We start from the raw sequence: 144,179 nt of genomic DNA, 5'->3' as shown, positions 1-144,179 counted from the left end.
GTAACAAATGCAAAGAGAACTACAGTCACATGCATCATGGTAAAAATGTTGAAAGAGGAAATCTTAAAGCAATAAAAGAAAAATAATTAACCACACACAAGGGAACCCCAGTAAGATTACAGATGATTTCTCATCAGAAGTAATGGAGCCCAAAAGGCAGTGTGATGGCATATTCAAAGTGTTCACAGTGGAAAAAAAAAAAATCATCTCAACCAAGACTCTTATAGCCAGGAAAACTATTATTCAAATATGAAGGTAAAATAAAAGTTTAGTTGGATAAACAAAACCTGAGAGAATTTGCTGCTAGCAGATATGCCTTACGAGAAATATTAAAGTTCTCCTGGGTGAAAGCAAGTGATATGACAGCACTGCAAACCCACAAGAAAAGACTATGAATACCAGTACAAGTAATTAGGTACATAATTACAAAAAAAACACTTAATTGAATATTTTTTCTCATTTCTTCTCTTGACTGATTTTAAAAGTAATTGCATAAACACATAAATATGTATCTATGTATTTGTGTATGTATATACATATATAGATGTTAGTTGTATTGTTGGACTTAGAAAATACAGAAGTGTAATACACGTGACAATGATCGCATAATGGAGGCAGATAGACACAAAACTGCATTAAAATAACAAAATGACAACAAATGGTAACTTAAATTCACAAGAAAAAGAGAACCAGAGAGGTAAATTAAAAGGCTGAGGTAACAAAATCCAGAAATATATACTTATTTTCCTTCTCTTTGCTTCTCTAGAAGACATAAATTTGTAGAACACAATTATAACAATGGAATACTAGTTTTTAATATACATAGATATGTAGTAACACAAAAAGATAAACAATGACACAAAAATGGAGGGGAGGAATGAAGCCATATGGAGTGAAGTTCTTATATTTCACTAGGTTTTAGTTAGTATAAATCTGAAATAGAATGTTTTGTTAGTATAGTCAAGATGTATATTGTATGCCCTAAAACAACCACTAAAAAATATTTTGAAAAATATAATTAAAATAATTTAAAAAGTTAAAAGTTTACATTAGAAAATATCTACATAAGACAAAAGAAGATAATAAATGAGGAACAGAGAAATAAAAGAAGCAATGGGACATTAAATACACAAAAAACAAAACGGCATATGTAAATCCAGCCATGTGTTAATGCATTGGCCTGTTAATGCATTACAGGTGGCTCACACCTGTAATCCCGGTACTTTGTGCAGCCAAGGTGAGTGGATTGCTTGAGCCCAGGAGTGTGAGAGCAGCCTGGGCAGCACGGTGAAATCCCATCTCTACTTAAGAGGCTCAGGTAGGAGGAGAGATTGAGCCCAGAAGGTGGAGGTTGCAGTAAGTCAAGAAAATGCCATTAAATTACAGTTTGGGTGACAGACCGGGACATCATATATATTTAAAAAAAAAAAAAGTGAATGGATTACACAAAAAAATCAAAAGACAGATTATCGGGTTCGATTATTAAAAACATGATCCAACTACATGCTGTCTACAGAGGACAGAGTTTAGATTCAAAGATACAGACAGAAAGTAAAAGAATAGAAAAAGATATATCATAAGCAACAACCATAAGAGAGCTGGAGTATATTAATATCAGACCAAATTGACTTTAGTTTTAGTATTTTAGCAAACTGGATTTTTAAAAAATGTGTTTTAATTCAAATAAAGACAAGAAGTCCATAGTTAATAGTATTCATGGATTGACTAGATTTTCTAAAATCATCTATTTTGATGTAAAAAGTCATTCATATTTTTTATGTCCACATGGTCAAGGGTACTCACCTGGAAGTAGTCTACTGATTGTGATAAGAGAATAGAAGTTGGCCTTTTATATCATCATATGACACCACTATTGTTTGAAACACTTATGACAGGGAATTATAATTGCCTGTTCTATTCTCTCACTGAGCTGTGAGTTTTTTGAGGGTAGTGACTATGTCTTGTTCAATATTTTATCTGTAGGCAAATTCTTGACACAATGATGTAGAGCTCAACTTTGTTTGCTCATTAAATTAATGAATGAGCAGTATATAGTCAATAAACATGTTCATAACATAGCTAAGGGGCATATATAGGGGAGGAGGTGTGTGTGCCTGTGCATGTGCACATGTGTGTGACTTTGTGCTTCTTCTTGGCATTAATAGTTACATGTTATATTCAATGATTCTAATTGGCCCAGATAGATTATAATGTGAGAATTGAATTACATCAAATATTACTACTAAGCAGAGTAGAATCAAGCTGTCAAAAGTGATTAGAAATTTAAAATGATCAGCCTTTAATTTTGTATATGCACAATATTGAGTCATTTAAATAAGTCAGTAAATGTGGCTTGTGATATAAGAATGACAGTAATATCCATATGCACATATTTCTTGATTGTCAGTGATGGGTCAATTTACTAAAAACAGCAGATAATAAATTAAAATATACTTCACCACTTTTTAAATTCCAGTTTAATTAAGTTGAAAAATTCAATTTTTGGATGAACAACAACAAAAAAGGCTACTAGAAAAGCCAGTATTATTAAATTTCATTATTATCTTACCTTTTTGAGTCTGCAACAAATGATCCATTGTATTCTGACAATGAGTAAATCCTCATTTGTCATAAACTAGCTTTTTACCTTCTTTGTTCTCCAATATTCAAATTGAGTAGTAGTGTGATTATACTCATTTCTCTCTTGATTGAACTCACATGTACATTTTTCAGTCACAGCTTTTGTGACATTCTCTGATTAATATTTATTTACTAAGGCTTTTGAGGTATAAAAATTTATAGAACAATTCCATTAGACAAATAATAGGGTTATTTGCCAACATTAGAACATGGTAAGTGATTGTAAATTAGTCTTTTGAACAAATATAAAATTAGGATATAGTATCTATTACTGAAAAGTGTGTTGCATTGTTTTTAGATTCTCTGCCCAATGAGATAAAAAGAAATATAAAATGTTGCTTTAAGTTTTTGCAGCATCTTAGAATAGACCTTAGACATTTACTTGATTTTACAACAATTTAGGTTGGAATGGCAACATTTGGACTAATAATTCTTTTTGGAGTAAATTGAACAACAATATAGAAAAATTCATTTAGGATAAATAATACCATGTATTCCTTAAACTGTTTTAATACTTGTGTTGTCTCATTCAATACACTAAAAGAAACATATTATTGCTTTAATTTTTGAAGATGAAAAACCTAAGGCTCAGAGAGGTTAAGTAAGTTAAGGTCAGAATAATATTGTCCAGCAAAATGCCTGAGTTATACAACTGCAAATGTTTTATTTGCTTATTATATGCTAGTTTCTGCCAGTAGTTTCATTCAATGCACAGTTGTTCAAATTGTGCAAGGTTGGAGAATCCTGAAGAAACTTTGAAACTTTGAAATCAGATAACACAGCACCAACTCAATATTAGCTCAACTTTTTAAAACACTAAACATTTATCCAATTATTTCTTTGCCTAACCTAACAATAATTTCACATTTTAATGATACCATTATATTGACCAACTTTTGGTTATTGTCACCTACAGTAAATATGTATGGAGTGGGGATTTGTGGGATTTGGTGTAGAAAATCTCCTTGGGGCCATGGCTGCCCATCAGATAGCCTCACAAATAATGGTATGTTTGCTATAGTTAAGTTAATCAAAGTGCCTTAGACCATTCATAAATCAAGAAATGCCATGTAGTATCTATATATGCCACACAAATTAGACTGGGAATTTTGAAACTGGAAGCATTTTGTGATTGTTTTAATAGCTAAATCCCTAACCTTTTACCTTAAGGCAGTATGTGATACATGAAAGGAAGTCTTCAGGGACCTTCAGGAAACATTTCCTTGGCTCAAAGAGAGACCTTGAGGAAAGGATGGTCCCTTCTCTCCTGGATATTGCATGAGAATGAGAAAACTGGAACGGCTGCATCTATATTTCTATCAGCCTGAAAATGGAGACAAAACTGAGAATGGCTGAGAAGAGGTCAAACCATTCTTTCTGGATCCTTGATGACATCACCAAGTCAACCAAACTTGAAGCCTGTTTGTCTCTGGACCTCCTGCTATGTGGAATAACAGATAGTTTAAACCTGTTGGAATCCAGGTTTTTATGACATGCAGCAAAACTATTCTCCTGATAACATATTAGGAGAACCAATAAGATTTAGATCTGGAAAGGGACCGCTTATAGTCAAACTCAAGTAGACATACCTAGGAAGAAAATCAGAGGATTTAAGAAAAACTTAAACAGCAAAGCCTACTTTTAGACTGGTTCTTATGAAAGACTAATTTGGCACCAAAATCAAGATGTTAGACAAGAACGAGGGCAGAAACAAATAGTTGAGAAATACAAATGGAGTTAGAGATTGGAACTGAAGGTTATGTTCAAGGTGAAGGCTACATTCTTGCATCCCAAAAGCTATGACTATGAGCCACTACAAATTCCAAGTGACGCAGAGATGTCAAAGCTTCTAGGCCAATACTGAGAAGCTTTGAACCGAGAAAGGCCTGGACTGTTCTGCTCTCTTATATGAGGAACACAGGCCATTGTTCAACTTCTTGATTGGCAAGTAACTTAAAAGATAAAAGAAGATAATAGGCAACATCCACCTGCTGGGTCCCGATGGGACCAGGCACAGGCGGTAATCCCCTGGTCTAAGGTAAGATTGGAACACCAGGAAGTTCTAAAGATACACTGAGAACTATAGGATATTCCATAAGATCATTATTAAGTCATTTTACATGACTGGCTTTATTTCAATGAATTCAATGAATGTTAAAGAAGATATGGTATATGTGCCAGAATTTATAATCTAAATATTAATTCATTTTTATTGTTGCTTTTGAAGTGTGAGTCTTGCCTATACCAAAACTTACCTACATATATGATTAAACCACATTTTCAATTGCATGATTGTTGATGTGATATTGAGTGTACATGGTCTTGCATGTTGTAGAAAGTTATCTCATTATTCTAATACTTTCCTCTGCCAGTGCTAGAGGAAGAGTCTTCTATTAACTTCATGTGTCAAGGATAGATCGAATTTTACAAATCTAGAAGTAGAGCTTTAAAATCAGCTTGACCATTGCTCAAATTCCAGCATTGACACTTTTCTATGTTGTCTTTGAAATGTTACTTAATCCACCAAGTCTGTTTTCTTCTGAGCAAAATGGAGATAATATGTCTTCCTAAGAGAGAAATATGTTTCTCATAAGACCTGAAGAGGAGAATGTATGTAAATTACTTATCAGACACCCATGAACGTAACAGAGATTAAATAATGCCAGCTGTCATTTCATTTTTCCTAAAAAGGACTTACACTGGAGAGAGCAAAGTAATTGAGGAGATGAGAGAATTTTATCGGCCAATGAAGGTATGTTTTTCTTTGGGGGATTCACGTTTAAAATTAAGTACTCATATCTATGAATTAATCTCCTTTTTTTTTTTGCTTGGATAAGAATTCTAGATTAAAGATGTTATATGGCACTATTTTTAGCAAGATTATACTTAGTTATGTGAAAAAAAAGACCCCCTGGACCTTATTTTTTGAATTCTTAGAATAAAGAAAGAGATTCTGTTGAATGGCAATATTTGTTTAAATGCCTTGGAGTCCCTCTTATTTTTAGCTCCTACTGGCTGACAGTTGTAGCTGTGAGGGGATGACTATGAGACTGTTTTCCAGTGTTTACCAACAGAACTAAATCAACAAAATAAGTGTCTGACAGAAAATTGTGTTCACAGAAGTCAAGTCACTGAAGTCTGGTGTGTGAGAGAGCAAACATCTTAGAGAAGAAGTAAAAACAATAGTAACTCTCCCTCCATTCAATCCTACGTAAATCCTTTCCAAGGGAGGTTAGAGCCGCAGATGTCTTGTGGATGCACGGGCTCACAGATCACAGGATGCTGATCCATGTAAGGGCTCTTCAGCAGATACCTTGACTCAGGAGGGGGATGGAGTAGGATTAGAAGCAGAGGGACACTGGGGAGAAGAGCTTCAGCAGGGCTGTTCTTCATGACCCTCTGGGATGAAGGGTGCTCTTCTCATGAGGCTCTTGACCAAGATCTGGAGGGGTGTGGAGAGGCAGAAACACCCGGCCCAAACCTATTTCATTTTCTAAATGTGTAAATAGATCATGTCTTCCACACACTTAAAATCTCTTCACTGAATCTCATTTTTATTGGCCTGATTTTTAACAGGAGTTTCATGACTTCTAATTCAAGTTTTTTTTTTTTTTCTTGAGAGTGCAATGGTACTGATATTTTATGGTGTTGACTGATGATAGACAAGATTTTGACTTGTAAGTAACAGTTACAGTTTGCCAAACACCTCAGTGGTCCTTCTTTTTGAAGACCAAGATCTGTCACGTATTGGAATTCTTGCCCTTTTTTTCCTTCTCTAACAGCAGTACAAATAACTATATATCTGTAAATATTTCTGAGTCTCCTAGAATTATTTGTTTACAAGTCTCTACTCCTCTGAAGGGTCAATTCCCTGAAGGCAGGAACATGGTAGTATTTGAATTTAAACTTTGCACCTAGCAAGTGACTGATAGATGGTAAGCCCCAATACTCCTGCTGAGGGGGTAAGTAAATGCTGACATTCCTTTGCAACAATTTCAAGAATGACTTGAAGAGAATTCTACAAAACCTTATGATCCTTATAAGACTGAGTATCTTTGGTTTCTGTTCAATATATATCCGTAGGTACCAGCCAATGTTTCAGGTATACAGGATAATATGATAGTTAAGATATTCATCCCACTTTAAAGTAGTTCAAGACAAACTGTTACTTTTAAAATTTGGTCTTGAGAAAAATGATGTCTGGACATGTCCATGTGTCTCCTTTGCATGTCTGATGGCAGTTAATTCATTTGGAACTATGATACCATTTACAATGGTTTTCTTATTCAAATTAAAAAATTATAGTCAATACTGTCAATAGATTATAAAACCCAGTAACTTTTTTTTTTTAATGCCGATTTCTACGTACTATATCGTTTCATGAACTTGCACACTTCATCTCATGGGGTACATAACTAGATTATTGTGGTTTTGGAGTTATCTGTTCATGTATTTGTTTCAATCGTCCTTTAATTGAGATCTTCAGCATAGTAAGGCAGTTTGCAAAACTCCTTTGATTTTTGAACCATTGTTGCCATCCAGTGGGAGAAGATGGTATTTTATTAAATAGAAGGAAGTTCATTCCCCGAAATAACTAACATTACAATGGTAATCAAAGTTTTATAATCACAAGCCACAAAAAATTAAATTTCTTATACTATTGAATTAAAACCAAAACTAATAAAGACTGAGTTCTTTAAAACATTTATGACTAAAAAATTTTCATCAGTATTACAGATACGGTAACTGGTGTTTCATGCCTGGATTGCTGAGCACACAGCTGGATAAAGTATTTCTTTTATGTTATCCTACATTTATTACAGTTAGAGGTTTATTCAAATCGGTAACCCTTTATAATTATTCTTCCTGTTTCCCATGTTTCTTCTGCTTCTTCGGGGTTCTCTGTGAAAGAAAAATATAGGTTCATTCTGGGCCTGCTGCTCCTTGGATGTCTCTTTAATATTTCATTAGCCTTTTTTCTGTCTTCTTTTCAGAATTCCAATTCAAAGTTCAACCATAGTCCTACTTCCTAAAACTTTAAATGAATAAATGCTTGAAAACAAAAACAATTCTCATGACATTTTTTCAGTGTTTAAGTTTAAACTAGCTGACGTACTACAGAAATGTGAGCTTGATTTTTTTTAAAGATTAAACAAATAAATGCTCATAAATTCATAAAATTTCTACACAGTCACCAACTACCTGGCGCCTGGCAGAATCAAGATTTATAAACAAGGAAAATCAGCCTTTATTTAATCAGTGTATTTCCAAAAGCATATTGTCCAATATAATTAGAAACATACATCTGAGTTTTACAGAGTCTGCTCCAATACTTTGTCAGAAAGAATATCTCAGAATTCCTTTTATGAATTCCTCAAAGTACTACCCAATTTAGTTCATTCCAGCAAATCACATATCATAGTTCCCTTCCTAAGCACCGCCTCTTCTGTGAATAGGATGTGAGGGAGAACTTCTTCTATGACCAGACAAGAAGAAATAAAATTTACTAAACAGTGTGTTATTGTGATTTATTTTAGGGTAAATGTATTTTTCTAATGATATGCTTATTTTGAAACCACAACTTTTAGAAAGAACTGACTTTTTGGGAAACTTTTAAAAAGGCCATTAAAACCTGTTTCTTATAAATAATTTTCTTCATAATTTTAGAACTGTTTTTTTATTATGTAACATCTGACCATTTCTTTGTCTATAGTAAAACTGTTAGTGATGAAGTTTCTAGGGCTTTCCCTGGGAGACTGCAGCCTGAAATTTAAAATGATGAAGTGGGTATTTTTTTCTGGATTATTTAACATCTGTCCATTTAAGTTGACCAGATAATTTAAAAATATTCTGTCATCATTTCCAGTACAACTTCACTAAAATTGTCATAATCGTGTTAGTATACTTTGAATGGCTCTCTTTTTATGTGATTTTTATGTGATTTTTCACAGATATTTTAAAGAGTCCCTGCCCTCATGTTTCTGCTCTTTGATCTTTAATTTGTTACAGTACCTAGAACAAAATTCTTTTGATATTAATCAGAAATTTCACAATGATAAAAGTTAACTTTCCCATTCAGTTTGCAATGTAATAATTCTTTTAAAAATTCATATTGTGTTTTCTCTCTAAATTAGAGGATCAGAGATTATCAACCTATTCAAGCTGATGACTCCACTAAATCGACTTTGGGAAGAATCACAGGCTTTCATTGGTTCACACATTTACTGAATGAAGAGGGGATGGAGGCCATGGCACGGGACAAGCCTACCATTGAGATTGTGGAAATTATATGTTATATAGAATGCTAGTTCCAGATTAATGAAAGTAGCCAGTCCAATTGAAAAGGGTGGGGGAATGCTTAAGCTTGTCTCAAAAATGGTCAGAAAACAGAACAATCTGCTTTACATTTTTCTACAGGGAATTCATGTGGAATAACCACACACTGGCAAGTAAGCTCAATCCCTCCAAGTGAGGTGAAAGCATCAGTGTACAATACAAGCATCCAGGTGTCAAGGGCAAACTAGGAGGGGGAGGGCTATTTGCCTTCTCAGCAAAACATGAAACCTACCAAAATCCACAAGTACAAAACAAGAACTATTATTCAAAGTAGAATAATTTGGGACAGGCGAGTCAAATCCATCTCAATATTTGCATGATTTCATTTTTATAGGGCATTGACAAATGTAAATTGTTTTACTAATTTAAACAAAAAGTAATTACTACTATCAAAAACCATGTTGAGTTCCTCCTAGGTACAAGTAGACACTGACAATGTGAAGAGGGCTTAGACTGGTCTCTCTTACCTCAAGAGGATAGATATAAGCAAGATACTGATGCCTGCGAAGAAAAGGGATTAAGGCAGAACAAAAAGAACTTGAATGGATGTATGACTAAGGGATTCTTTGTTGGGCTTCTCTCTCCCTTTTTAAAATTCTGACTTAGAATCACCAAAACGATGCAAACAAAATATAAGGCAATGGAAGGAGACTTGAGTTGTAAATTTATTCTCTTATAAATTCCAGTTAACATCTAATTAGCATACAGAAGAAAATACGTATTTTAGACTCATATAGGAAAACAGTGCAAAACACAAAATTGATTCTTATATTTCAACTGTCAATTTCTCAGTATTGCACAACCAGAATTCCTCTAGCATAAGCATCTTTAAAATGCTTTGAAATTTAAAATGTATAGAATATCTAGAAATCTCTGAGTGGGGGGAAAAGAACTTGATTTAAGGAACTCAAAAGTGAGAGGCACATATATTCTTTATTAAAATGAGCTTAGTAAAGCAAAATTAAGTCATTTTAGAAAACAGTCTAAATATGGGGTGCTACACACTGTGATATACACTGTGTATCATTTAGGGCACTCTAAGCGGTGGCAGGATTCATTCACCTTATTGAGCCAAATCTCTTTATCAAATGTGACTGCATGATAAAAGGTACTTTTATTGCAAAGTAGTATTGAAATCCTGTTAAGTTTAACTTAAGCATGTTGACCTCTGTACAGACATTTGAATGAAAGTAACAAGCCAAGATTCATAGCATCACTGAGGTATGTATCTCAAAGTAGTGGCAACTAGAATCACACCATTCATGAACATTGTCACGAAAAATTTGACCAACAGCACTCATCTGTGAGATTCTCAGTTGACATGGAAAGTGCTTAATCTACGTAAAATGTGCAGAAAAATTAGATAACATGTGTGTATTAGCCAAGATTCCCAGAGAAACAGAACCCAATAGAATGTGTCTGTCTGTCTGTCTGTCTGTCTGTCTGTCTGTCTGTCTATCTATCTATCTATCTATCTATCTATCTATCATCTATCTATCTATCAAGATATTTCTTACAAGGAATTGGATCATAAATTTTGGAGCCGGACAAGTCCTAATACCTGCAGTTGGCAACCTGGAGAGTCAGGAATACTAATGGTGGATTCCAGTCCAAGTCCGAGGCCCGAGAATCAGGAGAGCCAATTGATGAGTTCAGGCCAAAAGTGAGGAGGCTCAAGATCCAGGAAGACCCAGTGTTTTAATTGAAAGAAACCAATGTCCCCAGCTAGGAGGCAGTCAGGCAGGAGGAATTCCCTCTTATTCTTATTATAAATTCTCTTATTATAAATCCCATTAAGGCTGTCAACTGATTGGATGAGGCCCACCCACACGAGGGAGGACCATCTGCGTCACTCAATCTATTGGTTTAAATATTAAACTCATCCAAAAACATTCTCACAAAAGCACTCAGAAAACATTTGGTCAAGTACCTGGGCACCACATGGCCCAGACAAGTTGATACATACAATAAATCATCACACTCTGTACTGCTTAAAACATATAATGCTGAAAGTGCTTATTAAATCTCCAAAATTGGCAGAGGCAAAAATATGAAACATGCGTGTAGTGAAAACATATGAACCCAAGCACTGATTTAATAATTGTTGACTGTGACTCTGTAAATGCCAAGCATCCACTGTTCTAAGCACAGGATATAAGGTGGTGAGCAAAGACAGTTTTCTAGGCCTGGCAGAATTTACACTCAGTGAAAGAGAGTAAAAGAATAAGCATATATTTATAGACTATGCTTTCAGGGAGACACAAGTGCTGAGAGGAAAAGCAAAGTAATCCCAGTGGAGAAGGAGTAGGTGGGTCGGCAATCTGGATGCCCAGGATATGGGGAGAGGAAAAGGCTGTCTTTAAAGTTAATATTTTAGCAAAGACAGTAATGATGTTGAGGGAGTGAGGCAGACGGAGATACAGGGAGGAGCACTCCAGGCAGAGGGAACAGTTCCTGAGATGGGAACAGGTTAGTGCACTTGAGGAATAGCAAGAAGGCCAGCGTGGCTGCAGAACCACAGAAAGTGGTAGAGGTGCAGTTGGAGGTTGTCAGAAGCCAGATTAGATAGGAATCAATTAGCATTTATCAATTATCGATTAATGAGCATCTCTGCATCAGTGTTTTCATTCTCAACTTCCTCCTTTATTTAATACAATAGAAGCACACTAAAAACCATAGAGTAGAAAAAAAGAAAAAAAAAACCAAGATTTGAAAATGTCTACAAACATCGTGTTAATACACGACATGCGACGAGAACATGAGTTTCCAGTTAAATAAGCAAATAATTATATTGAGTATAAACGTATCTTAGCATGAGAACATTTGACTTTGTAGCTGAATAGTTAAGTACTGAATTAAGTGTTTCATATTACTAGTTTCTGGATTATGGATTGCTTTGCATTGGTCCTTACTACAAGTGTTAGCACTATACTAGTTTCCAGATGTTAACAAACTTTGATCAGATGCATAGTCTTCTAGAGAACAATGCAGGTAAAATGCTATCATTTTAGGTATCATTTTATGTATTCTGAAATATTTAGAGATAAAGAAGACCTTTTGAGGAATATTTAAGCTTCTTGTTTCCCAAAATGCATCTCCATGAAGCCTGAGAATCTGTCAATCTTATTACTGTCAGGAAAATATAAACCATTTTAAGGATTTAAACTAGAAGAGATAAGATAATATGGTGAATGATTTGTAAAGTGATTAGGAGGAATGAAGAACAAAAAGAAGTAGGGGATGCTAGAGAACTTTTATAAAGGGGGAGGAATGAAAGTAAAATATCAGAAAGTTGCTAATACCTCTAACTGGAACCCATGTGTTGCACTTGATTTTTGTGCTGTGGATAGCCTCTGCAGCTGCCAGCACTGGCAATGCTGAGAGCCTATTCTGTCTGACAATGTTGGAATCAAAGAGGGGTCACCAAGGTAGCAGAGTCACCAGAGAGGGTGTGCACTTTCTGGGCTGCTAGACTCACAGCAGCCTACCCCTTCTTGTACTGCCCTCATTGCTGGCAACTGTCACTGCTGTCAGTACAACGGCCATGCAGGTTTTACCTTCTGGTCTCCTCCCAATACCTCCCATTGGCAAAAGAAACAGGAAGGCAGCTGGCAAAGGCTTCTGGGAAAAGTAGTTTTCAATTACAAAGCCCAGCAGCATTGATCAAAGAATAGAAATGCGTGGGAGCTAAGACCAAACAGAAAAATAATCAGCCCAGCCCCACCATTAGCTATTCAATATTCAAACACTGCCTTTAACCACATTTAAGCTTCCATGAAGCAATAACACCCTCTTTATGCTTCCACCTAGTAAGAAGCAATTAAACCTCGTACAAGTGAAGATAGCCTTTCTCTCTCTCAAAAACAAGCTGAGATACAAAGATCCATCAATCACATTACTCATCTCTTGTTCAGCCACAATCTCATCAGATTATTCTGTACCCAAGAGTCCAAATTTTTAATTAAACTACCACAGCACTTATAATATAAAATTATAATAAAAAGAAAGGAGGAGATTAGCTAGTACTTATATATGTAAATATAACAAGTGCATTATTTACCTATTCGTGTATAACAAATTACCCCAAGATGTAGGAGCTTAAAATGAAAAATATCTTTCACTAGTTTCCTAGAATCAAGAATCGAGAAGTGGCTTAATGATAGTTCAGGTTCAGGGCTTCTCACAAAGTTGCAGTCAAGATGTTAGCTAAGGCTGCAGTAGTCATCTTGATATGGTTTGGCTCTATGTCCACACTCAAATCTCATGCTGAATTGTAATTCCCAATGTTGGAGGATGCACCTGGTGGGAAGTGATTGGATCATGGGGGCAGATTTCCCCCTTGCTGTTCTTATGATAGTGAGTGAGTTCTCACGAGATCTGGTTATTTAAAAGGTTGTAGCACTTCCCTCCTCCACCATGGTAAAATGCGCTTGCTTGCCCTTCACTTTCCACAATGATTGCAAGTTTTCTGAGGCTCCCAGGCATGCAGGAGGATGCATGGAGTGTACAGCCTGCAGAACTGTGAACTAATTCAACCTCTTTTCTTTATAACTTGTGCAGTCTCGGTAATTATTTATAGTAGTGTGAGAATGGACTAATACACATCTAAAGGCTGGACTGGAGCTGAAGGATTCATTTCTAAGCTCATGCATGATTGTTGTCTGGAGTGCTTAGTTCCTTGCCATGTAGGCTTTTCCTTAGGCAAGGAAAGCCTGTTCATGACCTGGTAGCTGGCTTCTGCCACAGCCAGTGGTGAGAGAGAGAGAAAAAAAATGAGAAGAAAGAGAGAGAGAGAGAGAGTGAGAGAGAGAGAGAGAGAGAAATACCAGGAAGCAGGAATCATTGGGACTATCTTGGAAACTGGCTACCAAGACAAGAAAGAAATAAAATGTATGTGGCTGCTATAATTGTTTCGGGAACACGTCATAAGGCTGAAGTTGGTATCTATAACTTCCTGTTCCACTAACCTTTCTGTGTGCTCTTTGCACTCAGCACTTTAGGTAGTTAGGATATTTTACCTAAATACCCCAAACTTTTATTCTTGGAACATGAAAGTCCCCAGTGAGTCTGCCTCAATTAAACTGTTATTGTTTTGTATTAATTTTACTAATTGACATAGAAATATCCAGAGGCACCTCACAGAATCCTCTGGGCTCCAGACATACTCCTTCCTTTCCACCTCTGTGTGTCGCAGCAACCAAATTTCCTCTTGCTAACGGGACCATTAATAATTGCCTGCCCTGTAACCTCCTTCTGAAGATGAGAAACAAAAATTTAGTGAATGATTTTTAGGTATAATAGTTAGACAAACCCTTTCGGTTATCATGCTTTGATCCTGGACTCATATGTTCTGGCTATAGGAGAAAGATAATCAAATTGTGGCAGTGGTTTTTTTGCATACACCATGTCCTGTTGGATGGCACATATGCTTTGCAGAGAATTAGCTCCATGACTGGGTTTTCATTGGCCAATTCTATCAAGGACGTTGAAAGACCAATGAATTCTCTGACTGAGGTATTATTTTCACTCTTGTCTTTTTGTAAAATGAGCTTCGTTAGTGGCAATGCTATAATGGAAAACAGGATAGTAAATATAGCACTACATATGATGAAGCTAGGAGAAATATAGTGGACAAAAACATAAACCTATATCAAGGAAAGGTATTTATTTCAGTAAGGACATGTCATTGTTCCTTGCAGGTAGAAGGGTCTATTGCAACCAGTGTGTCTCCAGGTGGCAGGTGTCATATCAGAGGTTTAGCATTAGTCCCTTCTACTGGTCAGTTGGGCAGTCAACAATGGTGGTGTTCAGATTGGCTCCAGTGAGGGAGATCTAAGCTGTTTGGCCTATGTACATCCTCTATATCAGACATTACAGGGACTTGTAAATGGGTCCATTGAACAAAGAGTGAAGTAACTGGAGAAGGAGTTTAGCTGACATATAAAGAATGAATCGCTTTCCTCACCTGAGTTTATTCATTATTCTACTTAAAAGTAAGATGACAGCATTAAAGATGGGAAGGAAACAAAAATGTAATATAAACAGGAACAAATTTATCTAATTATATTTTCGATGACTAATATAGCCATACTGAAGGGGATAAAAAGTCAGGTAATTTTGAACACAGTATTCTTAGTTTATATCCTTAAAGACAAAATACTATAAGCACATATTAATCTCATCATTTATTTTTACTGTGGTTTGAGTTAATAATTTTGAACCTACTTTTAGTAATTTCTGAGGTCCAGCAAATACATAAATATATTGATGAAAATACAATAAAAATTTTTATCTTGGCAGAAGAGGTTTAAAAATACAAAAAGAGTGAAGGCTAGAATAACCTTTGTGTTGTTGAATTGGAATTGTAGGTATCAATATAAATTCATGGCTATAGATGTAGATATATACATCTTCATGTGCATGCATTTCCTTTTACTACCTCTTTCTCAGAGAGTACCAACAAGCAATGACACTTTGGTAACAATGAGCACACATAACCACTAGATCTTGGTTTCTGAAAATCATTCTTCACTAAAAGGAATCCATAGAGACTATGGATTAATTAATTAATTGGTTAATTAATTTAGTTAATTCCAGAGCTAGAGCAAGGAAGGTATAAGATGGAATTTCTTATTATACCTGGAATTAAGGAAGTTCTCAAAGAATAATGGAGGAGTGTCAAGAGGATGTAGGAGCCAAGTTGAAAGGCCTCTCACTGGCCAAATCTGGGGAAAAGTGAGTTTCAAAATGAACCATGATAGTAGAGTAATGATCCACTTGCAGATAAGCTCTAAGTTGGCCCACAATGATCATCACCTCCTAAAGCTCACGCCCTTGTGCAGTCCTTCCCATATTGAATGGGGGCTGTGTTAGCAATAGAATGCAGTGGAGGCAGCAGAGCATGACTTCCAGGAGCAGGTCATAAAGGCATTGCTGTTCCCACCTTAGTTTCCTGAATGGGTCAGTATGGGGGAACCCAGAGTCCATGCTGTGGGACACTCAGACAGCCCTGGGGAGAGGCCTGCCACCAACAACAAACACCAAATCGCCCACTTTGTGAGTGGCCACCCTGGAGCAGACCCCTCTCTTCCCAGTCTGATGTTCAGAAGACAAGCTGGGCCCGGAGTGCAACATCATCAAAGCCCTGAGCCAGGACCATCCAGACAATCCACTCTGAAATTGCCACCCACTGGATGAGTGTGAGACAATAAATGATTATTGTTGTTTTAAATCCCTAAGTTTTAGAATGATTGACTACACAGTATTGGACAACAAATTCATCCTAGAATAAAATAAGAATCTATGAGTTGTACCCATATAATGTAAATAAGTAAATGGGAGGAGCACACAAGAAAAGGGCTTTTTTTTTTTTTTTTACAATAGATTGACAAGTAATACATGTAAAAGGATAATAGAGTTAGAAAATCACCACTTTTCAACCATCAGAGTGATAATTGAATTGGTAAAAATAGTTGTCAACTGCTGCTAAAATTAGAAACTGAGAATCTGATGAGTAACAGGTTATTATATAGTCTCAAGATATCTCCCACAAGAGGTTTATTAATGAGGAAGGGGAAAATATTAACTTTACCTAGGAACAACATGGCCGATGCCGCTTAACTGAATAAAGTTAACACCCTCTGTAATGACACTGTCACAAGTCATAATACAACCTAAATTGAATGAGGAAGAAACACCAGGCTAATCCTAAACAGAGAGGCATTCTATAAAATTATCAGCTCATAAGATTGGAACTCTTTCAGATTAAACTAGCCTAAAGAAATGTGGTGACTGCATGCAACACATGAATTTTTGTACTTATGTGCAACTTTATTTGTGGGTATAACAGCTTCAAATAATGAACTTTTGTACTTATGTGCAACTTTGTTTGTGGGTATAACAGCTTCAAAGAATTAGCCAAATTCTGTCTTGTTTGCAAATGAGCAGAAAATATAATATGGGGTTGGTAACTCTGGGAACTCTATGGATGAAGAACTTGTTACACTCTAACTTGTATGCATTATATAGACCTACCTTATGGACAATACTTATGTAAACCAAATTATATTTATTTTAAGCAGATTAATTTCCAGGCTATTTGCTTATCCTATTCCTTTTATTCCTACTGATACATGAAAGGATATAGCTTTGGCTTAATTTTATCCCATCTTCCTTTACCTTGTAACCTTCCTACCATAATGTATAAATAGGTATTAATTTTTGAAGATTTTGTCATTGGATGTACATATGTGAAATCTTCAGCTTCTTACAGGAGGATTAAAAAACATGAACTGGCCTTTTCTGAAACAGATTTTACCAATATGGCTAAATTTCTTGCTAAACATTGTGAGGGAATCCATTGCATATGTGAGTATATTTAAGTGAAGCATTAAGAAAAACCCTTATAATTCATGAATCTTTCTAAAAGGCGTGAGTGTCCTAACTAGAATGCTAAATGCTTTGGTGGGTGATGTACCTAGGTTTGAGGTAATGTGGGACAGATGAATTGCTTTGCATTACAACTGGCTAAGAATTATGAGGAGGGAAACCAAAGCATGCGAGTTAGCTTCAGCAAATGGGGGTGGGCTGAGATGTAGAATACGTGCATAGGAAGTAAAGATTAAAGACATTTTAAGGGCTACATGCTCTGCAGCAGGACCTTATGACTCTAATCAAATGCTTGATGTGCTTTGAGTTGTGATGGAAACTGATAGAAAGGCAAGTTCTGTGTGCCTATTGACATGGCTGAAGTTCTCCACTCTCACAGAAGAGGGCACTGCAGAAGACTGAGCTACATGATGAGCAAATAAGCAGCTGCTAACTTGGAAAATGACTCCCTTGGAAATGTCTTCTTCCCTGAGCCTTAGTTTGGTGGGTGTTTAAAGATGGTCAATAGTGATTTCCTGCCTCTTTTGGTACTAAGCCATTTTTTCAATGAGACAATGAATAAATTTGGTGAATTTCTTAGGTCAGTTCACAGGCAAACAAACTCATAAGAGGATGGGTAACAGTCTGTTCACTGGCTTTCTCTAAATAGATATAGTGAGTCATCTCTTCCCCTTAGGTTACCATCTGCTATGGTTTAGAAGTCAGTCCCAATTTAAAGAATCTAATTTATTCTTCTTTTTTTTCCCCTTCCTTTGATATTCTTGCACACAAGAAATATTGACCTAGGACTCTTACATTCATTTCTTTTTGTGCGTGATAAACCATATTTTCTGAAAGTCTCATTCTCTTTTTTTTTTTTTTTTTGTAAAACTTTTTCTCAAAAAAAAAAAAAAAAAAAAAAAAAGCCTCCCTTTCTATACCTGCCAAATAAAGAATTTTAGGTAGACCAGCATTTTTCAAACTTGATTTTCAGCCATGCAAAAATTTCTTCCAGCATACATTAGATCAGGAAACCCAGTGCACAAACCTAGAGCTGCTTTGCTTGAAGCTCAGGTGGGGAGGAGAGTTGGGAATCCAACTGAACTCCACTTTTCTCCTGCCCCTGCCACATCCTAACCTCCTACAGTGGGGGCAACCTATTCCAGAACTCTAAACACTGGAGGAAGGAACGACCCTCCAGAGGCTTTATTTTGGTGTGCTTATTTCTCCTCTCAACTGAATCTGAAATTTCTGATTTAAGGTGATCTGCTTTGGGGTCCCACCAAATGTAATTACTCTGGTTTTCTGTTCTTTTAGTTACTTCAGTCATATTGTGAATTTCCTTTTCTCTTGTCATTGGCTGTCTCCAGTCATTATTAAAACTTGTCCTATGCCACATTAGCAAATTAGCTCCCCTTTGCTAATCCATTTTCTTTTTTTTTTGAAAGGAAGAAAAAGAATTAAAAAAAAAAGAAAAAGAATACAGGAAAGGAAGGAGGAGGAAGAGGAAGAGGGAGAGAGAACAGGGGTGTTGCTTTATTGCCCGGGCTAGAATGCAGTCTAAAACTGGGTATGCCTGTAATTGTGTTTAATAATAGAGACATAAAAAAAAATGAGGGAATAAAATAATTAACAAGCAGCCAACCAATATTTCATTTAAACCTGTAAATACGTGTGATGTAGTACTGATAAGAGTGTATATTTTGTGTATTTAAAGTGGAGAGTTCTATGAATGTTAATTAAGTCTACTTGTTCCAGATCTGAGTTCAAGTCCTGGATATCGATGTTAACATTCTGTCTCATTGATCTATCTAATATTGATGTTGAAGTCTCCCGCTATTATTGTGTGGGGGTCCAAGTCTCTTTGTAAGTCTTATATATCTGGGTATTTCTGTATTGGGTGCATATATGTTTAGGATCTTTAGCTCTTCTTGTTACATTGATCCTTTTATCTTTATGTAATATCCTTCTTTGCTTCTTTTGATCTTTATTGCTTTGAAATCTATTTTATCAGCAAAAATTGCAACTCCTGCTTTCTATTTATTTATTTTAGCTCTCCATTTGGTTGGTAAATTTTTCACCATCCCTTTGTTTTGAGTCTTTATGTATCCTTGCATGTGAGATGGATCTGGATGTAGCATACCAATGGGTCTTGGCTTTTTTTGCCTGTCTGTGTCTTTGGATTGGTAGATTTAGTCGATTTAAATTTAAAATTAATAACAATATATGTGTGTTTGATACTGTCATTTAATGTTAGCTGGCTGTTTTGCCCGTTAGTTGATGCAATTTCTTAAATATGTTGATGTTCTTTATTTTTTGGTATTTTTTAGAAAGGCTGATACTAGTTGTTCCTTTCTATTTGTAGTGGTTCTTTCAAAAGCTCTTGTAAAGCAGGCCTGGTGGTGATGAAATCTCTGAGTGCTTGCTTGTTCTCAAAAGATTTTATTTTTCCTTCGCTTATGAAGCTTAGTTTGGCTGGATGTAAAATTCTGGGTTGAAAGTTTTTTTCTTTAAGGATGTTGAATATTGGCCCCCACTCTCTTCTGGCTTGTAGGGTTTCTACTGAGAGATCTGCTGTGAGTCTGATGGGCTTCCCTTTATGGGTAACCTGACCTTTCTCTCTGGCTGCCCTCAGTATTTTCTCTTTCATTTCAACCCTGGTGAATCTGGCAATTATGTGCCTTGAGGTTGGCCTTCTTGAGGAATATTTTTGTGGTGTTCTCTGTATTTCCTGGAGTTGAATATTGTCCTGCCTTGCTATGTTGGGAAAGTTTTCCTGAATAATATCCTGAAGCGTATTTTCCAGCTTGGATTGATTCTCTTCGTCACATTCAGGTACACCTATCAAACGTAGATTAGGTCTTTTCACATAGTCCCATATTTCTTGGAGACTTTGCTCGTTCTTTTTTATCCTTTTTTCTCTAATCTTGTCTTTTTGTTTTATTTCATGAAGTTGGTCTTCGACCTCTGATATCTTTTCTTCCACTTGATCAATTCGGCTGTTAAAACTTGTGCATAGTTCGCAAAATTCTCGTGTTGTATTTTTCAGCTCCATTAATTCACTTATATTCCTCTCTAAATTGTGTATTCTTGTTAACATTTCGTCAAACCTTTTTTCAAAGTTCTTAGTTTCTTTGCATTGGGTTAGAACAAGTTCTTTTAATTCCCAGAAGTTTCTTATCATCCACTTTTTAAAGCCAGCTTCTGCTAATGGAACACAGTCTTTCTCCATCAGGCCTTGTTCTGTTTCTGATGAGGAACTGTGATCCCCTGTAGAGGGAGAGGCGTTCTGAGTTTGGGTATTCTCAGCCTTTTTAGGCTGTTTTCTTCCCTTCGTTATAGATTTATCCATCTGTGGTCTTTATAATTACCGTCTTTATAGTTGGGTTTCTGAATGGACGTCCAACTTGTTGATTCCCGGCGCTAGAATCTGAGCAACCCACTGCTCCGGCCAAAACAGCGGCTTTAAGATTGATGGTGCTTTTCTGACTCTGCACCAAGAACCGCCACACCAAGGCAGCGGCAAAACCGCCTCACCGGCCTCAAGAGTCACGCTGGCGACAGATGGGGCTCCTCCGCTGGGAATCTCCTGGTGTGTGAGCAACAAAAATTGATCTGAAAGTGTGGCGTCCTCTCGTTCTCTGCTCTTTCAGTGGGAGCTGCAATCCCGAGCTGCTAGTGATCAGCCATCTTGGATCTCTCTCTCGAAAGTCTCATTCTCTTGTAAACCAGGTAACCTAGTAAGATGTATTACCATTTTGAGATTTGAAAGGGTAAACAGTAAAATGCTAAATTTTCTGCAAGACTGAAGATTTTGTGTTAAAGACAATGCATCAGATAGCTTTAGATAATAAATAGTTATGTTACAGCATGCAGACGTTGTCATATAAAATCAGCAGCAATTTAAGCAACTTCAGCCAAGTCTCAGGATACAAAATCAGTGTGCAAAAATCTCAAGCATTCCTATACATCAACAATAGACAAACAGAGAGCCAAATCATGAATGAACTCCCATACACAATTGCTACAAAGAGAATTAAATACCTAGGAACACAGCTAACAAAAGATGTGAAGAACTCCTTCAAGGAAAACTACAAACCACTGCTCAAGGAAATAAGAGAGGACACAAACAGATGGAAAAACATTCCATGCTTGTGAATAGGAAGAATCAATATTGTGAAAATGGCCATACTGCCCAAAGTAATTTATAGATTTAATGCTATTCCCATTAAACTACCATTGACATTCTTCACAGAATTAGAAAAAACTACTTTTAAATTAATATGGAACCAAAAAAGAGTCTGAATAGTCAAGACAATCCCAAGCAAAAAGAAGAAAGCTGGAAACATCACATTGCCTGACTTCAAACAATACTGCAAGGCCACAGTAACAAAAACAGCATGGTACTGACACCAAAACAGACACATAGGCCAGTGGAACAGAATAGAGATCTCAGTAAGACCACACATCTACAACGATCTGAGCTTTGACAAACCTGAAAAAAACAAGCAATGGGGAAAGGATTCCATATTTAATAAATGGTGCTGGGATAACTGGCTAGCTATATGCAGAAAACTAAAACTGTACCCCTTCCTCATACCTTATACAAAAATTAACTCGAGATGTATTAAGTACTTAAATTTAAAACCCAAAACTATAAAAACCCTAGAAGAAAATGTAGGCAATACCATTTAAGAGACAGGCATAAGCAAAGATTTCATGACAAAAACATCCAAAGCAATTGCAACAAAAGCAAAAATTGACCAAGGGGAACTAATTAAACTAAAGTGGTTCTGCACTGCAAAAGAAATTATCAACAGAGTGAACAGAGAACAGAATGGGAGAAAATTTTTGCAATCTATCCATCTGACAAAGGTCTAATATCCAAAATTTACAAGAAACTTAAACAAACTTACAATTAAAAAAACATCAAAAAGTGGGCAAAGAACATGAACAGACATTTCTCAAAAGAAGACATTTATGCAGCCAACAAACATGTAAAAAAGCTCAACATTACTGATCAACAGAGAAGTGCAAATCAAAACCACAATGAGACACCATCTCATGCTAGTCAGAATGGCAATTGTTAAAAAGTCAATAAACAACAGATGCTGGTGAAACTGTGGAGAAATAGGAACACTTTTACACTGTTTGTGAAATGTAAATTAGTTCAACCATTGTGTAAGACAGTGTGGCAATTCCTCAAAGATTGAAAACTGGAAATGGCATTTGACCCAGCATTCCCATTACTGGTTATATACCCAAAGGAATATACATCATTCTATTATAAAGATATACACACACATATGTTCATTGCAGCACTATTTACAATAGCACAGACATGGAATCAACCCAAATGTCCGTCAGTGATAGGTTAGATAAAGAAAGTGGGGCACATATGCACCATGGAATACTATGCAGCCATAAAAAGGAATGAGATCATGTCTTTGCAGGGACATAGATAGAACTGGATGCTATTATCCTTAGCAAACTAACACAGGAACAGAAAATCAAACACTGATGTTCTCACTTATAAGTGGTAGCTGAACAATGAGAACACCTGGACACAGGAAGGGTATAACACACACTGGGACCTGTCAGGGGAGTGGGGATTAGGGAAGCATCAGGATAAATAGAAAATTAATGCAAGGCTTAATACTTAGGCGATGGGTTGATAGGCACAGGAAACCACCATGGCACATGTTTACCTTTGTAACAAACCTGCACATCCTGCACATGTATCCTGGAACTTAATATTAAATTAAATTAAATTAAAAAAACAAAATCAGCCACAATCTATGTCAGGCCGAGAAATGACAGGTGTCTTCCTAATAGACCCCCCAGGTTCATGGTTAAATTTATAGGCAATGCTAAATATCAAAATGATTTCAATAGCATTCTGTTTCCTTAACTATGTAGCAGATAATTGAATATTTTTACCATAAATAAATATGACAAACTTATTGACAACTAATGTACAGAGAGTCCAATGATGGCAATACACTTAAGGAGAATTTCTCACTAGTTCAAAGAGTTTCTGCTGATCTTATTGGTTGTTAATGGTTTGTCATACTGTCATCTTGGAGAAGATCTTTAGAGACAAAAAAAAAACAAAACAAAACAAAACAAAAAAAACAGAATTCATGTATTTAGCCAAGCAACTGCTTGGGATCAAAGAGACACAGAGAGGTATAAATGCTGTTTTTTTTTATGCTGGTTAGCGGGAGCCAGCTTTATCTGAGAGTACCCCTATCTGCCGGCCTCTCGTGGGGCCCCAATCTGGCTGCACATCCTTGCAGCACAGCCTTGGATGCCCAATCAAGGTGCTTCCTGGGGACTTGCATCATAGCTCCTTCACCAACAGACTGCACCTGATCATCAGAGAGCTCTATCAATGCAGCCTCCACTGACACACAACAGCCCACCCACACCATCTCCCGCCGCAGCCTCCACCATGCCTGCATTGCCAGGATGCACAAGCATGGCCACACTCCCACTGCTTTGCTAGCATCCACACAGGCAGAGCTCACTTTTTCCCCCCCAGTGGTGTGTGTGTGCATGTGTACTGTGCCACCCACCTGCTGCCTATGTGAGCACACCCTGCTCCCCCTGCCTCCCTGATTAGCAGGCACCTAGTTGCACTGCTACTGCTGGCATCAACAATCACACAGATGCAAGCAACCCACCCTGCTCCACACACCCCCATTGCTGCTGCTGTGAATGTGCGAATGGATGCTGGTGGCTGGTGGCCCCACCCCCATCTTGTGCTGCCACTGCCACTGCTGTGACCATGCACATGGAGACCACTAGCCTCATGTCAACCACTGTCCAGTCCCCACAGCAGCTTCTGCCAGCACAAGTACAGACATGGACACTGGCAACTCTGGCCCAGGTTCCTCCCCTTCTAAGCCCTGCCACTGACAAAAGTGTGCACAGTAGTGATACAGCCCCACTCCCTGCCCCAGTCATCTCCTATGCATCCTGCTGTACTTCCATGGCTGCAGGCACATTTGAAAATGAGCATGGGTCCTGCTGCTATTGCCGAGATGAAGCAGTTTAGCTGGCACCACCCATCAAAATGTTGTGGCCAGTAGACCAGGAACACCTTGGCACCTCAGCTCAGCAGGTTCCTAACCTCAAGGAGCAGGGCCTGGTACCAGCCCCCTAGAGTTAGAGTAAGCAGCCCAGGAGTGCTGAGCTGAGCTGTGGCCCAATTGACTGAATCCATCCTATACCATAATCAAACTCCTAAGGGCATCAAAGAAGATACAAGCAAAAAAACCATCCAAAGGACAGTAACTTCAAAGATTCAAGGAACATCAATCCACACAGATTAGAAAGAACCAGCACAATAACTTAGCTCAAAAACAAGAGTATCTTATTTCCCTCAATGATCACACTAGTTCCCTAGCAGTGATTCTTAACCAATCTCAAATGGATGAAAAGGCAGAAAGAGAATTCAGAATATGGATAGGAATGAAGGTGACTGACATTCAGGAGAAAGTTGAAACCCAATGCAAGGAATCCAAAGAATACAATAAGAGGATATATAAAGTGATAGATGAAATGGCCATTTTAAGAAAGAATGAAACTGATTTGATAGAGCTGAAAACCTCACCTAAGAATTTCATAATGCAATTACAAGTATTAGCAGCAGAATTAACCAGCTGGGAAAACAAACTCAGAAAATAATGTCAGAGGCAGCTATAGAGAAAGGTCAGATCACTTACAAAGGGAGCCCAATTAGGCTAACAGTAGACTTTTAGCAGAAATTCTATAGGCCAGAAGAGATTGGGGACATATATTCAGCATGTTTAAAGAGAAAAAATTCCAACCAAGAATTTCATTTCAAGCCAAAGTAAGCTTCAAAAATGAAGAAGAAATAAGATCCTTTTCAGACAAGCAAATGCAAAGGGAAATCATTACCACCAGACCTGCCTTATAAGAGATCCTAAAGAGAGTGCTAAATATCAAAATGAAAGATCATTACAAGCCACCACAAAACACAGCGAAGTACATTGACTGTTGACACTATAAACAACCACAAATCAAGTCTGCATAATAACCAGCTAACAACATGATGACAGCATCAAATCCGCACATATCAATATTAACCTTGAATTTAAATGCCCCAATTAAAAGATACAGAGTAGTGGCAAATTGGATAAAAAAGCAATATCCAACTATATGCTGTCTTCAAGAGACCCATCTCACACGTAATGCCACCCACCCAGCTCAAAGTAAAGGAAAAGAGAAAGATCTACCAAGATAATGGAATACAAAAAAAGTAACGGTTGCTCTTCTAATTTCAGAAAAAACAGACTTTAAACCAACAATAATCAAACAAGAAAAAGAAGAGCATTACATAATGGTAAAGAGTTCAATTCAACAAGAAGACCTAATTATGCTAAATATATATATGGACCCAGCACTGGAACACTCAGATACTTAAAACAAGTTTTTATAGATCTATAAAGAGACTTAGATAACCACACAGTAATAGCAGTCAATACTCCACTGACAGTATTTATTATACAGATCACTGAGGTAAAACACTAACAAAGATATTCGGACCCTTGACTCAACACTTGGCCAAATAGACCAAACAGACATTAAAGAACGCTCCATTGCACATACTCTAAAATTGACAACACAATTAGCCAGAAAACAATCCCCAGCAAATTACACACACACACACACACACACACACACACAGAGAGAGAGAGAGAGAGAGAGAGAGAGAGAACCAACCACACTCTCAGACTACAGACCAATAAAAATAAAAGTCAATTATAAGAAAATCACTCAAAACCAAACAATTTCACAGAAATTAAACAACCTTCTCCTAAATGACTTTTGGGTAAAGAAATTAAGGCAAAAATTAAGAAATTCTTTGAAACTAATGAAAAAAAGAAAACCCAGAATCTCTAGGATACAGCTAAAGCCATGTTAAGAGGGGAGTGTATGTGCTAAATCCCACATCAAAAAGTTAAAACACTCTCAAATTAAAAACATAATATCATACCTAGAGAAATTAGAGAAAGAGGAGTAAATCAATTCTAACATTACCAGAAGAAATGAAATAACAAAAATCAGAGCTGGACTGATGGAAATTGAGATGCGGAAAACCATATAAAAAAATCAAGGGATCCAGGAGTTTGCTTTCTGAAAGAATAAATATGATTGATAGATTGTTAAACTAATAAAGACGAAAAAATAGATCCAAATAAACACAATAAGAAATTACAAAGAGGACATTGCCATTCACCCCACAAAAATACAAAAAACTCTGAGACAACTATGAGCACTTCTATGCTCACAAACCAGAAAACCTAGAAGAAATGTATACATTTCTAGAAACATATAATCTCCCATGATTGAACCAGGAAGATATTGAATCCCTGAACAAACCAATAATGAGTTCTGAAATTGGATCAGCAATGAAAAGGCTACCAACCAGAATAAGTCTAGGACAGATGGATTCACAGCTGAATTCTGCCAGATGTATAAAGAGCTGGTATCATTCCTACTAAAACAAATCTAAGAAATTTAGGAGGCGACACTTTTTTCTAACTCATTCAATGCAGCCAGAATTATCCTGATACCAAAATCTGGCAGAGATAAAACAAAAAAAGAAACCTTCAGGCCAATATCTTTAACAAATACAGATGCAAACATCTTCAACAAAATACTAGAAACCAAATCCAGCAGCACATCAAAAAGCTAATTCACCATGATCCACTAGGCTTTATCTCTGGTATGTAACGTTGGCTCAACACACATAAGTCAATAAACATGATTCACCACATAAATAGAACTGAAAACAGAACCCACATCATCATCTCAATAAATGCAGAACAGAATTTTAATAAAATTCAACATTCTTTCATCTTAAAAACCCTCGAAAACTAGGCACTGGAGAGCATACCCCAAAATAACAAGAGCCATCTATGACAAACCCACAGTTACCATCATCCTGAATGGGCAAAAGCTGGAAGCATTTTCCTTGGGAACCTCAACAAGAAAAGGAGGCCCACTCTCACCACTCTTATTCAACACAGTACTGGAAGTCCCAGCTAGAATGATAAGGCAAGAAATAGAAATAAAAGGCATCCAAGTCGGAAGAAAGTCAAACTATTTCTCTTTGCAGATGGTATATTTCTTTACCTAGACAATCCTGCAGACTCTGCCCAAAAGCTGCTAGATGTAATAAACAACGTCAGCAAAGTTTCAGGGTACAATATCAATGTGCAAAACCGGTAGCATTTCTATAAACCAACAACATCCAAACCAAGAATGCAATCTCATTCACAATAGCCACAAAAAGAGTAAGATGCCTAGGAATACAGCTAACCAGGGAGGTGAAAGATCTCTACAATGAGAATTGCAAAACACTGCTCAAAGAAGTCAAAGATGACACAAATGAGAAAAAAATGCCATGCTCATGGATAGAAAGAATCAATATTGTGAAAATGGCCATGCTGCCCAAAGAGATCTATAGATTCATGCTATTCTTATCAAATTACCAATGACATTCTTCACAGAATTGAAACAATTTTAAAATTCACATGAAAGCAAAAAAAAAAAAAAAAAAAAAAAAGCCTGAATAGCTAGGTCTACCCTAAGGAAAAAAACAAACTGACTGCGTCACATTACCTGATTTCAAACTATACTACAAGCTACAGTAACCAAAACAATGGTACTGATATAAAAACAGGCACATAGACCAACAAAACAGAATAGAGAGCCCATAAATAAGGCCACACACCTACAACTGTGTGATCTTCAACAAGGTCTACAGAAAAGAGTAATAGGGAACTGACTTCCTATTCTATAAATGGTGCTGGGGTAACTGGCTACCCATATGTAGAAGCTTGAAACCCTTTTTGCATCATATACAAAAATCAACTCAAGATGGATTTAATACTTAAATGTCAAACGTAAAACTATAAAATCCTTTTAAGATAACCTAGGAAATACCACATGGATATAGGCCCTGTCAAAGATTTCATGATGAAGACATGAAAATGAGTTGCAACGAAAACAAAAACAGACAAATGGGACCTAATTAAACTATAGAGTACCTGTGCAGCAAAAGAAACTATCAATAGAATATGCAAACAACCTACAGAGTGGGAGAAAATATATGCAAACTGTGCATCTGACAAAGGTCTAATATCCAGAATCTATAAGAAATTTAAATTCACAAGCAAAAAAACAACCCCACTGAATGGTAGGCAAAGAACCTGAACAGACACTTCAAAAGAACACATGTACGTTTCAACTGCATATGAAAAAATGCTCAACATCACTAATAAGTAGAGAAATGCAAGTCAAAACCACAATGAGATACCATCTCATACAAGTCAGATGGCTATAATTAAAAAGTCAAAAAGTAATAGATGCTGGCGAGGTTGAGAGAAAAGGGAACATTTAAACACTGCTGATGGGAATCAGTTCAGCCATTGTGGGAAGGAGTTTGACAATTTTTCAAATAACATAAAGCAGAATTACCGTTAGACCCAGCAATCTCATTATGTGGTACATACTCAAAGGAATATAAATTGTTCTACCACAAAGGCACCTGAATATGCATATGAATATGTTCACTACAGCATTATCCACAAAAGCAAAGGTATGGAATCAACCTAAACGCTCATCAAAAGTAGACTGGATAAAAAAATATTGGTACATATACACCATGGAATGCTACACAACCATATGAAGGAATGAGATTGTGTCCCTTTCAGGAACATAGATGCAGCTGGAAGCCATTATCTTAAGTGCATTAACACAGGAACAGAAAACCCAATACTGGATGCTGTCACTTATCAGTGGGAGCTAAACATTAAGTACTGTACTAGTCCATTGTTGCACTGGTATAAAGAACTACCTGAGACTGGATAATTTATAAATAAAACAAGTTTAATTGGCTCACAGTTCTGCAGGCTGTACCAGCTTCTGCTTATGGGGAGGCCTCAGGAAATTTACAATCATGGTGAAAAGCAAAGGGGAAGCAAGCACATCTTTACCTGGCTCGCAGGAGGGTTGGGTTAAGTGCTACATGCTTTCAAACAACCAGACCTGATGAGAACTCTATCACAAGACAGCACTAGAGAGATGGTGCCAAACTATTAGAAACGACCTCTATGTTCCAGTCACCTCCCTCCAGGCCCTTCCTCCAATATTGGGGATTACAGTTTGACATGAGATTTGAGTGGGGACACAGAGCTAAACCACATAAAGTACAGACACTGGGGCCTACTGGAAGGTGAAGGGGGGGAAGAGGGCCAAGATCAAAAAACTACCCATCGGGTATTATGCTGATTACCTGGGTGACAAAATAATCTGTACACCAAACCCCTGAGACATGCAATGTGCCTGTTTAACAAACCTGCAAATGTATCCTTGAATCTAAAAAAAAGCAGTGAGTGAGCAAATGTGAACAAAAATATATTCTCACCTGGGGCAACATGTAAGGTGCCAACCATCTGTTCATTTCATTTTTCAGGAAATGGAAAGAATAGGAATAAACTTCTTATTTTAATTGAAGAAAAAAAGAAATGGTGAGGTCATTTAGTGGGTCCAGAAACTGTCATCTATTATGTTTTCAGATTTTCAATGGGCTTATCATACTATTGCTTATTCCTAATCAACCCACTGCCTGGAAAATATTTTCCCTTCAAACCCATATTCATCTCTGCTGGAAAATCACCCCTGCCAGGCACTTAAACTGAAGCTGCTGTTAATGCTTCTGATGCCTCCTCACCCAGAGCTATGATTCTCAAAGTGTGGTCCCTGGACCAGAACTCTCAGCCTCACTGAGGCCTTTTTAGGAATGCTGATGCTCAGACCCTACCCAGCCCTACAAAACTGGAAACTCTGGAGCTGAGGCCTAGCAACCTGGGTTTTAGCAAACTCTCTAGGCAATTTAAATTCACTGTAAATGTTTGAGAAGCACTGTTTAAGGGGATGAGAGAGGTACATATCTCAAACATGAGGACCTCAATATAGTTTTTTTCTCTCAAATTCTATATATTTATCACATGCTTTCCCTCCAGGCATATCTACAGACACCTGTAGTAACTGTGTTCTCACCTAGAAATGATTTGGCATTTTGAAACCGAATCCTATGAATACACCAAGTGGATTCTAAAATAATCTCTCCAATTTCCTCCTTGGTCCTGCTTGCTGATGGAATTTTTGGGCAGCCAATCTAGTCTTTCCTGTCTAACTGTTAGCCACTTAAAGAAAGTATTATGTAACATGTGTAGAATTGAACTGTCTTAGCAGCCCCAGCTAAGAAGACAGTAAAACCAGAAAAAATTGTTCTCTCTCCAACATGTTAAAGTCCTAAGTAAAGAATTCCGCTTTGCTCTATGGTTGCGTCTTCCCCTCAGCAATGACTGCGTGATGAGCTGTGGGGTGAGCTTCCGCCTGGTTCTACCTGTTCCTGCTGGAGGCTTGTGTTCAGGCTGAGACCCTTGCAGTTGGGGCCACTGGAAAACCAAGTACTTTCCCACTCCTTGCTGGGGCCCAAGCTTCTGTAGGTTCAGTAAGTTCTGAGCACCATATTCTTGAGTCCTCAAAGTACACTCCCCTGTCTATACAACCAGCCATGGCTTGCACAAAAGTGATCATAAGTCGAGGTTACCCAGTCTGATAAAAAATTTCATTATAGCTTCTGGTTCCATCCATGTACCTATAAAGGACACAATTTTGTTCCTTTTTATAGCTATATGGTATTCCATGCTATATATGTATCACATTTTCTTTATCCAGTCTATCATTGATAGGCATTTGGGTTGATTCCATGCCTTTGCTATTGTGAATTATCCTCAGCAAACTGACACAGGAACAGAAAATCAAACACTGTATGTTCTCACATATAAATGGAAGTTGAACAATGAGAACACATGGACACAGAGAGGGGAACAATACACTGGAATCTGTTGGGGGTGGGGGCAGGGGAGGGAGAGCATCAGGATGAATAGCTAATGCATGTAGGGCCTAATACCTAGGAGATGGGTTGATGCGTGCAGCAAACCACTATGGCACACGTTTACCTATGTAACAAACCTGTACGCTCTGCACATGTATCCTGGAATTTTAAATTAAATGTTAAAAAAATCCCCATAGGCCACTACACAATTTTAAAAGCGCATCTGACCCCATATGACCCTGTAGAAAGTGTGAAGGTCAATTACTCCTTATACACTGAAGTCGAACGTCTAAAACCACAAAACCTTGCTCCCACTAACAGCCTGTCTTCCCCAAATTCCCCTCTTGTGTTTATATTTGTCAGTGTTCCTGGTTCATGCAGTAAGTACTGGAGTATGTTACAGGTCCTAAAATAAAAACACACACTTTTATCTCAGCTGGAGATCTGAATCAGCTGAGAAATAAAATACGGAGTAAGACAGAAAATGTATTATAACAAGTGCTAAGTTAGAGACTAAAGCTTAGTTTGGAGGGCAAATGCACGGGTAGTGGAAGCTGAGCTCACAGGCAGTGGCAGAGCTTGGGTGTGCAGAAAGAAATGGGAGCTTGCTACTCACCCCTGCTTCAAGAGGACGAGGGCATAGCTGCACCAAGCAAACTCTATTCATCCTTCCTGAAATGTATCCTCCTCAAAGTTGACAGTAGTCAGAGGAGTCTTCCACCTCTTGGGGACAAACTGAGCAAAGGAGCAGGGGGAGGCTCAGCCTTAGAATTATACCAACTGAGCTTCTTCACGTGGAAGGCAACAGCAGCATTGGTTTTTCCCTTGCAAAGAAGAACAAAAATTTTAGTTTCTGCCCGTGACATATGTGAGCTATTTGTCTAAGGTGTGGAGGGCCTGTCCATGCATGCTATCTAAGATCTATTTAAATATGCTTGTTAAAGTTGTCCAACACAACTTTGTGTAAAAATCAAAGCATTTTAAGAATATGAGCTTTTTGGCCAGGCACAGTGGCTCCCACCTATAATCCCAGTGCTTTGGAAGGCCAAAGCAATATGATTGCTTGGAGTTTGAGACCAGTCTGGGCAACATAGTGACATCAGGCCAGGAGTTTGAGACCAGTCTGGACAACATAGTGACATCATTTCTCTACAAAAAATAAAAAAATAAATAAATTAGCCAGGCATGGTGGCACATACCTGTAGTCCCAGCTACTTTGGAAGCTAAACCAGGAGGATCACTTTGGGCCAGAAGTTAGAGGTTTGCATTCAGCTATGATTGTGCCACTGCACTCCAGCCTGGGTGACAGAGCAAGATCCTGTCTCATAGAAAGAAAGAAAAGAAAAAGAAAGAAAGAAAGAAAGAAAAAAAAGAAAGAAAGAAAGAGAAAAAAAGAAAGAAAGAAAAGAGAGAAGGAAAGAAAACATGAGCTTCTTGAGTTAAACTTTGTATCACAGTTTGGTTTATAAAACTGCACAGAAAACTGATGATCAAAAAACTACATTTTACAAAGGGTGCAATTTCAATGAGTGGGACAAGCAGGGCAAGTGGAAAGAATTCTATTTTCCTTCAAGGAACAATAACTGATTCTGCTTTGTGCCTCTCTCCCTTTTACAATATGTGGGTGGAGCAGAAAGCTACATGGAGTCAAACCTAGTTTTTCTCCTTTGAAAGAGTGCAACTTTACTGAATATTTATGCTAAGTTAACATTCTTCTCAGTTACTGAGCTTTTAAATGAGAGATTGGTGTGGCAAATTTGTCATCTGCAATCAATCTGCCTTTAAATATATATTACATGGGAAAGAAATGACTTCATGAGAGTTCTACTTCGTGGCATTCCAAAATCAACAATTATAATTACAACGACAAAGATATGTAACAAGGCTGTGTAAGGTAATTGTGTCTAGTCTGGGAATTGAATGGGAGTTTCCTAGAGGGAATGCTCCTTGAATTGTGCCTAAATAAATAGGTCTTAGCCAGGAAAGAAGGGAGGGTGAGCAGAGAATATTTCTAGTGAATGGAGTAGAATGGATAAAACCTCAGAAGTTATGAAAAGAGAGATGGGAAACACAGCAGTGTGTCCAGGGATTCATAAGCCATTGAAAATATGACAGGGTAGAGTGAGAGACTGGATGTGTGGGGGTTGAGGCTGGGTTGTGGAGCAAGTCGCCGTGAATGGTGAAGAGCTCTGGTCTTAATCCTTAGGCAGTGCGGGAGCCATGGGAGAGTATTCAGTGGCAAAGATGTCTTTAGAAAGACATGGCTGTGGGGAGAAAGGATTTGAGGCAGACAAAACAAAATACATCAAGTGAAGCGTCGCAGTAGGAGAGAAATGATGAAAGACTGAACAAAGATGGAGAGATGGGAGATGTATATGGAAATTATTAGGAGCTAAAGTTAATAGAATGTGGGGAAAGTGAAGGAGAAAAAGTTAAGATGGTGAACTTAGTATCTGACTTGGGTAACTGATGGATTGTAATGGAAATACAGATTACATGAAAAGCAGACTTAGAGGAATATAAGTTTAGTTATGGATATTTTACATGGGAGCTTCTCAGGTGAAGATGTCCATGATGAATTTGAATCCTGCTTTGAGAAGTATTACCAAAGTTGAGGGTACTGCTCGATATTTGGAAGTCAGCAGCTCAGGGATAGGAATTAAAACCATGAAGTGAGTGGGATAACCCAGGGAGAATGTGTGGAATATAAAGGCCCATGGTCAGGGGTGGCACATGAATGGGAGGTCTTAAAGGCCAAAAAAAGTATCCATCAGCTCACAGAAGAGTCAGGAAGACATGGGCTGAGGGGTGGCACTGGGAGGTGAGCTTTAGAAAGAACTAGTAGGATTGCAGAATTTGATCAAGAGTTGGGTCAAGTATGAGACTGGGATGTCCCATTAAAAGTTTAACGGCCTCTGATTAAATATGCTTATATTGAGCAAGATTTTACCACAAAGTAGCAATGAATCAGTCTGAGGAACATGCTGACTTGTTGGGTAAGTCATTTGTATCAACTAGCACTGTGTTCTCCAGTAATAATAACTACTATTATACATGACTATATATATTTAAATTAATTCAAATTAAGTTAATACTTACAGTATTAATTCCATTAATTTAATTTAATTAATTCAAATTAAATTAATACAGTGGAACTTGTGGCACTACTTATGAGTAGTATTAGTAGCACCAATACATTTCCAGGGTTCAATAGCCACATTTGGTTATGATCCTAGTGGCTGCCCTATTGAACAGCACAGATATATGATAGAAAGTTCTACTGGACATTGCTAATCTAGAAAATAATTGTTGGGTCTCTTATTGCCCAAGAAGGGAGCTGTGCAATCAAAATGCAGCTCACCTGTAGGAAAATTAAAGGTATGATCTCAGTAATTATTCTGTTCTACGTTTAAATATAACACATTACAGGATTAGTACCAAAATACTTAGAAGATTGAAATTATTTGGAGGTAATTACAGGAAATTAGTATTTAGAATTACAGACTAAGTAGAGGCAAGTCCCATTTCCTTATGGGTTCACAGTTGATAAAATGTGGATATGCTGCCATCATCTGGGTGACTAGGAAAATTGAACTAAGCGTTTTTATTTATTTCTTTATTTGTATTGCGTTTTAGATTTTGGGGTACATGTGAAGAACACGCAGGATTGTTGCATAGGTACATACATGGCAATGTGGTTTGCTGCCTTTCTCCCCATCACCTATATCTGGCATTTCTCCCCATGTTATCCCTCCTCAACTCCCCACCCGCCACTGTCCCCCTCAAGTTCTCCCCTACAGACTTCAGTGTGTGATGCTCCCCTCCCTGTGTCCATGTGTTCTCATTGTTCAACACCCACCTAATGAGTAAGAACATGCGGTGTTTGATTTTCTGTTCTTGTGTCAGCTTGCTGAGAATGATGGTTTCCAGGTTCATCCATGTCCCTGCAAAGGACCCAAACTCATCATTTTTTACGGCTGCATAGTATTCCATGGTGTATATGTGCCACATTTTCCCTGTACAGTCTAAAAAACTAAGCATTTTAAGTTTGCATTTACTTTCTCAAAATCTGCCAAATGACATAAACCTTATATGTACCAAGGAATACTTTGCTTTTAGAAAAAAAAATATTCTTACCATCTCTAAGCCAAACCAATCATCTAACTGGTTACAAGTTCAATGGCATAAAGTGAGAGGTCAGTGAGCCCCAAAATACTCTTTCGCTGAGAAAAAAAGCATGCTAAAAAGTAAAAGTATCTTCTTAAATTTGTGTTTTTTAAGAAGTCATTCTTCATACTGGAAAGTAGTAATGCTAGCTTCTACTGATAATAATAATCACAAAACATTAAAATGAAATTAATACCTATCATAGAAATGACTTAAAAGATGAAGGTAAGAATTCATCAAATATGGTATTTAATACTGGTATGGTATTTCCTATGGTATTTAATACTGCCTTTGATCATGAAACCATGGCTACCATGGTGATATGGTTTGGATCTGTGTCCCCACCCAAATCTGGACCAGGAATGGTGGGTCATACCTGTAATCTCAGCCCTTTGGGAGGCAGAGGCAGGCGGATCATTAGAGCTCAGAAGTTCAAGACAAGCCTGGGCAAGCAATATTGGGAAATATTGGGAAACCCTGTCTACAAACACACAAAACCCAAAAACCAAAAACAAAAACAAAAAATGACAAAAAAAAGAACCAAAAACCCAGTACACACTTGTCCTCCCAATTACCAGGGAGGCTGAGGTGGGAAGACTGCTTGAAGCTCAGGAGATTAGGAGACCTTGTCTCAAAAACAAAAACAAAACAAAACAAAAATACCCAATGCTGGAGGTGGGTCTTTGTGGGGGGTGATTGGATCATGAAGGCAGCTTCTAATGCTTTAGTGCTATTCATCTAGTGCTGTTCTTATGATAGGGTTTTCATGAGATCTGTTGTAGCACCTCTCTCCTCTCTCTTTTCCTTCTTCTCCCGCTATGTAAAATGTCATGGAGTGCTCCAGACATGGTTTTCAACTTGGGCTGCACAATAGGATCCTATGGGGTGTTTTAAAAGAATCACACCCATTATCAACCAAATCAAAATCAACTTTGCCATCCACCATAAGTTTCCTGAGGCCTCTCTAGAAGCAGAAACCACTATGCTTCCTGTACAATCTGCAGAACCATGAGCCAGTTAAACCTCTTTACTTTAGAAACTACACAGCCTCAGCGATTTCTTTAACCAATGCAAGGATAGACAAATAATACACATGGGGATGCTGGCCAGGCAGAGGATGCTGCTGCCATGGCTGATTCAAGCATGGAGGCCAGCTGGTGCATTGCCTGAGGATATACCAAGTGCCTGCTTAACTGGCAGCAAAGTGAAAATGGCTAATTGTCTGTGTGTGTGTGTGTGTGTGTGTGTGTGAGTGAGAGAGAGAGAGAGAGCGAGAGAGAGCAGGTATGATCTCAAATAACTGGTATAATTGGTTTTTCTGAATGGGCCAGGTCTCTAATGAAAATAAATTCTTAGCTTTGCCATATGAATTTATAAGAGCTACTGAACAGTTAATCAAAGTCTAGAAGAATAATGGCAAGAATAAGAGGGGAAGGAAAATAAGAAAATAACGCAAAATGTCAAGTAATAATGTCCAAGAAAAATGTAAGTTACATTGCAAGATCTGAAAAGCTGTTATTCTAAAGGCAACCTTGAGGTGGCAGAAGAGCTGCGGGTAAGAAGGCATGCCTCTTTTGTGTGTGTGTGTGTGTGTGTGTGTGTGTGTGTGTGACAAAGTCTCGCTCTGTCGCCCAGGTTGGAGTGCAGTGGTGCAATCTTAGCTTACTGCAACTTCCACCTCCTAGGTTTAAGCGATTCTCTTGCCTCAGCACCCTGAGTACCTTGGATTACAGGTGCCTGCTACCACTACCAGATAATTTTTGTATTTTTAGTAGAGACAGGGTTTCACCATGTTGGCCAGGCTGGTCTTGAACTCCTGATCTCAAGTGATCTGCCCACTTTGGCCTCCCAAAATGCTGGGATTACAGGCGTGAGCCACTGTGCCTGGCTGGCATACTCTTCTTAAGACATGGAACTGAAACAGATACATACACAACCTTAACTGTTGCTCTTTATGAGACAAAGCCAGTAGCACAATCTAAGTAGCCATATCCTCAGGAGAAATCTGCTTTCACCCTGACAATGACTGATTTTAAGCATAATTTACGTAATTTACACAGTGTCTGCTTCAAAAAAGTGAGGGTGGTATGGGGCAAGGACAGAAAGAAACAAGCCCAGCATGAGAGAAGTAGATGGACTATTGTCCCCCCTAGGAGTGGCCATCCTGGAGGAGATGTGGTTACAAGAAACTTTTCTAGGTGGCTCAATGCATGGGAAACAGCGATTTGAAAGCCGTCTTTCAAACAATCTGGGATGGAGGGACTGAGCCACTCACCACTGGCACGCGTGTCACTGATGTGCACCAAAGCAGCTTGTATTAGGCCTGCTTCTGGCCAGAAGGAGCAGCTCCTGATAAGGTGGTAAGGATTACGGAGGTGTGGCAACCAGGTGCTGAGGCAGTCGTCAGAACCGAGGTCCTCAGTCAGAGTGAGGAACACATCGTTTTCAACTTGGGCTGCACAATAGGATCCTGTGGGGTGTTTTAAAAGAACCACACCCATGATCAACCAAACCAAAATCTCCAGGAGCAGGATCAAGACATCTATAGTTTTAAATCACCAGAGGATACCAAAGTGCAGGCAAAGTTAAGAATTGATGGCTTGGAGTTGACATCTAAGACAAGGAAAGGGAAAGGGAGCTGAGGCCAGCTGGGAGGCAGGAATGCAGGAAGGAACTTTTAGGTTGGTCAGCAGTGATTCAAGGAGATACACATTTTTAAACAGCCCTGACCATTCATTTATTCATTTGTTCACTATTTGATACAATTACATGATGCCCAGCAATGGATTAAGCATTCTTAGAATAAAGCCTGCAAGCTTCTGACACAAAGCCTACATAATTGATAAAACCTTACAACTGCAGAATATTGCAAATTTTAAGCACCACTGTATATTTAATATGCATGTTGTAATTTATTTTACATGTGCTGTTTTAAAATATTTGTATTATTTTTGCCCGGAGTGCTCCAGACCTTCTCTGCCTGGGTATCCCTGCCCTAGAACCTGGTCCTGCCATGGGCTGCCCAGCAGCGTAGGTAGAAGGTAGGATCACAGCCTGGTGGCTCTGTAAGAAGATTGCAGAGCCAGCTCACCAGGATGATCTGAGCAATCAGGACATGCAGCCAGCTCATGCTGCTGCCCCTCCTGGGACCCTCTACTGAAGTTTTGTCCTTTGATCAGCCAGATAAAAATGACTGTACCCTGAGAACCTGTAGTTTGGTAGAAATTCTGCTTCCCTATATCAATCACTACCCCTTTCTTCCCTATAGATCAGATAAAACTGGTCTATAGTCCTAAAGTGTATCTCTGTATAAAGGACTGGAGAAATGAATATGCTTTATTTTAAAATTAGTTTTTTTTTTAATCAAATCAGTAGAGGTAAGTCAACTAATTACTTAGGGTGTTAGAATTCTTTCATGGGGGCTTCATACTTGGTAGTTTCTTTTGGTTCTTCTATTCTAAAGCCTCTACATGGGCAGATTTCAATTCAGGATGGCATACATCTTAACACTGTTCACAGCTCAAGGCTTACCTGTTGTTTCTTCTTTTCCTCTTTATCCTTTCTATGTCTAGAAATGGAATTAAACACTATTATGAGTGTGGATTGTATTTTCTTAATTTGTCAGGAGATAATCTGTAATGTATGTTGTTGAGTGTTTAAATTTTCCAGGAAATTTCATGTTATTATCATAGTTATCCACAGGTTATTATATAATTTCTATTTAAAATTATCCATGTTTACTATTCCTTGTCTTATGTAAAGAAAATTGGCTGCAAGGAGAGACAGAGGATTTAGAAATCAGTTTGGTGGCAAACATCCACCAGATCCAAAAATTGATGGAAACATTTGTTTTCCAAAATGGAAAATAAGAATCACTTTAATTTCTGTAAGATGACTATAATTTTGGTTAAGGTCTATGGTGCTATAAATGTAGTAACATTTTAGTTAATTATATTCTTATTTTTATCACAGTTGTACGTGCACATGTTTTAAAAAACTGGATAGTTTTACAAGACTAAAAGTAAAGTCTTGTTGATTAAAAAAATTAAAATCTCTGCCAAATATTTAAAGAGGTTTATTTTGAGCCAACTTGAGTGACTGTAGCTCTCAAGCAATCCTGAGAAAGTGTGCCTGGGGCAACTGGGTTAGTTTGGTTTTATATGTTTTAGGGAGACAAGAATTGTAGATAAAATCATAAATCAATACGTAGAAGGTATAATCCCATGGATAATCAAAATCCCTATGCAAGTTTGCATCAAAAGATGTTCTAATAACTGATGGTACATCTCAGGCAGATAGGTAGAAATGACTGAAAGTATCTGCTAAGGTAGAAGTGAGACTGAATCAGACAAGTAAGACTCACATATTTACTTATGTTTTATTATGTTCCGCTTAAGATCCCCTATCTCTTCACACTGATATCTTAGATGTTCCTCTGGGCCATCTGGGGCTGGTCCCTCAGCTTTCCAAGCTTTCACTCAAGTGTGATGTATCCCAGAGTCTATTTCTGGAACTTTTACCACTAAGGTGATTGAAAGAAGAATAATGTAAGGCCCTTCTCAGTTGTGCTTAGGGAAGGAGAGAGAGAGGAGAGAGCCTTTAGCAATGCCAAACTTCCTGGGTTAAATAAGGGTGGTCCTATTTCTTGGGTTGTACTTCTCTAGCTGTGTTAATACCTGTTGGAAGTGAGCTAGCGAGGTTACATGCTTAACCGATTCAGAGGTCTCTTGGTATAATTGAAAATCGTTTGTAAGGCAAGCCTGTCTAAATAGCATTTTGAAAGGGCTCAGACCTAACTTTGAAGGGGTATTTCTTATCTGCAGTAAAGCCATGGGAAGAAGATTGACCCAAGGAAGGTAGGTTTCTTAGGACATTTTTCTGAAATGTCTTTTGATAACATCATTTGTCTTCTCTACCTTTCTTGAGGAATGGGGTATCAAGCACAATGCAGATGACACTGTCTGCTTAGTGCCTTTGAGTCCCTTTGTGTGACGGCTGCCTTAAACAAGGAGCCATTGCCATTCTGGAGGCACTTAGATAGACCAAAGTGGGGAGTTATTTCATTGACTAACACTTGTATTACCTCAGAGGCCTTTTCTGTACCGCATGGAAATGCTTCTACCCCATTAGTGAAAATATCTACCCATACAAGGAGGTATTGGATGCCCTTCATCTTTGGCATGTGGGCAAATTCTACCTGCCTGTCCTCTGCTGTATAGAATGCCATCCTTTGTGTTTGAGGAGGAAGGAGCCATATGTTGAGGGGATTATTTTTAAGAGACTTCACAAGCCTTAACAACCTGGTTTACTGTTTTTAATAAGTTCTTTTCTAAGAACGATCTCTGGGCACACTAATAAGTTTTATCCTTTCACAGATGAAAAGCTTGGTGAAGGATCTTAAGGAATTTCCACTGGCTGGAGGCTGCTAAGTGGAGCTTGCCCGTATCTGACTGTAGCCATCCTGAGAGCTGGAAAATACACCCTCAAGAAATGTCCTATTCTGTCTCTGTAGGGGAGTATTGAGGATTAATTTCTCTTACTGAGCCTTCCCAGATTAATGGAGCTTAATGTGTGTTGAGGCCCTGAGGATTTCTTGCTATAGACTTGGCCACCTGATCAGCTAACTTGTTTCCTTTGGCTATTTCACCTGTCCCCTTCTGTTGTTCCTTACAATCCATCACTGCTAATTCTCATGGAAGCTGAGAATGGTAACCTGTTAATTTCCTGATGATATTTTATAAGGGATCCATTAGCGGTTAGAAAATGTCTTTCCTTCCAAATGAAAGGATAAGCAAGAAGAAATAAGAAAGCATACTTGGAGTCAGTGTACATGTTAGCTACCTTTCCCTTGCTTAATTCAAGTGATCTTATGAGAGTTATTCATTCAGCTAGTTGACCTCTTGTGCCTGAAGAGAGGGGTACAATTTGAATAACATTATTCAGAGTGACTATTGCACATTGTGCCTTACAGGCTCCTTGCCCCAGAAAGCAACTTTCATCTGTGAAGAGGATGATGTCTGGTTTTTTTTTTTCTTTTTCTTTTTTTTTTTTTTTTTTTGAGACGGAGTTTTGCTCTTGTTACCCAGGCTGCAGTGCAATGGCGCGATCTCGGCTCACCGCAACCTCTGCCTCCTGGGTTCAGGCAATACTCCTGCCTCAGCCTCCTGAGTAGTTGGGATTACAGGCACGCGCCACCATGCCCAGCTGATTTTTTGTATTTTTAGTAGAGACAGGGTTTCACCATGTTGACCAGGATGGTTTCGATCTCTTGACCTCGTGATCCACCCGCCTCGGCCTCCCAAAAGTACTAGGATTACAGGCATAAGCCACCGCGCCCGACCCTTTTTCTTCTTTTTACAAAAAAATCTTGAAGATAATGTCTGTATTTTCTAAGGGAGTTTCTCTGCAATCTCCCTGGCTGCACAGGTCTGTAGCACAATTTGTTCACTGTCATGTTCAGGTTCCCCAGTTTCCTCAGGGAGGAAAGTGTCTGGGTTTAGATGATAACCAGTTTTTAATTGAATCTAGGAGCAGACCCTGATATTCAAGGAGGCAGCTGTCAGTTAGCCAAAGGCCTAGAGGACAGCAATTCTGCAACATTATGTGAGGGTGTAGTTGAGCCATTTTCTAGGGTTAATTTGGTGGCCCCTGGTACCAGTAGGACCACTTCAGCAATTGTTCAGAGGTGTGTTGGCCACCAAATCAGGTTTCTTACTCAGGTAGCCCACTGGCTGTTGAGCTGGTCTTTGGGCTTGAGTTATAACTCCCAGGGCTTTTCCCTTCCTTTCTGATACATAAAGATTGAAGGCCCGCCTTATAGGAAGGGTAAGGGCTGGTGTCTTAATAAAGCTTGTTTTAGCTGGATAAAGGTCCTTCAGGCTTCAGGTCTCCAGTTTAGAAAATGAGTTTTAGCTGCTTGAGTTTGTTTTATGAGATGGTATAACAGGTGAACTATCTTACTGTACCCAGGTATACATAGTCTGCAAAATCCTAAAATACCCCCAAATCCTCTTAGTTGCATGAGGGTTTCAGGGAGAGCAAAGGAGGAAATGTGCTTAATCGTTTCTTCCTCTAATGCTCTGGTCCCTTCAGACAACATTAAACCCAGGTACTTTACTGAAGTTTGGCAAATCCAGGCCTTGGGTTTTGAAACCTCATATTCTCTGTCAGCTAAGACATTAAGAAGAGCTTCAATGCCTTCCCGAGATGCATCCTCAATTGTGGCACAGAGAATATCATCTACATATTGTAACATCCTGACCCGAGGTTGAGAATACTTAGAGAGGCCCTTTGATGCTGCCTGTCAAAACAGGTGAGAACTGTCTCAAAATCCCTGAGTTAACCATCCATGTTAACTGGATGGTTTGGTCAGAGGCATCTTCAAAGGCAAACAGGTATTGAGAATCAGGAGAGTCAGGATGGTATACAGAACATCCTTTAAATTGATCTAGAACTGTGACCCATTTAGTTCTCTTGGGTACTTGAGTTAGCAAAGTATAAAAATTAGGGACCACTGGATGAATTGGAACTATTACCTCATTAGTGAGGTGGGGGTCCTGACTAGTCTCCATTTCCCATTGGGTTTTTGCATCCCTAATATCAGAATGTTGTGAGGGTTTGAGGAGGCCCTGCATTTTCAGGTATTTAATAATGGCTTCTGTCCTTTTCCTAGCCTGTGGCTTTAGGGAATATTGTCTTGGGTTAGGAAAAGAAGTGGTACTTTTAAGGTAGGTGAAGACTGGCTTAGCAGTTATGACTCAACCTATGTTTCCTTGACTTGGTCACACTTCTGGATAAATATTTGCTTCCACTGGGAAAGATAATGAGTTTGTCCCTGGGCTATAAAGATGCTGGCCCTCACTTGAGCTAAAATGTTCCTTCCTAATGAAGGAGTGTAGGACTTTCAGCATGATTAAGAAGGCATGTGTAAATAGTAAGTCTCCCCAACAATAACTAAAGGGTTGAGAAAAATATTGGGTCAAAATCTTTCCTGAGATGTTCATCGGAGTAGTGCTATGGGAATAGGGGAGGCCTGGATTAAAGAGAAGAGAGAGACTGACTGTAGTGTCCAGAAGGAGGTCTATCCTTCTTCCTTCAATTTCTAGAATCAACCACAGCTCCTGAGAAGTAATGGTATTTTGAGACGCTGGAGCTGGGTGTTTGAGCCCCAGGACCCATCAGTCCTGTTGGATCATCTTTGAGACTGATTCTGAACCCAGTCCTTCCACCTCTGCAGGCAGTCCAATCTCCAGTGGTTCACACCCCAGGCTGGAGAGGGTCCAGGTGGCTTCTTGCTGCCTGGGCAATCTTTCTTAAAGTACCCTGACTTGCACTACTGGTAGCAACTAGCAGATGCACTTCAGAGTTCCTGGACTTTGAAAGCCTGCAAAGCAATCACTGTGGCCTCTGTCATTCTCTTGTGTTTTCTTTCTACTGGGCCTCCTCCTGGTTTCCATTATGAAATACCAAGGTGGCTGCTCTCAGGAGGTTTTCCAAGGTACTATCTGGTCCTATAGGCTGCCTTTGCATTTTCCTTCTAATATCAGGAGCTGCCTATACAATAAACTTATCTTTTAGAATTAGCCATCTTTCAACTGAATCAGAAGATAAAGAAGCATGTGTCTCATAGCCTTTCCATAAAGGCTGAGAGATTCTAATTTCTCATCTAGCTTTTGGTTTATCATGAAAAGTTTAGAGTAATAAAACTCCATGATTCTAGTTTTCCATAGGCCCTTCCATATGCACAGTACAAAGTGTTTTCTTTTCCATTCATCTGTGGAGTCATTGGGGTTCCAATCAGGGTTGTCAAGTGGTACCCTCTCTTCCTATCGGGAATGATGATTCAGCTCCCCTATTTCTTTGCATTCCCTATATTCATTTTTTCTTCTTGGCCTACTATAGGAAACATAATGCTAGTCTCTGAATTTTTCTGTTGCCTGCAGAGCTGGTCTATTTTTTAGCAGACGTTAGGGTTTGGCTTAGGAGCAGCATAACAACCCTCCATGTAAGGTCAAACAATTGAGTTATATTTTGGAAAAGTATATATCTATCAAGGTCATCAGAAAACTGGCCCAAGTCTCCCTTTATTTACCTGAGGTGCTGCAAAAAGAAAGCAAATTGAACCATAGTGGGATCACCTCCATTGGTCATTTCCGGTAGGGCTAACAGTGAAGCTGGGGAAGTGGGGAGGTTTGGAGGTGGTGAAACTGGAGGAACTGATGGCATGATTGGAGGGGGCCCCAAATAAGGGGAACGGAAGAGTGGGACACTCAATAACTGTCTCAGATGGTTCTGGAATTTGCTTCTTTTGTTTACAGCTTATGATTCCCTACCTCTTCACATTAATATCCAAGATATCCCTCTGGGTCATCCAGGGCTACTCCCTCAGCTTTCCAAGATTTGACTCCAGTGTAATGTATTCAGGAGTCAATTTCTATAAATTTTACCACCGATGGGGTTGAAAGAACAGTGTAAGGCCTTTCCCAGCTTGGGCTAAGGAAAGAAGCTATGGAGAGGAAAGCCTTTATCAACACCAAATCTCCTGGTTTAGCAAAAGGTTGTTCTATTTCTCATAGTTGTATTTTGCTACTTGTATTAATTCCTGTCAGAAGTGAGCTAGTGAAGTTACATGCTTAACCAATTTGGAGGTCTTCTTTGTCTTTTGGAAAATCATTTGTTAAAAAAGGCCATCCATACAGGATTTCAAAATGGCCCAGACCTAACTCTGAAGGGATATTTCTTACCTGCAGTAAAGCCATGGGAAAAAGATTGACCCAAGGAAAGTGAGTTTCTTGGGACAGTTTTTTTGAGGTGTTGCTTGATCATATAATTTGTGTTCTCAACCTTTCCGGAAGACCAGGATCTCCAAGCACAGTAGAGGTGGTAATGTTTGCCTAGTGCTGTTGAGACCCCATGTGTGATGGCTGCCATTGTCATCTTGGAGGAACTTAGGTATAGCAAAGTGGGGAGTTATTTCATTGACTAACACTTTTATTACCTCAGAGACCTTTTCTGTACAGCATGGAAATGCTTCTACCCAGTTAGTGAAAGTATCTACCTTTATAAGGAGGTATTAAATGGCCTCATCTTGGTCATGTGGGCAAAGTCTATCTGCCCGTTCTCTATAAGATAGAATTCTATCATTTGTGTTTGACAAGGAAGGAGCTGCCTGTTAAAAAGATTATTTTTAAGACAGACTTCACAAGCATTAACAATCTGTTGGACTATTTTCAATAATTTCTCTCCTGAAAACAATTCTGGACATAACTAAGTTTTATCCTTTCACAAGTGAAAAACTTAGTGAAGGATCTTAAGGACTTTCTGCTTGCTGGAGGCTGGCAAGTGGGGTTTGCCATCCTCTGACTATAGCTATCCTAAGGGGTAAAAAATGTGCCCCTGGGAAGTGGCCCATTCTATCCCTGTAGGGATGTGCTGAGGCTTAATTTCTCTTAGAGATCATATCCTGATTAGAGGGGCTTTAAGAGTGTTGAGGCCCTTAGGACTCACTTGGCTGCCTCATCAGCTAACTTGGCAATGACTTGGCTGCCTCATCAGCTAACTTGTTTTCCTTTGCTATTTCATCTGTTTTCTTCTGATGTTTCTGAGAATGCATCACTGCTAATTCTCCTGGAAGGAAAATTGAGGATACAATCATGTTAATTTCCTGATGATATTTTATAGGGGATCCATTAGTAGTAAGAAAATGTCTTTTCTTTCAAATGGCAGTATGAGCATGAAGAACTAAGAAAGCATATAAAAAGTCAGGGTAAATGTTACCCATCTTTCCCTTGCTTCTTTGAAGTCCTCTTGTAAGAGCTATCAGTTCTTGGAATTGAGCACTTGTTCCTGGAAAGAGGGGAGCACTTTCAATAAAATCATTTAGAGTGGCTATTGTATATTCTGCCTTACTGACACCTTGCTCCACAAAGGAACTTCTATCTTTGAAGAGAGTCCAGTCTGGATTTTCTAAGGGAGTTTTCCTGAGATTCTACCTGGTTGAACAGGTCTATACCACAATTTGTTCACAGTCATGTTCCGGTTCCCCACTTTCTTCAGGGAGGAAAATGACTAGGTTGAGGTGGGAACACATTTTTAATTGAATTATAGACTCCACTAAAATCAGAGCCTGTTATTTAAGGAGTCAGCTGTCTGTTAGCCAAATGCTACCTGTAGAAGATAGCAATTCTGCTACATTATGTAGGGTGTAAACAACTGAGTCACTTTCCAAAGTTAATTTGCTGGCCTTTGGTACCAACAGGACCACTGCAGCAATTGCTCGGAGTCATGCTGGTCATCCTTTAGACCCCAAATCAAATTCCTTGCTCAGGTAGTCCACTGGTCATTGAGCTTGTCCTTGAGCTTGAGTTAAATCTCCCAGAGCCATTTCCTTTTTTGCTGATAAAAAAAGATTAAAGTCCTTCCCTATTGGAAGATGAGAACTGGTGCCTTAAGTGAAGCTTGTTTTAATTGGTTAAAGGCCTTTGTGCTTCAGTTTTCCAGGTTAGTAAATGAGTTTCAGCCATTTGTGTTTATTTCACAAAGTGATATAAGTGATGAGTCATCTTATGGTACTCAGGTACATAGTCTGCAAAGTCTTGTAATGCCCCAAAGTCTTAGTTGCATTAAGGTTTTAGGGAGGAGGAATGAGAAAATGAGCTTAATACTTTCTTTCCCTAAGGCTGTGGTCATTTCAGACAATCTTAAACGAAAGTGTGTGACTGAAGTTTGGAAAATCTGGGGCTTGGATCTTGAAACGCTGTATCCTCTGTCTAAGAAACTAAGAGGAACTTCAGTGCCTTTCTGAGAAGCTTCCTTACTTGGAGTACAGAAAAGAATTTCATCTACATATTGTAAGACCTTGACCTAAGAATGAGGAAACTCAGAGAGGTTCTTTGATGGTGTCTGTCCAAACAAGTGAAGACTATCTTAAAATCTGTGAGGCAGCACCATCCATGTTAACTGGGTGGTTTGGCCAGAGTGATCTTCAAAAGCAAACAGGTATTTAGAATCAGGATGTAATGGTATACAGAAAAGGCATCCTTTAGATCTAGGACTGTAAACCATTTAGTTTCCTCAGGTATTTGAGTTAGCAAGGTGTAGGGATTATGGACAACCAGATGAATTGGGACTAAGTCCTCATTAATGAGGCGGAGGTCCTGAACTAGTCTCCATTCCCCATTGGGTTTCTGCACCACTAATATTGGAGTGTTACAAAGGCTGTTACTGGGTTTCAGGGGCCCTATATTTTTAGGTTTTTAATTATGGCTTCAAACCCTTTCCTATCTTCTGGCTTTAGGGGATATGGTCTCTGGTTAGGAAAAGAAGTGGTAATCTTAAGGTGGATCTGGATTGGCCTAGCAGTCATAGCTTGACCTATTCTTAGGTGAATATTATTTCCTACCAGGGGAGACACAGAGTTTGTTCTGGGGCTATAAGAATGCTGGCCTCCATGTGAGCTAAAATTTCTTTACATAATAAAGGAATAGGGCTTTCAGCATGATTAAGAAGGCATGTGAAAATAATAGATCCCCCCCAACTACAACTAAAGGGTTGAGAAAAATACTGGATTAGAATCTTTCCTGAGATGTTCCTCATGGACGTGATACAAGAAGAGGGGAGGCCTGGATTAGAGAGGAGGAGAGAGAGACTAGATCCAGTGTCCAGAAAGTTTTCTACCCCCATTTTTTCAATTCCAGAATCACCCAGGGCTCCTAAGAAGTAATGGTAGTTTCAGCCACTGGAGCTGGGGGTTTGAGCCCTGGGGCTCATCCTTCCTGTTGGATCACCTGTAAGACTGTGGTTCTGAACTCAGTGATCTCCTCCTTCAGGGGCAGTCCAATCCCCAGTGGTCCCTGCCACAGGCTGGACAGGGTCAAAGTGGCTTCTTGCTGCCTGGGCAATCTTAAAGTGCTCTGACTTGCCACACTGGCAGCAACTAGCGGATGCATCTAGGGGATCCTGGACTTTGCAAGCCTGCAAAGCAGTCATTCGGGCATCTGTCTTTCTTTTGTGTTTCCTCTATTTCTCCTGGGCCTCTTTTTGGTTGCTATTATAAAGAACTGAGGTGACCACCTACAGGAGGTTTTACAAGGTGTTATCAGTTCTATAGCTTGCTTTTGCAATTTCCTTTTAATATCAGGATCTGCCTGTACAATAAACTAGTCTTTATTTTTAACATTACCGGTTATGCAACTGAACCAGGGGATAAAGAGACATGTTTTATTACTGCCTCTTATAGCCTTTCCATAAAGGCTGAGGGATTCTCATCTGGCTTTTGGTCTATCATGGACTGTTTAGACTACTTACGTAGTTTGTTTCTTGTTCTTCATAGACCCTGCAATATGTACATTAAAAAGTGTCCTTTTATTCTCATTTTTTCTGTAGGGTTATTGGGGTTCCAATCAAGGTTTTCAAAAGGCACCACCTCTCTTCCTATTGGAAATGATTGTTCCTCTAATTATTCACCTTCTGTACTTTCTCTTTTCCTTTTACATCTACTATAAGAGACATAATTCTCATCTCCAAATTTCTCTGCTGCCTGCAGAGCTGCATGTTTTGCAGCAGCAATTAGGGTTTGGCTTAGGAGTAGCATAGCATCCTCCCATGTGAGGTCAAACACCTGAGTTAAATTTTGGAAGGCTTCTATATATCTATCAATATCATCAGAAAATCAGCCCAAGTCTCCCTTTATTTGCCTAAGTTCCCTACAATGAGAAGGGAACTTGAATCCTAGTGGCATCACCTTCATTGGGCATATTCTGTAAGGGTACAAATGAAGCCAGGGGAGTGGGGAGTTTTTGAGGTGGTGGAACTGGAGGAGCTGATGGCTTATTTGGAGGGAGCCCCAAATAATGAGGACAGGAAGGGTCAGGGCGTTCAATAGCTGTTTCAGATTGTTGCTCCAGAATTTGCTTCTTTAGTTTTGGGGAATCATTCCCTATAGGCCTGCCGGATATGACTGCTAAAAGAGCTGGGTTGATTATGTCATGCTTGCAAAGGTCTAGTACAAAGGTCATGCCCTTGTTCAAAAGCAGAGTTTTAGACTGAAAGGAGTCTCAGTGTTTCAGAATGTACTTGAGAAGAGTGCAGGCTAAAGATGGCTAAAAATATAGAGGTAACAAGTCATCCCTCATTCTCCTCCTCCTTTGGAAGGTCCAAGGTGGAAGGGAAGATGGGGGGGGTTGCCCCTAAATGTTTTCTATTTTTTGTTCCCTGGGTCCTGGCATCCATGACACTTATGAATGCAGGGGTATCAGGAGGAACTAAGTGGTAGGATTAGGAGCCATGGATCAGGAGGAGCTAAGTGGTAGGATTAGTCATGCTTACCCTCGCAACATTGGTCCTCTGCTGGTAATTCCCTTTGACTTTGTAGCCCTGTATGATCTGCATGGCTCCCTGACAGATGAATCTCGTTAAAAACTATGTACAGTCGCATTTGGGTAAGACCCCTTATGCAGGGAGTGTACCAGGTTGAGCTCTATTTTCTGCTATCATGGCCCAGAGTAAAGTATTTATTCTTAGACAGTGGTTCTTGTTAACTCCCGGATACGAGATCCTTTTAATATTTAAGTATTTTAATTGGAGGCAGAATAGGTGCAAAAAATGTACGTAGGAACTGAATAGCGATTATCCTGCTTATGGGACAGTATATGGGGTAAAATTTGTTTTTGGAAGACACTTTCTGCTCTACTGTTTAAGGAAGAGTTTTCCCATTCACAGAAGAATTGTAAAGTCTGATCTTAAGTAGAGGGGTACAAAAAAAGGAGGAGAATTATAAAACTAGGGTTTTTTGGCAAAGGACCAACAAGGTGCCTCATAGAGAGAATTCCTGTTTCACTAGGTGGCTGTGTAGACCTTAAAATACTAAGTGCTCTCTAGGAAAAGGGTAGAGACAGAGACATTAACCATGAGTTTGGGGGAGTGAATCATGTTTTCTTAGAAAACTGCAAAAATGGTAATCCCCTGAGCTACATTTCTGTTTACTATGGCATTTGCTTATCCTTTCTTACAGGATTATTTTTCTGAGTTGTAAAATTTCCCAGAGCATTGCATACAGAAAAGGGATATGAGATATAATGACCACAAAAGGAAAGGAAGAACTTGTAGTGAAAAAAAGCTTGAAGATTCTGTTGCTGATGCCCAATGGGCAGTTGGAGGCTGTAGTTAGTCCAGAAGACTAAGTAATATAGAGGTATGGCCCTGGCCAGGAACTGTTAGTTGCCTCTGGACCCCTTTCAGACCCATGCAATGGCAAGGATTTTCATGAAAGAAAAGCATTTTGCAACAGAGTCAACATTATTAGCACACTGAGGACACTGGGAGATTAGCTAACTTCTCCTGGTAAGCCTGTCATTTCAGTCTTGAGAATGGCAGCCACCCGAAAGTTCTCTTACATGGCCATCAGCTATCTGGTTTTTTGTTTGATTTTAAAATTGAAGACAGGCCTCACAATGAAAGTAAAGAGTTTGGGTCCACTCCTGTACTCACCCTTCTAATGAATCTTCCTTGGGTCTTGAATGAGCTCCCACTAGGAAGCAGCCTCATTGTCTGGAATAACACCCAAGGTTCATAACCTCACAGCAACAAAAAACAAGAATGTGGACAAATAAAGTGTGAGGTTGAGAGTGGAAATTTAATAGGTGAAAGAAAGAAATAGCTCTCTGCTGCAGGGAGGGGTTCCAAAAAATGGGTTGCCAGATGAACAGTGAAATGATGGGGCTTTTAGACATAAGCTAGTGGGGAGGCAGCATCTGATTTACACAGGGCCAAAAAAAACTGGTTATGCCAGGCATCAATGTGCATAGGGTATTAATCACTGCTAGACATCACCCTAAACTTTTATTATGCAGGTGGGTTTTCTCCCTGAATTGTGCCATGTTGCCAGTTTCGTCATTATTATTATTATTATTTTTTGAGGTGAAATCTCACTCTGTAGCCCAGGCTGGAGTGATATGGCATGATCCCAGCTCAGTGCAACCTCCACCTCCCAGGTTCAAGTGATTCTCCTGCCTCAGCTTCCAAGTAGCTGGGATTATGGGCACACACCATCATGGCTGGCTAAATTTTGTATTTTTAGCAGAGACAGCATTTCAAAATGTTGGCCAGGCTGGTCTTGAATTCCTGACCTTAAGTAATCTGCCCGCCTTGGCCTCCCAAAGTGCTAGGATTACAGGCATGAGCCACCGTGCCGTACATGCCAGTTTCTTTATTACTGTACAAGCGGGGAAAAAAAGGGAAGATAGAGCCTCCATGTTTGACATCCTTGGCGTCCAAGTAGCCCTTTTCTATTGGCTCTGTTGCTGGATTTCTCCTGTGCAAACTTTCAGCTTGCTTGTCTATGTTAGTAGCTTGATTTTTCAGGAAAATCAAGAAAAGCAATGATTTGCGGGGTTGCTTTTTTGTTACGAAAGAAATTCTGCAGAGGACTCTTTTGCCCTCACTATCTGCCTAAATAATTTCTTCCTGCCTCCTGTATCACTCACTTGTCATGTGATGCTATACCAAAGTCACATTGGAATTTGGTATCTTATTGCCACAGAGTCTGTTATGTCAGTCTTATGATCTCTGCTTTAATGTTAAAACTGGTCAGTTGTGCCTAAACTACAAAAGGAAGAGGCTATAAGAGGTCTGTTCAATATGCCTTTCTGTAATGTGTGGGAATTCAGTTTTTCAGGTTTCTCTTTGACCCTCTGGGCTAAGAACAGGTTTATTCAGTTGGTTTGGGAGCTTAGTATTTTATTTTTGGTTTACAGTTTCTTATCCATACTACTGCCATTTCTCATCCAAAAAAGGCAAAATATTTTCATTTTAATATAATTATGCTATTACATGTCTTCATATTTTAAAATAATAGACTTTTTGATTGTGTACTTTTTGCAGTTTTATTACAGACTTTCATTGGCTGCTGAAAATGAAAGATGAGGCATAAACTCTTTTGTATCTTCTCATTAGCACATGGAAACTCACACACTCTAAAATTTCAGTGTATTATATTTTTACATTAGTAGAAAGCTCAAGGGTATATTTCCTTTGCAGAAAGACTTTTGATCAGTCTTAATTATATACAGTCTTCAGCCTGCTTTTAAATGTAGGTTTATGCTGCTACCTAAGAACACAAGAAACAATCTGAACATGATGTTTACCTGGTGAAATTTTAGGAATACATTTTACTGTATTAAATGTTTGTTTCACCAATTTTCTAAAATTACATATGCCTTGGAACTTGAACTGTTTTTCTCAATCTATTTCACCTCCTTCTGTGTATTCTTTAATGTTATGGGCTAAATTGTGTTCCATCCAAAATTCACATGTTGAATTCCTAACCTCTAGTGCCACGGAATGTAATATTATTTGAAAATATGGTCTTTGCAGATGTAATTAGTTAAAATGAAATCATAGCAAAATAGGGTGGATCCCAAATTCACTGACTGGTGCTCTTAGAAAATGGAGAAACTGGCCAAAAGGAAGCCTCTCCGGAGTGCAGCTACCACTGAGTGAGACAGAACCAGGGCGATATCCACGTCTCCAAGTGAGGTACTGGTTTTATTTTAAAGGGACTGATTGAAGAGCAGGATAAATGCCAAAAAAGGCAGCAAACACTGCCCAAAGGCATCCAGCTGAGGCAAGTCAGTGCACTGACCCACCTGGAAAGTGTATCAGGCATGGAGGATCGGGGGTGGGGCGCATCACCTCCTATGTTCTCTGAATCAGATATAGCAATTCACTCCAAGACTTCAGCAGCACACAGATCAGGAAAATGCTGCCTTGCTGAGAACTACTCAGAGTTGCAGAACCGGGCAACAGCCCAGGCTGGCATCCCCGGCCAGACTGGTGCCTTGTTAGTGTAGACCAGGGCAGAGATTTGGACTAACACTGAGAAAGCTTGTGAAAGGGAACTGCCCGTCCCACAGAAGGGAGAGTTGAAAGCAGGGAGGGGGATACAACCAGACAGGCCCCTACCCGACAAGATCCAGCAACCGATGTCCTGCTCCCGGGAAAGTTTTGCAGTTAACACATCCTCCACCTGGGAACAGAGGGCTCGGCAGAGGAAAAGTGCCTGCCATTGGGAAGGTGGGGCTAACCCTACCAGTACAGAAATCAGGCGAAGAATAAACAGCAGCCTGGCTGAGACCGAGGCAGCCCACCAGCGCCTCCACAGGCAGACAAGGGACAGACTGTCTCAAGTGCCACATTGACACCTGCGTTTAAAAAAAAAGCCTCATACAGGAGAAATGACCCCAACTTTAACAGAAAGGACGTCCACTCAGAGAAGATGGGAAGAAACCAGCGCAAAAAGGACGAAAACAGCAAAGTCCAGAATGCCTCTTCTCCCCTGAGAGATCACAACAACTCACCAGCATGGCAACAAAACAGGTCAGAAAACAGTTTTGAAGAGCTGACAGAAGCAGGCTTCAGAAGATGGGTAATAACAAACTTCTCTGAGCTAAAAGAACATGTTTTAACCCAATGCAAAGAAACTAAGAACCTTGAAAAAAGATTAGATGAAATGCTAACTAGAATAACCAGCCTAGAGAAGAGCATAAATGACTTGATGGAGCTGAAAAACACAGCACGAGAACTTCATGAAGCATACACAAGTTTCAATAGCCAAATTGACCAAGTAGAAAGGATAACAGAGATTAAAGATCAACTCACTGAAATAAAATGAGAAGGCAAGAATAGAGAAAAAAAGAGTGAAAAGAAATGAACAAAGGCTCCAAGAAATATGGGATTATGTGAAAAGACCTAATCTACGTTTCCTAGGTGTACCTGAATGTGATAGAGAGAATGAATCCAAGCTGGAAAACACTCTTCTGGATATTATCCTGGAGAATTTCCCCAACCTAGCAAGGCAGGCCAACATTCAAGTCTAGGAGATACAGAGGACAACACAAAGATATTCCTCAAAAAGAGCAACCTCAAAGCACATAATCATCAGATTCACCAGGGTTGAAATGAAGGAAAAAATGCTAAGAGCAGCCAGAGAGAAAGGTTGGATTACCCACAAAGGGAAGCCCAACAGACTTACAGTGGATCTCTCCACAGAAACCCTGCAAGCCAGAAGAGAGTGGGGGCCAATCCTTAAAGAAAAGAACTTTCAACCTAGAATTTCATATCCAGCCAAACTAAGCTTCATAAGTAAAGGAGAAAGAAAATCCTTTATGGACAAGCAATTGCTGGGAGATTTTGTCACCACCAGCCAGCCTTACAAGAGCTCCTTAAAAAAGCACTAAACAAGGAAAGGAACAACCAGCACCAGCCACTGCAAAAATGTACCAAATGGTAAAGACCATCGACACAATGAAGAATATGTGTCAACTAACGGGAAAAACATACAGCTAGCATCAAAATGGCAGGATAAAATTCACACATAACAATATTAACCTTAAATGTAAATGGACTAAATGCCCCAATCAAAAGACACAGACTGGCAAATTGGATAAAAAGTCAAAACCCATTGGTGTGCTCTATTCAGGAAACCCATTTCACATGCAAGCACACATATCGGCTAAAAATAAAGGGATGGAGGAATATTTATCAAGTAAATGGAGGGCAAAAAAAGGAGGAGTTACAATCCTAATCTCTGATAAAATGGACTTTAAACCAACAAAGATCAAGAGAGACAATGAAGGGCATTACATAATGGTAAAATGATCAATGCACCAAGAATGAATGATCCTAAATATATAGGGACCCAATACAGGTGCACCCAGGTACATAAAGCAAGTTCTTAATGACCTACAAAGAGACTTAGACTCCCACACAATAATAGTGGGAGACTTTAACACTCCACTGTCAATATTAGACAGATCAATGAGACAGAAAATTAACAAGGTTATCTAGGACTTGAACTAAGATCTGGATCAAGCAGACCTAACAGACATCCACAGAAATCTCCACCCCAAATCTGCAGAATATACATTCTTCTCAGCACCGCATGGCACCTACTCTAAAATTGACCACATAATTGGAAGTAGATCACTGCTCAGCAAATGCAAAAGAACGAAAATCATAACAGTCTCTCAGACCACATTGCAATCAAATAGGAACTGAGAATTAAGAAACTAACTCAGAACTGCACAACTTCATGGAAACTGAACAACTGGCTTCTGAATGTCGACGGGATAAACAATGAAATGAAGGCAGAAATAAAGATATTCTTTGAAACCAGTGAGAATGAAGACACAATGTACCATAATCTCTGGAACACATTTAAAACAGTGTCTAGAGGGAAATTTATAGCAATAAATGCCCACACGAGAAGTGAGGAAAGATCTAAAATCGACACCCTATTGTCAAAATTGAAAGAGCTAGAGGAGCAAGATTTAAAAAACTCAAAAGCTAGCAAAAGACAAGAAATAACTAAGATCAGAGCAGAACTGAAGGAGATAGAGACACAAAAAACCCTTCAAAAAAATCAATAAATCCAGGAGCTGGTTTTTTGAAAAGATCAACAAAATAGACAGACTGCTAGCCAGATTAATAAAAAAGAAAAGGGAGAAGAATCAAATAGACGCAATAAAAAAACAATAAAGGGGATATCACCACTTACTCCACAGAAATACAAACCACAATCAGAGATTACTACAAACAACTCTATGCACATAAACCAGTAAACCTGGAATAAATGGATAAATTCCTGGACACTTGCACCCTCCAAAGCCTAAACTGAGAAAAAGTTGAAACCTTGAATAGACCAATAACAAGGGCTGAAGTTAAGGCAGAAATTAATAGCCTACCAATCAAAAAATGTCCAGGTCCAGATGGGTTCACAGCCGAATTCTACCAGACATACAAAGAGGAGCTGGTACCATTCCTTCTGAAATTATGCCAAACAATACAAAAAGAGGGAATCCTTCCCAAATCATTTATGAGACCAACATCATCCTGATACCAAAACCTGGCAGAGACTCAACAAAAAAAGAAAACTTCAGGTCAATATCCATGATGAACATAGATGCAAAAATCTTCAATAAAATACTGGCAAACCAATTGCAACAGCACATCAAAAAGCTTATCCATCACGATTAAGTAGGCTTCATACTGGGGATGCAAGGTTGGTTCAACATACGCAAGTCTATAAACGTAGTCCACCACATAAACAGAACCAAAGACAAAAACCACATGATTATCTCAATTGATGCAGAGAAGCCCTTAGACAAAATTCAACAAAATTTAGCCCTTTATGCTAAAAACTCTCAATAACCTAGGTATCGAAAGAACATATCTTAAAATAATAAAAGCTATTTATGAGAAACCTACAGCCAATATCATACTGAATGGGCAAAAACTGGAAGCATTCCCTTTGAAATCTGGCTCTAGACAAGGATGCCCTCTCTCACCACTCCTATTCAATATAGCACTGGAAGTTCTAGCCAGAGGAATTAGGCAAGAAAAAAAAAAAAGGGTATTCAATTAGGAAAAGAGGAATCAAATTGTCTCTATTTGCAGATGACATGATTGTATATTTAGAAGACCCTATCATCTCAGCCCAAAATCTCCTTAAACTGATAAGCAGCCTGAGCAAAGTCTCAGGATACAAAAATCAATGTGCAGAAATCACAAGCATTTCTATACACCAATAACAGACTTAAAGAGAGCCAAATAATGAGCAAACTCCCATTCACAATTGCCACAAAGAGAATAAAATATCTAGAAATACAACTAACAAAGGATGTAAAGAACCTATTCAAGGAGAACTACAAACCACTGCTCAACAAAATGAGAGAGGACACAAACAAATGGAGAAACATTCCAAACTCATAGTTAGGAAGAATCAGTATCATGAAAATGGCCATACTGCCCAAAGTAATTTATAGATTCCATGCTATCCCCATCAAGCTAACAATGATCTTCTTCACAGAACTGGAAAAAGCCACCTTAAGCTTCATATAGAACCAAAAGAGAGCCAGTATAGCCAAGACAATCCTAAGCAAAAAGAACAAAGCCAGAGGCATCACACTACCTGACTTCAAATTATACTACAAAGCTACAGTAATCAAAACAGCATGGTACTGGCACCAAAACAGAGATATAGACCAATGGAACAGAACAGAGGCCTTGGATGCAATGCCACACATCTACAACCATCTGATCTTTGACAAACCTGACAAAAACAAGCAATGGGGAAAGGATTCCCTGTTTAATGAATGGTGTTGGGAGAACTGGCTAGCAGCATACAGAAAGCAGAAACTGGACGCCTTCCTGACACCTTACACTAAAATTAACTCAGATGGATTAAAGACTTAAACATAAGCCCTAACACCATAAAAACCCTAGAAGAAAAGTTAGGCAAAACCATTCAGGACATAGGCATAGGCAAGGACTTCATGACTAAAACACCAAAAGCATTGGCAACAAAAACCAAAATAGACAAATGGGACCTAATTAAACTCTAGAGCTTCTGTACAGCAAAAGAGACAATCATTAGAGTGAAACAGCAACACACAGAATGGGACACAAGTTTTGCAAGCTACTCATCTGACAAAGGGCTAATATCCAGAATCTATAAAGAACTAAAACAGATATACAAGAAAAAAACAAACATATCTATCCAAAATTGGGAGAAGGATATGAACAGACACTTTTCAAAAGAGACATATATGAGACCAACAAACATATGATGAAATGTTCATCATCTATGATTATTAGAGAAATGCAAATCAAAACCACATTGAGATAACATCTCGTGCCAGTTAGAATGGCTATCATTAAAAAATCTGGAGACAGATGCTGGAGAGGATGTGGAGAAATAGGAACACTTTTACACTGCTGGTGGGAGTGTAAATTAGTTCAACCATGTGGAAGACAGTGTGGCACTTCCTCAAGGACCTAGACATAGAAATTCCATTTGCCCCATCAATCCCATTACTGGGTATATACCCATCGGATTATAAACCATTCTATTATAAAGACACATGCACATGTATGTTCATAGCGGCACTGTTTACAATAGCAAAGACCTGGAACCAACCCAAATGCCCATTGACGATAGACTGGACAAGGAAAATGTGGCATATATACACCATGGAATACTACGCAACCATAAAAAATGATGAGTTTGTGTCCTTTGTAGGGACAGGAATCTAGAAACCATCATTCTCAGCAAACTGACACAAGAACAGAAAATCAAATACCACATGTTCTCACTCATAGGTGGATGTTGAACAATAAGAACCTATGGACATAGTGAGGGGAGCATCACACACTGGGGTCTGTTGTCGGGGGGGTAAGGGAGGGACAGCAGTGGGGTGGGGAGGTTGGGGAGGGATAACCTGGGGAGAAATGGCAGATGTAGGTGATGGGGGAATGAAGGCAGCAAACCACATTGCCATGTGTGTACCTATGCAACAATCCTGCATGATCTGCACATGTACCCTAGAACCTAAAGTACAATCAAAAAAAAAAAAAAAAAAGAAGCTTCACACACACACAAAAAGAATTGGATATGGGATTAAAGTTTACTAAGGAAGAGTCTTTCTAATAAACTTAATTTCAAGAACTTAGTTAGAGCTGCTGATCCCCTTGTTACTAGTGCTACTCCAAGAAGATAATGGTGTGAAAATGATCCGAATACAAGAAAGAAAAGGAAATGCTCTTGGAAAGCTAATGGGTTTTAAAAACCTCATTATATTCATCTAGTGAGAACCCTAACAGGCAACATTAAACATGAGAAAGATTAAAAGTGCTATCTAAAAGCACCATTGTATTAAGTTTCTCACAGTGAACTGAAATTTCCTGTTCAGAAAAGTATTAAGGAAAACCTCAGGCCTGTTACGTAGTAATAAAGTAGAAACTCTCCTGGGAAACAACAACAAAATAGCCACAGGAATTGGAAGAGGATACATTAGTGAAATAGAAAAGTAGTTTTCTGACAAGTGTTCAACAGCAATAATAATGGTAGGAGGAGAGACTTTTTTTAGTTGGTTAAGACTAGAATGAGATCCCCCTAAATTATTGAAGGAATGCCATTTAACAGTGGCAATTGTGCAATTGTGAGGTGCTACTAGTATAATAGTTCATCATTTGAAGCAAACCAGGTGTTCCAAGAAATCAAAAAGTCCCTTCTCTTTATGTTAAATTATATTCAAATGCTTCAGAAGAAATAATACAATATTTACTTTCATAAAAACCATGTTCAGTAAGTATTCCACATTGGTTTAAGGTAAGGACATTCCTTATTCAGGTGAATTTCAATAACCCTTAGTTTAAACCAGCCAGTGCACAAGGAATCTCTGGATGGAATGGGGCAGATTTAGGTACAGACTCAGCTTCCTGCTCCGTGCTCTTTTATACCTACACCAGAATTTTCTCATAATGACTCCCAAGGTGCCTTCTAGGGCTGGCTCCCCCAATTCAGTGTTCCTACTCAAAATAACTAACCCAAGGACATCGACTTATTTTTCTTATTTCCTCAAAGCCTCTTGGAGGCAATTTAACATTTTCACAAACTGTAATACAAAAAAGAGGCTGGAAAAGTTATGTTTAACAACATATATTGTTATGTGTGGTATTTCTATACAAGTCCAAAGCAAGCATGACCAGTACAGAATCTTCACTTAGATTTCTGATTTCCTAAGTATTCCCCTATGTGGGTATCATAATTTTGCCCCCCCCGCCTTTTTTTTTTAAGTTTTCATGTCTTTCCATGTTCTCTTGTTTGAGAAAAGGTGACTTCCACCTTAATTTAGAACTTAAATCCAATAAAATAATAAAAATGGACCAAACTCCTCTACCTGAAACTTCTAAGATCTCCTCAGATCCCTCCCACTCAGTTCTAGTTTCCAACCAGTTTCCACTGCAGGAGGTCAAGATTGATATCTCAGAGCATCATGGAATAACCCAGCCCAATCATCAACTCAACACATATCCTGAGAACTCTATGAAGGTTTAGTCAGTTTAATTCCATTTTTCTACACTGTGTTATTTACAAAACACAACTGTTGAAGAGTGATCATTCAAAAATATGTTAAAAATTCTGCACTAATTTGTATGTTTATTAAAAGCAAAGACACTTAATAACTAAAATTACAAATTAGAAGTATTTGGTCTTTGTCTAAGGACAACTTGATAATGCCTAAAAAAAAGTTTAGCATTCAAACTCTAGATATTTTTCATGGAAAGTATGTAAAATCCCAAACAGTTGCTGTTTAATTTTTTCTTGGTAATCACCAACGATGATGAAAATAATACATAATATTTAGTTTAGGGAGGTGTAACCTTCTAGGTGCCAATTCAGTTTAAACATCATGCAAACAATATGAGCCTGGATTTATTAACGTTACATGAAATTTCAACTTAGTGTGTTTTAAAATTATTTTTGAATATAAAAAGCAATAAATAATTTGAGGCTCTTGGTAGCATTATTTTCCTTCCTTAAGAAATTTGCATCTGCTTTTAGCCAGCACCCAAGCTGTGGTCCTTGGGATTCTAGATCCACTGAGTCTCATCACGGACTGAGCTGAGCAGATATTAAAAATTTATTACTAGGGTGTGACCCCTCAAAGTTACTACCCAAAGCCCTCTTCTTTGTAATAGACATTTGTCAGGCCCTAAGTTTCCTTCTGTGAATGGGGAAACTCAACAATGAGGAGGAAAATGTTCTCCAAAGCCAAATTTAATCTCAGTACTGTCCCATCAGCAGGAAAACTTCCATTTGGTCCCTACATTATTTTAAGGCACTTATTCTGCCTCTAATTAAAACGGTACTTAAATAGTAAGGAGATTTTATTTTTTGAAAGTTAACCAGAGCCACTGCCTAAGATTAAATACTTTCGTCCAGTCCATAATAGCAGAATATAGAGCTCAAACTCAATACAGTCCCTCCATTAAGGGGCCTTGCCCAACTACAGTCACTACATAGTCTCTTCCAAGATCCATGTATCAGAGAGCCACACAGATTACACAAGCCTAGGAAGTCAAAGGAAAATCACCAGCAGAAGACTAGTCACATGGGTGAAGGCGACTAATCCAAATTGCTCAGCTCCTCTGGTTCCATGGCTGAGGCTCATGTCTGCATCCATGGGTAGCATCTTTAGTGGATGCTGAGCTCAGGAAACCAAGGAGGGAAAACAGGTGGGGGGATGCCCCTACTGTCTTCCCCTCCACCCTGGTTCATTTCTAAGGAAAGAAGGGATATTAAAGAAACTCCTTTTTCTCGCTTTTCTTTCTAGAGGAGTAACAAACCATCTTTGGCCTGCACCCCTCTGCAGTGCATTCTGAAGCACGGGAACACCTTAAACACAAACACTTTGAAAAAAAAAATTTGCTCTTTTATTTTTATTTTTTTTGCACAAGGCTATGGCCGTCTTACTAAACCTTTGCAAGAGTTGCATAGTCAACCCAGCTTCACTCTTACCCCTATAGGAAATGCCCAGTGGAGGTGATGTCACCAGTCTTCAAGTTTCATTCCATTTTAGGACCTTAGGAAAATAAAGGGAGACTTAGGCTGATTTTCTGACCCTCAATAGGTATATAGAAGCTTTCCAAACTTTAACTCGGGTGTTTGATCTCTTAGGGAGGGATGTTATGCTACTTATAAGCCAAACCTTAATCACAGCTGAGAGACAGGCAGCTCTGTAGACAGGAAAGAAGTTTGGAGAGAGCAATATGTCTCCCATAGTGGGCCAAAAAGGAAAAGAGAATATAGTGAAGGTGAAGAAATACGGAAATCACCAATCTGAATAAAAAAGAGGCAATGCCTCTTGACAACCCTGATTGGAACCACAATGTCTTCACAGACAAAAAAAAGAAAACATGCTTTAATCTGCATATTGCAGGGCCTATGAGGAATGAGGGCCAAACCTCTTAATTACTCTAAACTGCCCAGGATAATTCAAAAGACAGATGAAAATCCCGCAGTCTTTATGGAAAGGCCGAGAGGGGCACCAATCAAACACTCTCCTTATGTCCTGTGTCAGTCGAGGAACAGTTAATCCTGAAGAACACGTTTATTACACAGGAAGCTCCTGATATTAGAAGAAAACTACAGAAGGATGACATAGGACCAAATAGCACCTTGGAAAACCTGCTGAAGGTAACTATCTCTGTGTTTACAATAGGGACAAAGAGAAGGCCATGGAGAAAGACAGGAAACACAAGATAAGGACGGAGGCTCTAGTAGCTGCTTTGCAGGCTTGTAAAATCCAGGATCCCCAAAATGCACCTACTAGTTGCTACCACCGTGGCTAGTTAGGGAATTTTTAGAAGGAGTGCTCAGACAGCAAAAAAAGAAACCACCGCAACCATGTCCAGCCTGTGGCAGGGACCACTGGGGATTGGACTGCTCCCATATATGGAGGTCACCAGGCTCAGAACCAGTCTCACAGATGGTCCAATAGGACTGATGGGTCCTGGGGCTCAAACTCCTGGCTCCACTGGCTCAAACTGCCATTATTGCATAGGAGTCCCAGGTGATTCTGGAAATTGAAGGAAGGAGGGTAGATATCATTTTGAACACTGGAGCCAATCTTTTTTTCTCTCTTATTGAGGGTCTCCCTTCTTCTTGTAGTACAACTGTGATAGGCAACTCAAGAAAGATTTTAACTCAATGTTTTTCTTAATCCCTTTGTTGCAACTTGGGAGATCTATTGTTTACCTATTATTTGCCATCCTAATCATGCCTGAAATTCCCACTCCTTTATTAGATAGAGACATTTTAGCTCATGTGGGGACCAGCATCCTTATAGCCTGAGTATAAACTCTTTGTTTCCCACTGGTGGAAGCTAATATTAATCCAGAAGTGTGGACAACTCAAGGAAGAATAGGTTGAGCTGTAACTGCTAAGAGACTCTGAATCCATCTTAAGGATTACACTTCTTTTCCTAACCAGGGACAATGTCCCGTAAAGCCAGAAGCTAGGAAAGGGCTAGAAGCCATTATTAATAACCTGAAATGCAGGGCTTCCTCAAACCCTGTAACAGCCCCTGCAACATCCCAATATTAGGATTACAAAAACCCAACGGGGAATGGAGACTAGTTCGGAACCTCTGACTCATTAACGTGGCTGTAGTCCCAATTCATCTGCTGGTCCCTGGTCCTTATACTTGGCTGACCCAGATACCTGAGAGAACTAAATGGTTCACTGTCCTAGATCTAATGGATTCCTTTTTCTGTATGCCATTTCATTATGAATCTCAGTATCTGTTTGCCTTCAAAGATCCCTCCAGCCAAACCATGCAGTCAGCATGGATGGTGCTGCCTCAGGGATTTCAAGACAGTCCTCACTTGTTTGGACGGCCACTATCAAAGGACCTCTCTGTGTTTTCCTATCCTCAGGTCTGGGTCTTGCAATATGTAGATGACCTTCTGTTCTGCACCCCCAGTGAGGAAGCCTTTCCAGAAGGCACGGAAGCTCTTCTTAATTTCTTACCTGACAGGATATAAGGTTTCAAAATCCAAGGCCCAGTTTTGCCAAGCCTCAGTGAAGTACCTGGGTTTAGTGTTGTCTGAAGGACCAGAGCATTAGAGGAAGAAAGAATTTTCTTTCTTTCTTTCATTTCCTCCATCCCCCTCCATAAAGCCCTCAAGATAATAAGAGAGTTTTTGGACATTACAGGATTTTTCAGACTACGGATACCTGGGTATGGTGAAATAGGCATTCTGTATTTTATATAACCTCATAAAAGAAACTCGAGCAACTAAAAGCCATTTCCTAACTTGGGAATCTGAGGCTTAAAGGCTTTTAACAAGCTAAAACAAACCTTACTTAAGGCACCAGCCCTCAGCCTCATTGTAGGGAGGGTCTTCAATCTTTATGTATCAGAAAAGAAGAAAATGCCCCTTGGAGTTATAACTCAAGCTCAAGGGCCAGCTCAACAGCCACTGGGCTACTTGAGCAAGGAACTTGATTTTGTGGCTAAAGGATGGCCACCATGCCTCTGAGCAATTGCTGGAGTGGTCCTGCTGGTACCAGAGGCCATCAAATTAACCCTGGGAAATGTCTTAACTGCTTATGCTCCACATAATGTAGTAGAATGGCTGTCTTCTCTGGGAAGCCTCTGGCTGACAGAAAAATGGCTGCTTAAACATCAGCCTCTGCTCTTTGAGAGGTCAGCAGTTTAGTTAAAAACTTGTTCCTGCCTAAACCCAGCCACTTTCCTCCCTGATGAAATGGAAACCTGAACATGACTGTGAATGAGTCATGTTACAAACCTATGCAGTCAGGAAGGACATTAGGGAAACTTCCCTAGAAAATCCAGACTGCAACCTCCTCACAGATGGAAGTTCCTTTGTGGAACAAGAGGTCCATAAGGCAGGATGTGCAGTAGTCCTTCTGAATGATGTTATTGAATGTGCACCTCTCTCTCCAGGCACAAGCACTCAACTAGCTGAACTGATAGCTCTTAGAAAAGCACTTGAGTTAAGCAAGGGAAATGTGATTACGTAACTAACATTTACACTGACTCCGAATATGCTTTCTTACTTCTTCATGCTCATGCAGCCATTTAGAGAAAAAGACACTTTTGGCTGGGCATGGTGGCTTACACCTGTAATCCCAGAACTTTAGAAGTTTGAGGTGGGTAGATCATGAGCTCAGGAGTTCGAAACCAGCCTGACCAACATGTTGAAATCCCATCTCTACAAAAATACAAAAATTAGCTGGTGTGATGGCTCATGCCTGCAATCTCAGCAACTTGGGAGGTTTAGGCAGGAGAATCACTTGAACCCAGGAGGCAAAGGTTGAAGTGAGCTGAGATCGTGCCACTGCATTCTGGCGTGGTGATAGAGTAAGGATCTCTCTCAAAAAAAAAAAAAAAAAAAAAAAAAGACACTTGCTTAATACTAATGGGTCTCCTATAAAATACTTTCAGGAAATTTACCAATTGTCATCCTCAGTATTCCATCCACAAGAGGAAGCACTGATATATTAAATGGGATATCAGAAGGGAACAGATAAAATAGTCAAAGGAAACAAGTTAGCTGATCAGGCAGCCATGTCAGTGGCAAGGAAGCCTCAGGGCCTCAACACACTTAAAGTCCCTCTAATTTGGGAAGGCTTCATAAAAGAAATTAAGCCCCAGTACTCACCTGAAGAAAGGACATTCACTATCTGTTGAGGGTACAATTTCTAGCCCTCAGGATGTCTACAGTCAGAGGATGGCAAGCTCCACTTGCCAGCCTTCAACCAGTGTAAATTCTGTAAGATCCTAAACTGAGCTTTTTACTCAAAAAAGGATAAAACTTATTAGTGTGCCCACAGATTGTTTTCAGGAGAGAATTTACCAAAAACAGTAAAATAGGTTATTAATACTTGTGAAGTCTCTCTTAAAAATAATCCCCTCTGCCGGACATGGTGGCTCATGCCTGTAATCCCAGCACTTTGGGAGGCCAAGGTGGGCAGATCATGAGGTCAAGAGATTGAGATCATCCTGGCCAACATGCTGAAACCCTGTCTCTATTAAAAATACAAAAATGAGCTGGGCATGGTGGCACGCACCTGTAGTCCCAGCTACTCGGGAGGCTGAGGCAGTGGAATTGCTTGAACCTGGGAGGCGGAGGTTGCGGTGAGCAGAGATCAGGCCACTGCACTCCAGCCTGGTGCCTGGTGACAGAGGAAGACTCTGTCTTAAAAAAAAAAAAAAAATCCCCTCAACAGGTGGCTCCTTCCTCCTCAAACACAAAGTATGGGAAGCTATCCAGGAGGGGAATGGCAGATAGACTTTACCTACATACCAAAGATGAAGAGCTGTCCCCAGACAGCCTAGGGGAACCTCCTGGTTATCAATGCAAAGAAATAATATCTCTTAAGCTAAAAATCATAAAAGATAATTAAATGAGTAATGGCTACTCATCCTACTCAGGATGAGTAAAACTTTCACTAACTGGGTAGAAACATTTCCATGCTGTACAGAAAAGACAGCTAAGGTAACAAAATTGTTAGTCAATAAATAGCTCCCTGCTTTAGTCGACCTAAGTTCCTAAAAAGTGACAATGGCTCCTCACAAAAGGCAGCTGTCACACAAGGGATCTCAAAGTTACTAGGCATACAGTATTATGTCCATTGTTCTTGGAGACCCCAGGCCTCAGAAAAGGTAGAGAATATAAATGATATTCTCAAAAGACACCTCAGAAAATTGTCCCAAGAAACTCACCTTACTTATATCACTCTTCTTTCCGTTGCTTACTGTGGGTAAGAAATATCTCTTCAAAGTTAGGTCTGAGCCCTTTGAAAATGCTGTATGGATGGCCTTTCCTTACCAATGACTTTCTATTAGACAAAGAAATCTCTGAATTTGTTAAGCATGTAATCTCTCTTGGTCACTTTCAACAGGAATTAATGCAACTAGTAAAAGCCAAACCCCAATAAATAGGACCACCTTTATTTAACCCAAGAGATTTGGTATTGGTAAAATTTCTGCCCTCTCTCCTTCCCTAAGCCCAAGAATGGAATGGCCCTACACTGTTCTTCTTTTAACCCCCTCAGTGATAAAAGTACAAGAATGGACCCCTAGATACATCACAGTCAAGTCAAAGCCTGGAAAGCTAAGAGCAACCCCAGACAGCCTAGGGGAACCTCCTGGATATCAATGCAAAGAAATAATATATCTTAAGCTAAAAATCATAAAAGATAATTAAACGAGTGATGGCTAGTCATCCTACTCATTTCCACCCCAAACTTACCAGATACTTTCAGTCATTTCTACCATTTATCTTGAAATTTGCTATCACATATTAGAACTTCCTCTTGATGCATACTTGCAGAAAGATTTGGATTATCCATGGAATAATATTTATAACTTCATAGAACCCCAAAACTCTATATCTTGACGAATAAAATTTTAGATGAAAATTATCTTCTACACCACACTTGCACGAATTGGTTTACTCATTCAACCATATAATGTAGCACCCTCAAAGTGGAATATTGGACAAAAATATATCAATTGCTGTAGTATTTTCCTTAATTATTATCCTTATAGGGATAATACTCACTGACAAAAAGTAAACATGAAAGTTTTACTATCACTGAGTCTACTAGGACTTTTTATTGGGTTAGGTAATATGCCACCTTTTAGCTCATATGATATAAACCACGTACCTGGAAAGAAGTTTAAAAAAGGGGTGATTTTATATAGGAAAGAATTGTATATGGTAAATTCTTGTCCTAAAGAAAATAACTGGTTGTTTAAAGAGAAAGAGAGGTTTAGGACAAGTCATAAAGTTAAATCATGTCATAGGTCATCTGCATAAGTCATGAAAAATTAATAATTACAGGAGGGACTTAGCCAAGGTTAACAGTAAAGTTAATCTAGCCATTCAGTCTAATGCCACTTATCCTAATAAAAATGTTACTTTTTAATTAATATTTCTGGTAAAGTACAGCACCATCTGGTGGAGGCAAACCAGTAATACAACTCATCAGAATGGTTTTAAATTCTAGTGTCATGTGGCCTATAGTACTTCCATCAATAATAGCAATCTTAATGCTCATATTTGGAATTCATATTATAAACTTCTTATAAACTTTAAAATTTATATCTTCCTACTTAGAAGCTATTAAACTTCAATTGGTACTGCAGATGGAATAATGCATGGACACACCTTTTTTCTGAGGTCCCTTAAATCAACTCTAGGAGGACCTCTAACTGCTGTCCCCAATACAGTACCACTCTCATTGTCCAACAGGGGCAAAATATAATACAGGCGATAGAAATAAATTATTTAGGCAGATAGTGAAGGTAAGAGAGTCCCCAGCAGACCTTCCCTTTTACAAAAATCAACCCCCCAAATCATTTTTTCTATCAAAGAACAGCCTGAAAAATCAAGCTGCAAACATAAATAAGCAAGCTGAAAGCTTGCACAAGTGAATGTTGACAATTGTGCCAATAAAAAAAGGCTACCTTGGGGCCAGGTATGTTCAACATGGAGGCTCCAACTTCCCTTTTTTTTTTTTGTCACCATGTGTAGAGTAAGGAAGCAGGCAACATGGTTCAGCCAGGCAGAGAACCCATCTTCATAACAAAAGATTAGGGCAGAAAAAGACAGCTTTTCATGCTCTGTGCAAATGGCAAACCTGGGTCAATCAATGATTCATACCCAACGTAAATCAGACACAACCTTCTCAAGCTCATCTGTAAAACCTCCTGCACTTCACCATAGAAGTGGCAACCATTTTCTCCAGAACCCCTCTCTGCCACAGAGAGCTCTTATTTTTCTTTCAATTATTAAGTTTCCACTCTTAACTTCACTCCAGTGTGTCTGTGTCCTAGGTTTTTATGGCTATGAGACAATGAATCTCAGATATTTACCCTAGATGAATAATGCCATTTCAGTATGACCATAATAACATAAAATGGGGGAGGAAATGGTGATACATTGTAGCAAAGTTGCTGTAGTTTACTAAATTAAATAATAATTAACCTAAAGTAGACTTTAATAAGTTAAAGATGAACATTGTATAAAAATCACTACACTATGAAAATAGCTTTAAAACATCTAAAAACTCTACCAATGAATTAAAATATATGTTAAAATAATTGTTGAATACAAAAGATGGCAGTAGAGAAACATTAGACAGAAAAAGGTGGAAAAGAAAAAAACGAATATTGAAATGGTAGTACTGTATCAACAATTATGTTAAATATCAATGAGATAATGAATAAATATTGTAATCAAAAGGGAGAGACTGTCAACCTGTGTAAAAGAGAAAGATTCAACTATATGCTATGTATAAGAAACACTTTGTAGGCCAGGCATGGTGGCTAACACCTGTAATCTCAGCACTTTGGGAGGCCAAAGCTGATGAATCACCTGTGGTCAGGAGTTCAAGACCAGCCTGGGAAACATGGTGAAACCCCTTCTCTACTAAAAATATACAAATTAACCTGGTGTGGTTGCATGCACTTGTAGTCCCAGCTACTTGGGAGGCTAAGGCAGGATAATTACTTGAACTTGAGAGGCAAAGGCTGCAGTCAGCTGAGATCACACCACTGTACTTTAGCCTGGGTGACAGAGCAAGATTCTATCTCAACAACAACAACAACAACAACAAAACCAAAAAACAAACAAACAAAAACACTTTAAAGACAAGTAGATTAAAATTAAAAGGATGGAAAAAGATCTATCACGTGAACAATAAGCATAAGTAATCTGGAATAATGATATAAGACAAAATAGACTTTAAAACAAAAAACATTACTAAATACCATAAAGAAAATTTCATAATGCTGAAAAGGAAAATATAGTGGAAAGACAACAATTATGAGTGTGCATGAATCTAAGAACAGAGACACCGTCTCAATGGAGTATAAACCCTGACAGAATTGTAGGAAATAACATACAATTTAACAATTATAATTTGAGATTTTAATACGCTCAGTAGCTGATAACATAATAAATAGAAAATCACTATGCACGTAGAAAAGTTGAACAACACTGTCACCCTAGTATGCCCAATAACATACTCAGAAACTTTACCAAATGATAGCAGGGTACACATTATTTTCAAGCGTATGTAAAACAATCTACAAGATAGATCATATGTTAACTACAAAACATGTTTCAACAATTCTACATTTAAATTTACATGAACTGAAATTATACAAAGTATGTTCCCTGACCATAACCAGATTGAATTGAATATTAACAACAGAAAGAAATTCGGGAAAATCTCACATACTTAAAAATTAAGAAATAGAGTTTCAAAAGTAATTTGTGAATTGAACAAGAAACCACAAATGAAAACATACCAAGTCAAAATTTATGAGATGCATCTAATGTAAAGTTTAGCAAGTATTTTGTAACCTTAAATAATTATATTAGAAGAAAGAAAGATCCAAAATCAACAACTGAGTGTTCTACCTCAAGGAGGTAGAATAGAGCAAATCAAATCCAAATAATTATGAAGAAAAATCAGAGAAAGAGAAAACATGAAACCAAAAGTAGAAGAACCAATAGAAGAAATCAGTGAAATCAAAACTGTTTCTTTAAAAACCACTGGACAAAACTTATAAACTATTAGCTAGAAAACAGAGATGATATAAAATACAAAAAACAAGAATGAAAGAAAGGGTGTTATTACAGACCTCACAAGAAATTGACTGACTAAATTGATTGAGAAGGAATTCTATGAATAACTTTATGCCAACAAATACATAAAGAAAAAGATGAAATAGACAAATTTCTCAATAAATTATCAAAATTTACTCAAGCAGAAATATTAAATCAAAATATTTTTATAAAAGATAAAAAATGGAATTATTAATTAAATATCTTCCCAAAGACCTGCACTGGTCAAGTGTATTAAACCTTTTAAAAAAAATGATACCAATATTATACGAACTACCTCAGAAAATAGAAGATATTTTTCAACTTATTCAGGGAGCCAATTGTTATACTAATAGCAAAGCTATACAAAAATATCACAAAAGAGGCAACTACAGACTAATATTCTTCACGAGGCTAACCACAAAATCTTTGATAAAATATTAGCAACCTGAATCTAATAACATATGAAAAGGTTGATTTAATATTAGAAAATGTATTAACATAAAATAATAGAACAGGGAGAAAAAACACATGATCATCTTAATAGTTGTAGAGAAAGCATCAGGCAAAATTCAATACCGGCTCTTGATAAAAATAAAGAATAAAAATAGTGTTTTTCAACCTGATAATAGGCTTCTGTGAAAATCACACTTTAATGTCATATTTAATGGTGAAGATATTGCTTTCCTTCTAAGACTAGGAAAAAGGATAGTCACTCTCTCCACTTCTATCTAGTAATGTCCTGGAGCTTCTAATCAGTATTTGGGGTGGAAAAAAATTAAAGGCATACATTTGGGAAAGGAAGTACTAAACCGTCTTTATTAGTATTGTCTTATATGTTTGTTTCTTTTTAAAAATTTTTATTTTAAGGTTTGGGATACATGTGCAGAACGTGCATGTCTGTTACACAGGTTATCATGTGCCACGGTGGTTTGCTGCATCTATCAACCCATCACCTAGGTATTAAGCCCCAGATGCAGTTTCTTTAAGAATGTTGAATATTTGCCCCCACTCTCTTCTGGCTTACAGGGTTTCTGCTGAGAGGCCCACTGTTAGTCTGATGTGCTTACTCTTGTAGGTTTCCTGGCTATTCTCCGGCTATTCTTAACTTTTTTTTTTTTTTTCCATTTCAACCTTGGATAATCTGATAATTATGTGTCTTGAGGTTGATCATCTCATGGAGTATCCTACTGGCATTAGCTTTATTTCCTGAATTTGAATGTTGTTCTGTCTCGCTAGGTTGGGGTAGTTTGCCTGAAGGATATCCTGAAAGGTGTTTTCCAACTGGTTTTTATTCTCTCTCTTTCAGGTACTTTAATCATTCGTAACGTTGGTCATTTTACATAGTTCCATAGTTATCAGAAATTTTGCTCATTCCTTTTCATTCTTGTTTTTCTAATCTTGTCTGCCTGCCTGATTTCAGCAAGATAAACTTCAAGGTCTGATATTCTTTCTTCCACTTGATCAATTAGGCTATTGATACTTGTGTTTGTCTCACAAAATTGTCCTGCTGTGTTTATCAGTTCCATCAGGTCATTTATGTTCTTCTCTAAACTGGTTATTCTAGTTAACAGCTCCTGTAGCCTTTTATCATGGTTCTTAGCTTAGGTTAGAACACACTATTTTTTTTTTTTTACCTCAGTGTTTTCTTATTAATCACCCTCTAAAGCCTACTTCTGTCAGTTCACCCATCTCATCCTCTGTCCAGTTCTGTGCCCTTGCTGGAGAGGTGTTGTGATCATTTGGAGGAGAAGAGGCACTCTTATTTTCTTGAATAAGGTTTTGTGTAATGTCAAATTGTAGTTTGATAATAAAAATTCCCTTCAGGAAATTTCTATGAAGATTCCTTTTCTCTAATAATTATCATTATTTTAAAAGTCTAATTGATATAAAAAGATTATACTTTATTGCTATTAATAATTAAATTTCAAAAGAAATAAGATCCTGATTGCAAATAGCTAGATTCCATCTTGTTCCTGTCTACATTATACATTCTAAGACCAAGATTTGCAGTTCATTTAAAAAGAAAGCTGCCTGGCCTACCTATGAAAGAGACATTTTCGATGGGTAGGAAACAATTTAATAATTAAGAAGAAACAGTCATAGGAATTCCTGAGAGGTCTTAGGAAGACACTTCTTGAAAAGTGCCTAAAATGAACAAGTCACCCCAAATACTTTTTAAAATTAAATTAGCATTTAATCTATGCTTTTATAAGCAGAAAGTGGGGAAAAATTAAGTTCTATAATACTAACCACCTATATTTGTCAGTGTTAAAGCTGAAGAAGACAAATTTAAAAGAAGACATGCTTTGAGGATGCCAATGGGATACAGAAAGAAGAATGCAGAAAGAATCATTCTGTGCTGCCAGCTGACCCCAGAGAATGTTACAAAGGAGGGGTGCTGTTGGCCTGGAGCCACCCTTCTCCCAGTATTCCCCTCCACCCTCCATTGCTGGAGCTCCCTGCACCACCCCCACTTCCGCCCCCCGCGCCCCCCCCCATCTCTAAGGGCCAGCAGGGCCATCTGATGACATGCCCTCTGCCCCAGCTTCCAAAATGATCACTTGAACCTCCTCTTTATTCCCTTTTTGCCTTAGTGACCCTTTTCAGCTAAGTGTTATGAGAAAAGCTATTGATCAAAGTAATCAATGATATAGAATAAAAAGTCTTAATATTCTATGAGGTGTTTCCATTTTAAAACATGAAACTGGTATATGGAAAATGTCAGGTAGACAGCAGTGGCTCAGTGAGAGATTCTTTTTACCATCCCTCTAATTCTTTTCTTCATTGGTTACTCCAAATGCATTATTTCCTTCAACCGAATCACAGCAAGCTGTGCAACTGATTCCTGTTCTGCACACCCTGAACAAAGATACTGGTGGGAAAAGTGTGCAAGGGCAAAGGTGAACACCTGTATCCTTCAACAAGCCATTCATGGATTCATGATGAGGTAAGTTCAATATTATCCTTCCAAGGAATTCCACTCCAGGGGTGGAATTGATGGCAACCTGCCATATTCATTTGAAGATTTGTGGGGGACCCTTCATGGCTCCTCAACATCATCACATCCACTCTGCCTACCCCTAAGTTCAGCCCACCGTAGCCCCTAGATCAGAGAGTCCACAAGCCATTACTGAGTGGCCCTATGCCAGGTCCTGGAGCCACCGGGGTCTTGTGTTAGGTGCTGGAGATGAGAGGGTGATTATGACAATCCAGGGCCTTCAGAGAGCACAGTCTGTCAAAGCAAAAGACTGTCAAAGCTACGTTCTGTCCCGAGCAAAGTCTAGTCAACCTTGGCAAGTTTTGTTGCTTTCTAACTTGTAAACTTGAGCATACCGGTAACAGTTTCAGAGGCTCCCTTGTCTGAACATAAACATAGAATCAGCCTCTTCGATTGAGAGGGAACACCGTTTATTCTACACAATTGACACCTATGCAGAGCAGACCTATGAAAAGAAATTTCTCAAACAAAGCTGGGGGCAAATAAACACAGCAGTCAGTGGCTCATGTTTAATCTAACTTTTTTTTTTTTTTTTTTTTTTTTTTTTTTTTTGAGAGGGAGTCTCGCTCTGTTGGCTCACTGCAACCTCTGCCTCAGCCTCCCGAGTAGCTGGGACTACAGGTGCGCGCCACCACGCCCAGCTAAATTTAACCGTTTTATTAACCACCCTTAAACACCAAATCATGAGGGGGATCAAGAAATGAGGAAATGAGACCTGAATTCACGAGGACTTAATCTGGTCCCCGAAACCAGTGCTAGGATTTAGCTATTCTCTCAGAGGTTTGTAATGAGGTGTTTTGCTAAAAACCTCATTTTCATATCAAAGAGGCCCTCAGAAGGAGGTGCACCTGGAGGGAAACACAGGTACACAGAATTTTAGTAGGAAAAAAAATTCTGAAAACTAACTCCAATGTACCTAGTCTCTCTCTCTCTGGACAGGTCAACAGTCTCTCTGGAGAGACTCTCTCTCTCTCTCTCTCTCTCTCTCTCTCTCTCTCTCTCTCTCACACACACACACACACACAGAGTTGGGAGCAGGGTGAGGCAAGGGGGCTCTCACCACTACCTGACACGCGTGACTCGGGGAGTGCGCTGCTGCAGCTGCAGGGCCGCGGGACGCGCGGGTCACTTCGTCCCTGAAGCGGCGAGTTCCGGGCAGAGGCGCCGCCGCCCTCTTTGCGAGGGAGGTTTGCGTTTCCCGCGCCGATCCGCGCCGCGCCTGCGCGCTGCACTATAAGGAGCGCGGGCTGAGACCTCCTTCCAGAAGTTCCCCGGCGCTCCGCCAGAGGGAGTGTCTCGCTGCCTGGGGGCTGCAGCGCGGGACGGCTCGGGCTAGAGCGGCCTCAGCGCCCGGCGGTCTGACGGCGCCCTCTCGCCCCAGGTGCCAGCGCGCGTGGGGAGCAGCTGCACCAGGTGGCGTCCGAGGTGGTGTCAATGAAGCGCAGCCTGAAGAAGATGTGGCGCCCTGGAGAAAAGAAGGAGCCCCAGGGCGTGCTGTATGAGGATGTGCCGGACGACACGGACGACTGCAAGGAATCGCTGAAGGTACCCTGGGAGCTCGGGGGTCGGGACGGGTTCTGACGTCGGGGCGGGTGGGGGTCGGCTCGAGGTTTCCTTGCGGGCAGCCCTTGGTTTGGAGGAAGCGTGGAGTGGCGGGAGGTGGGGGGGGTGGGGCAAGCTTCGGGGCGTGTGCACGATCCAAGAGGAGACCCCGCTAAGGACGCGCCGGCACAGCGCCTGCTTTATCTATTTTGTTTGCTCGTTGGTCCAATCTATTCTTGCTCCTAGATGGGCAACTGCCGTCCAGGGAAACCTACTTCAAAAGTATCTGTGTCACTTGGCACAAGATCGGGCAGCTGCCTGGAACAGGACAATTTGGACTCTGTGCCGTTTCACTTGGGGCATTTTGTAGATTTTGTTTAGAACCAAATAGCCAAATAGCTATCTCTGGTTGTGGGGGTGGGGGATTGAGAAGCCTTGTGGTCTAACAGTGAAACAGAGAAACCAGAGAAAATGTCCCCAGTAAAACGGAGACAAACTGGCGAATTCCTTCTTCAGGGGTTGGGGGCATCAGGAAACACGGTGGAGGAGGTGACCTTTTGAAGATGGGTGGGTAGCCTGAGGCTCTAGGATGGGCACTTCTGCTTCTTATGCAGTTCTTGGGACCAAAAGGCAGCTCAAGCTACTACCTGATGGCCTTGTCTAAGGGATACAGGCTGATGGGTGCTCAGAACCCAACACTGGATTTCATCAGACTGCCAGCAGGAGAAAGGGGCTCTTTTAAAATGTTGAGACGACATTTAAAAAGCCTCTCCAAACGCTCATCACAAATCTTTTCCCACAGTGGAACCATGTTAACAGTTTCTTACGTCTTTTCCAGGTGAAAATAATGCCTATACAAATACACGCATGTCAGTATATCTTTTTTTTATTTGCAAAAGTATGAACTCACAGCTTCCCACTTTGATTTACTCACAAAATATATTTTAGAATAAATTTCAAATCAGCACTTGTAGATTTACCACGCTATTTTTACCAGCTTCATAATATTCCACTGTATGAATAGATCATGATTTATTAACCAGTCTTGCACTGATGGACACTTAGGCTGTTTTGTGTTTACTTTGTTTTGCTGTTACACATGTGACAGAGTGTGTGAGTGTAGATGTGGCAATTCTGTCTGTCCATTGGCGCCTTTACAGGAGTATCTGTATGTTAAAGTCCTAGCAGGGTCAAGAGGTACCTATAGCCCTAAGTTTGGTAGAAATTGACAGATTGCTGTCTAAATAGGCTGCACAAATAAGCACTGTTGCCAGCTGTGTGTGTGAATCAGGCATGTATAGTACATCACACACCAAGCAGTCAGTCCTCCCAAGGTGAATCTGTTGGCCTGTCCATCTAGATCACAGACCGTTTTTGTCCTTCTTAATATTAGCAAAGTAACTGTGGCCTTTTGGCTTACCCCAGAAAACTGAGTCATGAATAGATTTCACCCTCTAGGATAGTATCTTTACAATCAATTATGGGACAGGAAGATTTTAAATTTCTAATATCACTCGTAGTTTTTTTTTTTTAATGGAGTCTCACTCCGTCACTAGGCTGAAGTACAGTGGTACGATCTTGGCTCACTGCAACCTCTGTGTCCCTGGTTCAAGTGATTATCCTGCCTCAGCTTCCCAAGTAGCTGGGACTATAGGTGTGCATCGCCATGCCCAGCTAAATTTTGTATTTTTAGTAGAGACAGGTTTCACCATGTTTACTAGCATGGTTTTGGTCTCTTGACCTCATGATCTGCTTGCCTCAACCTCCCAAAGTGCTGGGATTACAGGCATGAACTCTCTCACCTGGCCTGTGGTTTTATTTTCTAGAGATGTTTGCTGAGGGATTTGTTAACACTAAGTCTCAAAATTATTTTTCTTCATGTTTCTAATTGTCCTTATTTAGATTTATTGCCTAAGTAGAACCACTCATGTTATTTAATGTTTCTTGAAGCTACATTAGAGTTCATTGATTGAGGGATCATATATTTTATTTCAAAAACTGTGGTACTTACAGATCATTTTGTAAAAATTTCAGTGGTTGGACTCATTACAAAGGAACACATATAATACTGTGAAGAGTTTTTTAAAATCTGGAGGGGTTTTGGTGGTTTCCTAATTTAAAAGCAAAACTAATTTAATTTCCTAATTTAAAAGAAAAAAACATATTTTCTCCAGTACACACACAGTATCTGAGGAACACTAACAAAACTGAAGGATCACAGAAAACTTACAAGATGAGAAATGTGGAGAAAGAACTGCTGAACTGATGCTTTTGGCCATTTCCAATTATTTTCTTTCAAGATAGTGAATACTTTAGCATTTGATTTCTTACCTTCGTTTCCCGCCTTTTGGCCACATTGCTACTTATATGTATTTCATTAAATCAACCTAAAACAGAGGTATTTGATATCTCTGTTTTGAGGGGTTTAGTTATAATTACCTTATCTAAAAGTGATCTCATCTGTTATGTTCTGATTCTAGTCACATAGTTCACAATCCTAAGGAATCCGAAGTGACTCTGTGACAACATGAAACTACATTAAATGAATATATAATTTGTCTAAATGAGATCCTTGGCTTACTTTCAGAACTTTAAAAAACCTCTTCAAAGCCTGACAACATGTCAGGTACTGGTTGAGATGATCTAGCACCTCTGATATGCTTATGTAAAGTATTTAGGTGCTGTTTTGTCATGTTAAAGTCAATTGTACATGTGAATTCAATAGTACCTTGTGAGCATCTGAACCTAGTACTTCCTCTAAAGAGTGTGGAATAATTGGGTTTGTGTTGACAGCATGTCGCTGAACAGATCTCCCAAGCTGCTCATTCTGGCACTAGGGAGTGGGCAGCATAATCCCTTTCTTACCCAAAGAGCGTATCAAATTCAAGTGCCAAAATGCTTCCAGATCAGTTTAGATCAACACTTCTTTCTTTGATAGCATGAGACATGGAGAAGACCCTATTTCTACAATAATCCCATTTAAAATTTATTGCTCTATATGTATAAATTCAGAAGTGGCTGGATGCTCATTGTCATATCCTATAGTTACTAAAGTTATATGTAGCTTGTATAGAATTAATTTTTTTTAGTTAAAAAGTAAAACATCTCAGTTTAAGAGACTACCATAGAAGAATGATTTGTTAGGCACTGTTCTGTGATCCCAGAAGCAAAATCCAAAGTAAATCTGACATTTACTGAATAAATCCTCATATTCTAAGTCATTTCTTAGCTGTATTAAGATATATTCAGGCCGGGCGCGGTGGCTCAAGCCTGTAATCCCAGCACTTTGGGAGGCCGAGGCGGGTGGATCACGAGGTCAAGAGATCGAGACCATCCTGGTCAACATGGTGAAACCCCGTCTCTACTAAAACTACAAAAAATTAGCTGGGCATGGTGGCGCGTGCCTGTAATCCCAGCTACTCAGGAGGCTGAGGCAGGAGAATTGCTTGAACCCAGGAGGCGGAGGTTGCGGTGAGCCGAGATCGCGCCATTGCACTCCAGCCTGGGTAACAAGAGCGAAACTCCGTCTCAAAAAAAAAAAAAAAAAAAAAAAAAAAAGATATATTCAATACTTTAATACATCATTTTAATTGATAGCTTTTCTTCTCAGTGGTGAGAAATGCTCTAGTTATCCTCAAAATAACAAACCAGAGTTTGAACACATATATTATCATGGGTCATATGTGACTAGTTATGGTCAATGGTAGAATTAAGCAAGTATCTGATTCATTTGTCTGGGGAAGATTTCTCCATTTCTTTGGCAACAAGGAAGAAGGCCTTTATTTCTAAGCATATATGAGTTTATGATCAAAAAATAAAAACATTTATTTCATGTACTGAACAATTTGGGGGCATTTTCTCATACCTTCTTTGTATCTGTAAACATTTTGTGTATTTCAAGAAAATCTTTTACTTTGTTTATAAGCTTGATAAAGAATTTTGGATAATAATAAATTATTTAAGACTATAAAATGATTAACTTTATAGTTATAAGTTTTCCATACGTTTGTTTGGTGTAACAGTGTTTAATTACCTCTAGGTGGATTTTGAAGGAGGTGCATATGGATTACAAAACTTTAAGGAACAAAAGATATTAAACAATTGTGATGATATGAATGCCTTCCCCTTGCAAGATGCTGTAGGAGAAGGTCAATTTTTGTGGATGGAGATAATATCTGAAGATTTAATTTACAAAGGTAACAAAACATTATAATGCATCTTGTAGAAATTCTTCATCCCATTCAATTCACGGGGAAAAGTGGAATGAAGTGATTCTTAAGGGTAATTAGTGCCGATTATAAAAAGCCTGTATATTTCACTTAGAAGTGTGGGTTGTCCTACATGCCAGCACTACTCAACTTCTTCTACTGAAATGCTGCAAAGCATAGTGCACAAATCTAGGACACCCCACAAGAAGCACAGACTTTATTTGAATTTTCAGATAGATTATAAAAATGCATATATATCTATGTACTTTTCTATACTATTTCCATTGAGGTTATTCTACATCTAAATTATTATCATTGAAGAAAATTGACACTTCAAGAAGGTGTACCATCCCCCCACAGTGATGTTTTCCAGATGCCAGCCTTGTACTCTCTGCTTTGTTCAAAAATTCAACTGCAGACCATGAGGTAGATGCCACAGAGATGGAGGCCGTGAAGTGGTGTGATAAGACCTTCGCTATATAAGATTATTCTGTTGGTATTGTGGAAGATGGATTAGAAGTGAAATCCCAGCTGAAAAGCTATTTTGGTAGTAAAGAGAGGATAAGGGTTCACTAGGGTTGTCAGGGTACAATAAGGAGACAGGGAGAGATTCAAGAGATATTGCATGTAAAGTCGACAGTGCATGACAGAGTTAATGGGAAGAGAAAGGGGCAGGGAGTTGTAACTGACTTTGAAATTCTTAAATTTAGGAGATTAGGCTAATAATATAATCATCCCCCAAAAGGAAGAATATGAGAAAGTAGAAAGGAACTGAGTGTGAAGGTGTGAGATTTGGTCTCAATGAGTTTGAAAGGCCCAGGAGACATCAACTTGGAAATATCCAGCAGACAATATCTGCAACTTCTACAGTATGTGGAAATATCCAGAAATGTAGAAGGAACAGGGCTGCCCTACAGGAGCATGATTGCATAGGAAGTCGATGAGACAGTGGAAATGTGTGAAATACTTTAAGGGATCACAAAATTGCTAGTTAAGGTAGCTAAGAGCAGAGTACAAACATCAAGAGACAGATGGCAGAGGAAAGGCCAGAAAAAGATGAAGATAGTGGTGGCTAAAAGATTGATGATACACAAGCCATGGGAGAAGTTGCTGGAATAGAAGAGTTAGAAGGAGCTCTTGCCACAAAGAGATCAAGTAGTAAAGTGACCGTGATAAAGCCCCTACCTTAGAAGGCTCCAGTGAACCCTGTAAAAATGATTTCTGATAAGTGATGAGGATAAAAGCAAAATTCAAGTTATTTAATTAGTGAACAGGAGTTGTAAATATAGTTCCCTGTTTAAATTTGGTGCCAAATGGAATGATGAATGGAATGATTTTTCTTGATCAGACAGAACAGTCAAGAGATGTGTGTGTGTGTATGCACATGCATGTGTGTGTGTTGTTTAGAATGAAGCACTTAAATGAATGAAAGAAAATAGTGGAGAGATACATTTTAAACTGGAGAGAAACAGAAAACATGGCTATATGGTTCCAAGTACCATGAATCATCCCCAAATCATATTTATATGCAAATACTTTTTCTCCTTTTATGGACATAAAGATACACTGTCACTAATTAAAAGGTTGATAAAGCAGACAGCCATGTCTATTTTAAAATAGCTATAGAACTTTGCAGGATGAAAGGACATATTGCTTGCATGCTGAGCTGAAAGGTAAGTAGTACTATAATATTGTATTGTAGAAATATGTGGAAACTACATGTGGCATCAGGGGCTGAAGTTCAAATTCTAGTCCTGCGGTTTGTTAGTAATGTCTTTTTCTCATTACCATTTTTGAAACATTGTTATAGGCCAGGCACTCCACTAATATCTTTAAAGACATGATTTTCTATTATTGCCCCAATAACACTGCAACATTTCAAGGTGTGTGTGTGTGTGTGTGTGTATCTAGGCATATGAATATATGTTTTGTATTTGTCTTTGTTTTTGTTTAATCAATTTTGAATATGAGAAAGCTGAGGTTCAGAGAGGCATGGGAACTTTCATACCTCCTTACTGGCTCTGTGATGTTGGCAAGATTTTTACCCTCTCTGGACCTCAGCATCTTCCTCCTTCTGAACATTTGCCTGGTTATGCCTAGCAGGGTGTTGGGGCTTGAATGAAATAATGGTCATGTGAACTTAGTAGAGTGCCCAGTATATAGTTATTTCTTTTATATAATCTCAATATTTTATCACAGCGCCCAAACTCATACAGTTAAAAACACGTAGCAATAGGAAGATCTGTTTCTTATTACTGCTACTGATAGAATTTAACTCAATTGATAAAGTCAGTGCCATGCTTCTATGTATTCCCGTTTGGTGCCCATTAAATGTTTCATGAGAACTGAAGCTGTGTTTTTAGTTTCCATAGAAAAGATGCAGCTGATTTCAGTTGCTCTTGGCAGTGAGTTTTGAAGTGCATAGGCACTAAAGAGGTGTTGAATACAGTACGAGCAAAATCTAATCCATATTTTGGTTTCTTTTTCTAGATGATTATGGAAATACCTTTCTGCATTATGCTGTAGAAGAAAACCAGATTGAAAGTGTTAAGTTTCTTCTCAGCAGAGGAGCAAACCCAAACATCCAAAATTTCAATATGATGGCACCCCTCCACATAGCTGTGCAGCATGTGCACAATGAGGTGATGAAGGTAAGGCTACTGGCCAGCTCCAATGGGCCTGACCAGCAGTGCCGGTGGTGGGGCTCAGAGCCGGCTTTCTCTGCTTGCTCCAGGATGAGCACCATCTGAACTTCCAGGGCAAATGATATGTAATGATTACATTTGCTCTACTTCTCACCAACTAGTGATGATGATGATGATGAGTTCTAACTTTATTGATTAGTTCTTATTTACCAAGCATTTTTAAGAACTTCATATGTGTTGGTTTATTAAATTCTCATCTAAATATCTAAATAAGCCCTCTATAAAATAAGATCTAATAAAATACTAGTATTCTTATTTCATAGCTGAGTACACTGAGGTGCCAAAAGCATTTGAATAGCTTGCCTAATGGCACATCACAAGTAAAAATGCAAGACTAAGCAATTTTGTTTTCATCTTTATGTTTTCAAGTTCAGCCTTTATCACTTTTACCTGACTGGCTTAATGACAAAGGAAGAAAGTAATGAGAGCCTCAGTGAATGCAGCAAACAGTTATGATTTGCTGTTTTAGTTACAGCGGATGCCCTGTCAGAAAGATTAGTTAGCTGAAGACAGGAGGACACCATTGGGAGACATCTTATTGGTTTTCATGGAGTAAGAGTAAGCTCTTGGGCAAATAGAGGAAATCCTGGAAAACTACTAAAAGGTAAGAATTATGCCATGGCTTTTTAACTACTTCTCAGAGTCTCTCAGACACACTAGAATACAAACATGCTTAACCAATGAAGAAGCAGTTTACAAATGGATCATGTTCCAAAAGTTCATTCTAAGGTAGGCTATTTGGAACTTATAATACATTTTCCTTTAGAAATATTATTGCAAATGATGATTTGGCTATTGTGGCAAGCCACAAGAAAATCTACTTCTCTATAAATCACCAAAGAGATGCATGGGTTTCAGGCTCTCTTTAGCTCAAAGACGTTTATCTCAGCCTTCTGAACCGTGGCTCCTTTATGTTTGGCATAAAGGGTGTGAGGGGAGCCACTTTCTGCTTTCATACTGTAACTTGGATATGGGTCTATCCAAATTCTTAACACATGATGTTGGGATCAAATATTCATGTGCTTTTTTTTTGTCCACTGAGTAATTATCCTTGTGGAGGGTGGTGTCCTACTAATCCAAATCTCTCTTATTCCTCAGCACTGTGATGGCAAATGATGAGTGAATGAGTAAATGGGAGTGAGTGAGTGAATGAATGAATGAATGAGTCAATGAGAGTTCTGGCTGACAAAGAAGGGGAGAGCTGAAGTCTCAGTACCTATGAGATGGATCAGGGTGGCTCCCTGAACAGGCTACTAGAAAGTCCTCTGGCAACAAGCTGGTTTATTTTTGGGGTAGGGGGTTGTTTTATTAAATATCTGCATTATTCATGAGCCAAGTGCTGTTTCCATATCATCTGGATTGGGCCACTAGTGACTGCAGGGAATATTCCCAGAGATGTCACATATTTCCTCATGGAGCTCTGCTCCCTCTGGAGGCTCTTTTCAAGAACAAATACCTATTGACTCAATTAATATTGGCTCTTAAAGTGTGGTTTGGGAATATGAAGACAGATAACTGTTGAAAAACTATTGTTAATTAGAATGCAGAAATACCCAGAACAACAAATACAGAAATGTAGGTATCCAGTGTCTAACTGATTCATAAACTCAGTGGTGGACATAAAACGAATTTTCCTGGTGGCACCAAAACATGCAGAAAAATAGAGTTCTAAGTAAAATTGACTGTCTGTTACTTGGTCTTACCGACCACAACTATGTCTAAAAATATTTTCAAACTACTCTGGTTCACCAGAGATGACAGAAATAGAAGCAGGAGAAGGTGTTTTGGAGTGTCTCCCCTCATGCTTGCAAACAGCAGTTCTCTCCACCTGCCTCTCCCAGTTATGCCTATGGTCCAGCCCCTACCTACCCAGCCCTTGCTCCATTGACTGCTCCACTAGCCTTCCCCCACACTTCCCCCCACTGCCTATAATGGCTGTAAAGTAAAAAACTCATCTGTGCATCACTTCAAGTGCTTGCACAAATGACCTATGACATGTATACTATTCCCTGCAACACACTGGCCTGGGGATTAGGAGGTGGTTTTGTTTCTCAGTGGCCTGCAGGCCCTCATCCTTGGGGCTTCACTTCAAAGTATCCGTTGTTTGACCTTTCCATGAGACTTTCTGGATTCTCATCAAAGGGGCCTGCAGAGAGCTCACCTCTGAACCTTCCAGACTTGCCTGGTCATGACTGAATTTGAAGTAGGTGTACAGTTTAGTTGCTCTCTCTGGGATCCCTGCCACATATAATTGAACACAGCTTTTTGAAAGATTGTGCTTTTGATGGTACAATAATAACAGCCCAATAAATGCTCCAAATTTATGATCTATGATTCTAAGAGGGCAAAGAGAGAAAAGTCTCTTCTTGCAGACTTTGGTAGGTTATTTTATATGTGAATCTAGATCTTCTTAAGAAAAGAATGCAAAGGTGCCTAAAGTCCATGGAAGGAATCTTGTGTTCTCATTTCCCTTAACCATCAATCATTTTCCCACATATTTTTATATACTAAAATCTCAGTTTAAGTTTCTTTTATGAGCATAGCCAATTAGTAAACCTAATTCATTTGTTGACACTCACATAGGGCACATTCTGTTAACAAGAGGCTCTGGTAAGAGGTTGCATAGTTGTTTAAAGAAGTCAATGCTTTTAAGAAACAGCTTATTTAATAAACCCTTTTAATATTATTTAATTATAAGGACATGTCATTGTTTATCATAGTCGTTCTACAAGAGAAAAAAGCCTCTGCTAGGCCAATTCAAAGATTTGATAAGACATTTAGATGAGATAATTTTGTTACATTGAATGTAAGAAAAGACTAGTCAAAGCTCTTTAGACTCTTGGGCAATAATCAGCTGGTAGTCAACCAGGTGAGAAGGAAACAGGTCTTCAGTGAAATTCGGTCAGAAAAATTACCTGACCATTTTATCAGTATGCTAATTTCTTTTCTTTTCTTTTTTCTTCTCTTCTTTCCTCCCACCCTCCCTCCCTCTTTCTCTCTTCCTCCCCTTCCCTTCCCTCCCCTCTCTTTCCCTTTCCTCTGTCTCCCCTCTCCTCCCCTCCCTCCCGTTCCCTTTCCTCTGTTTCCCCTCCCCTCCTCTCCCTTCCCTCTGTCTCTCCTCCCCTCCCCTCCCCTCCCTTCCCTCTGTCTCTCCTCCCCTCCCCTCCTCTTCCCTTTCCTTTGTCTCCCAGACTGGAGTACAGTGGTGTGATCTCGGCTTACTTCAACCTTCACCTCCCAGGTTTAAGCAATTCTTCTGCCTCACCATCCCAAGTACCTGGGCCTACAGGCCTGTGCCACCACGCCCAGCTAATTTTTGTGTTTTTAGTAGAGAAAGGGTTTTGCCATGTTGGCCGGGCTTGTCTTGAACTCCTGACCCCAAGTAATCTGCCCCCCTTGACTTCCCAAAGTGCTGGGATTACCGGTGAGCCACTATGCTGCCAGGATGCTAATTTCTTCCATTGTAGAAAATGATTCCATTCCAGGCCAAATTTGAATTAATTGAGTTAAGCCATACATAAGTTTTGTTATTCAAAACTCTGTTTTGTTTACTGAAGAGAATAGAGTTTCTATTGACATTTCCCAGGATGCTTGCAATCTAGGTAAAAGAAAAATGCCTGGAAGGAAAAAAGAAACCATTCCCTTCCTGCCTCCCTCCCTCCCTTCTTCTTCTCTCTCTCTCTTAACTTTCTTCCTTCTTCCCTTTCTGTCTTCCTCCTTCACCGTGAACACATTTTAAATGGCTCCGCAAATATATTTTTCTGAAAACATTAGTTAACGTAGCTTCACTTAAAGCAAATCAAAAGTATTAAGTGAAGCTATGATAACTAGTATCTACAATTCTTTATTTACAATGCCACAACTCATTATCACCTTGATGTGACACTGAAATCATGATTGTTTCATCTATTTGAGAAATTTACTTTGTGCCCACAATGTACAGAATTTTGTGCCAGATTATGTGGGAGACGGATGAAAAAATATAAATAGACATGATCCCTGGCATCCGATAACTTAAAATCCAGTGGAAGACAAGTACCTTAGTGGGAAACCTGTAAACAATTTGACAGTTATTCTTTCCTTTTCTGTAGGTCTTGCTTGAGCATAGAAGTACTGATGTTAATTTGGAAGGAGAAAATGGAAACACAGCTGTGATGATCGCATGCACCAAAAATAACAGTGAAGCACTGCAGATTTTGGTTTGCATATTTGTCATATCTTTCTGCTTTCTTTATCTGTTCATGAACACAACATGGATTATTATTATTTACAAAAGCTGTTAAGTTTTTCTCCATAGAAAAATATAAAATACAGAAACTGTGTCAGGAAAAGAAGTTGTTCTATGTGTTTTTATATATGCACAACCCACCTTAAGTGGGGCTGAGATTGCTTATAGAAGACAAAAGACTAATAGTAAAGCAGTAATCAGAACTATGAGAAATTCAAAGTGAAAAGAAAACACAGGCAGAAAAGATTGAGATGAAGCTGGTGTTCAGGCTAGAACGCAAAATACAAAGTATAATGGCCTGTATGTTATAAAGATGGATTTTACGTTTGATTCTGAGCTTCCAAATACAGTAGTCAAAAGAAAGATGAATATAGTCAGTTGCAGACTTATCAGGCTCATACGATAAAAGCCAAAGGAAACACAGCCACTCCTGAAGACCCGAAGAAATTCTTGCCATGTTTTCTCAAAAACAGAGCCCTGAGTGATGTAATGATGAAGTTTCTTAGCCACATGCCTGACGGTGGAGCCAGCCTTGCCTCTGGTGAGGCTTCCTGGTGTGGTCCAGTGAGGTAATGGAGATTCCCATCCGCATGACTTCCTCCTGCTCCCGGCAGTGCTCCTTCTGAGCAAGCAGCCGTTTTTCAAATATTCCTTAATCACTTGCATATTATCCAGGCCAGGGTCTATATTTTTACCACTTGATTTTGCCTCTTTACCATCCCAAAGAGTAAGAAAATGACATTAAATAATTTAGAAGTATTTGCCTAATGTTTGAATGTATCATACAAATATGTTTTAGCACCTTTACTAGATGTACTTAGAGACATGTACATCCTCTAAGATCTCATGATTGGACCAAAAAGAGAATAAATGATAAAGAGAATAAAAATAAATCAACTAACACTCAAAACAAGAATTTAGGCAAAGAGCCTTAAATTAACCAAAAGAAATAGTTAATTTGAAAGTCCTACAGAAAACAACATTTTAAAATTCTTACTTCCTTGCAAATCTAATTTTTATGTGTATACTATGTGACAATATTGTTCAAAAAGCTTTTACTTAGCAATATTCTTTAATATGATTTTATAAAGTACATCTGCCATTTCTGGACTATATTATATATACATTTCTGGACTATTATATATAATATATAAGTAAACTAATACTATCTCTAAAAGCTGAGATTACAGGTAGTATTTGATTCTACATAAATTTGTTTACTCAAAATATTTTCTTTTGAATTAATTAAAAGTACTTAAAACTTAAGGCTAATGATTTATAGAAAATGGTACTTTAAAATGATTGGCTCGGATATCAACGAAATATAACATTTAGTTCTTCTAACATCTTTTTAGTGAAGAACTATTATTAGTGAAAATACTTGATTTTCGTGGCTTAACAAGAGTGGTGGCTATTCACTTATTAATTTTACATAAATAAAGGGAAAAGCATCTGAGAAATATTGTCACTATATTTGCATAAGAAATTGAAAATGGGTATAGAAGTCATGACAATGTCTTTAAAAATTTTATTTAAAAATATGTTGACTTTAGTTTTCTGGGATATCAAGACTGATATTTTTGTGTCTATGTTGCTACTTCTTTGGAAGATATAAAATGTCCCTATTTCAGAATCCCTGCTTAGTTCAAAATTACCTTGATGCTTAGATTTCATAATATAGGAAGCTCTCTACATACTTTACTTTTACCTAGACATATAATGTAATTTGTGATTTGGAGTTTAACTGGTGTCACTTTTTAGTTTTGTCTTTTCTTCCAGCTTAACAAAGGAGCTCAGCCACGTAAATCAAATAAATTTGGATGTTTTCCTATTCATCAGGCTGTACTTTCAGGTTCCAAAGAATGCATGGAAATAATATTAAAGTTTGGTGAGTAGAGGATTTTTCATATATATATATACTGTAAATAAGTCTATTCTGGTGGATGGTATTAATTTAAAAAATATTTAAGAGAATTTAAGACAGGCTTTTGTGTGTCTCAGTGACCATTTTTTTTCTGAATACTCCCTATTATTCATTTTATATATTTTGTTATGTTGAATGCTATTTTCTCCTAAAGGCGAAGAGCATGGGTACAGTAGACAGTTGCACATCAGCTGTGTGAATAATGAGAAAGCCAATCCTCTCCACCTGGCTGTGCAAAATGGTGACTTAGAAATTGTCAAAATGTGCCTGAACAATGGTGCACAAATAGACCTAGTGGAGGTAACTTTTCATATTCTATATGATATCTTTATCTTAGAATTGTCATAAGCATATAAAATGCGTTATAGCTCTTTTATGGTTTACATTGAAATACATACAAGAAATGATATTATTTTCTTTGGCTTATGCAGAAGCAGAACAAGAGAATACCCCAAGTTTCAATCTATGTAAAGATTTTTGAGACCTCCCGAAAACAATTGAAGACACTAATACACATAGAATAAAGAATATATCTAGTTCAATTGCCATTAAATAAGTTAAGGCCTACCCTCAGAAGATGATAATATTCAGCCAGGAATATTAATGCCCAATGATGAATGTCTTTGCCTTTAGTTCAGTTTGGAAGAGTTATCATTTTTAAAATTAAGGAACACTTAACTAATTTCTAAGAATATGTATATAAAAATGTTGACTGTGTTTGGAATCTGACCTTATACCAGGCTTCTCTGACCAAAAGTGGAGAGTTCTGGCCCCCGTTTCTTCAATGTCTGAGTTTTGGGTGGTAATAAGCTCCCCTTCAAGATTCTGCAAAGTCCTGTGCTTTCTGGAGGAAGAGATTCGTTATTAATCTCATGTAGCTTCTGGACACTGATCCTAAGTCCCTTCAATATAGAAATGAAGAGCAGCCATTGGTGGTATGGAGTCTGAGTACTTATAGCAATGAATGAGACACTGTTCTCATGTTCCTGGGGGAAAGAATGGCACCCAGATCATGATGGTGGAAGTATATGCCAAGAGTTATTTTATTAGAAACAAGCACAACTGTTAGCTACAGTTTTTTTCTTTGTAGGTCTATAAAATCAAGGAATATCTGTCACATTTCAGATGATTAATGGTGATCAGATGAAACTGAAATTAATCATCTGAAATGTGGTACATGTTCCTTGATTTTATTTACCTGGGACAAAAAAAACTCACAGCTGAATTTGAGTTATATTCTGAAATTGGGATTTAAATATTGATTATAGTATTCAAACCTTTTACAGAAGGCAAAGTGCACAGCCCTTCATTTTGCTGCCCATCATGGAGCGACTGAGATTGTTAAATTGTTGATATCATCCTATTCTGGTGGCATGGATATTGTTAATGCAGCTGATGAAAGCCATCAGACTGTACTTCACAGGCAAGTTTCCTGCCTACCATTCTGAACACAGAACTTTAGTCTTCACATGTTGAAATAGAAATTGCAAAGAGCAGTTAGCACAAATGGAAGCAAAGATTATGTTGTTCAAAATAGAGAAAAATAACAAAGACCCTGTGTATTTACTGGAATTGCTTGTGTTCCCAGGGAATGGAAGTACAATATTAAATAAATTTCACAGAATAAAATCTCCTGTGGCATATTCTGAATGGAGTCCAGCAGATATAGGATTAAGATTGATTTTCTGTATGCTAAAAAAGTCTACCTACAAGGTCTTCCAAGCCCTTTCTAGTCTGTTCCAATTTCTCATGTTTATTTTATCCCCATTTTCAGTGACAATAATGGAGCAGATACATATGGATATTTCACATTTCACACTCTAATCCCTTCTGCTAACCCCCCAATTATAGATAAATGGTTTCAAAAGATATAGTTTTAGGAAATTATAACCAAGTTGCCAAAAATGATAAAAAATTTCTGTGAAGTTTGTTAGAAATACACATCAGGGAAAGTGTATTAAACTGTAGGCTTAATAGGTGCTAGGACAGGACTGGAAATTAATTAAACAAACATCGTAGACTAGAAATTAATTAAACAAGCATTGTAGACTTTGTAAAGACAAGTATCAGATGCTGCCGATGTGGGTGAAAGTTGTCTGAGTTGACCCTTCACTGTCTCAGACACACACACACACACACACACACACGCACACAAGCACGCACGCACGCGCGAGCTCGCTCTCTCTCTCTCTTTCTCTGTGTGTGTGTGTGTGTGTGTCTCAGTGTCTCAGAGCTGCCAATATATTTTCAATAGGTGACCAGACCTGGAAATCTATCTAAATATCTGTTAGAAAAAAAAGAAACTCTAGCTACCAATATAAGATCTATTTCTAATGAATGTACACATTTGCAAAACCACCAGCCATGATAGGATATGTGTGAAAAGAAAGAAACTCCCCCTTAGGATGAATCTACAAACTAAAATTGTATAGCATAAAAGAAAACTTATGAAACAAACAAAGTCAACAAAAGCCATTTTATTTCCAAGAAAATAGAAATAATAGGGCAATCTGAAAAGAATTTTAAAATAAAGATACTTGAGACCTTAAAAATTTAAAGGAGGTTAATCAGTTATGTAAAAGTAAGACAACATAGAATTGTAAAAACAGACTGTCATATATGAATCCAGGATTGGTGATATGAAAATGATCTAGTAAAATAAAAAAGTTAAAAAAGAGCCAGTGAAATGAAGTGAAAACTCAATATACTAATCTCCAGACCAGAGATTCTCAAACTGTTGCACATTAGAATCATGTGAGTAGCTCATAAAATCCCAGTGCCAATTAATACCCTTGAATATATAAAATCTCCGTGATGAGTGACAGGAATGAGAAAAAAATAACCTCTTTGATTCCAATGTGTAGCCAATTTAGAAACCCAATGATTTGGTTATTTTTAAAGTGTGTCTTCAGAACACAGCCTTAATATATTAATATGCATGAGAGGAAATTATAGGTAGATGGGTCCTTAATGTTATATTTTATTCCCTAAAATTACTAAATATAATTAATATATTTTAAATATAATGCAACCTCTTGTCATATTTGAGGTGAAAATTAGCAAACCGATTCTTAAATTTGTATATAAAAGGTCAAGAATAGTTGAGACAATCTTGAAACAAAGAAATGATATTTGCCATAGGAAACATAAAGGTTTAAATCATTAGTATTAACATGTGTTAAGGTGGTGCTTTAATGTAGATTGAAAACTTTTACTTGCTTTGTTAATTAACATTATCCTTATGACTGACTGTGAGATGATACTAAAACGTTTTCAGTTCTCTCCATAATCATTTTTGGCTTCATAAAACCTCAGAAGTTAACACTGCCTTTTAACTTTTGCCAAAGAGGAGTCTCCCAAAGAGGGACTTTTTGAACCCCGAAAGTGATTTGAGATGTACCTTGTATGTAGCTGTTGCTATTCCCCATAATCATAGCAATACCAGTGATTTCCTTGTCTTTTCTGTCTTGGTAGAGATGTTACTACTTACTTCAAAACCTCTTCATGGTGATTTTACAGGAGAAAATAGGTTTACTAAAAGATGAGGAAGAAAATATTGTGATGTATTTGGTGTTTTCCTGTTATTATTACTTTGAAACTGCTACTATAATAAGAATCAAATTACAAATTTTGAAAGCTTACTAATTCTCCAACATTCTATCACGTTATTCTATGATTAAATTCACTTTCTAAATATAGTAGCTTTATTAAATACATTTATATTTACATCAATAGTACTATAATTATAACGGTTATAATTCTGTTTTTTCAGAGCTAATTATTTGATCACCATGAACTAGCAGACGATTTAATTTCAGTGGTAACTATTCCATTTACTGGTTTATTTTTATTATTATTTATAGTTGAAAAATTATATAATTACATAATTTTCAAAAATAATCAAATTTTAATCTCTTGCTTATCAGCAAAAAAAGTGTACAAAAGGATGATTGACATGCTTGGAAGCAGAGTGTTTTGCCTATGAATAGGTAAAGGCCAAACATTACTGTGAAGTTCGAAGTGCCAAAGACCACTTTTGGATATCCATATCGGTGTTTTTAGTGCAGGAAGTTTGCAGGTACATTGCAAGGAAAGCTGTTCCCATGGTCTGTTAGAGGGTCCTAGAGGAGTGTGAGCTTGGGCAGTGATGCTTCTTCCACCCTGGTGGCTTTAAGGTGGAGGCAGGACAGGCAGTACTGGGGAAGCTCCTATCCCAGCTGCCTCAGTGCCTCCTTTCAAACAGTGAAAAACTGAGGAACTAAAAATTATTGTCCAAGGCTTATTACAAGTGAAAACATGAAACATGAGATCATTTACATTCTAAGAAGTGAAATCAGTCAGTTTTTGAGTTGAACTTTTTTTTTTTTTTTTTTTTTTTTTTTGAGACGGAGTTTCGCTCTTGTTACCCAGGCTGGAGTGCAATGGCGCGATCTCGGCTCACCGCAACCTCCGCCTCCTGGGTTCAGGCAATTCTCCTGCCTCAGCCTCCTGAGTAGCTGAGACTACAGACACGCGCCACAATGCCCAGCTAATTTTTTGTAGTTTTAGTAGAGACGGGATTTCACCATGTTGACCAGGATGGTCTCGATCTCTTGACCTTGTGATCCACCCGCCTCGGCCTCCCAAAGTGCTGGGATTACAGGCTTGAGCCACCGCGCCCGGCCCGAGTTGAACTTTTATAAGCCCATTATGCAGATAAATGTATGGCAAATTTATTTAAGTACACCGTATCAGCAATGACGGATTTCCATTGGCTGTATTGAACATTTTGTATTGTCAACAACAACTATTGAAATTGTGACATTTACCTAGAAGAGTCCTGGGGAAACTTATTACATATCTTAAACTATGCATTATATACCATAAACTTTAAACCTTGGTCATTCATGTTTTCATGCAAAGGCTGCCGTCTCTTCTTCACTGGGCAAGAGAACTGTGGTTTCACTGACCACCATGGAGCTTGCCATGGGGATGCTGCCCCCATTGTCATTTATATTCGGTGGGTCCCAAATGAACACAGGAATATCCACACTTGGCGTTTAAGCTATTAATATTTTTTATTACTCTGTGTAAAGTATAGAATTCTTTCCATGAGATTTTAAAAGCCCTTTGATTTCTTGTCATATCAAATATTATGATACATAATGGTTAACATTGACTTATTCATTTTAACAATATATGTTTAATGTGATTTTTAAATATAAATTTTATCAAATAAATGCTTGGCTAAAATTTTACTTTAGAATTTGAGTGATGTCAATTCAGTTACTTCAGTTCATCTATTTCAGTTAAAATAGGATTTTTTAAAAAGGGAAAGTTTTTGTGAATTTTTCTTAATCATATATGTAATAAATTTGGAAGACTTTTACAATTATACACATTTAAAAATTATTTCTTACAGTGGAAACTAGAATATTGATCTAGGTAAAAGGATATTATTTTTATGGTTTAAGTAGTAACTAGAGCTATTGCCAGGTGTCAATATGAAGCCTAACAAGTGAGAATCATTTTTTGTTGAAATTATTAAAGAATGCTTTGATTTCTGATGATACAACATATGAATTATGGAGAAATTTTAAATTGTTCTATAATAAGTTGTACACTTTAGTGGTCGCCATAATATAGACACTCTGTATCAATTAATTAACCTCATTTAGAGATTGCAATGTATGCTGATTTATCTGTTTGTAGTTTGTGAGCTCCTTGTTGAATGGCTTGTTTGATTTTTAGGGAGCAGATATTAATAGCATCGATTCTGAAGGACACTCTCAACTTATATTAGCAACTGCTTCTGCATCTTGGAATATTGTAAATTTGCTACTCTCTAAAGGTACCAGGAGGAACCAAGCCAAGTCTTTGGAAATATTACTCAATTTGGTTAGATGAACGCTTACTAACCATCTATTATGTACCAGGCTCTGGGCCAGGTGCCATCAATACAAAGATAAATAGAACATGTTTTATGTCTAGAATAATTTTCAGTCCAGTAAGGGATCAATACTTAAAAAGATACTTTCAGAACAATAGCAAGTAACATTTATAAAGCAATTTTTGTACCCTAGGCATTTGCTGGATGTTTAATCAACTTTCTTTCAGTTTATCTGTCATATGTGGTATAGGTATAATAGCTATCCCCATTGTAGAGTCTAACCTGGGCCTCTGATAAAGAAGTGAGGGGTCCTTCACTGCTATCATCCTCTTTCTTGATTTCTAATGTGTCTATATATTTATATTTTATGCTTTAAGAGGTAAGGCCTCATGTATTTATGTAATGTATCACATATTTTCTATTCCACTTACACATACACACACACACACACACACACACACACACACACACACACACAAACAGACACATATAGTAAGCCCATTTTTAATTATGTTTAGTTTTGTCATCTAAATAAAATTTCCTGTAAACTAAAGGTCAGTGAAATTTTAAGTCAAAACTTTTTTGGTAAGTTGAAAATTCACATAAACGATGCATTAAATAAGTGAATAGAATTTATATTTACATTGTGCTTTTTTTTTAGGTGCCCAAGTAGATATAAAAGATAATTTTGGACATAATTTTCTGCATTTAACTGTGCAGCAACCTTATGGATTAAAAAATCTGCGACCCGAGTTTATGCAGGTAATGCATATCTATGGATTTCCATTAACTAATTTGGGTTCAACAGAGGATGAACTAATTTTGTTTATTATAATTTAATTATTATAAAAGCTGATTCTGGAATTTTAAGAATGTATTAAAACAAAGATGATATATTTGAATATTTAGTTAAAACAGGGTGATGGTGGTGTGATGATGATAATTAATTGTATTGAGATTGAGTTTTTTAAGTTACAGAAGGATTTCATATACTATCATCTATGAGTATACATAGATGTATACTTAGCTTGCTTTTCTTTATTCTTTTACTGTTGTGATTTGCTTATCAGTGGAAAACCAACCATGGGTATGAATTATCAGTACTACATCATCAATTAAAAAAAAGCTACTCAGCATACTCGAGTTGCGTTAAAACCGTTATTTTCATATTTCTATTCACCAGCTAATACTGAGTGACTATCAAGTGCATGTGAAATTCCCCACATTTTTATCATAAACAGATTTCAATATTGTCACTATCTTTAATAAGGAATCAAAAATATATATGTATTTGAAATTTTTTGGCAAAAATTGCAAAATAATAATTGATTGGACTAAGCTACTCATTTGTCATTCATTTTTAATTCACTATACATATAAAAGATAAAGAAAACCTAATTTTAACATCCTTTCCATTTTACCTAACAGGTATTATTAACATGAAGCTGTTGGGTGTTATTCAGGGGTGTGGGGAAATGAGAGGAGGGGCAGAGAGAAGGGCTGTGGTCAAGTATGTTTGAAAAATCCTGAGTTAAAAATGTTAAGTACATTTTCCTATTTACAGGATCTCCCAGAGCCTTTAATATGGTAATGTACATTACATGGAGACAGCATTGAACTTTATTCACATTTATTTTATTCTGGTATCCTTTAGGGAATTTACATTTTTGACCCAAAGGAATACATGTTGACCCTTGCTGGAAAATATTTTCCTACAGAATAGTTTGAAAACCATCATATTAGCATAATAGCAGAATTATTTGTATAATATTATTTTTTTCCTATAGATGCAACACATCAGAGCTGGAAATGGATGAAGACAACGATGGGTGTACCCGTCTACATTATGCATGTAGACAGGGGGATCCTGGTTCTGTAAATAACCTCTTTGGCTTTAATGTGTCCATTCATTCCAAAAGCAAAGATAAAAAGTCACCTCTGCATTTTGCAGCCAGGTAGGAGTTCAGTCTTGCAATGTATGTCTTCTTTCTGTTTAATATTTGCTTTGAAAATCTGAAACCTAATTTTTTCCAAGTTACGGGCGTATCAATACCTGTCAGAGGCTCCTACAAGACATAACTGATAGGAAGCTTCTGAATGAAGGGGACCTTCATGGAATGACTCCTTTCCATCTGGCAGCAAAGAATGGACGTGAAAAAGTAGTTCAGCTTCTTCTGAAAAAGGGTGCATTGTTTCTCAGGTGAGGATATATGATTAGAGTGTTTAGTCTTTCTAATTAGCCATTTTCAGGCTATCTTTTCATTATATTTTAATTATGTTGTCACTGAGTAGTTTAACCCATTTTGTTTTATCATCAACACATAACTTCTTAAATACTGAAAGGGAAGTCAGTATTATTTCCAAGTGACAAAGACACTAAAGTTTCTAGAATTGAAGAACCTTGTCCAAGGTCACAGAATAGTGGCTTTGAGCAGAGTCTTTCTCAGAATCTTTGAAATACAGTTTTTCATATTTTAGCTCATCATGCTGGCATCTTCCAATGTAGATACAAAACGATAGTTGTGTATGTGAGTGTTTGCATGCACACACACACACACACACACACACACACACACACGTTCAAATACCTTACTTCTTCAATCTGATGAATGGTAGACATAAAAAGCTCCCCTTAAGTGACAGCAGGAGACAGTAAAAATTTCTGAATTTTATTATACTTAAAGGAACTCAAGCACAAGAAACAAAACCAAGTTAAAATATGTAATCATAATGAAATATGTGACATAATTAAATGATGTTGTTGTAAAAAAAGAAAAAAATTCTGGAAATAATTTACAGAGGTATTTCATTTGGTATTTCACCAGAGCAGTAGCAAAGAGCTTATTAGGCTAATATTTAGAAACAAATTTTCTTGTGAGAATACTGATGCCAGAAAATTAAGTGATACAGCTGCAAAAATGAATGCTTTGCTCAGTTTCTTCTGGTTTACAAAGAAACACAAAGCAGCTGACCTACAAAGGTGACCCAAGTAGACCCAGACCAGATAGTTTTGTTTAATTTTATCGTAGCTGAAATAGCAACATGGCTCTTATACCCTAAAACATCTGCTCACTAGCACTGAAATTAAATTATGTCAGAAAATGTTTTCTACGTTTAATTTGAAAAAAGTATTAGCAATATTACAAGGCTTCATTATATTTACATCTTAAATTTCTTTTTCTTCTGAAAAAGAATAAACATTTTTCAAAGTGATTATGTAAGCATCTTTGAAAGCACAAGACGAAAGTGTTTCAGACTTGAACTATTAGACTAGTAAGTAACATTAAGCTAAGTGTCTTATAGCCATGTGCTATATTATTAGTAGTATTACCAATAACTATTGACCATGAAGACTAACACCACTTCATAAAAATTTTTTTGATACAATATTCAATGAAAAAATAAAACAATATTTAAATTGATGTGTATAAGTTCATTATAGCTTTGAAAAAATTATGTATGATACAGACACGCTAAGTGTACTTCTACCCCAAAGTGTTTGGTAATGTGTTTATATACTTTCATATCTTAAACCACTAAATAAAAAACATGAGTGAATCATATTACAAGTAGATTAAGATCACTTGAAATTCACTCATTTATTATAACTATTTCATAAATATTAGTTGCCACATCTCAATTATGCTTTTCGTTGTCATCAAATTTACCTAGAAAGAGCCAGGTGGCATCCCATCCTGCATGTCATCTGTTAAGTGTATGCACACATCTTTTCTTAACTCTTTATCAGTGACCACAATGTCTGGACAGCTTTGCATCATGCATCCATAGGTGGCTACACTCAGACCATGAAGGTCATTCTTGATGCTAATTTGAAGTACACAGTTCACATAGATGAAGACGGGGTATGTACTGTGGTCCTCACACTTACCCAGAATCTTGACATAACAGAAACTTCCAGCATTGCCAGCAAACCCTCCTAGACACCTTCTTTCCTTCCTTGCTCTTTTCCTAGGCTTTTTGGGTTTTTAGCAAGCAGACTCTTGAGGCGAAGTATGAATCAAAAACAACAGAAATGGGAGAATACCAAGGGGTGGGTGAATATTGAGGAACCCTGTAGTCTCAGGGAGTCTGGTCCACAGAACATTGTGAGTTGATGGTAAAGCTTTTACTCCCTGGTAACTCGGAAAAATGAAGGAAGGGGTAAGTTTTCATTAAAATAAGTGCATTATTTTAAAGTGTTGACTCGAAGGACTGCCCTTTATTGTGCTATTATGTCCTTCCTTCTTTTGGGGAGAATAACTATTGAAATGTACATTTGTAATAACAGAGATAAATAATTGTTGTTGCCTTTTTTAAAAAGAAAAAAAAAGTCATGGGAAAACTAAACATTGTCAACCTTATAACAGTCTCTGTTTTTGTTTTTTTTTTTAAATGTACAAGCTTGGGAAACCCCAAATCTGTAGGGCACTGCTCTACCAGAGGATAAATCACAGGAGTATTTTCTTCTGTGTTCGACCCAATATCTTTTTACCCTGAAAGCTTGTCCTTTGTCCTTGTGGAATCATCCCGTTGCAAAAGCAACACAAAACAACCTCCTTGGAATTCATTCTCTCTGTTTCTTTCTCTCTTTCTGTCTTTGTCTCTGTCTCTCTCTGTCTCTCCCCCTGCCCCACCCCTACACACAGACCCACTTCCCACGCATGCATAAACAGACCCACTTTTCACACATGCACACTCACACCATGTTTGAACTATAAACGCCATTATTTTGAAGCTTGAACACCAGTTTTAAATGCTACATATTTTGGTATTAAATACTTAGTGTTGCTAAGATCTTTTAAGCAATTCAGCAGTGAAACAAGGCAGATTGGGCATGGTTACCACAATTTCTGTGTCCCTTTCTTCAGAAGAACACTGCACTTCACTTTGCTGCAAGGGAAGGCCATGCCAAAGCCGTTGCCCTTCTTCTGAGCCACAATGCTGACATAGTCCTGAACAAGCAGCAGGCCTCCTTTTTGCACCTTGCACTTCACAATGAGAGGAAGGAGGTGGTTCTTATGACCATCAGGAGCAAACGGTACGCTGTCTTCCTGCCCACTGTCATTAAGTGTTCTCTGGTGTCGGGGATGATTCCAAGTCTGAGAGAAAATAAGAGAAAAGAAATGAGTTTCAGCCATTAATCAAAATACTGAAATATCAGTTGTTTACCTAAATTTTTAAGAAGTCTTTAATTTTTAATTGGTTGTGGGTACATAGTAGGTATATGTATTTATCAGGCACATGAGATGTTTTGATACAGGCTTGGAATGCATAATAAACACATTATGGAGAATGGGGTATCTGTCCCCTCAAGCATGTATCATTTGTGTTATAAGCAATCCAATTATACTCCTTTAGTTATTATTTTTAAATGTTTACATAATTTTTGAATGAATTTTTTAGTGACAACAGCCACATTACTTTACCTCTATGATCTTCAATTTATATTTGTTAACAAAATAAAATATGGGCACATTGAGACCAAGCTTCGCAATACTCTTATGAGACTCCAAGGGTTCAGGCATGCGTAGTGTCTGGCACCATGTCACTGTCAAGCAAACTCTGCACTGCCCTCCCTGAACTTGCCTGACAGGTGCCAACAGAAACCCTAAAACTGGATGCTAGCAAAAATATTACCCAAGGTGAATCCAGGTTGTTATCAGTGTCCTCTAATGGGAGATCTCTTAGCACATAATCTTTTGTGGTTGTGGGTTTCTAAACCATGTTCTGAGAGTTTTAATTATGAAGTTAGAGGATAGTTTGTCTAATTTCTCATATCTCATAATATCGCTTTCTGTATAATCACAGATAGACATGCACACTCAGTGTCACCTAATAGTGGACGCAGAGTGAACAATCTCATAGTCAAGGCAGATCAAGCCCTTGTTTTTGAGCATGAGCAGTCTCAAAAATCTTCTGTTGATTGTTCCTTTAAAGCACTTTTTAGTGAACATGTTCAACCAGAACTTTTCTATTGATAATACAGATATACTAGACGGGTTTCACTGATAGAGTTAACAGAAAATTTGATAGGCTCTTGGAGACAAATGGGCTCTTCTTTGTATCCTGCTGTAGATTTAGTTCCTCCTTGGTGGTAAGCACCTTCTTACCCTGTTCAATTGGATGATGATGAAGAAAAGGGGCCAACTTTTCTTTGCAGAGGCTCTGCTTATCAATTCACTTTACATGTGTTAATTTGTAGTTTAACTTATGGATTAGCTATTAAATATCAGCCCAGTACTACATTGATGGTGTAGGTATGTGAATGTGGAATCTGTACCCAACATGATTAGGTCTGTAAGTACTTACTGTTTTATGACTTCAGGAGAGAAAGAAAATACAGTCCTGGCTTCTTTGAAAGACATTTAGAAGAAGAGACAGAACAATGATTGTAACAGCTATCCCAAAATGTTCTCATATTCCTAATGTCTATTAATGGGCAAGGATCCTATTACTGGGTTGATCTTGATTTACATGTTGCCTCCGTCAGAACCGAGGACAAGCATTGCATTTCATGAATAAGATTAAGTTTGAATTTCTCCTAAAGAAATAATCTTGAGTTTCAACTGTTGTGGGAACAGAAGGTTGAAGACTTGTGCTTGTCTTATGTATTCATATTTTTACAGATGGGATGAATGTCTTAAGGTTTTTAATCATAATTCTCCAAGCAATAAATGTCCAGTTTTGGAAATGATAGAATACCTCCCTGAATGCATGAAGATAAGCTCTCTAAAGCAAAATTCTTCCTGGGGTTGTGCTTGGCGTATATGATGTGAAGATTTATTGTCATAATCCAACCTAATAATAATTTCTATCATGAAATAAAGCTTCTAGTTTCCCCTAGGCTATCAGGGAATTTAGACAACAAATATTTAATGAGGACCTTCTTGGATTAAAGAATCCTATTAGTTATTATGTGTAATGCAGGATAATATGGTAAACAGATTTTTTTATTCAAACAATCTGTGCCTATAAAAGAGACTACAAACCGTGTTTGCTGGCTGAATAAAGCCTTAAAATATATTTTGTTTAGCGTGCATGTTATTGCCGTTCCAAATTTGCATTAATTGCTAACATTTGAAACCAGGATGCTTTCTTTAAGGTTGCAGATATCTGGCTTCTCATAAGAATGAGATTTGGTACCTGAGCCTGCCTTCTCAGGAGGCAGGAATTGCTGGGCGGATGGGGCAATCACTCTCCTATTTGAAAAGCCCCACCTCTTCCTTTCTATACTGAGCTCCAGCACCTAGTGTTCATTGTCACATATAGCCAGTCTTATGCAATTGGTTTCCTTAGAGTAGAGAAATACTGAATTCTGGCTCTACCCAAACTGTAAAGATTAAAGCTTCCCTGAGGATAGTCAACATCTCAAGAACAATGGGAAAAAGCTCTTATGACTGGCATGGTCTATTTGCATTGTGTGAATCCCTATGCTACATTACATACAGACCCACATATGACCTGACACCCCATACAAGACAAACATTCACAAACTGCTGAGCAGATGAGTATTAAAGTATGCAAATAAAAGATCTGGGAAAGTTGGGATTTGAGGGCTGGGACAGACAGAAAAAGCAGAATCACTTCCAATGTCATGCAAAGGGAAACATATATTCAAATGCTGGAGGAGGCAGGAAGATATAGTGACAAAGGGAAAAAAAGACCAGATTTAGAGCCTTCTGGAGGTCATGGGATTTAATTCTGGTGCTTCCTCTTGCTGTGCTGCTTTAGGTTAGTCATTTCACCTCTCTGAGCTTTATTTTCTATTTTATTTATGTCTAAAACAATGATGCTGAGTTTACAGAGTGAATACAAAAGTAGAGGTAAAATATACAAAGTGCTAAGGATAATAGTTGGTACATAATATACCCCCTGGTGTTTTTATACTGCTCATGTGGTTATTATTAAAAAACACTATAGCTGGTTTTTCTGTTTCAAAGTTACTTTAGATTTCTGCATTTTGTTTTTATTTATTGAATAAAGACTTCCTATGTGCTAAACATTGTGTGCATTTTTTTCTTTATAATGCCTAATGAAAATTGGAGCCAGTCTAGTACAAATGTACTAGTACAAATAGTGTACAGATTATCCTGATAGGTGGCTAAATCTCATCAAAGGAAGCATAAATACTCAAGGTTGAAAATGATCTCAAACTTTCTTATTCAGTGATTATAGTTGTTAGAATCTGTCTTAATGAATAATCAGAGATACAGATAGATTTATATAGAATGCTTCCTGCAGCATCATTTATAATTATTAAAAAGGTGAAATATTCACATGTGAGAACATAGTAAAGAACTGAAATTATACCACAATGTTAATAAGAATGATCTCTTATAGGATTGTGCATAGTTTTTAGTTTCTTCTTTATGCTACTATATTTTCTAGGTAATTTTCTATAATGACTTGCTTGTATTACTTTGGTATTATGAATGCTTTTTAACCAAATAAATGAACTTAAATCAATGTACCTCAACATAACACATTTGAATTACTTATACAACATTTGTTAAAAGTTGCTCTTGCAATCGTGTCCAGCTCTCACCCAAGGCAGCCCATCCTTTATTTTGCCCATGTTGATTACTAACAAGTTTTCAAACTATAACAACCAGACCTGCCTGTTTCTACCTTGAACAGCAGTACTGACTAGTCTTGTCTTTATTTTTCATAATGTTTGTTAAGATCCCCTTTACTGCCATCCAGTCACCAATAGAGTCTTCCTTGAAGTTTTCTAAGTCCCTTTGGTACCCGAGACTATCCAGGGCCCTGTTTCTTCCCCTCTAGATATAGTCTGCAGGTGGGGCTACCCTCAAATTCTGCAGGTGGGGCTCACCAGCTGCCCCAGGAGCTCCTGTTGGCTCCATATGGGGTATTGTGTCCAGTCGTGGTTCCAAGAGGGCAGCCTGGCCAAGTGGTATTTCTTTCTCAAGATCATAAATTTGGACCAAGAGATTTGAGTTGTCTCAAATTGCTTATGCAACCCCACAAAATTTTTTTCCACACATCATAGGTGGCTCTAGTTCTTTCTCTGAGTTAAATATCTAGAGGGTTCATCTATTTCTTGTTACAGTATCTATCCCCCACTATCTTGTCTACCTGCCTCTAAACACATACTCTCCATGTTGCTTGGAATATGAGGTATAGAAACAAACATATTACTCCAGACTGGGGCAATTCAGAAGATTGAACCTAAACCATAGAAAGACTCCAGTCCTGGGATGAAACATCTTGATTAGGGACAAAGCTGTCACTGTAAGAAACTGAGCAAAGGAATCAGACAGATTGACTATCCCTTATCTGAATTGCTTGGGACCAGAAGTGTTTTGGATTTCAAAATATTGGCCTACATATACTGGGTTATCATAGTATGAGTATATGAGTATACTTGGGTATGAGATCCAAGTGTATATACAAAATTCATTTGTGCTTCATATAATCCTTAAAAGCATTGCCTACAGTTAATTTTTTACAATATTTTAAATAATTTTGTGCATGAAACAAAGTTTGTGTTAAGTACTTTTGTGTGGAATTTTCCACTTGTGACATCGTGTGGGTCCTCAAAACATATTGGAATGTTAGATTTTCAGATTAGGGTTGCTCAACCTGTAATTTATATATCCTTTAGAAGCCCAGAAAGATATCAAATCTTAGGCAAAACTAGTAGAATATCTCTTCCCTAAATTTTAGTACATGCGATTTTACTCTCAAGCACATGGTATTTTTCTGAATCACCTGGTTTTTTCTGAAACATGCAGATGTATTTGTAACAATTTTTATGTTAAACTTTGTTCCTGGATGACATAGATTATTATTTATCCTTGAGATGCAAAAAGCCAGGAAAAGGAAGGGAAATATCTTGTGTGTTATTTTTTGAAAATGGGATAAAATTCTTTCTAATATATACTGGGCTACCGCTATGGCTGGTTTTTCTGTTTCAAAGGTACTTTTAGATTTCTGCATGTTGCCTTCCACAATGGACAAGTCCTGCCAAGACTACCACGTAAGTTTATTTTATCATCATAATCTAAAATTTATTTTTATAATTATTTGAAAAATATTTAAAATGTTGTTACTATAGATGTGTAATCTACTGGAGATGCCAAATATTGTTCTCATTTTTTCCATATTATTGTGTTATCTACTTGTAACATAATTTTTTCCTTTACTTCCTCAGTTTTCCCCTAATATTTCAATAGTTTCTAATAGCATCATTTAATGTTATTTCTAGTCTTTATATTTCCTTGGGTAGTTTTGCCTTAATAATGAAGATCTAAAAAATCAAAAGGATCTTTTGAGAATTCATCTTTTTCCATGCCTATGAGATATAGAGCAATTGAATAACAGCCTTCTGGGATATTTATTTTTATAATTAATATGCAATAATACATCTTTTCTTCACTCCAAATGATTCAACTTTGTTCAAATTACTTGATTTTTAGCAGAACTGTAAACTTGTATATTTGATTTTTCAAGAATTAGTTTGGGAGTCCTTTACTTGACTAACCCTTTTAAAAAAATTTTATATCTTCTACAGATCAAGTATAATTTCAGATACCTTCAATGCCCATCAAAATTCACAAAAAATGTGACACCGACACAGTCTGTCACATATAAACCTCTTGCAGCCCTCAATGTAAGTTCAGTGTTTTCATTATCTAGGGAGTTTCTAGCCAGGTTCTAAAATGTTTTAATACAATAGTCCCACACTAGATGGGTGGGGAGAATTCCAGTTTTATAATTTTATGTCCATGTCTGCCATGTGACTCAACTCTTTATTTTTTAATAAAAAAGCAATATATATATATATATATATTTTTTTTACAATTGCTATAAAGTTCTAAACTTCATTTCTAATGGTCACGTAAGACTTGCTCCAAACCAGAATCAGATAAACCATAGACAACACAGGTAACATGTGCTTGCTACCTCTACCCACCTGCATATTCAAGAGTTTCCTCTAGTGTAAACCACAGGAAAATGCAAGGGGTGATATTTTACAGGTACAGCTTTCAAATTCAGTCAGCTGCTGGGCTACAAGGTAAACTGACCATACAGAGGTTCTTAGATCCTTTCAGAGGAATGAACCCAATCTGAAGTCAGCATTGAACACACAGCATGGACTTGAACTTCCCAAGTAACTTGTTGTAAAGCAGCTCTTATTTCAAAGATACTTTTACATTTCTAGCCAATGAAGCAATGAAAACCATGCATATAATCCCCTTTGGTCTAAATCAAAGATCTCAAACTGAAATAACTACAGAGAAAACAGTAACAGATGAGTAACTTGAGCTCTTGGTTAAAAGGAGAGTTTCTACTGGGTTCAACAAATCATTGCCATGTGGCAATAGCAGCCCATACTTGTTTAAGTATTCACAACAAATTAAAATTGTGTGTATGCAAAGCAAAACATATTTGAGGATTGGATATGCAAATTTTTGTTGAGATTTATGCCATCTACTATGATAGTCACTAGTCACGTGTGGCTACCTGAATTAAACCTAGTTAAAATTAAATGAAGTTTATAATTGATTTTTTTCAGTCACACTAGCCACATTTCAAGTGCTCAGCAGCCCATTTGACTTGCAGCTCTCATATTGGACACCACAGATAGAAGACATTTTCATCACTGCAGAAAGTTCTATTGGGCAGCACTGCTCTAGGCTAATGAGGAATGTTCATTCACCTGCAATGAGTTCATTTCCTTACACTGAAGCCTTTGGTACAGACCATGGCAGCAGCCATCACCCATTATCTACATTAGGTATTTATCCTAATGTTATCCCTCCCCAATTCCCCCATGCCCTGCTATCCCATCCTTAGCCCCACACAAATTTCTTCTTTTGAAAAGTATCTGTTCTTATCCTTTGCCCACTTTTGGATGGGGTTGTTTGTTTTTTCTTGTAAATATGTTTAAGTTCTCTCTAGATTCTGGATATTAGCCCTTTGTCAGATGGGCAGCTTGCAAATATTTTTTTCCCATTCTGTTTGTTGCCAGTTGACTCTAATGATTGTTCCTTTGGCTGTGCAGAAGCTTTTAAGTTTAATTAGATCCCATTTGTCTGTTTTGGCTTTTGTTGCCATTGATTTGGTGTTTTTGTCATGAGTCCAGGCCTATGCCTATGTCCTGAATGGTCTTGCCTAAGTTTTCTTCTAGGCTTTTTCTGGTGTTAGCTCTTATGTTTAAATCTATAATCCATCTGGAGGTAATTTTTGTATAAGGTGTAAGAAAGGGGTCCAGTTTCTGCTTTCTGCACATGGCCAGCCAGTTTGCGCAACACCATTTATTAAACAGGGAATCCTTTTCCCATTGCTTATTTTTGTCAGGTTTGTCAAATATCAGATGGTTGTAGATGTGTGGCATTATTTCCGAGGCCTCTGTTCTGTTTCATTAGTCTATATCACTGTTTTGGTAACAGTACCATGCTGTTTTGATTACTGTAGCCTTGTAGTATAGTTTGAAGTCAGGTAGTGTGATGCCTCCAGCTGTGTTTTTTGCTTAGGATTGTCTTGGCTATGCAGGCTCTTTTTTGGTTCCAAATGAAGTATAAGGTGATTTTTTCCAGTTATATGATGAAAGTCAATAGTAGCTTAATGGGGATAGCATTGAATATATAAATTACTTTGGGCAGTATGGCCATTTTCATGATATTTATTCTTCCTAAACATGAGCATGAAATGTTTTTCCATCTGTTTTTGTCCACTCTTATTTCCTTGAGCAGTGGTTCTCCTTGAAGAGGTCCTTCATGTCCCTTGTTAGTTGTATTCCTAGTTAATTTGTTCTTTTTGTAGCAAATGTGAATGGGAGTTCACTCATGATTTGGCTCTGTTTGTCTGCTATTGGTGTATAGGAATTCTTATGATTTTTTCAAATTGATTTTGTATCCTGAGACTTTGCTGAAGTTGCTTGTTTGCCAGTATTTTATTATGGATTTTTGAATCAATGTTCATCATGGATATTGGCCAGGAATTTTATCTTAGGTGTGTCTTTGCCATGTTTTGGTATCAGGATGATGTTGGTCTCATAAAATGCATTAGGGAGGATTCCCTCTTTTTGTATTGTTTGGAATAGTTTCAGAAGGAATGGTTCCAGCTCCTCTTTGTGCTTCTGGTAGAATTCTGCTGTAAACCCATCTGGTCCTGGACTTTTTTTGGTTGGTAGGCTATTAATTGCTGCCTCAACTTCAGACCTTGTTATTGGTCTATTCAGGGATTCAATTTCTTCCTGGTTTAGTCTTGGGAGGGTTTAAGTGTCCAGGAATTTATCCATTTCTTGTAGATTTACTGGTTTATGTACATAGAGTTCTTTGTAGTAATCTCTGATGGTAGTTTGTACTTTTGTGCAATCGGTGGTGAAATCCCCTTTATCATTTTTTATTGCATCTATTCGATTCTTCACTATTTTCTTTTTTATTAGTCTGACTAGTGGTTTATCTATTTTGTTGATCTCTTCAAAAAACCAGCTCCTGGATTCACTGATTTTCTGAAGGGTTTTTTGTGTCTCTATCTCCTTCAGTTGTGCCCTGATCTTCGTTATTTCTTGTCTTCTGCTAGCTTTTGAATTTGTTTGATCTTTCTCCTTTAGTTCTTTTAATTGTGGCAATATGGTGTCGATTTTAGATCTTTCCTTGCTTCTCAGATGGACATTTAGTGCCATAAATTTCCCTCTAGACACTGCTTTAAATGTGTCCCAGAGATTCTGGCACATTTTGTCTTCATTCTCATTGGTTTCGAAGAACATCTTTATTTCTGCCTTCATTTTATTATTTATTCAGGAGCAGGTTGTTCAGTTTCCATGTAGTTGTGTGGTTTGGAGTGAGTTTCTTAATCCTGAGTTCTAATTTGACTGCACTGTGATCTGAGAGACTGTTTATTATGATTTCTGTTCTTTTGCATTTACTGAGGAGTGATTTACTTCCAATTATGTGGTCAATTTTAGAGTAAGTGTGATGTGGTGCTGAGAAGAATGTATATTCTGTGGATTTGGGGTGGGGAGTTCTGTAGATATCTGTTAGGTCTGCTTGTTCCAGATCTGAGTTCAAGTGCTGGATATCTTTGATAATTTTCTGTCTCATTGATCTGTTTATTATTTACAGTGGAGTGTTAAAATCTCCCATATACATATTTTTTATCAGTTAACATTGCAATTATATCAACCATCTTAGATTTATAAGAATATATTTTAAACTGATAACAATTTAACTTCAATTGCACAGAAAAACTCTACTCCTTTATATCAATTCATCTATGTCCACCGTATGTTCTTGATTATGCATAATACTGCTTCTTAATTGCATATCCATTAACATAGATTAATAGTTACTTTTTATGCTCGTGTTTAAAACTTTTATGTCAAATTTAAAAGTATTTTTTTCACTTATACTCTGACAGGATTCTATAATTGTCTATATATTGACCTTTGCCAGAGAGTTTTATACTTTTGTGTGATTTTATGATGCTGTTTAGCATTTTTTCATTTTAACTTGAAGAACTCTCTTCAGCATTTATAATAGGGCAAGTCTAGTGGTGATAAACTTTCTCAGCCTTTGTTTATCTGGGAAAATCTTATTTCTTCTTTATTTTTACAGGATAGTTTTTACCAGTTATAATATTCTTGATTAGCAGTTTATTTTCTGTCAGTAGTTTGAATATATCATTCCACTCCCTTCAGGCCTGCAATGTTTCTGTCTAGAAATTTGCTGATAATCATATTGGAGTTGCTGTGTATGTGATAGCTTGCTTTTCTCTTGCTGATTTCAAAATTGTCTGTTTGTCTGAATTTTGAGTTTCATTTTAATGTGTCTCAGAATAACTCTTTTGGATTTCATGCTAATTGAAGGTCTTTGAGATTCTTGAATGTGTGTGCTTATTTCTTTTCTCTGATTTGGGAGATTTTCAGTCATTATAGGCTTTCTAATCCTCCATCTTCTTTCTCTCCTTAGGAACTTATCATAATGTGCATGCTGCTCTGCTTGATTGCTTCCTTTAAATCCCCTAGGCTGTCTTCACATTTCTTCATTCTTTTTTCTTTTTGCCCTTCTAATTTGATAATTTTGAATATCCTGTCTTTGAGTTCACTCATTGTCTCTTCTGCCTGGCTACAAATGCTGAAGACCTCTGTTGCCTTTTCTAGGGATTCATCTTCTCTAGGCTTGTGCTTGTAATCTACTAGATGAAGAGATTTACCTCTCTTTACTCAGTACCTCCTTGCAGTATATGTCTGTGGTACTACAGACTCTCTGGTGCTGTAGTAAATTTTGATACTGTCACACAGCCTAGTATCTGTCCATGATACTGTATCTTCTTTGGCGCTAGACTGAGTCCCAGTGATCTACTTTGTTACCAGTGATCCCCTCCTGGCACCCATTCCTTTCAGACCTTAGATTCAGGCAAGATAAAACTCATTTCCTTGGGCAGCCCCTCTGAAGTCAGAACACTGGGTGTATGTTCCACTCTTTTCTTTATCTTATCCAGGGAGAAGCCAGGAGTTGAATTTTTTTTTCCCAATGACACTGTGCTGTGCCAGAGGGAGAAGCCGTGGCAACTAAAGGCCATGAATTTTTCTGCTGTATTTGCTATGGTGCTTTTTGGCTACATGCTCACCTAGGGTTTAAGAATCTCTTAACTAGGTTCTAAATTGCTCACAAAGGCAATGATCTGTGTATTGTTTTTAATTACATGTCTCTAGGGAGAAAGGAGGGCCTGGGACTTCCTATTTTGCTACCTTTTTGACATTAGTCCCTCTATTTATGTATTTCTTGAATAATTAACAATTAATTTTTTAAAAACACTAGTAGTTACAAATACTTCTAATGGAAAATTATAATATAGATTTAACTTAACAGCTATGATGTGTATTCTACTATATAAAATATTTCTAGAAAGATAAGCCTGAATTCTTTCAAGGATAAAATGAGAGTATAACTCTTGATAATTTATCTTCAATGTTATTTCCTATTGTAACCCTATATAAGATTTAAAAACTTATGCTAGCTCAAGCAATCAGACATCTAAAGTCACAGACTGAATCAAATAATTGTATGTGTGCAAAATGATTTTCTGTTTTGTTAATTTTGATATAATTTTACATTTTTTCAATTTTCTAAAATAAGGGTCACTTTTATAATATCAAAATAAAGTTATAAAACCAAACAATAAAAAAATTAGTTTATACTCAGTAGTTATTATATTTTTATTACTCTTTTTTTTTATTTCTCAGGCAATGGTACAATATAATCGCACAGAGCTTCTTCATCATCCTGTGTGTAAAGAGGTATGTGGGTATTAAGTAGTATTTACTGTTTAATGGTTTGCCTGTTGAATTTATTTAAAAGTCTTCAAAACAATTATGTTTTAATGGTACTTTAATGTTTTTGATTTTGTTATTTCAATGTTTTACACTTTGAAAAGAATAAGCATCAAATGCAAATATTGGCATTAAAATACTGGCATTCTTTATCATTAAGTGAAATATTTAGGAGGTGGGAGAAAATTATTATAGAAGACATAAGAAGCTTCCTAGGGCCTACAAGTTGTCTAACTTTAACATTAAATGGAATATTTGGAGAATGGGAAGGAATTATTATGTCAAACATGGAAAGGCACTCTGGAGCCTACAGTGTAGTGGGCAATGAAGTGAAAGGTGTGTTCTGGGAAGAGTGTTCATCTTGGTGTCAGATTATATGGGCTAAAGACCCCACTCATTCATTAATTTGTTAAGTCATAATTTCCTCAGAACTTGAGATTCCTTCTCTGAAAATGAAAAAGGTGAATTAGATGATTTATTTGATTTCAAACTTCAGTGAATTTCCCAACCACATTTCTGAAAGAGATTACTACCACTTTCCCCACAGGTATTTTAAGGAAATATTTTTGTTTAAATTGACTCAATTCTGGTTTGCTTATTTTTTTGTAGGTTGGCTTATGAATTTAAAGCCCATATGATACAACTAGGATTTTACTGTCTTGGTCTCATACCTATGACCTTTCTTGTTGTCACTATAAAACCAGGAATGGTTTTCAACTCAACTGGAATCATCTATAAAACTAGTGATTATTCAGAAATACTAGATACCATGGTAATTTAAAATTTTAACTTTTTAAAGTAAAGGATTGTTAAAACATATTTTTTGTAAGAATACTAAACCCATAATAAATCTGAAATATCAAGACTTTAATTATTATAAGTAGCCTGTAAAATTCTGTATATGGTATGAATTTCTTCTAAAATCCTTTGTGGAATGAAAGGGAATATAAACAAATATGTCAATTGTGAGTTTGTAAACTAATTTAAAAGGAACTGACATATATTAGATGCTAGCTTAAATGCTGAAGTGTAAAACTTTAAAATAGGTCCAGAAGAAAGCACTTTTGTAGTTGCCAGGGACTGTGGGTCGTGGGGAATGGGTGGGGGAGAGATGCTATCGCCAGGGACTGTGGGTCGTGGGGAATGGAGATGCTATCTCTCCTCCACCCATTCCCCACGAACCACAGTCCCTGGGAACTACACATAGGTATGTGATTTCCAATGGGAAAGATGAAAAAACTATGAAACTAGATAATGGTGATGGTGGTATAACACTGTGGATACACCTATTGCCACTGAATTTTATATTTTAAATTGTAAATGTACATGTAAAATGTAATGCCTTTAAATGGTAAATTTTATATATTAAATGTATTTTACCACAATAAAAACTTTATGTAGGTCTACAGATTCATATTTTTTATGATTCCATTGGCAATTTTTGAACTTTTCTTAATAGCGACATTCTGAAATGTGGGTGTGTTCGTCTCTAGTAAATGATATGCGTATTTGCATCAGTTAAATTTCCATTTAATTCAAATGTAGACAATATATGGAAATTAAGCAAAATGAGTAAAAAAAGAAATTTAATAGTAGAAATTGTGAAAATATTAAAGTTTTTTTATCCCTCCTAACTATGTATCTTATCCTTTTTTTGTTTTAGAATTCATGTGGAGTAAAAACATGTATGATTTTAGTTTTTTCCTCAAGTATATTTGGGTATTGCAAGGAACTGCTCCAAATTTTCCAACAGGTATGTAATACATTTTGTATTTCTAAAGTTGCAAATATTTTAATTTGCAGAACGTAAATTAATTGATAAGCAATTACTCAAGATAATATTATGTCATAATAAACTCATATAGCTTGGCTAACATATAGATTAGAAATACCAAACATATTGGCCTGAAATTTTCTTTTTAAATTATGTTTCTGCCAGGTTTTGGTATCAGGATGATGTTGGTCTCATAAAATGAGTTAGTGAGGATACCCTCTTTTTGTATTGTTTGGAATAGTTTCAGAAGGAATGGTTCCAGCTCCTCTTTGTACCTCTGGTAGAATTTGGCTGTGAACCTCTCTGGTCCTGGACTTTTATTGGTTGGTAGGCTATTAATTGCTGCCTCAACTTCAGACCTTGTTATTGGTTTTTTCAGGGATTTAACTTCTTCCTGGTTTAGTCTTGGGAGGGTTTAAGTGTCCAGGAATTTCTCCATTTCTTCTAGATTTACTGGTTTATGTGTATAGAGTTCTTTGTAGTAATCTCTGATGGTAGTTTGTACTTCGGTGGAATCAGTGACAATATCCCCTTTATCATTTTTTATTGCATCTATTTGATTACTCTCTCTTTTCTTTTTAATTAGTCTGGCTAGTGGTCTATATATTTTGTTGATCTCTTCAAAAAACCAGCTCCTGGATTCACTGATTTTTTTAAGAGTTTTTTTTATGTCTCTATCTCCTTCAGTTCTGCTCTGATCTTAGTTATTTCTTGTCTTCTGCTAGCTTTTGAATTTGTTTGATCTTTCTCCTTTAGTTCTTTTAATTGTGGCAATATGGTGTCGATTTTAGATCTTTCCTTGCTTCTCAGATGGACATTTAATGCCATAAATTTCCCTCTAGACACTGCTTTAAATGTGTCCCAGAGATTCTGGCACATTTTGTCTTCATTCTCATTGGTTTCGAAGAACATCTTTATTTCTGCCTTCATTTTATTATTTATTCAGGAGCAGGTTGTTCAGTTTCCATGTAGTTGTGTGGTTTGGAGTGAGTTTCTTAATCCTGAGTTCTAATTTGACTGCACTGTGATCTGAGAGACTGTTTATTATGATTTCTGTTCTTTTGCATTTACTGAGGAGTGATTTACTTCCAATTATGTGGTCAATTTTAGAGTAAGTGTGATGTGGTGCTGAGAAGAATGTATATTCTGTGGATTTGGGGTGGGGAGTTCTGTAGATATCTGTTAGGTCTGCTTGTTCCAGATCTGAGTTCAAGTGCTGGATATCCTTGATAATTTTCTGTCTTGTTGATCTGTCTAATATTGACAGTGGACTGTTTTAAGTTTCCCACTGTTATCATGTGGGAGTCTAAGTCTCTTTGTAGGTCATTAGGAACTTGCCTTATGTATCTGGGTGCTCCTGTATTTAGTGCATATATATTTAGGATAGTTAGCTCTTCTTGTTGCATTGATCCCTTTACCATTTTGTAATGTCCTTCATTGTCTCTTTTGATCTTTATTGATTTAAAGTCTGTCTTATCAGAGACTAGGATTGTAACTCCTGATAATTTTTGCTTCCCATTTGCTTGGTAAATCTTCCTCCATCCCTTTATTTTGAGTCTATGTGTGTCTTTGCACATGAGATGGGTCTCCTGAATACAGCACACAAAAGGGTCTTGACTCTTTATCCAATTTGCCAGACTGTGTCTTTTGACTCGGGCATTTAGCCCATTTATATTTAAGGTTAATTCTGTTATGTGTGAATTTAACCCTATCATTTTGATACTAGCTGGTTGTTTCTCCTGTTAGTTGATGCAGTTTATTAATTGTGTCAGTGGTCTTTACCATTTGGTTTGCTTTTGCAGTGGCTGGTTCTGATTGTTCCTTTTCATGTTTAATGCTACCTTCAGGGGCTTTTATAAGGCACGCCTGGTGGTGACAAAATCTCTCGGCAATTGTTTGTCTGTAAAGGATTTTATTTCTCCTTCACTTATGAAGCTTAGTTTGGCTGGATATGAAATTCTGGGCTGAAAGTTCTTTTCGTTAAGTATATTGAATATTAGCCCCCAGTCTCTTCTGGCTTGTAGGGTTTCTGCTGAGAGAACTGCTATGAGTCTGATGGGCTTCCCTTTCTGGCTAATCCTACCTTTCTCTCTGGCTGCCCTTTGCATTTTTTCTTTCATCTCAACCCTGGTAAATCTGATGATTACGTGCCTTGGGGTTGCTCTTCTTGAGGTATATCTATGTGGTGTTCTCTGTATTTCCTGGATTTGAATGTTGGCCTGCCTTGCTAGGTTGGGAATATTCTCCTGGATAATATCCTGAAGAGTATTTTCCAGCTTGGTTTCTTTCTCACCATCACATTCAGGTACACTGATCAAATGTAGATAAGGTCTTTTCTCATAAATCCCATATTTCTTGGATGCTTTGTTCATTTCTTTTCACTCTTTCTTCTCTGATCTTGCCTTCTTGTTTTATTTCATTGAATTGATCTTAAATCTCTGATGTCCTTGTTCTGCTTGATTGATTCAGCTATTGAAACAGGCTAATATCCATGATGAATATTGATGCAAAAATCTTCAATAAAATGCCAGCAAACTGAATCCAACAGCACATCAAAAAGCTTATCCATCACAATGAAGTTGGCTTCATCCTGGGGATGCAAGGCTGGTTTAACATGTGCAAATCTATAAATGTAATCCATGTCATAAATAGAAACAAAGACAAAAACCACATGATTATCTCAATAGATGCAGAGAAGGCCTTTGACAAAATTCAACAGCTTTTTTATGCTAAAAACTCTCAATAAACTAGGTATCAATGGAATGTATCTCAAAAGAATAAAAGCTATTTATGACAAACCCACAGCCAATATCATACTGAATTGGCAAAAACTAGAAGCATTCTCTTTGAAAACTGGCACTAGACAAAAGTGCCCTCTCTCACCACTCCTATTCAAAATTGTATTAAAAGTTCTGGCCAAAGCAATCAAGCAAGAAAAAAATAGAGAGGGTATTTAGTTAGGAAAAGAGGAAGTCAAATTATCTCTATTTGCAGACGACATGATTGTATATTTAGAAGACCCCATTTTCTCAGCCCCAAATCTCCTTAAGATAATAAGCAACTTCAGCAAAGTCTAAGGATACAAAATCAATGTGCAACAATCACAAGCATTCCTATACACCAATAACAGAGAGCCAAATCATGAGTGAACTCCCATTCACAATTGCTACAAAGAGAATAAATTAACTAGGAATACAACTAACAAGGGACGTGAAGGACCTCATAAAGGGTAACAACAAACCACTGCTCAAGGAAATAAGAGCGGACACAAACAGATGGAAAAACATTCCATGCTCATGGTTAGGAAGAATCAATATCATGAAAATGGCCATACTGCCCAAAGTAATTTATAGATTCAATGCTATCCCCATCAAGCTACTATTGACCTTAAACTTCATTTGGAACCAAAAAAGAGCCCTCACAGCCAAGACAATCCTAAACAAGAACAAAGCTGTAGGCATCACACTACCTGACTTCAAACTATACTCCAAGGCTACAGTAATCAAAACAGCATGTTACTGGCACCAAAACCGAGATATAGACCAATGGAACAGAACAGAGTCCTCGTAAGTACTGGCACACATCTACAACCATCTGATATTTGACAAACCTGACAAAAATAAGCAATGGGAAAAAGATTCCCTGTTTAATAAATGGTGTTGTGAATACTGGCTGGCCATGTGCAGAAAGCAGAAACTGGACCCCTTTCTTACACCTTATACAAAAATTACCTCCAGATGGATTAAAGATTTAAACATAAGACCTAACACCATAAAAAGCCTAGAAGAAAACCTAGGCAAAACCATTCAGGACATAGGAAAGGCCTGGACTTCATGACTAAAACACCAAAAGCAATGGCAACAAAAGCGAAAATAGGCAAATGGGATCTAATTAAACTTAAGAGTTTCTGCATAGTCAAAGAAACAATCATTAGAGTGAACTGGCAACAAACAGAATGGGAAAAAATATTTGCAAGCTGCCCATCTGACAGAGGGCTAATATCCAAAATCTACGAAGAACTAAAACAAATTTGCAAGAGAAAACAACTCCATCAGAAAGTGGGCAAAGGATATGAACAGACAGTTTTCAAAAGAAGACATTTGTGCAGTCAACAAACATAAAAAAATGCTCATCATCACTGGTCATTACAGAAATGCAAATCAAAACCACATTGAGATACCAACTCACACCAGTTAGAATGGCAATCATTGAGACATTAGGAGACAAAATATGCTGGAGAGGATGTGGAGAAATAGGAACACTTTTACACTGCCGGTGGGAGTGTAAATTAGTTCAACCATTGTAGGAGACAGTGTGGTGATTCCTCAAGGATCTAGAAATAGAAATACTATTTGACCTAGTAATCCCATTACTGGATATATACCCAAAGGATTATAAATTGTTCTATTATAAAGACATATGCACATGTATGTTAATTGTGGCACTGTTTACAATAGCAAAAACTTGGAACCAACCCAAATGCCATGAATGATAGACTAGATAAAGAAAATATGGCACATATACAACATGGAATATTATGCAGCCATAAAAAGGATGAGTTCATGTCCTTTGCAGGGACATGGATGAATCTGGAAACCATCATTCTCAGCAAACTGACACAAGAACAGAAAACCAAACACTGCATGTTCTCAATCATAAGCGGGTGTGGAACAATGAGAACACATGGACGCAGGGAGGGGAACATCACACACTGGGGCCTATTAGGGGGAAGGGGGGTTAAGGAAGGGATAGCAGGGGGTGGGGGATTGGGGAGGGATAACATTAGGAGAAATACCTAATGTAGGTGACGGCGGGATGCATGCAGCAAACCATCATGGCACATGTATACCTATGTAACAATCCTGCAAGATCTGCCCATGTATCCCAGAACTTAAAAGTATATTTAAAAAATGGTTAATGGTTAATTAAATGTTATGTAAACTTAAAAAAAAGTAATACCAATCATAAATGTTTCAAAATGTAGAAGTCATATGATTTTAGGTAAGGTCACTGCCTGTTTGATATATGTATAAAAGAGATATTCCACTTTTACTGTTCTGTAAAGACCTGCCTGTCTACACATGGTCATTATGAATATCCTTTCTGTCTTTTCTCTTCCATAGTTTTAAAGATTTTACGAACATAATGGTTAGATTTTGAACTTGATAATTTTAAATGTAAATGTTTATAAAGAAGTTATCTGACCCAAGGCTCCATTTCCAATGGACTTTCTTTGAAATTTAACAGAAATGCTTTTCTTTTAAATAAAAGTACAAGTTTTAATATAATTTTGGAACTTTTTATAGCATAATTTTTACTTTATCTTCTATTTTTCTAATGAGTGAGCCAAGTTCAGATCAGAACAATATGTAAATTATCTGCGGGTTCTTTTTTTGGCTGATAAATGGCATGAATCCTTCATTTCTGAGTATGGAGGTAAAGTCTTTTATAATTTGTTGTATATTTTTATGAGTCTTATTTTTGTAAATCACATGTCTTTTATACAACACCTCTCTGAAAATTTTCATTGTTGCATCATGTAAGCCCATAGATATTTGCATTTATAAATTCGATGATAATAATGCTTTGCATTTTTATCATTGTGGAGTGGACTCCACAGGGAAAACCCAGCAATTTGTAGGATTTCCTTAGGCATCACTATCAGACTCCCACAACACCAGGTTAACAGAGGACCCTGGGCCATCTCCAACACCGATCCAATCCCCAGGGGCTCTGAAGTCAATTCAGGATGGCATGAGGTTACTCCTTGGTCCTAAACATCCCCCAGATGGCTGTAAAGCTACAAAATTTTATTACTGGGTACATATATATAACCATCCATAGATGCAAGTTCTCTATATGTGGTAATTTTTTATTCTTTTCTATCCCAGAAAAGGAATTACTTTATGGAGATTAAGGATATTGTTGAATGGATTATCTACACAACAGGCATCATTTTTGTGCTGCCCTTGTTCACTGAAATACCATACGAGCTCATGTGCAATGGGGATGTGGAGCAATGGCTATTTACTTCTATTGGATTAATTTTGTATTGTATCTTCAAAGGTAAAACAAGCTTGAATGATTTCCCCATCCTTTAAGCATTTTTAATATCTAAAGAAAAACTATTATAAGTGGTGTAAATTTGAAACTAGTGTATTCCTTTTCTAGGTGTATAAAAATGTGAAGAATTCTTTATACCCTATTAAGGAAAGGCTGGAGCATGATTCCAGAGTTCAGAATGTAGACCAGAGTTTCTCATGCTTGGTACTATTGAACTTTGTGACCAGATAATTCTTTCTCCTTTTTTTTTTCCCCCTGAAGGGGGACTGTCTTGCATATTGTAAAATGCTCAGCAGCATTCCTGGCTACTGGCTTCTACCCACTAGATACCAGTAGTAAATACCCACTCCAGTTGTGATGAAAAACAGACAATGCCAGATGTTGCCTGGGTGCCAGATGAGCCCAGGTCAAGAACATTGGCCTAGACAAATATAGATTAAATGGTGGAAGTAGATGGGAAAAGTATTGGCTGTTCTTGTTTTACCTGATATTAAATGTAAGCATTTACTTTGCATTAAAACACTCAAAGTGAACTAATAGATAGTATGTGGGATCAAAGTGGTATAAAAGAAAAAATAAGCCCAAATAATTTAATTCTAGAGAGGAAAAAAGGCTGAGTTCTGTAGCCTCTGACGGTTGGTAATATTGAATTTCATGTTATTTCACATCTTTCCAATAACGAGGCTAATGTTATTACTCGCATTGTCTAAAAGAAGAAGCTGAAGCGCTGAGTTCAGTAACTTGCTGAAGATCTCAGCTAGTCAATCCAGACATAGGTATTATAATCAAAGCCTTTCTGACTCCAGGGAGCATGCTTTTTCTACCATATCGTTTGCATTACTGTGTCATGAGCACAGTGACAGAAAGTTGAGTGTGGCCTCTTGGAGAGGACATGGTGTGGAGAGAAAGGCAGTGGCTAAGGAATAAGAGGATTTAAGACAAGCTCAGGCACTGCCACATCCTTGGCACCATCATTGTTAGTGGCCTTGGTGAGTTACAGATATCTCTGTGAACTTAGCTGAAGTCCCTTTGAGCTTTATAACACTGTAATTTCCTCTTGTAACAAGTCGTCTTTGCCAACGGCAAAGTACAAGTTAGTGACCAGGTGAAAAACTCATTAACTATCCAGACATTTCCCAATATAGAAGACAATGGGTAGAAAAGAAAACTGAAGGAGATAAAAGGATAAAATGCAAATCATGTGTTGTATGCCCTGCATTAGATGCCTTCCAGTTAATGAGCTCAGTTCATCTCTGCTTGATGAAGCACACCATTTATCTCTCTAATTTCTTTATTAAGAAATTGGTTGCATTTTCTTTGCTACTGGGAAGCTGTTATTTTTCTCTCCTACTTCAATTGAGGTAATGATTGCCACTTGGCAATTTACCAGTTGCCAAGTGGTAAAATGATTTAAGATAACTTTAGGGCCAGGTGCCCTGGCTCAGCCCTGTAATCCCAGCATTTTGAAAGGCCAAGGTGGGCTGATTACTTGAGCTTAGGAATTTGAGACCAGTCTGGGCAACATGGCAAAACCCTGTCTCTACAACAAAACAATAATTAGCCAGGTTTGGTGGCACACGCTTGTGGTCCCAGCTACTTGGGAAGCCAAGATAGGAGAATCATCTGAGCCTGGGAGATCAAAGTTGTAGTGAGCCATGATCACACCACTGCCTTTCAACCTGGGTGTCAAAGCAAGACCCTGTATCCAAAAATAGGTAACATTAATAGTAAGAAAAAAATTTGATTAACACTTTGAAAATGAGACATGATTATGCAATTAATGTTATCTTTTTCAAAATAAGTGGCCTCAATGATCTCATCTATGAAATCTAATACCTGATTTAAAATATGATAAATATTTTCACTGAATGAATACCGTTTGACTACAAAAGTCAGTAAATATTTTTTTATTTTCATAGATTTGAAAATTGTGGAATTTTCATTGTTATGTTGGAGGTAATTTTGAAAACTTTGTTGAGGTCTGCAGTTGTATTTGTCTTCCTTCTTTTGGCTTTTGGACTCAGCTTTTACATCCTCTTGAATTTTCAGGTAAGGCAATTGTATCAGTAGTTGATTTTGTCACTGTGAATTATGGAAATATATATTTATATGTAAATGTGAATAGTCGAGGAAACGCATAATTACATAACAACAGTATTTTAATACTTTAGTTTTTTTCATCTGCTATATAATCATTTTCCTTTTTTGAACCCTACAAAAAATAGGATCTTGTTCAGTAAATTTTTCCATTGTGAAAAGTTGAGGCCAGACGTGGTGGCTCATGCCTGTCATCCCAGCTACTTGGGAGGCTAAGGCAGGAGAACCATTTGAACCCCCGAGGCAGAAGTTGCAGTGAGCTGAGATTGCACCATTGCACTCCAGCCTGGACAAAAAGAGCAAAACTCATCTCAAAAAGAAAAAACAAATTATGTACAATGCATGATAATTTATTCTTTATGCAAAAAAGATACTATTGAATGTTTTTTAATATTTTATCACTGTATTTCAGTAACCATATACCTATGAATTTTAAAAAGTATTCTGAATACAATTTTTATCATTCTACTCTCCAGGAAACATTTTTTCATTGTGTATACTTTGCATTTTATTTGTACCTCGCTGTCTGTTTTCAGGGTGCCTTCAGCTCTCCATTGCTGTCTATGATACAGACCATCAGTATGATAACAGGAAATATCAATTATCAAGAGTCCTTCCTAAACCCATTTCTGAGGAATGAATTGACATATCCACTTCTGTCCTTTTTACTACTTATTAGTTTCACAATATTTGCCCCAATTGTCCTCATGAATTTACTTGTAAATAATTTTTTCTTGTATTTTCTGTTTGTTGATCATTTGAAACATTTCATAATAATTATTTTTAACTTCTTTAATCTTCCTCCACTGGGAAGATGAGGAAGGATCTACTACAAAATGTATTTATTTAAAATTCATTTGGTGCCTGGGGAGCACCAGACACATCAAGAGGCTCAGGGAGTGCAAAGATGCCTGTACTTGGCAAATACTGAGAATCTACTAAATGCCAGGAACTGTTACAAGTTCCGTGAAACACTGGGGAAGAAAGCAGACCAATATTCAGTCCCGGTGTGATTACAAACTAGTCAGGAAGTTAGGTAATAAACAAATAAGTATGTAGCATTATGTTGTGGGGGTGAAAATGCTATGAAGAATCAGAAGTAGGAAAAGACAATAAAGATGAAGGTGTGTGATGCTTTGGAGTTGGAGAGGGGGTCAGAGGTTAGGCAGAGACTTTTACAGAACATATTGTCTCTATGCTCGAATTTACCATTGACGAGATTCAAGTGGGAAAGTCTCTCATGCAGAGGGCATCTGTGACATTCAGATGCCACCTTGAACCCAGTCAAAGCCTAGACACTATCAGCAGACATGAGAGTGCCCTTCCATGTGGAATTCTCTAGAGAATCTGCTCAAGCCATGAGCATGTTGGCTGATGCAGGCAGAGGTGCGTCCGCTGCAGGTCCATGGAGAGCCCTTATTGGCATTATTGTGCCTAGTTTTTCTTTATCCATTTATGCACACATGCACATATTCCACACACTTTCCCTGAGTCTGACTATGTACCGGAGACTGCACTAGGCAGTGTTTCTAGAAAAAAATTATGCAGACTCATAAGTATTTTGATCCACTTATTTGATGCAACTCCAGAGTTTTATTTTGGTGACTTAGAAAAACAAAGGCTGGGACTAGGAATAATGAGGAATGACATAAAGCCCACATTCTTCTCTTATAACTGTTTATGTTTTGGGAGATAATTGTCCAGAAGAGAATTGGGCTCAGCAGTAGTGCAGGCTGGCCCCATGCTGAAGATCCACAAATCTGGCACCCAGTGTGCATCTCTACCTGGATGTCCTGGAGGAAAATCAAAACCAACAGAGCCAAGACTGATGTTATCTTTCCTTCAGAATCTCCACTGCCTCTCAGTGGAATCTCCCAGCCATCTTACTCAGATCATTGGCAGATAGTCTCTATTTCACTCTCCCACTTTTTCCCTCAGTTCTTTCAACAATCCTTTGGCTTTCACATCTGCTTCCAGTTGGCTTGGACTGTCATGGTTCCTCATCAAATGGCTGCAGCAGCCTCAAGAGCATCTCTACCTTATCTCACTGCTTTGTCTATTTCCTCCTACAAATGGTCACCATAGTGATGCTCTGATAATGAAAAACTAAACCCATCAGTGGCTCTTTTAAATACTTTTTCCATGCCTCTCAAAAGCTTTAATCCAGTCCAAACCGATCAGCATAGCAAGCAAAGGTCCCTGTGACCTGGATTTACCTATATCTTACCCAGCTCCTCACCATTCCTTGGATTTACTGAGAAATGTACACTCCCTGAGTGTGCCACACTTTCCTTCATGCTGCCTAGACTCTGTACGGGCTCTTCCTTTTGCCTGGAAAACCTCCCACCATGGGTTAACGCCGTGCTTTCAAAACTCAGCTCAAATATCATTTCTTCAGGCCAGACTTTCTTCACCACCATCCCTCTCCAATTACTTTACTCTACTGGGTGCTCTTTCCTTGTGTTACCATAGTTTTGAGCATACAAACAGATAACAATAATGAAACCTACTTCCTAGATTATTGCAAAAATTAAATGAGCTAATACAATGCACTTAAAACAGTACTTGGCACATGATAAGCATTCGATAAATGTTAGTGACCATTAAAATTTAATAATTGATCTCTTCTCTGGCTTGTAAGCTTAGCTGTCTCCAGAGCCCAGGTAAGTATCTAAAATATGTGAAGCAGCAGGTATGAGATGGTTAGTTTGGGTTTTTTGTTTATTTGTTTTGAGACAGGGTTTAAGTCTGTGACCCAGGCTTGAGTGTAGTGGAATATCATGGCTCACTGCAGCCTCCACCTCCCAGTCTCAGCTGATCTTCCCATCTCAGCCTACCTAGTAGCTGAGACTACGGGTGCTCACCACCATGCCCAGCTAGTTTTTGTAGAGATAAGGTTTTGCTCTGCTGCCCAGGCTGGTCTGGAAGTCCTGGGCTCAAGTGATCCTCCCACCTCAGCCTCCTAATGATGAGATTATAGATGTGAGCTTCTGCACATGGCAGAAATCAGAGATGTTTGGTTTTGATGGAGGCTGCTATAAATTGGTGAGAAGACCTGACTGAAGGATTGCCAATGAAAAACTGAAAAAAATTCTCCTCAGTAAAACCTATTTCCTGGCTATATCCAGTTCTCAGTGCTACTTTGCAAGCCCTAGAATATAGTCTCCCACTCTTCATTCATTCCGTGACTGTTTTGTACACCTGTTATGTGCCCTGCTCTATACGAAGCACTGGGCATACAGTGGTGACCTTGACAGAGCCATTTTCTTATGGAGTTTACTGGACTTTAAATTCCTCATGAGCAGTCACTGGCTTTTTCTTTCTGGTGCAGCATGTAAGATGCTGGTTCAGCAAAGTCAGAAACTTAGTACCTAAAAAATAAATGAGTGAGTGAAATGAGCTAATTTCATCAGATTGAGTAGAACTGAGCTAACGGCTTCCCCTCACCTAATTCCACCTAGCCATAAATTTCTGGTTTCTCACCAGAGTCTCTCCCACCTCTATGGTATATCTTTTGCTTCAGAACATATGTAAGATATAAAATGTGTCATTCTCTCAGGTTAGTATTCTTTCCATGTTGTCAAATCACGCTTGTCTACCTTAATTACTAAACTCCTGGAGTTTCCTACCATGCTGTGTGGATATACCCAATTGCATCTGATATCACATCATCCCTGTCTTCTCAAAAAATAACAGATTTTTATCTTAAATGAAATGAATTTCAGATTAATTTGTGTGTCTTAAGTTTTCATAACACTTAAGAGTACTGAACCTCTGAATGTGGTTATCACTGTTGCAGACGTATATAGGCCTTGTAGCTTTCTATAAGGTGTATTACCAAAGTATTCTGCAGTGACTGCTAGTAGATTGTATGTCCACTCTCCCATTTTAGTCACAGAGACCTTGCTATGGTTTGAATTTTTATGTCCCATCCAAACTTTGTATATAGAAACCTAATCACCAAGAAGATGGCAGTAGATGGTGTGGCTTTTGGGAGTTGATTAGGCCATGAGGGGGGAACCCTCACGAATGGAATTGGTCCCCTTATAAGGGAGGTGTGAGGGAGCTTGTTAGTTCCTTTGCCCTTCTGCCAAGTGGGAACACACAGAAGGTGCCCCCTATGAGGAATGAGCTGTCACCAGAAACCAGTTCTGCCAGAGTCTCTAAGTAATAAATTTATGCTATTTAGAAGTCACCCAGCCTAAAATATTTTGTTATAGCAGTCTGAATGGACTAAGACAAACATTACATGCATTTTTACATGGGCCATTAAACTGTAGTGATTAAATTTTGTGTCATACTTCAGATTGGTTTGGCAGTTGGTGACATTGCTGAGGTCCGGAAACATGCATGATTGAAGAGGATAGCTATGCAGGTAAGTACAGTGTTTCCCAACTTATAATAATGTTATGTTCTGGTAAACTCATGATAAGTTAAAAATATTGTAAGTCAAAAATGGGCATTTTGTAGGAATAAGCCAATGATAAATTTTTACCACTTACACTGTAAAGTCGGGCTGTTTTTATGTGGCTAATTGGGTTCTGTGGCTCACTGCCACTGCCTGGCTTCCCAGGAGAGTAGCACATATCGCTAGCCCCGAAAAAAATCAAAGTTTAAAATTTGAAGTATAGATTATACTGAATGTGTGTCATTTCCATACCATCATAAAGTCAAAAAATCATGAGTTGAACCATCCTAAGTTAGGTATTGTCTGCATTACATCTATTGAAACTTACTGAAATTAACGCCGTTATCATTACTTCTTTTTCTGAGAGCACAGTTATTTAGAATGGATGTTTTCTTAGACCTGAGGAGTCACATCCTGTGTCTGCATGTTATCTGGTCTAATCAAAGATGATGAAATACCTGCTGTAATCAAAGATGATGAAAAAAATGTCCTAGAACAATCATAGCAGAGAAATTGAGAAATTGCCTGAGCATCTTTTGTTATGTTAACATGTGGCCAGCCAGGTAGCTAGCAGCTGGAACAAGAGCATCACTGGCATCCTAGCCTGACTGTTCAAAGCAGCTCCTTACATTTTGTGCAGGGAATCACAGGGTTCCCACAGTGTAAGTTATATTGAAGTTTTAATTGCATCTATGTGGTTTTGGTCTCTTGTGACAACTCTCTTATTTTTATGGACAACTTAATGTAAAATTTGGTGTCAAAATTTCATGGCCTAGGTCCTTGGCTATTGAATCTTGTGAGGTACTTTTCTGTCATATGACACCAAGTTATTTTCATGCTTTTGACTTGATTGTTTTTCAATTTCAAATTCAAATGGTCATTTTTGATGCTTCAAGGATGTCTGGTGACCAGCTGACTATATGCATTCAGAAACTTTGGCCAATTTGAATGATCGAAAAATCATGTTAAGATATAACTTCTATTCACCTTTATCTCCTCTTCACTTTTACTTGTTACAATTCTTTCTTCTCTGTTATTCATTCAGCCATACATTAGCATTTATTCATTGAGAAATAATGTTTTAACACATACTGTGTAGAAAGTACAGTACAACTTAGCATGAGAGCCTAGAGGAAACAGAGGGATGTGATACCTGACTATTAAGTAAACCATGTCTACTTAGCACACAAGCTAGGCATTCGTAAAACTAAATATCAAAAATCAACTTAAAATCATTCATAAATTCTATGCTCTATGACATGGCTGTATATTATACAGAGATACAGAGCTATTGGAAAATTGAGGGAACAAAAACAATTAAATGATTATCAGGTACAGAAAAAAAAAATGCAAAAACAATTAAGGGAAGCCTACATGGAGGGACTGAGATGAGTCAGTGTTGAAAGATGGTTAGGATTTACAGGGCATTGACATGGTCCTGAAAGGAGGAGCGAGCAAGAGCAAAGAGCCACATCAGAACTGGAGAAAATGGCCAAGGCACTGTCTCAAGGTCCCCTTTCCCGGAAGGATCACTGCTGTTACTGGGTGATTAGATTCCTCCAGATGATGGAGCGGTTTATTCAAAACCAGCAAAGAAAAACCTGAGCACAGGGCAGTAAATGATGAAGTGCTTCAAGCTGTTTGTAAGGTATTGGAGCATTATTATTAGCTCTTCCACAATGAAAATGGTGTCTATGGTGATCTGCTATTATCTTGGTTTAGTGAGGAAAAGCTCAGAGGCAGGAATTGCTAATGACAGGCTATTACTGTTACAAAGATGGTGGTCAGGACTCCAGGTAGGTCAATATGGAGAGGGGTCATGGCAGGTATGTCAGCAATACCTCAGAACTGCCCTAATAGCCCTTTAAAATAACTTGGGGAATAAATAGAAAGAATAATACAAGCAGTAGCACCAAATAAAATGTGTTGGGGAAGCTTGCTCAACTACAGCGTCAGTGGGGTTGAGCTGAAAAGCACAATCCTATACTGTTAACTCTGCTCCCTGAAAGCAAACAGCACAAGTCCTAGTACCTCCATGTTATCTGTGCCTTGTTTTGGATCAAAAACAGCATCAACTGGAAAACCAGGAAGCCATCCTCCTACTTCCCCTGAGTTATTTCTTAAGCAACTCTCTGCACCCATTCTGAAAACTATGTCTGAACCTACTGCAGAAGGGGACATGTAGCATGCATTCAGGGTCATTTAGTCCTCTCCTAGAATCCTCTGAAAGGAAAGTGAGAGGTCAGCACAGCTGCTGTGAAGTCAGGAAGTAAGAATCAGTTTTTGTTTTGCTGTACTAATGATTGTCTCTGTGCATGTAAGAATTTCTGATACTAATTAATGATCCTATCCATAAATCCAAAATGCATTTTAGGTGGAACTCCATACCAACTTAGAAAAGAAGCTGTCAGGTCGTTGGATACACAAAGGGGATGAGAAATCCACCACTGTGTATCCCAGCAACCCAGATTTGGTGGGAAATTATTTGTAAGTACACATAAAGAATAACACCAACAACCTGATACTGCTTGACGTCTATTCTTTGTATTATCCCTAAGGGGCTCATTTTATAGACTTAGAGCCTTCTCTGCCTGTGAGAAAGAAATAGTTGTGCTTTTTCAAAAAATGAATATGATTAACTCAAGATGTGAAAGGACTGAGTGAGAGGACGGTGAAATTTACCCTCCTCTTTCAGGCGGCTCATCCATAGCATCTGTGTTAAAGACGCACTATCCCTGTGAGAGCCGATGGGTGGGGGACCAACTGTACCCTTTCAGTATCTCTTTTACAATACAGATATACTTTGTCTTTCCTAGTGTCACTGTTTTTCCACATGTCAATTACATTTGTGTGTAGATATGTATGTGTGTATGTAAGGCTAAGTGTTTATGACACATTTACACACACATTTACACACACACACAGTATTAATCCATTTTCACACTGTTAAATAGAACTGCCTGAGATGAGACTGGGTACTTTCTAAAGGAAAAAGGTTTAATTGACTCACAGTTCTGCATGGCTGGAGACCTCAGGAAACTTACAATTATGGCGGAAGGGGAAACAAGGCACTTTCTCACAGGCATCGGGAAGGAGAACGAGCGCAGGAGGAACTACAAAACACTTATAAAACCATCAGATCTTGTGAGAATTCACTATCATGTAAACTGCATGAGGGAAACTGCCACTATGATCCAATTACCTTCACCTGGTCTCTGCCTTTACACGTGGGCATTACGGGGATTATAATTCCAAATGAGATTCGGGTTGGAGACACAAACCCTAACTATGTCATTCCAGCCTAGGCCCTGTCAAATCTCACGTACCTTTCACATTTCAAAACCAATCATGCCTTCCCAACATCCCACAAAGTCATAATTTATTCCAGCACTAACTCAAAAGTTGGAGTCCAAATTCTCATCTCAGACAAGGGAAATCCTTTTGCCTAGGAGCCTGTAAAATCAAAAGCAAGTTAGTTACTTCCAAGATACAATGGGGATACAGGCATTGGGTAAATGTTCCTGTTTCAAATGAGAGACATTAGCCAAAACAGAGGGTTTACAGGTCCCAGGCAAGTCCAGAATCTGGCTGGGCAGTCATTAAACCTTAAACTTCCATGTGACTCCATGTCTCACATCTAGGTCATGCTGATGCAAGAGGTGGGCTCCCACAGCCTTGGACACCTCCATCTCTGTGGCTTTGCAGGTTACAGCCCCCCTCCCTGCTGCTGTCACGGGCTGGCATTGAGTGTCCACAGCTTTTCCAGGTGCACGGTGCAAGCTGTCAGTGTATCTACCATTCTGGGGTCTGGAAAATGGTAGCCGTCGTCTCACAGTTCCACTAGGCAGTATCCCAGTGGGGACAGTGTGGGGGCTCCCACCCGACTTTTCCCTTCCACACTGCCCTAGCAAAGGTTCTCCATGGGAGCGTCACCTCTGCAGCAAATTTCTAGCTGGACATCCAGGCATTTCCGTACATCATCTGAAATCTAGACGAATTTCCCAAACATCAGTTCTTGACTTCTGTGTACTCACAGGCCCAATACCACATGTAAACCACCAAGGCTTGGGGCTTGCACCCTCTAAAGCAAAGTTTTGAGCTATACCTTGGCCCCTTTTAGGCATGGATGGGTCACAAGGTACAAAGTCTCAAGACAGCAAGGCCCTGGGCTGGGCCCACAAAACCATGTTTTCCTCCTAGGCTTCTGAACCTATGGTGGGAGGTGCTGCCATAAAGACTTCTGACATGCCCTGGAGACATTTTCCCCATTGTCTTGGTGATTAACATTTGGGTCCTAATTACTTAAGCAAATTTCTGCAGCTGGCTTGAATTTCTCTTCAGAAAATAGGTTTTTCTTTTCTATGGCATCATCAGGCTGCAAATTTTCTAAAATTTTTAAAAATTATTATACTTTAAGTTCTGGAGTACATGTGGCGATCTCGCAGGATTGTTGCATAGACACACACCTGCCATGGTGCTTTGCTGCCTCTGTCCCCCCATCATTCAGGCATTTCTTCCAATGTTATCCCTCTCTAACCTTCCCACCCCCTGCTATCCCTCCCCTGCCCCCTCACCCCCCAACAGATCCCAGTGTGTGGTGTTCCTCTCCCAGTGTCCATGTGTTCTCATTGTTCAATACCAACCTATAAGTGAGAACATGTGGTGTTTGGTTTTCTGTTCTAATGTCAGTTTGCTGAGAATGATGGTTTCCAGATTCATCCATGTCCCTACAAAGGACATCAACTCATCTTTTTTTATGGCTGAACGGTATTCCATGGTGTATATGTGCCACGTTTTCTTTATCCATTCTATCATTGATGGGCATTTCAGTTGGTTCCAGGTCTTTGCTATTGTAAACAGTGCCAAATGAACATATGTGTGCATGTTCCTTTATAATAGAATGATTTATAATTCTTTGGGTATATACTCATTAATGGGATTGCTGGGTCAAATGGAATTTCTATTTCTAGATCCTTGAGGAATCGCCAGACTCTCTACAACAATGGTTGAACTAATTTACACTCCCACCAACATTCTAAAAGTGTTCCTATTTCTCCACATCCTCACCAGCATCTGTTGTCTCCATATTTTTTAATAGTCACCATTCTAACTGGCGTGAGATGGTATCTCAATGTGGTTTTGATTTGCATTTCTCTAATGACCAGTGATGATGAGCATTTTTTCATACGTTTGTTGGCCGCAGAAATGTCTTCTTTTGAAAATTGTCTGTTCATATCCTTCACCCACTTTTGGATGGGGTCATTTGTTTTTTTCTTGTAAAGCTGCTTTAGTTCTTTGTTGATCTGGACATTAGTCCTTTGTTAGATTGAGTAGCTTGTAAAAAATTTTTCCCATTCTCTTTGTTGCCGGTTCACTCCTATGATTGTTTCTTTTGCTGTGCAGAAGCTCTTAAGTTTAATTAGATCCCATTTGTCTATTCTGATTTTTGTTGCCATTGCTTTTGGTGTTTTAGTCATGAAGTCCTTGCCTATGCCTATGTCCTGAATGGTACTGGCTAGGTTTTCTTCTAGGCTTTTTATGGTGTTAGGACTTATGTTTAAATCTTTGATCTATCTGGAGTTAATTTGTGTGTAAGGTGAAAGAAAGAGGTCCAGTTTCAGCTTTCTGAACATGGCTAGCCAGTTTTCCCAACACCATTTATTAAACAGGGAATCCTTTTCTCATTGCTTGCTTTTGTCAGGCTCGTCAAACACCAGATGGTTGTAGCTGTGTGGTGTTACTTCCGAGGCCTCTGTTCTGTTTCATTGGTCTATATCTCTGTTTTGGAACCAGTACCATGCTGTTTTGATTACTGTAGCCTTGTAGTATAGTTTGAAGTCAGGTGGTGTGATGCCTCCAGCTTTGTTCTTTTTGCTTAGGATTGTCTTGGCTTTTGGGCTCTTTTTTGGTTCCATATGAAGTTTAAGGTGGTTTTTTTTCCAGTTCTGTGAAGAAGGTCAATGGTTGCTTGATGGGGATAGCATGGAATCTATATATTACTTTGGGAAATATGGCCATTTCCATGATATTGATTTTTTCTAACCGTAAGTATGGAATGTCCATCTGTTTCTGACCTCTCTTATTTCCTTGAGCAATGGTTTGTATCTCTACTTAAAGAGGTCCTTCACATCCTTTGTTAGTTGGATTCCTAGGTATTATATTTTGTTTGTGGCAATTGTGAATGGGAGTTTGCTCATGATTTGGCTCTCTGTTTGTCTGTTATTGGTGGTGTATAGGAATGCTTGTGATCTTTGCACATGGATTTTTGTATCCTGAGACTTTGCTGAAGTTGCTTCTAATCTCCAGGATGCTCCCTATCAACCGTAACACTTCATGACGCTGATTTTTGGGTGTGTGGAAACGACCAGTGAAGAGGTTTCTCATTAGCACTTTGTCCACTTTTCCTTCTGAGGTGTTTGCTAAGTTCATCAATTTCTTTTGAGCATCATCCAGCATTTTTGGTCAGACCTCATTTTTTCTAAGTTCTTCAATTTGCTCTGTAAGTCTTGATGCTGAATCCAATGAGAATTTGCTACATCCAAACATTCCTGTAAAGATAACACTGTTCTTTTCAGATATTTCTCCTTTTCCTTCCGTTCAGCTCTAAGATGTTTTTGCTTTTCTAATTCAGCAGACTACATAGCTTTTTCCTCTTGTTGGAAATGCTGTAGTACCATCTGTAGGTTGGCCAGTGACACAGCACACTGCTTTACCTCTTCCCAAGAGGCAGAAAGCTGCAGCACACTTTCATCCCTTTGCTTGGTGACTACATTTAGTTGTTCTTGCAATGATTCTACCTGCACACTGGCTTGATGGCTTGCATTTTCCATTGCATTAGAGGATGAAACTAGCTTTTCCTCCAATACTGTGGCTTGCTTTCTTAGTTTAGCCTCTCTATCTTCTGCAGCCAAAGCCTCACGGGTATAAGATATCTTCTGATTCTAGATGATTACGCAATCTCTCTAGCTCCTGGTTTGACTGAAATTTGTTGTCACGTAAACGCTGAACCTCATTCTGAAGGGCAGTGTTTTCCATTTGCTTTTGTTTCAGGGACAACATGACTTGGTCTCTCTCCTGTTGAAACACAACTATCTTCTCCTGCATTGATTTAACTGCATTTACAAGCTGATTTAACTCCCCAATCTTGCCCTGTTCTTTTTCTTTCAATAGCTCTTCAAAAGCAAGAGCCTTCTCCTTCACTGAATGGCACTCAAACTCTTTCTCGTAGCATCACAGAAAACTTCATGCTAGTCTCTTGCAATGCTTGATATTCCGATGTTTCTACTATTTATTTATTTTCTCCTTTTATTTGCCAATGTCCATCTCTAGAATTAATATTCTCTCCTTCAGGTTTGTGACTCCCTGCCTCAAAAGTTTGTTTTAATTTCCTTTGTTAGAGAAATTTTCATTGGAAGAAAGTAATTGATCACTTTTGGCTTTAATTAAGATGTCTTTTCCCTCAAATAACTTTTGCAAAACATCTTGTTTCACCCCTCAGCATGTAATTAAGACTTCCAGTCTTCCAAAAATATTAGAAACTACAGTTAATCACAGGAAAACTTGCAAACAACCAAATTTAGTTCTGGCCTGAGCCAGACCTATTTACATATTTGAATTTATCTCATTTTTCATCTTTCTTTGTTCTATAAATGTTCTATTTTAAAGGCATATTACAATTTACAAAATTTGCAAGAAATATCTTTTTAAATGTACAAGTTCAACAACTAATGAAAATATGAACGATATAGTTAAGTTTCATGTCAGGACTTTTTTATGATGGGTATATTAAAAAATTGAAGAGATAGTCTCTTAAGTTTCAGACATCTGGGTACTTGTGCTATCAAAGTGGTTTCATTGCCCTCAGTGGCCACCATCATGAGAATAGTGAACTCTTGGATTGCTGTACCTCATTATATCAGGAAGTGGCATGTTCAGTGATGTTAAGTATACTCATGCAGATACAGCTTATGGTTTAACACTTACATGAAAGTTGTATGAATTTATGTAAGGAAACGCTTAGTTTTAAGATGATATCTTTAAATAGATATCTGAGCTGTTAAAACTAAGTCATATAACTGGAGCATATGCTCAACAATAAAAAGGGAAAAAACAATGATACATCCAAAAACTTGGATGGATCTCAAGGGAGTTATGCTGAGTGAAACAAAGCCAGCCTCAAGAAGTGAAATACATTCTGCACATGTATCCCAGAACTTAAATTAAAAAAAAAAAAATTGTTGGCGAGTGTCATGGCGGCTGGTGAGTTGGCAGGAATTGCCCATGGAACTGGGGAGAGTCACTAAAGCAGAAGTAGAACTGGCCCAATCTGTATGGTGGGAATGAGCAGAAGGCCCCGTGTGGGTGATGGCGTCACTAGAGGAGGGCCCCTGGTAAACTCCCAGGCCAGGCCTCTGTGTTCCTCAGCAGAACCTGGAGCCCATGTTGCTTGGGAACCCCGCTTTGTTGTGGAATCCTGCGCATTTGAACTAGTCTTGTGAAGGGAGGCGTTCAAGGATATTTGGTCGGATCGTCCGACAACGCTAAATGCTTTTTTTTCCGAGTGGACCGGGTCGGCAGCTAAACTCACCGCGATGTCGTCCTGGTTTGGGGGCCTCGGCTCCAGATGGGGCCAGTCTCTGGGTCAAGTCAGGGGCAACCTGGCTTCCCTCGCTGGCCAGATTTCAAACTTTACAAAGTTTATATTGACGGGGGGCACGGAGGAAGTGGAAGCAGAATTACCTGATTTGACGACAAAGGAAATTGAAACCGTTCATCCAATCTTGAGATCAGAGAATAAAAGGCGTAAGAAACTTTGTATTTCTTACATGAAGAGAAACATGAAGCGTCAGAGCTTCAAACGAAAACGGCAATCTACAAGTTACCAAAATCGACTTCAGCAAAAAGAGGTAAAAATCCACCATCTTAAAGCCAGACATACTGTGCTCCAGGACCAGATGCTGAAACTGCAGTCGGCTGCTCAGTCAGTACCTTCAGGAGCTGGCGGTGTACCAGCAACCACTGCATCTTCTTTCGTTCATGGGATTAGTCATCATCCTTCAGCTTTCCATGATGATGACATGGACTTTAATGATATAATTTTGTCCGGACAAGGAATAAGCCAACTCCCAAATGAAGTTTCAAGACTTGAGTCTGAAGTTGTCTATTGGAGGGATATTGGTCACACTTCAACAGCACGAGAAACGCATAGCTCTGCTCAAAGAGAAAGAAACAAACTACAAAGTATCATTAAAGAACTGAAACGGAACCGAAGTCAGGAAATAGATGACCATCAACATGAAATGTCAGTACTGCAGAATGTGCACCAACAGAAATTGACAGAAATAAGTCAAGAAGAATTAAGCGACTATGAAGAACGAATTGAAGAACTCACAAATCTGTTACAACAAGGTGGCCTTGGAGCTACAGAAACCGATCACTCTAAAATCGATGAGATGCAAAAAACTATTCGATTTCTACAAGCAGAAAAAGTGGAGTCTACCAAAAAAATGGAAGAACTTGAGGATGAACTAAAAGATATAAATAAAAAATTATCTTCTGCAGAAAATGATAGAGGTATTTTGAGGAAACAACAAAAACAGCTAAATGTGGAAAAGAGACAAATAATAGAAGAATGTGAAAACTTGAAATTGGAGTGTAGTGAATTGCAGCCCCATGGTATGAAGCAAAGTGATACTGTGACAGAAGAGGAAAGAATTATTGCACAGAGTGCAGCGATGGAGGAAGTGTTCAGGCTACAACAAGCACTGTCTGATGCCAAAAATGAAATAATGAGATTGAGTAGTTTAAACCAGGATAACAGTCTTGTTGAAGACAATCTGAAACTTAAAATGCATATTGAAGACCTAGAAAAAGAGAAGTCATTACTGAGTCAAGAAAAAGAAGAACTTCAGATATCACTTTTAAAATCAAACAATGCATGTGAACTAATTAAAAGTACACCTACAAGAGACGTAAGTTTGGATTCAGAATTATACAATTTAAGACTTAATTTGGAAGCAAAGGAACAAGAACTCAATCAGAGTATTCGTGAAAAGAAAATCCTGACAGCTAAGATCGAAAAATTGGACAGACAGAATCAAGATGCTAAAATGCACATGCTTTTGATAAAAGATCAGCTATCAAAACAACAAAATGAACGAGATAACATCATCGGTAAACTGAAACAAGATCTAAATAATGAAAAAAAGAAAGTCCATCAACTTGAAGATGATAAAATGGACATTACTAAAGAGTTAGATGCACAAAAAGAAACATTACTTCAAAGTGAAGTGGCCCTAAATGATTTACATTTAGCCAAGCAGAAACTTGAGGACAAAATAGAAGATTTAGTAGATCAGCTAAATAAATCACAAAAAAATAATGTAAGCATCCAGAAGGAGAATGTGGAACTTAAAGAGTATATTAGACAAAATGACGAGGAGCTTTCTAGAGTCAGGAATGAATTAACTCACTCTTTAAATCAAGACTCTAGTAGTAATCTTAAGGACAACTTAATTAAAGAAAAAGACGCCGAAGTGAGAAACTTAAAGCAAAGTCTTTCAGAATTAGAGCAGCTCAATGAAAATTTAAAGAAAGTTGCTTTTGATGTCAAAATGGAAAATGGAAAGTTAGTTTCAGCATGTGAAGGTCTGAGGCATCAGCTGGAAGAATATATTGCTAATAGCAATCAGCTTTCTCTTGAAAAAAACACCATTGTGGAGACTCTAAAAAATGGAAAAAGGAGAGATAGAAGCAGAATTGCGTCAGGCTAAAAAGAAGCTGTTGGAAGAAACAAACAAGCATGAGAAAACCACTGAAGAATTGTCAAATGCAGGTAACTTGAATACCACTACCTTGCAGCTGGAACGTGAGCATTTAATTAAACTCAATCAAAAGAAATACATTGAAATAGCAGAACTCAAAAAGAATATGGGACAAATGGATACTGATCATAAAAAAATTAAGGACATTTTGTCATCTAGTCTAGAAGAGCAGAAGCAAATGACACAACTTTTAAACGAGAAAGAAATTTTTATTGAAAACCTTCAAGAAAAAAGTTCAAAGTTGCAGGAGGAATTGGATAAATATTCTCAGGCCTTAAGAAAACATGAGATTTTAGGACAGACCATACGGGAAAGGGACAGAAGTCTTGGATCCATGAAAGAAGAAAATAATCATCTGCAAGAAAAACTGGACCGGCTTGGGGAACAGCAGAGTCGAACTGCACCCGTGGCTGATCCAAAAACCCTTGATAGTGTTACTGAACTAGAATCTGAGGTATCTCAACTGAACATGATCAAGGATCATCTTGAGGAGGAAACTGAACACTATCCAAAGATAGCTGAAGATCAAAACCAGAGTAAGATGCAACTACTTCAGTCTTTACAAGAGCAGAAGGACATGGATGAGTTGAGACAACAGCACGAGCAAAGGAACGCCAGGCACACCCAGCTCTGTTCAGAGAACAATGAGGAAGCTAAGTGTTTGCAAAAAACAGTGGAACTGATCAAAACCCAGTTTTATGAAGAAAAGCAGAAGATTCAAACAGATAGCTCTGATGTTTTTCAAGAAACCAAAGTTGAGAGCCTTAATATAAAAAAAGGAAGTGAGCACGATTTATCCAAAGCTGAAACGGAAAGATTAATGAAAGGAATCAAAGAGCAAGAACTGGAGATTAAACCTATAAATGAAAAGAATATAGCTTTAACTAAACAGATCGATCAGTTGTCCAAACATGAAGTTGGTAAACTAACTCAGATCATTCAGCAGAAAGATTTGGAGATACAAGCTCTTCAGGCTAGAATGCCTTCGACTTCCTATACTCAAGATGTTGTTTACCTTCAACAGCAACTGCAGGCCTATGCTATGGAAAGAGAAGAGCTATTCACTGTTTTGAATGAGAAGGCTAGGGAAAATAGCCATCTAAAAAGAGAATATCACAGAATGATGGATATAGTTGCTGCCAAAGAAGCAGCTCTCATCAAACTGCAAGATGAAAATAAAAAAGTGTCCACTAGATTTGAAAGTAGTGGCCAAGATATGTTTAGAGAAACTCTTCAGAATTTATCACGTATCATTCGAGAGAAAGACATCGAAACAGACGCACTAAGTCAAAAATGTCAGACCTTATTGGCAGTTTTGCAAACATCCAGCACTGGTAATGAGGTTGGAGGTGTTAATAGTCATCAATTTGAGGAGCTCTTACAGGAACGTGTCAAGTTAAAACAGCAAGTAAAGAAAATGGAAGAGTGGAAACAGCAGGTGATGACCACAGTCCAAAATATGCAACATGAGTCCGCCCAGCTTCAGGAAGAACTTCACCAACTGCAGGCACGAGTTTTGGTTGACAGTGATCATAATTCTAAATTACAAGTGGACTATGCTGGCCTGATCCAAAGTTACGAGCAGAACGAAACCAAACTCAAAAACTTGAGGCGGGAATTAGCACAAGTTCAGCACAGCATTGGGGAGCTTTGCAATACCAAGGATCTTCTTTTAGGAAAACTTGGTATTATTTCATCCCAGCTGTCTTCAGCATCATTGCTGACTCCCCAGTCAGCAGAGTCTCTTAGAGCAAGTAAGTCTGATGTATTGAATGAATCTTCTGAATTGCTACAGCAAGAGCTAGAAGAGCTCAGAAAATCACTACAGGAAAAAGATGCAACAATTAGAACACTCCAGGCAAATAATCAGAGATTGTCTGATTCAGTTGCTGCCACCTCAGAGCTAGAAAGAAAAGAACACAAAAAAACTGACTCACAAATTAAGCAGCTAAAGGAGAAACAAGATGTTTTGCAAAAGTTACTTAAGGGAAAAGACATCTTAATCAAAGCCAAAAGTAATCAACTATTTTCTTCCAACGAAAATTTCACTAACAAAGTAAATGAAAACAAACTTTTGAGACAGGAAGTAACAAACCTGAAGGAAAGAATATTAACTCTAGAGATGGACATTGGCAAACTAAAAGAAGAAAATGAAAACATAGTAGAAACATCCAGAGAAAAGGAAACCGAATATCAAGCATTGCAAGAGACTAACATGAAGTTTTCCGCGATGCTGCGAGAAAAAGAGCTTGAGTGCCATTCAGTGAAGGAGAAGGCTCTTGCTTTTGAAGAGCTGTTGAAAGAAAAAGAACAGGGCAAGATTGGGGAGTTAAATCAGCTTGTAAATGCAGTTAAATCAATGCAGGAGAAGATAGTTGTGTTTCAGCAGGAGAGAGAACAAGTCATGTTGTCCCTGAAACAAAAGCAAATGGAAAACACTGCCCTCCAGAATGAGGTTCAGCGTTTACGTGACAACAAATTTCAGTCAAACCAGGAGCTAGAGAGATTGCGTAACCATCTTCTAGAATCAGAAGATTCTTATACCCGTGCGGCTTTGGCCGCAGAAGATAGAGAGGCTAAACTAAGAAAGAAAGTCACAGTATTGGAGGAAAAGCTAGTTTCATCCTCTAATGCAATGGAAAATGCAAGCCATCAAGCCAGGGTGCAGGTAGAATCATTGCAAGAACAACTGAATGTAGTCTCCAAGCAAAGGGATGAAAGTGTGCTGCAGCTTTCTGCCTCTTGGGAAGAGGTAAAGCAGTGTGCTGTGTCACTGGCCAACCTGCAGATGGTACTGCAGTGTTTCCAACAAGAGGAAAAAGCTATGTGTTCTGCTGAGCTAGAAAAGCAAAAACATCTTAGAGCGGAATGGAAGAAAAAGGAGGAACATCTAGAAAGAAAAGTGTTATCATTACAGGAACGTTTGGATGAAGCAAATGCTTCATTGGATTCAGCATCAAGACTTACGGAACAAATTGAAGAACTTAGAAAACAAAATGAGGTCCGACCAGAAATGCTGGATGATGCTCAAAAGAAATTGATGAACTTAGCAAACACCTCAGAAGGAAAAGTGGACAAAGTCCTAATGAGAAACCTCTTCATCGGTCATTTCCAGGCACCGAAAAATCAGCGTCTTGAAGTGTTACGGTTGATGGGGAGCATCCTGGGTGTCAGAAGGGAGGAGATGGAGCAGTTGTTTCATGACAATCAGGGCGGTGTTACCAGCTGGTTGACTGGGTGGCTTGGAGGAGGATCAGAAAGTGTTCCCAACACACCTTTGAAATCAAATTAGCAATCTGTGCTTCATAGTTCTTTTTCAGAACTTTTTGTTAAATTTCTAGAAACGGAATCTCCTTCATCTGTTCCACCACCAAAGCCTTCCGTTCATGATAGGAAACCTCTAGATTCACCGGGAAGGAGAACACCAGATGCAAATGCACCAGCAAGTTTTAAAGTTACAGCAGGATCCAGGTCTGGTAAAGGAACAGATGTAAATCCATTTTTGGCTCCTGGCTCAGCAACTGTGCCTCTTATTAACCCAGCTAGACTTGGGGACTTGGACCTGGTGAACCCTGGTGTCACCTTTTGAAACCCATCTCAGATGTTTGGCCCACATTTACACCTTTGCCAGTGTTACCTGATAACAGTGCTGGAGTTGCGTTGAAAGAACTTTTAAAGCAATAGAGGATTCAGCTAGAGACAATCTAGCACTTCAAATAAACCATGAACACTATACGTATGTACTTTATCACAAAATGGCCTTTTGCAAAAGGTCATGTATTTGTTTGTAGTTGTGCTTCCTCTGAATTTAATAAAAATATTCCCAATGTTTTTAGAAACCGCAGGTGTCAGGAGCAAGTGTTTTGTTACATAATCTGCTTTATTCCTTCTGATTTGAACTAGTTTAAGCTAGGAAGATTTATCTTTTATCTTAGCTTACAAATATACAGAGACAAAAATACCAGTAGCTGTATGTTAACTTTTTATTTCCTTCTGTGATTTCCAAGCCCATTTAAGCTAGAGATTGGGGTTTATCAAGAGTTTTTTTTTTTTTTTTTTAAATGAGGAAGTGGCTTTTCTGCATAGTGTGAAAAGTTGATCTGAAGCATATATTGGTCATCTTTAGAGGACTTTGTGGGAACAGGCCAACAAGATTGTCCCTGAAAGGTTATAGGTGCCCTGACACGAAGTGTGTATTTGGTCCTGTGCAATGTTATCATGTTTGTAGATTCTTTTTTTGTAGTTGTTTTAAATAGAGATGGGGTCTCACTATGTTGCCAGACTGGTGTCAAACTCCGGGGCTCAAGTGATCCTCCCTCCTCAGCCTCACAAAGTGCTTGGATTCTAGGCATGAGCCACTGCGCCCAGCCCTGTATGTAGATTCATGTGATTACCACCATAGCCAAGATACAAAACACTTCCATCACAAGCGTCCACCCCCGGCCCCACGGTTGCCCTCTCATAATCTTAGCCACCTCTCTCCCCGTCCCTCTCCTGAATCCCCGACAACCACTAACTGTTCTCCATCTCAGTCATTTTGTTATTTTGAGTGTAATATAAATAGAATCAGGATGTCACCTCTTGAGACTGGCTTTTTTTCACCCAGCATAACTGCCTTGAGACCCATCCAAGTTTTTGGATGTATCACTTGTTTTTTCCTTTTTATTGTTGAGTATATAATCCAGATATATCACTTAGTTTTAATAGCTAAGATATCTATTTAAAGATGTCAACTTAAAACTAAATGCTGCTTTACACAAATTCATACAACTTTCATGTAAGTGTTAAACCATACAGCTGCATCTTCGTAAGTATAATTAGCAATATCACTGAACGTGCCACTTCCTGATACATGAGGTACAGCAATCAAGCCTGAGATCGGGTAGTTTATAAAGGAAAGAGGTTTCATTGACACAGTTCCACATGGCTGGGAGGACTCAGGAAACTTACAATCATGACAAAGGCAAAGGGGAAGCAAGGCACCTTCTTCACAAAGTGGCAGGACGGAGAACGAATGCAGGAGGAACTACTAGACACTTAGAAAACAATCGGATCTCATGAGATCTCACTCAATATCATGAGAAGAGCATGCAGGAAGCTGCCCTCATGATCCAATTACCTCTACCTGGTCTCTCCCTTGACACTTGAGGATTATTGGGATTATGGGAATTATAATTCAAGATGAGATTTGGTTGAGGACAAAGAGGCTCACCATATCTCTCTCTCACACACACATACACTCTCTCTCTCTCTCTCTCTCTCTCTCCTACAGAGGGAGTGTACATTATAGAAAGTATATGAAGTGATCAAAGTCTAAGCAAGACCCTTGCATTTTAATGGAAGAGGGACCATATGAAGAGCCAGAACTAATGGGTGCTAATTCTAACCATGCCTGGTCTCCCCTCATCATCACGTGTATTCTTCCTGAGTTGTTTGCAAGTTAATTTCCCTTGTATAGAATAAAATGATAAATTTGCCCTGAGTATCAGTCTAGGTTTTACTCTAACCCCACGCTACCTTCCCATCTGATTTCACATATGTCTGTGGATGCAATTACTACCTAAATACAGAATGCTCAGCAACTGACTGATTCTCTATTCTAGACCTCACCCTTGATTTTCCAGCCCCTACATCCAGCTGCCTACTTGACATCTCCACCTGCATGGCTTTGCCTCACATTCAGCATATTCAAAACCAAACTTCACTGCTTCCACATTTCACTCTCTACTTATATATCCCTGCAGGAAAAAAAGTGGAAACATCCTGGTCCCTTTCTAAAGTTCCTCCTTGCAACAATGTCAGCACCATTCATTAGCCTGTGCAAACCAGCCACCCAAGAGTCACCCTTGACCTGTTACCTCTGCCTCTTTCTCCCCTCAATCTGGTTCATCTGACTGCCTGGATGGCCTGTGCAAGTCACCATTTTCTCTTCCTCGAACTCCTAGAATTACCTCACTCTTGGTCATTTCACATGTACCCTTGAGCCTCTCCAGTCAACCTACAGAAAAGATACTAACTTAAAACAAGATGTATTAAAATAACATTTCAGAAATTTCTCCAGGTGAAACTTTGTGGATTGGTTGAGTTACACTGGATAATGTGCAGTGCAGTTAATTTAGATAATTAACAATGAATCTAGTATGAAATACCATCTTCTGCGATGGGCATTTCTCATGAAATTTCTAGAACAATTCAGCTAAGCCCCCTTCTAAACAATTTCCTACCCTAATTTACCCCTCTTCTGTTTTTTTTGCACATGTTTTTGTCTGATAAAATGCACAACTTCATTTCACAGCTCTTTATTCACATGTCTGTTTCTCTTAGCAGACTGTGGGTTCCTTGAGGGTGTAGCTGTGCTTTATGTATATTTGTGCCAGTGATGGTTGAATTTTGGCACATGCTTAAGAAAAAACTCCTGAACTGAATTCAGTTGGAGTAACTATTATGTTTTAATCCTACAGAGTCTATTCTATTTTTTATTTCCCACCCAAGAAATTACACAAGAAATACGAGACGCCGACACATCATTGGAAATTGAGATATTAAAGCGGAAATACCAGTACGTATTTTTCATCTATCTGAACTTGAGAAATTTAAAACTCATAAATAATAATGCACAGTATAAGGTTATATTTTATATTGGTGTTTATTTTATATATTGAGTCGTGCTTTATTGATGGCTGTAGCTAGTATATTGAGAGTCATGACACATTTTTTAGAACCAACAGCTTATTTGCCACTATCACCAATCAGTTTGCCTTCCAATAACAAGTGAATAAAAATTAAAATGCTGATTTCCTTTCTCTTGGAGGCAATATCATAAACTATATTCTTCATCTGAATTCATAAAGCAAAGCTCTGAAATCTTTTGAAGATCCCTGGAGTAACTATGTGGTGGGCAGTGTTTAAACGTGAGGATTTTACGGTTAGTTTACCTGAGTTCAAACCCCCATTCAGCTCTATACTTAGTAACTGTGACCCTGCACAAGCTGATTAACCGTTCTCTGTAATAGTTTCTTTTCTGTAAACTGGAAACAAAAATAAATTAGCCATGAACTACCAGTGTAACTCCAGGAAAAATGATTTAAACTTAAAAAAAAAATGTGTTTCTTGGGAGGATTGTAAGTACAACGAGGTTAAAACTTATGCCTTCCCCCATTCAGAAGGGCTAAAAGAAGAACTGAAAATGAATTCATGAAATGTGTATGTCCTTTTAGGCTGAAGGATCTCACTTTTCTCCTGAAAATACAGCATGATCTCATTAAACTGATCATTCAGAAGATGGAGATCATCTCTGAGACAGAGGACAAAGATAACCATTGTTCTTTTCAAGACAGTTTTAAGAAAGAGCAGATGGAGCAAAGGAATATCGAATGGAATCATTTGTTGTTGAGAATAGTCAAGGCAAAAACACACCACCTTGAGCGTTATCTCCCCAGACCTTCAGGGAGGCTTCCAATGTGGTGAGGTGGAAGGGGGCAGTACATGACTTGCTAGTTCTAATTTTCCATTTAAATAGAATGAAAAAGAAGCAGAAATCTGATTCATTTCGCTACATATGAAATCATGGTTTCTGCATGCTATGCAAAAGTAAACCATCTTCTATCCTGTATTCATATTTGTTGCCAATTGCTATATATTAGAGATATCTTTGCAGATATGTTCAAGTTTGACTTTGATGAGAGATCATGTCATTATTTGAATGGATAGAAAATGACTTTACTAGGACACACACGTTTATTGCTCTGGAGTAATAAATGTAACTATTAAGCTAAGAATGCTAATGCAAGTACTGTATTCCTGCTTGCTAATTGCCTAATATGTGATGCCCTAGAAAATAGTCACAAATACTAGTAATGCCTTAGATGACAGTCTTTAGTTGAGTTCTACTAGGTGGAAGCTTCTTTGTGTTGGAAGAAACTGTGGGTGGCATGCTGTGTACTCTTCTGTCACTGCAGTGATGAACAGCCCCACACTTCTTCCTGTCCCAACACACCTGATGTCACTTTAAGTCATACAGTTGAAGTACAAGTTAATAGACATGAGATGCATGAATTTTACTGTAGATAATTTATGTTGTTTCTGTGTTTTTGTTTGCCAATGAGCATAATAAACGTAAAAGCTATATAGTATTCCTGTCATCGCTTGAGCATATTGCATTTTGCATTGAGATTTGAAAAAACAAAAAAACACGTCCGTCGCATATTCCTTTCATTCTTTTGATGTCTAGTATAAAACATGAATTAATCACACATGTCATCATTGATCTTTTCAAGGTCCTTCTCTTGTTTTGTCTAATTTTTCTCCTTTATCCTGATTCCTAAGTTTATGCCCTCACTACCCCCAGGAGACACCACCACAACGTATGTGTCTTTGGCTATGTATGTGTCTTTATGTTGTGCTCGACAGTGTTAATTTGAGTGTGTTTTTATTTACACAGATATTATTCTGCTAAGGTTCTTATTTCAGTTTTTTAAAACTTTTTATTTCTGTCATACTTCTCACTTATTTCTTATATTTTTACTCATTTCTGTTTCTTATTTTCACTGGACAGGATGTTTACAAGATACAACTGTGTTACCTTATTTCATCTAGTACAGGGCCATTGACGTGGCTTACTGTTTCATTGCGTGCACCCACCACAGTGGACTTTTCTAGAGATGGACAACTTGGTTACCTCCACCTTCCTGCACACATTCTCAAACATACTGATGTTCATACAAACCAGCAGAGTGCTGAGGGACAATTTTGTACTATTATAAAACCAGACGATTTATATTCATGGTCCAACAGAGC

General features: G+C 38.1%; 1 protein-coding gene and 2 pseudogenes across 1 annotated transcript; 2 read left to right on the top strand and 1 right to left on the bottom strand.

Moving 5' to 3' along the window:
• Positions 1 to 74,661: 74,661 nt before the first annotated feature.
• LOC116563625 (transient receptor potential cation channel subfamily A member 1-like) lies at positions 74,662 to 128,869 on the top strand. The gene is given in 24 exon segments (XM_032296330.1): positions 74,662 to 74,984; positions 79,021 to 79,177; positions 81,680 to 81,840; positions 85,986 to 86,093; positions 87,902 to 88,010; positions 88,201 to 88,346; positions 89,333 to 89,473; positions 91,819 to 91,866; positions 93,777 to 93,876; positions 94,577 to 94,686; positions 95,710 to 95,870; positions 95,951 to 96,115; positions 97,664 to 97,778; positions 98,787 to 98,953; positions 100,542 to 100,632; positions 103,853 to 103,915; positions 104,450 to 104,548; positions 110,132 to 110,220; positions 110,828 to 110,990; positions 111,882 to 111,971; positions 117,884 to 117,982; positions 117,985 to 118,058; positions 119,975 to 120,104; positions 126,935 to 128,869. Coding segments are annotated over 24 exon segments (2,814 nt in total). The 5' UTR covers positions 74,662 to 74,873; the 3' UTR covers positions 127,052 to 128,869.
• A 1,910-nt stretch (positions 128,870 to 130,779) lies between these two features.
• On the bottom strand, positions 130,780 to 131,898 carry LOC116563624 (annotated as a pseudogene).
• Positions 131,899 to 133,130: 1,232 nt separating this feature from the next.
• Positions 133,131 to 139,074, top strand: LOC116563622 (annotated as a pseudogene).
• Positions 139,075 to 144,179: the final 5,105 nt, after the last annotated feature.

The sequence above is a fragment of the Sapajus apella genome, unplaced genomic scaffold (assembly GCF_009761245.1).
Source record: "Sapajus apella isolate SASKATOON/1434 unplaced genomic scaffold, GSC_monkey_1.0 scaffold35, whole genome shotgun sequence".
Taxonomy (NCBI): Eukaryota; Metazoa; Chordata; class Mammalia; order Primates; family Cebidae; genus Sapajus; species Sapajus apella.
The sequence above is the reverse complement of the archived record's forward strand: the minus strand, read 5'-3'. Positions and strand labels throughout refer to the sequence as shown.